Here is a 144,179-nt window from a genome sequence, read left to right on the forward strand (position 1 = left end):
TTCCAGTGCCGGGGCTGTTCCTCCCCAAGGGCAGAGCTTTGTCCTTCCCCTTGTTGAAGTTGCTCCCCGCGGGTGTCCAGACGGCCTGTGCCCCGCTCCAGAGGCAGCGGGAGCTGCGGCACTCACAGGGCGAGGGGAGCAGCCTGCAAGGGGAGGCGAGGAAGACGCCGGGAGCACAGGGGAGCAGCAGCCCGCGGGGGACACCAGCCTGGGCTGCGGCTCCCGCGGCCGCCCGGTGCCCTCTTCCCCAGCCGCCACCTTCGTTTACCCCTCGCCCGCCTCACCTCGCCCCACCGCGCCGCTGGGACAGCGACCGGCTCCCGGGCCCGCCCGGCGCCCCTGACCCGCCGCACGACGACACCCGCCGGCGGGGGGAGGGCCGAGGCACGGCGCGGAGCGGCGGCAGCCCGCCTCGCCCCTCACACACACACACACACACACGCACACACACACACACACACACACACACACGCACAGGGCTGCTCGCAGGGCGCCCGCCCATGGCTGACAGGAGCCTGATCGAGGGCGACGAGCCCTTCCCGCGCCGGGAGGAGACTCCAGAGTGGGGCTACGAGGAAGGTGAGGAGCGGGCGGCGGCGCCGCTGGGGACAAACTTTCGCCGCGGCCGGTGGAGGGGAGGAGGAGGTGGCCGTGACAGGGCTTGGGTAGCGGAGCGGAGGGAAAGCGGCCCCCGGCCGCCCCGAGCGGGGAAGCGCCGTCCCGCAGCGGGCGGCGGGTCCGTAGCTGCCGGCGGGAAGGCAGCGCGGGGCGGCGGAGGAGCAGCCGCGGCTCCCGCGGCGGTGGGCAGCAGCGGGGCGGGCGGTGAGGGCTGGAGGGTCTGTGCGTCCCGGGAAGCCGCCGGATGTCCCCGTAACAGCTTTCCCTTGTGCCCCAGGCGTGGAGTGGGGGCTGATTTTTCCCGATGCTAACGGGGAGTACCAGTCGCCTATTAACCTGAACTCGAGAGAAGCTAAATATGACCCCTCGCTCCTGGAAGTGCGTTTGTCACCAAACTATGTAGTGTGTCGTGACTGCGAAGTGATCAACGATGGGCATTCGATTCAGATTGCCCTGAAGTCAAAATCAGGTATGGCGAAACATGGCCTTTGCTTTCCCCCTAAAGCATGTGTTGCCTTGAGACTGGCTGTGCATGTGTCCTGGAGTATGGGAACAGCAACTGCTCCCAGCAGCATGTTTGGCGTGGGCCGCACTGGTGAGAGTGTTGCCGTTGACTTCAGTAGGAAAAGGAGCAAGCTTTGCAATGGGAGATGCAAGTTTCAGCGGCAAACTCTGGAGGATGGTCAGTCAGACTGCTTCAGAGCATGCCCAGAGTTTCCTCTTGTGGTAGTGTCATCTAATGCACTGGCATCAACAGCTGTCTGCATTCAGAAGCAGTCCAGATTATGGCTAAGAGAGTGTGATGCCAAACTATTTTACAGCATGGCCTTGGTCCGAAGACCAAGTTAAAAGTTAAGAGAACTTTTTCCATTGATGTGAGTGGGTTCTGAATGCTAACTACAGAACTGGGTAGCTTAAACTAGATACTCCAGTTAGACATGCTTACAATATTGCTGAAGAGCAGGTAGCAAAGGAGTCCTCATTTCTTAAAGGGTTTTTTTTTGGTGCCATTCATTGAATAAGAATCAGAAGCAAATAATAAAAGAAACAATTCCAGCTTAAGTCATATTGCAGTGTTTCATTCAAACCTTTCATCTGGGTAAACTATTCTGTGTGAAGGAGACAGCTGTCAAGAAAGTAGGGAGAAAAAAAGTCCATTGTGCTTTCCAGCACTGTGGTAGTTGTTACCATGTGTTTGGAAGAGCATCCAAGTTATTCTAACCAGTCTTAACTAGTAACAGCCTTCTGGGGGCATTTAAACAGCTGAACATTGTCAAACCATGAGACATTTGAACTTTTTGGTTCCTTCGGAGATCCCAGTAGTTCTTGGAGCTGCAGCTGTGCTGAGAGTGAGGGAGTCAGTTCAGTGTTACAATGAATTTTTTAAAAAGGAAGGGCTTGTTATTTTAATGATGGTGATGCTTTATTTTACATTTTCCTTTCTATGATAAATCCCGTATATTATTGTAACACAGAACATTTATTTGCACAGAATTTTGCAGATTTGCAATAAACCAGAAATTTAGTTCTTCCAGTTAGTGTTACTGCCTTCATCAGAAGCAGAGCTCTTTTCCCGGGAAGTAGGGTTCTCTCTGCATGATCAGGAAGGTTCTTGAATTCTCCTGTGGAGGAAGTGAGAATGACTGCAAACACCACGATCGCTTGCATGCCACAATGCAGCTCCTTGAACCCTACCTTTCCTAAGGGCAGGTTGTAACTTAGTGGGACCAACACACCAAAATGCATGTGCAAAACCATTGGAGACTTAGAAGAAGGAAATACTTCTTTTTAAGCTTGAATGCAGTGTGATGCCAGACTGATGAGTCCTCAAATACAAGAAAATGTGAGATAGAATAAAAGTTTATGGCTGAGGTATGGAATTACGATTTAGGAAATCTTGTTATATTTTCAGCTTTTCCTTAGATTCCACGTTCCATAATGTCTCATTCTCCATTTGTAAATAATGGAGATTTTTCCATTTCTGGGAGGGGAAGACAACATTTGTTATCCCTACCAAGAAGAGAAAAGAGTTAATAAGCTGTGTTTGACCTAGTATTCTGGCCAATTTTCAGGGATTGCGGAAACTCCTGCAGCTTCTTTTCCTCACAGGGGATCTCTGATGACAAATCCATTTAGCCAGATTATTTTAATGGGAACTGTTGAGCACTAAATGCTTTTGAAACTCTGTCCAATTAATGTGCAAGAGATCCTCATCTATTGTAATGCTAACAGTCAACAAAAAACTTCTTAGTGGAGAAAAGTAAACTGATTAAGATACATATTAAAAATCAATTTGTCATTACTGGTGATTGATTTTATCCTTTAATTCAGGACATCTGGAATTCCCAAATCCTTCTCATTATTTAATTGCAAACATTTTTGCAGGCTGCCTCCAGTTTGATCATGGTACATGTGTTACGCATTAGGCGGAAGAAGCATGACCAACTGTGTGATGGAATTGTGTACTGAAAAATACTTTAGAGAATATCCTACTAACAGAGAAACTTCTCCTAAGCCAGCAGTGGATTGCACAGTGGATGATGGTTTCAGAATCATTTTCTAATAAGGATCAAAAATTGCTGAAAGGTGAAGTGAACTTAAACATGTCTCATGCACTGACAAGGATCAAGATTTGAGGAAAGGCAAAGGAAAGATAAACATGCTTCATGCATTGGAATACATTTATTGTGGGATCAGTGTTATAACTCAAGCCTCAGAAATAAACTCTTTAAGCTCCTGGAGATCCAGAACTGCATCATATATAGAACAGTTATTCTAGTTACACTGTCTCTAAGAGCAGTATTTTACAACAGAGAAAATGCTCCATTGTTGTAAGAAATAACACTAATGAATATCATGTTTATTTTTATTTGTTCAGATTTCCCTAAATACTTCAGTTTGTTATTTCCCTCAATGTTCAGCAGATCTGTAGATTTCCCCTATAGGATATAGGTACCAAGAGAATACAGACATAGCAAGTTTAATCTGGATCTATAACTACATTTGTAGCTGTTAGATTAGTTATGAAAAATTATTAAAAGAGGACTAATTGGAATATTTTACTTGTTTCTCGAATGTAATTGCTTATGAAAAGCATAACTGATCAGTTTTCTTTTTTAATAGTTTTGTACATTTGTTTTTGTGTTTGTACAGCTGCAGTATGCTTTGATTGCTGTATTATGTTTTAGTAGTATACTGTGCCTTATGCTCTAAACTAAAGCTGTTTAGTTTGTGTGTCAAAAGTACTTTATATTATGGAACTTTAATTCCCTAAAGCTGTAGGTTATGCGATTAACTAATCTGTATCAATTATCAGAGATTGTAAAAGATTCATTCAAAGTCTATGAAATGGAAGCTATAATTTAATGGATTCTGGGGAAGACTGTGAATGCCTTTAAGTAAAATCCACCCCTGACTAGAAGCCAATATTCAGTGATTTCAGTGGGAAGTTTCCTACAGCTTGTGGAATAATATTTGGTCTGAAGCAGATTCAGAAATGCCAGGGCAAAAGGTTCCATTGATTAATTCCAGAGTAGATTGGGCCTCACAAGCCACAATTGCTTGCTTTTACTACTCATGGTGGAAGTCTCTATTAATGCAAAAGTATCAAGCTACTATACAATTTTTTTTATGTGTATGTGTAGCAATTGTGCGCAGATGTTTTTTAAGAAATACCAGATGTTTAAAAAACTGAAGTAAAAAAACCCCCAAAAACCCAAACCATGGCTGCCTAGAAGCTGTTTTTAAGTAAATGAGGTATGTTGTTGCTACTGTGTGTAAGTTTGATTGTATTTGGATAGGGAGGCATTCTGTGTCTCAGAAGCCTGACAGCTGGTATATGATTGAGCACCTTTACCTACTAAAATATTGGCAATCAAAAGTTTTCTGCCAGTTTCTGTGACTGATAGCAAATACAGGTGATGGAGATTAAGCATTTGGACAAGTTGGAGGTAGTTATCCATTCAGTTTAGAACCCCTGCCATCTGTTTAGAGAACACAGGTACTGTCTTGATAAGAGCAATAAACATATTCACTCTTCTGACTGATAAAGGTACAATGTTTTGTATTTTGTGTTATGACCAGCTGTTCTACTTCATAAAACAAAGAGTGCAGCATGACAGCAATTACACTGTTGGTTGCAACTGCCTGAATTCAGGTTCTGTACTGGCACAGTACTTCAAAAGTGAAGATGTCAAGTCTGTCAACTTTACTCTTCCCCTTTCTAGTACCTCTGATAATAAAGAAGCTTGCAGCAATTTCCCCATTGTAGTTGGAGAATATATTCAGTGGCTTCTCTGCTTTGAAAGCCAAGTTCCTTACCATTTGTCTTCTTTCCCAGTGTTAATAGGGGGACCATTACCTCGAGGACATGAGTTTGAACTACACGATGTTCGATTTCACTGGGGGAGAGAAAATCAGCGTGGTTCTGAACACACAGTTAATTTTAAGGCATTTCCCATGGAGGTAAGAGTGACACTGCATTGCATAACACCAGCTAAATGCAAAAGATTTTTATTTCATAGCTTGAATTCCTGATAGTTCATAAGAGAGTTTCTTTTAGCTCCCCATTTTATTGCTTTATATTTCCACAACAAAGCTATCTTGCTGAGGTGTGCTTTAGTGCAGGTAAATTAGGACAAGCATCTGGAATAGAATGCCTCCAGCACTCATCAGATTGTATGATTAATTGGTCATAAAGTTAACTTGCAGAATTATTAACTTCTGTCTTAATAATATTGGTGTTTTAACAAGATCTGCCATTTCAACACTTCCTGTGTCACCTTGACTAATAGCTACAGATGGGGAGAACTAGCCACTGGAAATATTTCCATGGAGAATAATAACAACTTAGGCAAATTTGGAGTAAGTGTAGAGTAATTTGTTCATGAAATAGCATTACATACCTGAAATTTGAAGATTATGGGATATTCTTGGGTATATTCCATAACATCTCAATGAATTACAAAATTAGGAACACAAGCCAAGTGATAATGCAGTCTGAAAAAATTCATCTGTTCATGGGGTGTCAGTTTGGGCTCTTGGGCAACCCAGTAGGGACCTATTTCTCCTGCCCTCCAGCAGCCGTTTGTCATATTACTTGTCATGGAGTGCCTTGGAGTATCGCTTAGACCCTGGGCTGCAAGACTGGTTTTATCTGACACCAGCCCTGATGTTCGGTGACTTCAGTTTTGCATCTTTTATTTCATTTGTTGTGCACTATTGGTTTTAAAGAAACTCAAGATTTTTTCAGAGTTCTGTGAATTGTCTTTGCCTTATTTATCTATCATAGTCCCCCAGGAGCCTGAAACTCCATTTACTTTTTCTCTGTGTTGTTCAGTGCTAGAAATTTATTACTGTAGCATCATGTTCACGGGTGCCAGACTGGAATAAAGCTGCTTTATGGAAGAGGATATAAAAAGCATTAGAGCAGCTACTGCAGAGCTAAGTGTAAAAAGCTTGTGGACTTACACCATCAATTTAATTCTTAGGGTTGTTCAGGTACTTTCTTGAAGAGTTGTGGGTCAGAGCCTGGTCTCTGCTGTTTGCTGTTTTGCGCTGGTCCATCAAACCCCCCATATATAAAATCACTCAGAGAGGCTTTGCAGGTTGAATTGAGGCAGATCATGGAATCATAGAATCATTTAGGTTGGAAAACACCTTTAAGATTATCAAGTCTAACCGTTAACCTAGCACTGCCAAGTCCACCACGAAACCATGTCCCTGAATGCCACATCTGCATGTGGATCCACTTTGCATGTTGATTTCAGCACATCATGGTAATGCAGGAGAATTACTTGAATGGGGAGGACTCATCAACAAAAGAGAAAGCAGAAGAATCATCTCTTCATCTTGGTTACCTGACATATTGTATACAACATGATTTTTATGGACATTAAGACCTTCAGGATACTGCAGTGTTCCCCTGAGGGAGGAAGTATATTGTTCATTATGAAACAGCTCTGCATAGTGCTTTTCCTTAAGGCTGATCCAGCATGTGGTGATCAAGAAATACTGACGTAAACTATGTTGAGATCTGTACTTCGGAGTCTGTCAGGGACTCCTGTCTCCTTGTTTATTAAGGATCACTCCACAGCCTTGGTGGAGCGTGGGAAGAGTCTATTGATAATCTGTGGAAACCTCACAGTAGAACTCTCTACTCCAAATCAGTCCAGAGAAAAATATGCTTGACCGAGAGGTGCAAAACAACAAACTTAAACAGTCATGAAGGGATTTCATTTTTCACCTACCACAAAAGCAGCACGGCAGCTACACAAACAGAATTCTGGCACAGTTGAAGAACATCACGTGGCGGTGAGCAAGGTGGTGTTATCCCATCTCTTGTATCAAAGCAGCTTTCAGCTAGACCGATCTCCCAAAAATAATTACCGAGGCAAAAATTCTATAGCAGAAAAAACCCCGGACACATAATATCCTTTGAATACAGTGTGAATGTTTAATTTTGCAAGCCGATCCTTATGCATATTAATTCTTCTGGCAGAAAATGATAGCATTGCTTGTCATATCCAACGTCAGTTGCAGACAGGTATACTGGCTGAGCCAGTTGATCACCTTCTGCCCTGTGCTGCAAGGAAGTGCAGGGCAGTTTATTTGACAGATGAGCTGCAGTTCCTTCTGCTATGTGCACAAAGAGCTGCTATATTAAATTGTCCAAATCAAATATTATACTTGAGCAATAATAAAACAGGTGCTTGTGAGTGCTGTAAATGTTTATGAAGTCTGAGACTCCAGAATGGAAGATTTTCTGTTTCCATTCTAGAGATTGCCCCATCTAGGGTTTTTTTATTTTTTGGTGAAGAGCAATAATTTTGAGCAAGGAACCAGGAAATCTGACTTTCTTAACTTCTAACGTTAGCATTGATTTACACATTTGTTGGAATTCACCATATTCTGAACACATATCGGGCTTGATTTTCACTGCGTTTGTTAGTTATTGAACACAATCAGTGATGAGTGCCTATTTTGGCTATATACAAGCAGTCTGGTGTAGTTTATGCTTTTGTCCAGTACTAAATACAAAATAAGCTGGCAGTTGTTTGTGCACAGATGTATGCCTAGAAATATCTTGAGCACCAAGTGCGTAAGTGTGGATCTTCTGCCAGTGGAGTAAATCTAGTAGGTTGTTTTCCTAAGAAACTAGAAATGATTTTCAAAGCGAATGATAAGGTTTTTAAATTCTCCTCTCTTTGTGGGAGGAAGATAAGTCAAAGGGATAAGCAGTATCTTGAAAACATAAATGCTTGGTGTAAGTGGGTGCAGTAACAACACAACAAACTAGGCCCAGATTATATATTCCATTATGCTATTATAAAAGCTGAGCAGTTCTACAGAAACCAACTTTGAGTTTGAAGAGATCTATCTGAGGTGACTATCTAAGACTATTTGACTGGAGCAGCAGTGTGGTTTTTCAGGACTGAAGACTGTAAAGCTTTATTTTATTACATTGGACTAAGTAGTTGTGGAACAGCTTCAGATTATCAAATTTTTGTAAAAGACGACTGAAAAAAAGCATTATTTTTCAAAAAGTTTGGAAGAGCACTCTTTACTTACTTCCTTAGTCTCTTCATCTTTGACACTATAACTACTTTTAGAGAAATTAGGCAATATCCTGTATTAGTTAGGTAATGTCCTGTGTCTTTTAGTGCAATAATTTATTATTTCTTACTAGACAGCTGGGGCGTTTGCATGTGGTTAGGATATATAGGTTCATGGTGAAACGTGTTAGACTCCTAAATTTATGTAATTTCTGGAACAGCTTCTTGAAATAAGTCACACTGTCAAAAAATGTTGTTCGTGTGGCTTGGAGGTTGAGTTTATTGTTACTTTTATTATTATATGAAGTTCAGCAAAGATATGTTTTCCACCTTCCTTGACTGAAGAAAACAGAATGTTGACAGTAATAAGCCTGTGTTATCATTTTCACCAAAACATCTGTGTTTGCAGACACTCAGGACAGCAGGACAAAACAATAAATAGTTACCAAAGGTAAATACTGTAACATCTCTTTTTAAACCAAGGAAGGCAGAGGGCTGTACATATTGATACAATACTCCTCTCTCTCTGTTCCATTAAAACAAGAGCATGAAGGCCATTCTTGCCTTTTGGCCAGAAACGGGAAGGAGACATTTGTGCAACTTTCTCCCCACACCTTCCTTACCAAGTACTTCTACTGCGCATAAACAGTGTTACTTTGCCTTTCGGCACCGCTTGTGCTAAAGATTTAGTAGGGGTCTTAACACTGAGAGACTGTTTCTTGCCAGCAAATGGAACAAGGTACCAAAGATTAGATTGTGCTTTACAGTACACATTTCCACAGAGCAGTAAAATCCACACTTATACAATGTGACTTACCTGGACGTGATTTAGATGTAAAAAAGAGAGGAAGTATTTGACATCTTTATTATAGAATCATAGAATTGTTAGGGTTGGCAAGGACATTAAGATCATCTAGTTCCAATCCCCCTGCCATGGGCAGGGACACCTCGCACTAAACCATGTCGCCCAAGGCTCTGTCCAACCTGGCCATGAACACCGCTCCTTCATGCCAGGAGTATGGATTGGAGAAGAAGGAAGAGCAAATAAAGATCTAATGAAACACTGACTCTCTCCCTTACCTTTGATGTATAACAGGGAGATAGAAAGGGATAGGAATAGCAAATTACTGCCATTTATTTTTGTTGTTTGTGAAGTTAAAACAGGGGCAGCTAAAAATGGAGTCCCACTGTACCCAATCTCTTTATAAACACAGCATACTATAGTACCAGGCCAAATTAATTTACAGTCAAAAGGACAGAAAAGACATCAGGAGAAAGTGAACCATATGATGGCATCAATGCTGTTTTATGGAAAAAAACCCAAACCAAACCAAAAAGGTTTTCACTGCTTCTGAAGTAAAGGGAAGGAGGGAAAATTATGCCTTAAAGGTGTCTCTTCCTCTTTGTTACTCAAATGGTGGTGTGACCAAAGGCACAATCTGACCATAAGGGAACAATCTGACCATAAGGGAATTTCCAGGCCACCGCTCTGAGATAAAACTGTATCTGAGAAAATAAAAAGGTTCCTTTCACTGCTTGCAATATAACCAGGAGGATAATTCTCTGTAATCCATCTTGTTTAAAATGTAGAATTATATTAGCTGTGAACCATGTGAAAGCTCTCAGTAGAAGAGGATTGGCAGAAAATCATTCCAGTTTCCAAGATGTGCAGGAAGATTAAAAACTGTATTATTGTCTGTCCTACAGTTTTTGAGTAGAACAGAAGAAAATCTAGTTGCCTGAGGGACTAGAATCAGTTCTGTACGGTAAAAAGAGATGTTCCTTTCTGTTGTGTAATGAAGAGCAGACTAACTCATTCTGTAGACTCTTTCAGAGTTACTGAAATACCTGCTGCAATGAAGTTAAATAGAATGCAACAAACATATCCTACCCTCAGTCTGATTTAAACCATTAAGTTTTCCTTTCTTCACATGAAATGGTGCCTGCCTAAGGATCTCATCTAACAGAGTTACAGCTTTAGGGCTTCAGGTTAGACTGTTAACATTACGCTTATCTACCCAAGTCTTTACAGTATTTGGTTTGGAGTTTTTTCTGTGCTTGACTCTGAAATCAGATATCTGCAGACTGTGCATCCCTTTTCTGGTATTTCTTGAGAGGAGGTGTCATGCTTTCAACATGGAAATGTGTTCTTTGCCAACTTCTAATATTCTTTGCCAACATTATTTAATCTTGCAGTCCATTTTAATCAGTTCCTTATTAGTTTGTTAGCAAATTATTTGGGTTAAAAACATAAAACAGAGTATTTGTAATTGTAATAGAAGGCCTGGGAGATAGTGTGCATGCGAGCGTGTCTGTCTGTCTTTATGAAGAGACTTAAAAACTACAGTGGGACTGGTAGGTGTGAATGGCAAGCAGGATTTAACCTGTAGTGATAGTAATTTCTAATATGTGAGCTTAGTTCTGATATCTGTGGATTTCTGCCATTACCTTTAATGGAACTATGATACCAGTTATAAACCCTAAAAGAAAAGGTTTTAAACCCAGGGGTAAATCTCGTTGCCTTACCTGATTGCATTGATTACCTGCTTATGAAAAAAAAACCAAATTCATTACACTCACTTCAGCAGCACCAGACCTGTGAATGGAGAATCTTGCTTAGGCTGTCATGAATTTAGCAGGAGGCAAAAAGAACAGATTCCAGAAGGGTTTATGTAGCTTTGTGCTGAGCTCTGGAATTCTGCTCAGAAATTATCCAAGTTTTCTAGTGGAAAGTTAACTTGTTACTGAAAGGCTTGGACAATTCTCTATATTTTGGGGTCATTGCAGATCAATACTGTGAGCTGTGATTGAAACAGCGTGTCTTATAAGGAAATGTCATTCATGTAATAGCTATATCCTTGACAAGTTATGAATAACAGATTAATAATAGTTTAAAGTAGATATGCCCATTGGACATTATCTAATTTTTGAGGACATAATTGTGGAAAGACACAGGAAAATCAGGCCAAAGTCTAAGCAGATGTTTTCAGTTTTATTTTCCAAATCTGCAATGATTTATGCAAGAATTTTTTACACATTATGTAGATGCCATTTACGATCATAACAATAATACTTAGTTTTACTCAGCACTCTATGGGCAAAATTGGTCCAAGCACCAATCCCAGGGATGTCAGTGAATTATATTATGTGGGATCCTAGCCCCATATATGCAGGTCTTTAAGAATTTTTCTTCATTTTTCTACGTACTGTACACTCTGGTCCCCAAATGGATGTGACTTCTGTTTGGTTTTTTTGTAGTGGTCCAAAGCTAGGTCTCTGTCCCCTCCCAGTATACAGAGAAGCAGAGAACCAGCAACAAAATAAGACCAAAATGACCATCATTGTCAAAGCACAGGAGTAGCGTATGACTCTTGACATTGCTAGTTGCTAAGCTCTTTCAGTATTATGTTTTTGTTGTGGTTGAGGGTTAATTTGACCTAAAGAGGCACATGCAGTCTCTGAAGTATACCTTGTTTCAAGGTAATTTGTAAGTATGAGCTTGGATTGGCCCTTGTTTTGCTCAGTCACATACAGTTTGAATTTTTCAGGGAATACATCTATGTGCTTTGTATTGTGGATCTGTGACAGCAGGTGCAAAAATGGGCTGATGTGCTAGCACAGACATGCTTTTAGCATGGCTAGCACCTGAGAAATGCTCAGTTAAGCCCTGTGGAAGAACTGTACCCATCTTCAGAAGTACCAAATGAGATTTCCCTTCTGTGCAGTATCTGCAATTTAGTTGTTGGCTTGTGAAAGATGTAGAAGCTGCCGGACACCGGGTCAGAGAAGAGTGGCATTAGCAGTCTGTACTGAAGCTTCTTTATCCTTTTGTCTCCCTTTTGTGAGTTATCTTATTTACACTGAGTCGTGTGTGCAGAAGCTCCATGGCTCATGTGCACATAAAACTCTTAGGAGGTGGCGGTTGCAGTAGTCTGTAATTTGTAACTTCTACCAGGATAGAGAATTCCAGTATTCTTTTAAGAAATAAATGGTCCAAACTACAGATGACTGAGCAGAATTCTTCTAATGTCACAGGTGGAGAGAAGCTGGGTGAAGGAAATGAGAATGAAAAGAAAATGAGGAGAGACTCAAGAGGGAGGCCCTTCTCTGGCCTCTCTGTTCTATCTTACCTCAGCTCATTAGTTTAGTTCTGCCAGAAGTTGCAGACAGTTTTTGTGCTTCACCTGTAATATACATTTTGTACCAAATTAACTTGCAGTCATTCTGGGCTAAGATGCAATGTTCAGTCCCAGCCTGTAGTAACAGGTTTGGTGGTGAGGCAGGCAAGTGCCATTGAGCAAAATAGGTTCTAGCAATCCCTATCTGTGGTGGAAACAATGTAGCCTCTGATACTTTTTAAAAATATGTGAATCTTTTCAAGTCCTTGAGCAAAATTACAGCTTTGCCCTCTCCTTTACTTTCTCATACAAGTGTCTTGGTGACGGTGCTTGTACTTTAATATATAGAGGCTGCTATCGTGACATCCCTTATTGCAAACCCCATTCCAAACTCTAACATGGCTGCGTACATTTTCTCTCTGCTGTGAGAGAAGAGCTCGTGTAATCACTTAAGAGATGGCACTTCTGAAGAGAATTGAAACCCGGGTTTGAGCACACCAAGATGGATGGTCTTGTCTCTTGCCGCGATTTGCTTCAGTTGTACATGATTTTCTAATTTCTGCCATGATCGCTGCTGGCACTCTGCTTGCATCTTACTTCACTTCCCTGGTGCCTTGGTTTTCCTGTTTGCTTTTCCTTGGCACTTTACCCTAACCACTAGGCCTGACTGCTTTTCTAAGACCTGTTACTTGTGGAAGAAGCTGAGAAAGGAGATACCTTGTTCTGTCATTTTCCACACTGAGTGCTTGAGTCAAGACCAGTCCTTAGGTTGGCCCCGGTGCATGAGTGAAGACTCTTGCGTTATAATAGCTTTCTAATGCTAAACCCAAAATTTTATGTTATTTGTGCTAATGGTGCACTCATGACTCTTAAGAGGTAAAGGATGAAACTTGTAGATCATCTAAGAGCTGAAAACCTTTGAAGGCTTGTATAAGCATTTTCTGTCATGCCTGAGTGCTTCACAGGAACAAATAATTTAATCTTTAAAACATCAATACAAGGGAGACAAGTTCTGCTATTGCAAACAAACTGGTAGAAAACAAGTTCAAAGGGATTAAATTGTTTGGCCATGGTCACACATGATGCCTTTTTCAGAACTAACAGAGAACTGACTCATGATTCCTAGGTGCTTGAATTCTAAGACTTTCAGACTGAAATACCTAACTTAGTCTGTAAATCCCAGTGTAGCAATTTAACCCCCAAGGCTATCTGATGCCCTAGTCTGTAGACTACATGTTGGCAATGAGAGAGTCTCACCGGTCATTCCTCCCTTTTTGCTGTGCCAGCATTAACCACATAATGAACTGGACTGGGGAAGAGTTAAAGTTTAACAAAATTTAGGGAGTTTATGGAACTATGGGAGAGGAGAAAAGTATAACACCATTATGCAATGTGCAGACTAGCAATTCAAAAGAAAACTGTTGGAGGTGCATAATGAAGTTTATTATTTCAGTGGAAGCTTAGCCAACATTACGGGAAAAAGCCTGACTGAGTTTCCTAGAGGAGTGTAGTATGGAAGAGCAGCTGCTCACTGGAGAACAGTCAAGATTATGGCTTAAGAAGATAAAACACAGCTGCAGATTCTCATCTCTTTAGAGGCCCTTAGCTTTGAAACAGAGAGGGATTCAAAACAGTTGCTAATAAAACTTAGTAAATTAGCAGGGAAGGAGTGCTTTTTATTCTACCTTCATTAGAGAATCTATTGTTGAAAATTAGATCAGTGATTTAAATCCTTCTACATACAAACAGTCTGGGTTTAAATCCAAGACAACAGATTGCCGCCAACACTGTGGAATTGGACATGCTTATATTAAATGCTTAGTCATATAAATAACACTTCCAGAATTAAATGCTTAACCCATAACACTTTGTGTTTTCTGTCTTCTTGATGGCATTGCTAGTCTGTAATATCACCAGCTATTCATCAAGGGCCAGTCCTTTTTCCGAGCTTCATGCTTTCTAACTGTGGAGCTATAAAGGAGCTATAAAAGCACATGCAAACACATACCCACAACCTGCTCAGGCTGGCAAGAATCCAGAGTAAAAGCAGGCTGGAGAGTCCTGCGCTGAAGTCCTTGCTTTTTCCTTCCTGGCCTTCATAGTTCAAGGGAAGGAAAAAGAAAAACTTGAATGTGTATTTGTTCCTGTTAGCACAGGTAAAGGCAGACCCAGGGCACCTCAGCCTACATGTTTGCTGGGGCCAGACGTGGTATCAGGGAACAATAACCCGCTCTGTGGTGCTCCTTGCTTCATGCACTGAGCGGAAACTTGGTACAGTGAAGAGTCTGACCTATGAATCTGACAGTAATAACTGTGTAGCTTTTTATTTTCTTATTGATTAGGTTGATGGCAAAAGGGATAGAAACAAGGGTATTTTGTCTTTTTCATTCCTTTTCTTAGCTTGCATACTTCTGTTACATGTGGAAAAACGTTAATTTTTGATTAATTCCTGTTTTCATCTCCTGTGCCTGCCAGTAGAAATAAGCAGTGCCTGTGCTTTCAGACGGGAAGAAAAAAATAAATACACACAAATTATGAATTACAGCATCCTCAGATTCCCCTGCACCCTTCAATGTATTGCCAATGGTTTTGCTAAGAAGCAGGCAAGCTGATGTTGCATGTCAGCAACTTCCATGGGCAAATGAGGAGGTATTTTGATCTTCTATTCAAGGCCTGAACAAAAAGGGTCTACATGGGGTTTGCAAAGCTTTCTGGAGACTAGTGTCCTTCATAGAAACTTAAGATAGGTAAAGACATTGGCATAGTTGTGTTAACCATGAAGATAGTTTATGCCTCCCTGCGAGTGCTGAGAACTGCTGTGGTGGTCAGCTTTGTGTCATCCTCCATGTATTCCCTTCTTGTTTCCTAACCTTGTATACAGTGGAAGTGAAGCGTCTCCCTGAAGAGTTAGTCTGTCTCTGGTTAGAACAGAGACACAGGATTTCACCTGTTTTTCCTTTTTTAATTATGTTTAATTTTTTTGTTTTATTTTGTTTAAAAACCTTTTGGCTTCTTTTGTCAGAACAGAAACACGAGTACTCGGGTGGATTTGTTATGGTTCCCATCACTTCTTAGCTTCTGTTTGTAACTGTAGTCTTCTGAATCTTTCCATATATGTCAGTACTTCCTGCTGTCAATTTCATTTCTTCAATGGGCCGGTAGTTCTTTGTCTTATATGAAATGAGGCTACTGCATGTGATTAGACTGTTCAAAGGGAACACGGATTCCTGCTTACTATTAGGTGTTCCAATGTTTGTAGTATTCTTTTTCAGTATGGGTTACCAACATAGATAATTCTTTAAACAGCGATTTGCCGCAGCAACTGCCAGAGTATTGCCTGAGATGCTGCAAATAGTTCAGTAGTCACACTGTTCCTTGCCTTTTCAGTGGCACACCTGAAGGTATGCCACACAATTGCCTAGGCTACTTTTGCTGTTGCTTGGTTGGCATTTTGGAAAGAGAATAGATTTTGGAAGGTGTCTCTGCAAACCTTCCATTTATGATCCAATTAAAATAATTTTATTTACTGTCATGTTACAGTTTTGCCCTCTTTCAAAGATGTTCGTGGAGAGAACACCAGTCAGCAAGCGTTCTGGACTACTCTGATGTCCCAGTCAAGTATCTGTTCTGCATGTTTTAGGTGTGAGTTTAGTTTTTGAGCTGAGACACGTAATACTTCACACTGTGACTGCAAAATTGTTTAAACAGTGTCTCCAAGATACCTTGGACTCTGCTCCAACTTGATTTGTTTGTACCTAATTTCTCTGATTTTAGATTACAGACTTCTTTGTTCAGGGAATGTCATCGTGTTCTGTACAAACTTAGAGCCTGATGGTTAACCCACAGACTAGACCTGCTAGATCTTCAACACTTTCAATAAATGGTAACACGCAGAAGTTCAGCAGAAGCTGGGCTTTCCCTTCTCCCACATTATATTAATTAGCAGGTTTTTAACGCTAACAGTGCTGTCAACGGTGTTTCTTGGTGCTGCTTTCAGCTTGTCTCAGTGCTGAAGTTAGCATTGCTTTTAAAGATAGGCAAAGAGTTCCCTTTTCGTATTTTTTTTTTTTATGGCAAGGATCTATGTATGAAATTTTGAAGATTTAATTTCTGCTGAAATTCAGCAACATTTTGGCACCTGTCCACAACAGAAACCTTGAAAAATTCAAGTCTACAGGCATAAACCAAGTACACTGATTAAGAACCTAACTCCCTTGCATACTTCCTAATCTTCTTCTTGATTTTGCCCAGAGTTCATGATCTAGTAATTTGCTTTTATTTGCTTTTGCATTTTCAAAGGAAGCATATTTACCTTGACTGAACTTTAGTGTTTAACCATGCAGGCTTTGTTAAGGGTTTATGGGGTTTTGGTTTTTTTTTTGTGGCATGGGGTATGTACACATACTCCTGCTTCTCCTGAGATATTTTCAAACATCCTCTGTATCATTTCCATTAACTTTAATTTCCTAAACCTCTCCTTCAGGCTGTTAATAACTAACTTTCTTTTTTCTTAATCACTTTTCTTGAAGCTGTGTGCCCTGGTCATATCCTTGGTTCAGTCCCCTTGTGAGGATTTGGAACTTAATTACTGTATGTTATGGTCACTGCCAACAGCTTAGTCAATTGCTTCCTGAAACAATTCAGTGCCAAGTCAAGTATCAAGTCATAAATTCTTGTGTGCATGTATAATAGCAAGACACAATTTTTCCACATTTTGTCCTCCTGTGATGTTGTTTATGAAATATTTGTTGAAATTACGCATCGTTATTGTACAAGTGGGTTGTGTTGCCTTCCACTATTACTAGCTGAAATCCTCAGCTTCATTTCATCCCTCTCAATCCAGGAAAAAGACTTTATGCTGGCCCTAGTTAGGTAGCCAGAGTTTCCCATTTGTACTGTTCCCTCCTCAGCTTTTACGGCATATTGTGAATGAAACTGGAATATAGTGATCTCTAACAAACTTGGGCAAGTTCAGGACAACAGTTCTTAGATCTACAATCTTTAGCAGAGCAGCTCTAAAGCTGCTTTGGTTTACCTTAGGGATATAGATTCATCCCTGAGATGGTGTTTATGTGGAATCAAAACAGAATTTCAGCTCCACTCTCTTCTCAGCAGTGACAGAAATATGGCAAAAAGAAATATGCTCAAAATTTCCAGACTAACATGTTTTAGATGCAGCTCTGGTTAAGAAGTGGTGATGCAATATTTACCTATTCATCTTCTGAAATATAGCCTATTGGAATTGAAATAAGACTTGGGAATATATAAGAGCACTAATGTATGTCCCATCCTTAGATCCCTTTTTGTTCTGTGACATTACGAGACTAAGCAGACTTTTCTGGAGCTTGTGATTGCTAGTTGCACAGCTAACAAGAAGTAGCTGCATAACCTAGTTTGGTCAAAGGAACAAAGCTTTCCAGAAGATTAATTTACATGTGATGCAGAATGTGTTGAAGAAAGCAGCTTTTGTAATAATTAGCTCCTTAGTAAAGAGTAAGAGTATAGAGAGTGGAAAAAGTACAATGGGTGGTTGCAACAGCAGCATAGATTCAAGCAAGCCTGGTGGTGATAGTATCACAATCTGATGTTCTAATAGGTTAATGTACAGGTCTGAAGAGGAATTTTTTTTAAATTACCATTTTCTATTGTGTGTAGAGCATAAACAGGAGCCAACTGAACAAAAGGACCCCTATGTCACAACCTTTTGCAATATGGCCTTATGGTTGCCAATGAGGTTGAGGCAGGACCTACACCCAGGCTGGGCAGGTGTTCCATGTGGCCTCCTTCTGCCTCAACTCTGGGTGGTTTTATCCCACAGAAGTCCCCTGTGGGGCCTGGGTCTGGTGAGGTTTTGTTGATATGTTTCCCCTTGACTCCATTGGTGCTTTCTTCCCAACTGCCTGGCACAGCCCGTGGAAACCCTATACATTGAACAGTGTTTTATAGGGATCCCAGTAACAAATTAGGGTTTCAGTAGTTTAGCAGCAAGCATTCATAAAGAAAGCAGTAATAGTATGTGGACTCCTTTTTATGGTAGGAAGTCATTCCAGAGTGTGCAGATTTATGGCAAATTTGTGACATTGAGATTATATGAGTGCAGAAACATTGGAGCAGAGTCCTCCTTCTCCTCTTACCATTAATCAGATATGTCATAACAAAAGATGAGCTGTGATATATTTCAGAGTATATTTTCCTATAGGCGATGAGCTTGTCTCATGTTTGCTCTGGCACTTGGGTGACAGATGCACACTAGCATGTTGCAGTAAGGGACAGAGCTAGTAGCAACATTTCTGACATTGAAAGAGTCAGGTAAGCTAGGGTGAAAGTAAGCTTAGAGGTGAAACATGGTCATTCACATAGGTGGGTGACTGAGGGGGTCTGAGAAAGAAGGGTCATTCAGGAGTCAGTCAAGAGGTGTCACTCTGGTGGTCATGGGCAATTCATGCCTGGGCTCCTGAACAGAGATTCCTGGGAGTGTGAAAGGGCAAAAGGCGAGGGACACAGGTTTCGATAAGAGAGATTCTGATTAGGTACAAGGAGAAAAAGATCCTTTACTACGGGGGAGGTTAGGCATAGAGCAGGTTACCCAGAGAAGTTGTAGGATCTCCATTGCTGGAGATACGCAAACTTAGTCAGAGAAGGCCCTAAGCAACCTGATCTCATGTTGCTTTGATCAAAGCATGATCTCATGATGACTTTGAATTAGTAGCTAACTTTGAAGTTGGTGCTGCTGTGAATGGGGGAAGGAGGCAGTTGAACTTTAGAGGCCACTGCCAACATAAATTATCCTGTCATTGTATGTTTTTATGTGTGGGCTGGGAATAAAGTAAGATCAGCAACAGAGCTTAAAGGACCATTTTTGCTCTCAGTGAGCTTAGGACCCTGCATATTTCCACAGAGCAGGCAGTGCCCCAGACAGGGGAATAATGTACGTGTTTTTGCAACTTGGTTTTTATTAGAGAGCAACTGGCTTTCAGAACAGAGAAATGTGCTAGGTCATATACAGTAACTCTGATTCCTGCCAAAATCTGTCATCCCAGGGGCTGATTCTGTGTAAAAATCTAGCATCCCAGGCCTTTTCTTTTTTGTATTGACGCAGAGATTTGTGTAGTAGAGAAAGGAATGGATTCAAGTGTAGGGTTTTCTTTTGTTTATTGATTTTAAAGCCAGAATCTCAGGTCTTTACTCAGTTTTGAGTGTTGCTTTGAGACAGGCCCCTTGTTCATGACAGTGTCAGCTTTTCCTAAGCAAGGACATTAGGACTGGGATCAGTAGCCTTTTGGTTGAGTGGGAACTGGATGAAAATTGGGAAGATTCTCAGGTTCAATGCAGGATAATCTTTCTGTGGGGCTTGATCTGCTACCTGGAATAATTTCTTAATCTTTCCTGTGAAGAAGAGTCCCTCCAGCTCCCTTCACAGAACAAATCTACTTTATCAGCGCTTTATTATTGTTTGTCTTCATGAGTTTACAGCTTTCCTGATTTTAAGGAAGTCTCTGCTACAATTCTTGGATTTACAGCTGGTATGTTAAAAGGCTCCAAATTTGTCTAAGAGAAAAATGGATTTTTTGAATGCTCAAAGGCGTTTCTCACAGTTTTCTGATTATTTATTGTAAAAATATACAGTCTGGCATGCTGAGCCAGATACCGATAATCAGTGACAGCATAGCTGACTCATTTTGGTTGTATAGAACCATCATAACTAATGAGTATCAAAACATTAGCTAACAAGTTGAGCAGAGTCTCTCCTGCTCTGCTGACGTGCAGCTTGTTTGTGCTCTGAATGAAAGCCACACAATGGTAAGCTGCCAACACACTGCAGCTGATTATTTAAAAACCCCACATGGTTATGTTCATATCAGAGACTGGCGCCCCTTGTGAGTATGCACTTTTTATGTAGCTGTCTCAAATCAACGTGAAACTGAAGGTTACCCAAAATACGGAGCATTAATCTAATAAGCCTCTCTTGCTATTGCTACTTGTAAGGTACAGATGCATGGGTATGAAGTTGTCAGTGTGTGTGGGCATTATATTGCATTGACAGTTTCAAGATTTGTAAGAGCACTTGAGTCTGTCCTCTGTGCACATCTGATTCCCATAAAATATTAACAAGAGTTATAGGCCACGTTGTTTGTGGACTCTACTCTCTAGAGTTCAAATTTTGTAATGTTTGTAGACTTTTTGCCATCTTTTTTTTTAACTGTTATCTGATGTTTTCATCTGATGTCATTTTACAAACAAAACCAGAGCCAACAAAAGGCAGAACAGCTCCAGAGAACCACACAAACACACAGGATAAACCACGACTTGCAACGCTTTGCTACACTCAGGCCTTTCCACTTGTTAATATTTCTCCTTCTGAATCACTTTTTTGTGTGCTTACCCAGCCCCCATCTGAGCTACATTTTTCCTGCTCTGTAGAAGAATTAATTTGATTTGACTTCCATTTATTTAAGTGCATGTTGACAACCATTTATTTATTTCAGCGTGCATGTATGGGCTTATCAGAGAGCAAAAGATGTGGAGCCTGTTGGCATGTTGTTAGGAAATATTATGGTATTAATTATTATTTTCCATTAGGTTGCCTGTCTAATTTCAGTTTGTAAATCCCTAATGACAGAACCTTTTCTGTGAATAGCTATTCCAAATATCACCTTCCTTCAGAACATGGGAATGTAATAAATTTGCTGCTGGATCAGGCCAGTGGGTCATCCAGTATGCTATCTTTAGCAGTGTCAGAGATGATGTACAGGGAGAGGGCATGAGTGTGACCACTTTTTGTCGTAGTCCCTAGTCATCTACCATCATAGGACTAGGAGTGCTAGAGGCAGCACCTCAGCTGTTCTCTCTAGTGTCTAGTTTTGGACTTGTCCATAACTTGCCTAATGCATTTATGAAGCTGCTGATACTGTTTGGGACCACAGTGCTTATGACAGCAAGTTTACAACCTGCTGTGTAAAAAATAGATCACCAATCCACTTTAATTATTGCCACATCTAAGGAAGTAGCACAGCGAGATCTTAAACACAGATGACAAGCCCGTTCTACCTTGGGCTTTAGCAACCCAGTACAAAATGATAATTCTTGTTCCAAGGAGCCTACTATATATTTTAAGCATCCTTGAGCAAAACCTCAAAGTTACAGAAACCATTGGACCGGAAAGTGCTGACTGCCTGTTTCAGTACCTTTAGTAATGTTGGTTACTAAACCTGAACTTAGTCTTAGACTTGCAACCATGTTGCAAGTCGTGGTTTATCCTGTGTATTTGTGTGGTTCTCTGGAGCTGTTCTGCCTTTTGTTGGCTCTGGTTTTGTTTGTAAAATGACATCAGATGAAAACATCAGATAACAGTTAAAAAAAAAGATGGCAAAAAGTCTACAAACATTACAAAATTTGAACTCTAGAGAGTAGAGTCCACAAACAACGTGGTTTTGAACTTAGTTGGTTACTAAACCTGAACCTAGTCTAGTCTACTAAACCTGAACTTAGACTACAGGGAAGTGTCTTCCCTGTAGACACTTAGTCTAGTGTCTACAGTAGTCATAAGTACATCCCTCTCTGTGTTTGTGTTATGTTGTTTTTTTTTTTCAGTAGACCACCCTGACCTCTATTGAGCTGGTAGAAAGGAAGGAGGCCTGGAGGGGATGCAGAGACCTAAAGATACTCTTAAAATGCATAGTAGGTGTGTTCCTTGGAAAGCAGTTCCAGCTACAGGGTTTTTTGCACTGTGGCCCCCCGCTTTAAGCGGTAGCTAAGTGTATTTTGCAGTATGTCTTCCTGTCAGGCTGTTTATGCTGCTGCACAGACTAATTCTAGACCTCTTAACGTTTTACAGTACTACACAGAAGTTTTGATGTCATTTTTCTAGGTGCTCTATAGCCTTATCATAGGAAAATCTTTGTCCTGATAAGCCTGCTGCCTAAGACAGGACAGCAGTCTGTGGATAAACTGGAGTCATTGCTGGTATGGCCTGAAGCGCTTGCTCATTTTCCTCTTGCTGGGGCTCTGCATTTTCCTTTAAAATCTTCAGAAAAAAACCCATTGTTGTCAGAATGCTGACAAACATCAGATTAGACTTCACCTCCAAAGGAGTGTAACACACTGAAAGCCACAGTAGCTTTAGCCAAGACCCGCCTGTTGACACAGTCAAAGTCATGGTGTCTTTACATTTGGCGATCGCCCTCAGCGCTATTGTTCCAGCCACCAAAGGACAAGCTTGCTTTGACATGTCCAACCAACCGCGTCGCAGTGCCATGCTGCGCTGTTCTCGCTGCACCAAGGGCATTGCCATCCCGACTGCGAGTCACCCCAGCGCTTTTCTTTCGCGTTTGCTCCTTAACGTCAGGATTTAGGTGAGAACTGTGGGGCTCCCCGCGCCCCCTCTAGTGGATAGCTAATGGAAAGGCCAGGCTCGTCTCTGGGAAAATGCAGTGCTCCGGCTCTGTCTGCTCGGGTGGTGGTAGTTCTGTGCTTCTGACGTGAGCCTGGGAGACTGAAACCTCGTTATTTGATCCTGCGGTTTTGTTCCTTTAAAAGCCAAAGGCAAATCAAATGTGTACCAAAGCTCTTTATAGCTGATAAAGTACATGGCACCAAGTAAATCCATGGGCAATAGATAGCTTAGTTGTAACAGGGAGAATTTGTATGTCTAGAAGTTTTGTAGCTGTGGGGAAGTGCATTTGTATTAGTGTTCTCATGTGCAAAGGGATTATTATATTTTTCAGAAAAATGTTTCATGTTTTTAGCACAGCAGATGCCTTTGATCGGCAGGAATAGAATTATTTGTGTGATAATTTGGAATTGGATTTGATTTACAGTATGTTAATTTAAAATTTTGTATTGACTTTTGAAATGACAATCATCAAGAGGAGCGCCCAGAATTCTCATCAGAGATTAAATAAAGGGAGAGTGTTTGCTTGAGGAACTGGTCTTCTAAAATGCTGAAATGCCTGACTTAACTCCTGTTGTCTGAGGGTCAATAAGCATTTCACAGAGGCTGTTACTGTGCAGAAATGAAACACAAAGTAGGAAGACAGACTATCTGTTTTAAAAGCTAATTTTGGTGAAGGTGGAAACAATGTTAGATAACGGTGACATTTTAACTTCTTAGACACATGGCTGAGCAAAGCATTGATCATGATTTTACAACAGGAATTAAATCTAAGAGTTTGTATTTTTTAGCTATTTTATCTATCTGAAATGTGCAAAAGTTGTTGGCAGATAAACTTCAAAGCAGCTGTGCTTAGGATGTTGAGGCTTTGCAATGTTATCAGACCCAGCCACAGAGATTGCATTTTAGCATTAGTGCTGGAAAAACTCGTGTTTGAAATGCATATTACCTCTCAGTACAGTAGATACTGCCCTTCCTTCCTTCCTTCCTTCCTTCCTTCCTTCCTTCCTTCCTTCCTTCCTTCCTTCCTTCCTTCCTCCTTCCTTCCTTCCTTCCTTCCTTCCTTCCTTCCTTCCTTCCTTCCTTCCTTCCTTCCTTCCTTCCTTCCTTCCTTCCTTCCTTCCTTCCTTCCTTCCTTCCTTCCTTCCTTCCTTCCTTCCTTCCTTCCTTCCTTCCCTCCTTCCTCCCTCCCTCCCTCCCTCCTTCCCACCTGCCTCTCTTCTTCTCTTTCCAACTGTTCTGTCTTCCAGCACTTTTCTTAAACACCACTTCCCAAATCATGCTGTGACAACTCACCAGAAGAGACTTTGTGTTTACTATCCTGTGTCTGCTGCCTGACTTGCATTCATGCATTAACTCCTACAGGCCCTGCTACCCTGTGGGAGAAGGCAGTTGAGGGCTTGTATTTTACTCTAGCATCTCTTTCACTGCTGTCCCTAAGGTGGTCCTCCAGCCATTTTTCCCTGCTTGACTTTCTGTACGTTTAACCTTTCCTGAAATCACTTCTCCTACTCTTACTACTGACATTTGAGTGACTCGTCTTGGGAGGGGATAATGTGGAACAAGTGGCATTAAGATAGTACAGTTGACCAGTCAAATGTGTGTTTGGACAGCCTATGTCCATAATCATACTCCTGCCTTGGAAGAGTGCTGGCTGGCTGAGAAGTAAAATTGGTGGGTTTCATCAGCTGACATTATTTCAGAATTCAAAGTGAGGGAGTTGGTAAATCACCATTACCATCATTAGCATAGTTACACTTTTGTTGTAGATATTTGGTAACTGGCTATACGTCACTTTCTCTGAATCTGACCTTTTTTTTCTTGGGATTCCTGATGTTTGTAATAGGAATCTACTTATATATACATGCACAGCCATAGGTGTACACGTATGTATACTCAAACATACACACACACATGCTGAGGCTTTGTTAATTGTTGTTAACCGCTGGTGGTTTTTTAATTGCAAAACATATTTCTCTATCAATCTGTTTGCACTGCTTTGTTTTAGCTTCATCTAATGCACTGGAACTCCACACTGTACAGCAGCATTGATGAGGCAGTAGGGAAGAAGCACGGCGTAGCTATTATTGCTTTGTTTGTGCAGGTAAGTTTCCTATGTTACACTATCATTTGTCTGAAGAGAATGAGTTCCTTTCCATTTTCTTTCACTTTTAATGATTTCATAAAATAAAACAATGTATGACTGCTGGTATTCTATTAGAAACGTACTTCTCAGTAATGTCTTCTATGTATGTGTACTGAAATTCCATTGTGAATTAAACAAGTAATTCTTGTTTAAACGGGCTATTGGAAGTGTGTTAGTTAAAGAAGGGGTGATATACATAACCGAACATCTCTCTGTGACTCTGGCTATAAGCAGATATCCAGTCTCCATTCCTCTGAGGGCAGAATGAGGGTTGTCAGGAGGCACAAGCACTTCACTATCTCTGTGTTATGTTGTTCTCCATTCCTGGCCAAGCCTGCTGTTTGAGAGTTGAGGAACTATACAGAGGAGATGAGGAAAGGAAGAAAAGGACTAACCCATTGGCACAGCTAAAAACCAATAGTAGGCTTGTGCTTTTCTGAACTCAGAGGCAAGTGTGTTTCTTCACACAGAATGAATGTGAGGTGGTGTGACATTACTTCTTCAGAGATGCCAGTCTGATAATATAGCAAGTCTTGCCACAGACGCCCAGAAAAGGCTGCAACAAGGAGATTTAGACCTTCCTTGGGAGAAGGTGTAATGCAAGCTGGGAAGTTAGTCCCATAATCTAATTGCTGTTGACGGTGTTTCAAGGGCTGCACCCTATAAAGAAGATTTTCAGTTTTAGTCCACAAACACCAGATTCTCGTCCTCCTCATGAGAAATGGGAAACTGTTTTATTTAAATGGGTTTGGAGGAAGAGGTTTAGAGTTCGTGCTTAGATCAAATGAATTTTCTTTCACGGTGATATTATTAGTTTGTTGTATTTCGTAATGAGTTTATGAGTGCCTTTGAGCTTTACCTCTGTTTGAATTTAAAGTTACATTGGCTACAGCTCCAACACCCAGAACTGCTAAAAATGGAAGTTAGAAAGTCTTCAGTTTTGTATCTGGAGGGCTGTGTAATAATTGCTTATGTAAGTCACCTTCTAATTCCAGCAGAGGTAACCTTCGAGTTAGTTAGAAAGTTATATATAAGTAAGTTCTTAAATAAATCTGAAACTTCAATGATACATTTTCCATTTCTGGTCTCTCACCTTCGTCAGAGTTCGTAAGCATTCCAAAGGGCTTTTTCATTTGCCAAGAAAGGCATGATGTAATTACAACTGGCCAAGGAATAATAGCATTTATGCTACTTATTAAAGGAACAGGGAGAGGAAATTCGGTGTACATTTCTTCTCTTACAAAGGCATGGAAATGTAGTAGTTTTGCACCACAGTTCTCAAAGACATCATTTTAAGTCCAGTGAAAATATTTTCACTTATTTAAGTGTCAGCCCTTGGTGATTATTAATTTAGAAACAGTGTCTTTGAAGTGATTCCCATATCTTTTACGCACTTTGAAGGTTTTAAATTGAAATTCCATTCTGAAACAAAAGAAAATCCTCTTATATTTCTTGAAATAACAACGTACTTGTTTGACATTCAGTTTTTTCCTTCCAGTGACTACTGTGCCGTTCTATTCCAAAAGAAACAAAAAGCAAACAATTTCTCAGGCTCCAGTTCTACTCTCACTCATACCTGCTTCATTCCTCACCTCAAATGTGTACACATTGGCAGTCAAGTGGAAGGCTGTCCTTAGTCTTCCTATTTTGACAATGTTGTTCTGAAGGTAAAAGCTAGACTCCTAGAATGGATGTTTTAGATCAGAAGCATCTGAAATCAGTGTGCAGAGTGAACAACATTCACGGAAAATAAGAATCTCTTATTTCAGCAATGGGTTTCTTTTGAAAACCCTATCTTCTGTGCATTTGGTAAAGGCAGTGCTGTAGGCTGCTGGGATCACTGGCGGGATCCCAGAGGTGCCATGAGGGAGGGGATCTGCCATTCCGCACTCTTCAGGCAGGAAAAAGCTCCCCCGAGCTTCACAAATACCTTGGGCCAGATTTGCAACACTGTGGGGACAAATCAAAAAGTGTCTGTCATGCTCGTTCACTCTGTTCCTTTCTGTGTACTTTTCTGACAACAATGGGTAAGGACAAACTGTATCCTTGGCATTTATGTGCCATAATGCTGCATGATTTTGACTCCACATGCAGTATATGCTGCAAAACAGGGTTAGTCAAAACTTACCAGGCTAACTGTAGCTCTTCTGTTCTGCCTGTTTCTGTCTCTGCTTTAAAGTTACTTACATCTTATTTCCTTTTGACTAGGGGCTTTACAGTGATTTAATTGTTTGCAGTTGCCATGTACCAGTGTATTTGGTTAACACAATGCTGTGTAGTTTGACTAAAACCAACTACAGAACTTACTGTTCTGGCTGACCTCTGTCTTGCCTTAAAGGTTCTGAAATAGCAAAATTCTGAAACTCATCTCTGCTTGCTGCATTTCAGATAGGAAAAGAGCATGTAGGCCTAAAGGCTGTAACCGAAATTCTCCAGGACATCCAGTACAAGGTAAGGCATTGTCTGAAGAAATGCTTCCTTCACTGACCAGGTAGAGAGAGAGTAAGCGAGTGAAGGGTCTGTGTGAAGCTAAGAGATGGGTTTCACATGTGTTTGTAGTAAAGCTCTGTGTGAAAACGTGGTCTGCATGTTTTTGTGGTCTGCGTAAGAACCTCAGCGTTTTACAGTATTCAGATAATATACAGTCTTTGTAGTTGCTTCCTTTTCTGGTGGCCAGAAAATTTGATCTCCTATATCAGTAACTGATTGCAAATAGTACCTTTTCAGTGATTTTCATGGAGTCAGTGTGAATGTAAGCACTGCAACATGCTTAGCGAACACCAGCAGCAGTATCTCCAAACCTATCTGGTTTTAATTTGTAGAGGAAAAGAATAGATGAACTGAGCAGCCATATTAACTTGCAGTGGGAAATCAGCAAACACACAATGCCGTCTTGTCAGTCGGATTATGTGTGGGGATCCTGAAGGACACATAATAAGCCTAGCAGGACTGAGGAGATATGAGTGCTCTCCAGAATGTTGATGCTATCTTAAATGACCTTGGGCAAGTTACTTCCATCTCTCTGCTTCATGTCTCTGTCTGTGACATAGAAATAATCATACTTATCTTTGATTTTAAAGGACTTTGAGATATATTAATGAGATGTTCTGTATTGGTCTGGAGAAATTAGCCATTCACCTCGGTGGATGCTGAAGTGTAGAAAAATTAGAAGCTATTACTAGAATGAAATTGAAAATCTTTCAGTCGAATAATATATGGTAAACTTTAGTCATGATGCTTAAGATTACAAGCTCATTGTTTATGAAGGTGTCAGGGAAAACAGTTAGTTTATAGAACTCTGTAGTTTCATTACTGAAATGACAGCCAAGTAGAGAAAGGTCGTGAAAGGCCTCATCATTGTGAGTGTGTTATACTAATGACTTTCACGGGGTCAACATCAAATGTACTTTTGGCATACGTAAAATTTTCTTGCATTAAATATGTGGAACGAGCTTTATCTTACTAAGTGTCATCCACATCAGTCAAGGCAAAGCCACTTTGGCCCTTGGATTTTAAACTCAGTTTGTATGGAAACTCTGAGTTTCATGTGGAGAATTTCAAGGCTGGGACCTGGAAGGAGCCCAGGTACTAAAGGCAGAAAGTTAACAAATTGCTGGGATAACCTTAGAAGTAAAAAATAGAATTAAAAATGTGTTTGTGTAGCTGCAGGGACAAATGTAAGAATGATTAAATGGGGGCTAGTAATGAGGTTACTTTGCACAGGAATTCAAGGCTTAATGTTATAAGAACACACAGTGTGTTTTAGCTCTCCATTCATCGTCATTTTATTAAGAAACTAGATATGAGATTGATTTGTATTCACTTTTTCAGGGAAAGTCCAAAACAATACCCTGTTTTAATCCCAACTCTTTATTGCCAGGTAGGTGCCTTTGCTTACTTTTGTGTGTGTGGATTAGTAGCTTATTGCAGAGGCCAAGACAATCTTGAGCTAAAGCACAGCCTAATTGCAAGCCTGGGAGTGTGTCCCATAAGGTGGTAATGCATTTTGCACCTAGTGGTGCTACCAGGGATAGGGATGAAGTCCCTTTGGAATTTATGATACATCTGCACCTGTGAGTGGGTTGTGATACTGTAGTCCATGCACTGCTGGCAACACTGTGGCTACTTTTCTTGATGATTTATCATCCCATCTAAAGGGGAAGCTGTGTGTATTCCTTTCTCTGCTTTGTCACAGAATAGGAAGTGTAAGGTTACCCACTTACCAAGGTAGCCTTTTGGCAGTATCAAAAGGCAATGCCATAATGCAGTGACAGTTGTGTAGCATACAAGGAGTAGTGACAATGGGAGACAAATTCTAATTCATATAGCTAAAAGTAAAAGAGTAATAACAATAATAAAGAGTAAAACAACCACTACCTCTACTACTTGTCTACTACTTGTCTACTACACTACCTTGTCTTGAAAAAAACATGACTTTTAAAAAAAGGCATTTCTACAAGATGAATATTTCTGCAAGGAATCCTTGTGAGCTAATTTCTGCATCATAGTGGCAAGATCTTTAATTTTCAAAGTACTCCAGGTCTACATGAAACTGTATTAATTATATATATCAAAAGAATATTATTTAGGTTGCAAAGTCAAGCACTCAGCAATTAGGAATTGCAGGAATTAAGGCTGCCTGTGCCCCTTCATGCATATACGTTATAAAGCATCTTTTAATTGCGTGACCATAAGGTATTTTTTACAGGACCCCAGCTTCACAGTTCCTGTTTGATGCTGATCGAGTCACATACATAAACCAAATTTTTCATAAGTCATCTCTAACTATGTGTTCCTCATTTTCTAGGTGCCTGACTTGAGATCATGGGGTCTGATTTGCAGAAGTGCTGAGTGCTTACACCTCCAACTGAAGTCAATGGGAGCAGTGCTCTGACTGCATTAAGTGCTATAGAAAGTTAACTACTCTGAGAAATCAGGTTCTAAGCATCTCATATTGAACATCTCAAATGAATAGATGCATTTGACATTAACTTCTCTGTGCCTCAGTTCCCCATCTGTAAAGTGTGGGGGTAATCTGTCTTTCCTCACCACAATGGGGTGTTGGAAGGATAAATTCGTGTTTGTGGAGCACTCAGACACTGAAGAAATGAGTGCATTAGAAATACAAAACATAACAAAATGTGGTCCTTCTAACAAGCAGGATTTGAATAGCATGGGAAAAAAAGACCAAGGACCACATATTGTACCAAGAAATCCAAATGTTATTAGAGGATTTTCAAAACAAAATAATCCATCTTTGCAAGTAAATGATGAAAGGTTCTCTAGAAAAGACATATATGGTCATCTAACAAGATGGTGTCACAGTGCATGCACAGGATGGGCTGAATTAATTCTTGCAGTTCTTGATAATTCTTGAGTGTTTGATAATGCAACTTGCTTTCAATGGATTTGCTATGTAATTCCCTAACTGAGAAAGAAAATTATTCCAACAAACCAAAATCCATTCACTGACAATCGCAGGCTTCATTAGCAAGATTTAATTCTACTGATACTCCTCTGAGCTAGTAGTGAAATGGCAGTAACAGGTTAGGTCAACCAAGCAAGTTTATTTGTTTCCAGTCTCACATTCTGTCCTTGTCAAGCCAGTCACAATCTTCCCTCTAGCTCTCCATGGCATGATTAACCACCCTTTGTTTCCAGTTTGTTTCTACGTTTGTTTCTTGTCCCTTCTTTTACAGTCAGGCAGTTTCCTCTCCATACATCTTAAGCTGTGTCAGGGAGTGATTTGTGAGTATCTCCTACAGCAGCAAAGGAAAGCACTGTGTAGTCTTGCAAAGTGCAGTGTAACTGAAATCTTCGAGGAATTAAAATTATTAACATCAAACTGTTGTATGTTGTGTTGTATGTAGAGTTAAAACTCTGCTTGGACAAGCACAGTTTCTTGAGAGACAGCAGTTCTTTAGGAACCTATTAATAAGCTTATAAACTTAATAAAATAAATTTATTCGTAAATAAACCTTGGTTTTTTTCCCCTATGAAATTCAACTCACTTTTCCAAAGCTAGGAGGCTCCAGTGCATCTCAAAAAATATGTCACTAGAATTGTGAACTGAAAAATTTGGCTTGAACTGCTTTCACTCAGTTTTTCTAAAAAATGAAATAGAATCATCCTTGAGACATGTCCTAAATGTGGAAGTCAGTGAAAACTTGATCATCACAGCCCCACTGCCTTCAAAATGTGATGTCTCTTGTAGCTTTGTCACTAACAGGAGTTCTTTATCACCACATTATTTGTTTGCTGTGTTAGTTTAATGAATTGTGCATGTTGTTTTTGACATGTATAAAGTGGCATTTTCATCTTTAAAATACTCATGTGCAGGGGGAAGTTACTGCAATATAATAACCAGAAGCTCATGTACCTTCACTTGAGAAAGTAGGGGACAGTGCTTGCCAGGTTATAAATTCACACCTTAGCTTACTGTGTACTAACTTCGTCATATGGGCAAGCTCATGGCTGTCATAAGCTGTCATAATTGAAAGACAGAGTGATCTTCCTTAATGTCATTAAAATTCCACATGTCTTTTAATTTCAGATCCTCTTCTGCGTGACTACTGGGTGTATGAGGGCTCTCTAACCATTCCACCCTGCAGTGAAGGTGTCACCTGGATATTATTCCGCTATCCTTTGACTGTGTCCCAAGTGCAGGTAACAGCTGTGCTTAAAGTGACCTTGGAATATGGTTATGAGCTAAAGGTTATAGTGTGCAAATATATATATCGGGACATTATATCTGTTCTCCTTGAAGATCCCATTAGATCAGTACATGTCTTTTCAAATAAAGGTTAAGCCTTTTGAGTCACTGAAAGCAATGCAAAGGTCAGAGATGAAAAACCTTATCGTTTATCATCTGCATTTAAAATAATTCTTTATTTAAGTGAAAGAAAAAGAAAGAAAGAAGTCAGTGGGCAAAAGAAATTAAATTCTTTGTAATTGTAAGCTTTCAAATATCACTGCTTTTTGATGTTAAAGGAACAAAAAGTCACAGGGAGACGCTATGTCCTGGAGAAGGAAAAATGTTAACGTAGTACAGGCTAGCTATATTGCATTGAACTATATTTAACTTACCTTGCTTTTTTAATTCTGTTTTATAATATATGTCAAATGGAAACTACTTATTTAAATTTAATTTCACAGGTATGTATTTTACAGTTGGGTTTTTTTATAAATTTTATCTAACAGTCATGTAAGCCTTTCTGTAGAAAACATTTCAAAACTGTCTGCAAATAATCCCAGTAAAAACAATGAAAACTCGTGATGCATATTCTCCCACAGTGTGTGAATCCCCATTGGAGAAATGTGAGTTTAATTCAAGTGAAACTATTGATAATCCCTGAAGGTGAATGTGTTAATTTTCATTGCCTGCTCTGAAGCATGTGCAAACACAAGGGAAAAAGTATTAAAGGTGATAAATTCAGATTTACATTATTTCATCTTTAGTACTCTAAATTTTTTCTAGTAATCCCAGCACAATATTTTCACAATTTGGCAGTGTTTCTTTTCATATGAAAACTGAATTCTAGTTCTAGTCATAGGATAAAAGCAGTAGCTCCCAGTAAGCTTATTTGTATGGTAGCTGCAACTTAAATGTATCCCATCATGAATCTGGTATTTATTTGCTTATGAAAGGATAAGTCTTACGGCTGCTTACTACTGAGTAAAGAGGAAACAGAACTCTGTCGGCATTATTAGGTTCAGAATAACTTTAAAAGACACAGTGCATTTTGTAACTTGGCAGCTAATTGTCCAGATATGATATGGATAAATGAGTACTTAATCAGAATTATACAGACCATAGCTATTACACTGAGACATTGTATGATTTTTTATTTCATGCTACTTGCACATTTTGTAGTCTCTATTCCCTTTTAATCCAGTCAATGCACAGAGGAAGGCACAGTTCAAGCCATCCATGTGTGGTGGGAGATGGAAGGCCAGGTTGGACAGAGCCTTGGGAGACATGGTCTAGAGTGAGGTGTTCCTGCCCATGGCAGGGGGGTTGGAACGAGATGGTCTTAAGGTCCTTTCCAACCCAAACCATTCTATGATTCTATGATTCTATGGTGAGAGGGTGAATGAAAGAGGAATTAATCAGAGAAATGGGACTTTAGTTAACATTATTATGTACTCACACTTTACCACAAGAAAACAAGGTATTGGAGCATGGTGTGAAGGGGCTGAGTCTCCAGAAGATAATATTATGCCTGGGGAAAAGAGTGTGATTCATAACCATGGCCTTCTTTAGGTGAGGGGTAGCTGTTTTCTGTTTTGCTGCCTTAAGTTGTTATAAACCAAATCCAGCAAGAACATTGCAGTGACAAAGGGCACATAAATCATGAAGGGTCTTTTTTCCTGCCACAGACAGGTATGTATGGAGGTGAGACGTGGCACTGGAGCAGAGTGAGAGACTGGAGCGAATGTATGCCAATATGATCCACAGTACTTTGTACTTGTCGTAGATCATCATCACTTAGGAAAAAAAAAATCCTTACTGATAATTATGAATGCAGCAGCATTAAAGTTAAGGTTGTGCAGAAAAAACTTGGTAAGGACATGAAGGACTTTTGCCAAGGTGGGATAAAAATTTTACTTCCATCAGATACTGCTTTCAGATGTCGATTGAAAACAAGCATGTGGACAAGTGAGAGATAGTGATTCTGGGATTCTGAATTCAAAAGGGACTGAGAGTTCTCCATGATGCCCAAAATAAGATTTTTGGGTGCCAGAATATTTTGCTATAGCCTAGACATCCAAGATTTTAACTTGTAATTAGCATTTTGGCTGCAGTTAAGTATTGGGCCTCTTTTGTGCATGTGGGCATGAATGCCTATGAGAGATTCAGTTTAAGGAGATGTCGGAAATGTAAGGGTTTTTGTCTATGGAAAATAAGAGGATGTAGTATAGCATACGCCATTCTGTCATCCATGGAAGGCTGGTAAAGACATTTAATTTTATTAAGCCTGCTTGTAGTGTTAAAGCATAGATTTCAGCACAAATGCATTTCTAATGGATTGAAATACACTATTTTACATGTGTCATTAACTTGTAGAACTTTCTTCTGTGGGATATTAATGAACACAGCTTATGAAACTTCAAGCCACTTATATAAATACTAGTAGCATCTGTGTTTATAGGCGATAAGAGACAAATTCAGGGCTTTCTACTTTCATTTTTCAGGCCATAAAATAATCAACTTCTGAGCATCAATAACAAGAAACACTGAAGAGCAACACAGTCTGATATGGAATAGGTTTTATTGCCTTCCTCTGATGAAGCTACTTAATATATTGGAGACAAGATATTCATATTCTCTTTTTCTATAATTAACACAACAATATTGATTAGCTTAACAAACTGTGGGTTATAAGGGAAAAAAAATGAAGAAAATTGCAATTCTAGTTCATGGTCACATCTGTATATTTTCACGTTTGCTTATTTTGAAACAATGAAGTAACTATTTTGGCATAGGCATAACAGGCTGACCATTGCAAAGTAGAGAGCCTTTTTCTGTTTCTTCTGAAGACATTTATAGATGGTAAAGTTCAACTGATGAGGTGATTTGCTACTGATCCAAGTCAATGTTCAGTGAAAGAAGATTCATCTCTACACTCAGTGAAGTGGAGCACCTCACTTCAGCAGCTGGGGTCTGAGTGTGTTGGTTATATGAATAACAAAAGAGCAAGCCAGGACTGCAGTTAGGATGTACTTTGCTGGAGTCCAGTGCTGTTTCCTCATTGGAAGTCACTAGCTTCACTTCCATCAGAGAGCTGTTTCCCTCACAGGTCTTTCTGTGAGGTCTGGATAAAGTGTGCAGGCAACTCTTCTCCCCTGGAGAATAAGGGCTTTGCAAATCTGGTTCTGGGAGTTTTATTACTGACCTGAGTGGAAAGAAGCTTGTCTAGGAAGCTGCACCCTGCAGTGCTTTTTTAACATATTCCTGCTCACCTTGTGTGTTTTATCATCCTCACTTGTCTTATGTTGTAATATACAGCCCAGAAAGAACTGTGTTGACTGCTTTTGTGAGACACCTCACCCATGCATGCACATTGCTGAAATGCAATGGGTGAAAATAGAAAAATCATTCCTATTAGGCCAGTAAAGAGCAGGAAATAATTGAAAAAGACTTGCTCGTGCTTCTCTCCAGTATATTTTTAAAAAACTGGACATTTATGAATAATGTGCTTTGTGGTTCACTGAAGCCCAGAACAAGTACATTGTCTAAGCCACTCAGAATAGGGATTTTAAACAATGATGCAGCATGGAGCTGTCATTCTGCTGTACTCATTGTCAGAGTTAACTGGCTTTGTATTGAGTGGCAAGGTCTCTAGTCCTTTTGTGTACCTCATTCAAAATCAAGACCTCCCAAAGCACAGAAATAGTAGCTAGCATATGGTGCTGGAGTGGGAATTGTGTAAAATTTATGTAGTCTGTGAAATAAAGTGCTCTGACAGGTTCATGGTATTCAGGCAAAAGGATAATGCTTCTATTCCTCATGTAGAAGAAATGTCTGTAGAAAACATGCAAATGCTTTGTTTCTTGTGTTCTATTCTACAGCAAATATTTAAGGGAAGTAAAGAAAAGCAGTATTCAGGATCCGAATAAAGGGAAGTGGTAAAAACATTCTTGCAAAATTCTTCAAAATATAAACTGATAGTGACTGTTAACATTGTGGATTTACTTCTTCACTGGTTAGAATTTGTTGTGTGAGCAGGCCTAAGTCATCCTCAGTGCGTTCTGGAATGAGAAGACATTTACAATTTTGTAAATGTCTATTGCTACTGAAAGTATGTGAATATCCAAGGATACTTAGCCATATGCCTCTAAAATATCTATTTCCTTGGCAGTCCTACAAGGTGTACTTCACAGCATTGGCTTGTGAGGGGTTAGGAGGAGATAGTGTGCAGTTCCATATGACATTAAGCAGGATATGTGGGGCACACATATTGCCTTCTCATGTGGAAATTTAATAGGGGAAATAGTGTCAGCACAGCTGGTGTCCTTTTCTGACAGAACTACTTCTCAAGAGTTAAGTAGATAACCATTGTGTATGGAGGGTCTCTGTCTGAACCATGACATGAAGGACTAAACAAGGAGGCTGGTGATCTCAGAAGCAATTCCGCTTTGGAGGAGAGTTACAATTCTTTACTTCCCTGAAGACTAAAGAGCAGGCACGGGGATCAGGTCAGTCCTACTTTCCTGACTGAAGAAACTGGAAGCTGCTTTGTGAGGAGTACCTCCTGGAGAAAGATTTTACTGTGGGGACTGGGGCAGAGCATTTGTAGTTATAGTAGGAGACAGCTCATAAATGCCAGCTTTGCAGAGCGCTGCTCTCCCTTCTCCTTCATCTGTGTTTGTTTGAAGTCTCATTCTCAATAGATCAAACAAAAGCCACATTCTTGTAAAATGCTGCTTCCTAAACTGCAAGTATTTCAGATTTTCGAGAGTTGATTCAGGCGTTGAAAGAGGCTACCTTTACCAAATCCATTCAGTGATTTACCAGTGCCAGACTCCTGAAGACTTTTTCAGTTCCAAGCCTGTAGTGGGTTTGTTTTCAGTTTGCTTTAAACAAACAAACAGAAATCATCCAAAACAGGATTCTGCCTCTAAAAGAACCTTCAAAGAGCTTTACAGTTCATTCTGCTTTTCATCTTTTGAGTCTAAACTGTTGCCTTATATCTCAGCTGCGAGAAGCTGAGTGTTGATTTTCAAGCACACTGCTTTCTGAGGAAAATAAAGCAGAGCAGAGATGGCCTCTAAATCGAGTAAATAAGTCTGTATCAATTCTGCTGTAGAGTGGAAAACAACAATGAAGGCAGTTGTCTTCCAGGTTGCAGTAAGAAAGTATTCTCTGCAGGCAGTATAAGAATAAAAATGTCATTAACTGCTATTTAGTACCTCATTTCTTTTAATTCTGGAATCACACTTGCGTCCTCCCTCTATTCCTTCATTGAGTGTTTTTCATGGGGAAATTAACTCTCTATAATCTCTTCGATGATAAAATGATTACATACTTCAGGCTTCATTTTGCTTTCTGTGTAGCTTGTTTTAAGTCACAGCTGAGCTGAATAGTGAGGCATCACAGGGTCAGTACAGGTACAATGGCTCAGGCTAGGGGAGTCAGCCTTCAAGTAGGTTTGCTGTATCCAGCTAAAATAGCTTGTCAATATGCCAGAGTAACACTAAACACAATTTTTTTAGTAGTTGTAACTGCTTATTTAAAATATCATTCTCTTAAATAAAACAGCAGTGTTGAACAATAAGGTATAATATTGCTGAGATACGCATTGATTTTCTTAGTTTTTTGTCACACTGAGCTTGATGCTGATACCAGGGATGGAGATGGAAGCTGCTCACGTTCTTCCCTACACATTTATAAAAATCTAGAAGGAGTCTATAAACCAGAAACATATTTGTTTTGGACCAATAGAAATGTTTTATATTGATTTTTTGATTGTATTTGATTTCTAAGTACACTTAGCACCTACATCTACAGAACCGCCAGAAGGAGTATTTTGTTTTGATGGGAGAAAACATATTTTTCCATATAAAATTTCAACAGACTTCCACTAAAACTGAGAGTCTGTTCAGAATTCTGGTTTAGAAAATAATTTTTATTTAAATGAAGCAACAGTTTCAGGCAATAGATAAATCACTGGAAGAAATTCAAAACCATTTATAGTCGACCAAGTTATTCATGAAACGCACTTCTTTGAAGAAGACCAGAATGATTACTCTCATGTCACAACTGTGAGATTGATTCATAGGATGTAATCTACAATGGCTAAGAAGGTTATAGATCCCAAAAGAAGCTGTGAAAAAGCAAAAGATGATAAGTTTATGCACATGGCCAAACCATGTGCATAAAAGTTCTTACTTTTATCTATCTGTTAAATGCTTTGACAGTACTGACAACTATTTTTAAATGTTATTAATGATGTCTATTGACCTTAGTATGTGGTACCCAAATACTCCAAGTATCAAAACTTCAGAAGTGGCTGATTTTGATTGTTAGTCATTAGTGAAGAATGTATCTCAGCTTTTTCATGTCTGTTTTTCTGCCTTTCAGATAGAGGAATTTCGTAGACTGAGGACACATGTTAAAGGTGCTGAACTTTTAGAGGGCTGTGATGGAATCCTAGGAGATAACTTCAGACCAACTCAGCCACTTAGCGATAGAATCATCAGGGCTGCATTTCAGTAGCAGAAGAGGAAGAATAACAAAATTTAATCTTTGTTCAGGTAAGTAAAAGCTTAGCAGAAAAATCAAAACATTGAAATAATTTTCATAGGGGATCTTTAGCTAAAGGAGAAAACACTGAATCCATCTCAGCTAATGTTATGATATATTGTCACAATCGTAAATTTTGACACTACTGTTTTTTTCTATCCTGTGATATAATAGTTTGGTTCTTGGAATAGTTTGATTACTTTTAGGTTTTTTAGTGGCTGGAATCTAATATACAATTTAGTGAATTGAAATATTTGTATTGTCTTCAGTAGGCAGTGGATCATAAACAGTTAGATCACAGTTACTTCTTGTAGCTTTAAATTTGTCCTGCTGCAGTGAGCAACAGCACAGTATATATAGGTTATGTGGTAGATTTCTGCAGTTATTGAGGTTCAGTAGTTGGTTTCTTACCTTTTTTTTAGAAGACCAGTCATTGGTGAATATTTCTAGTGTTACCTGTTAAAAAACAGGGTAGTAGTTCTGGAAGGAGGCTTTTATTTCTCAAAGGAGGCTTTTTTTACAACAGCATTGTAAAGCAAGGAGGCTCCTTGCTTTACAATGCTGTTCTTTCCCAACAAGACTGAATCTTGGGCAAAACCAGTGGAGATACAAGAGGAAACTCATTAATTTCTGTCATGACTAATATTTCATATTTCATTCATGGAAGTAGTTGCTGCTTCTTGTCATCAGTGATGTTTTCAGCCGCCTTGCTCACAGAGCAAGAATTTAAGGATTACATTGAATTCAAGGCATAAGAACTAATACATATGTGAACTCAGATTATCCGCACTTCAGTTATGACCTCCCATGTCATGTTCCCTTAGCCTCTATCAGTTACACGATAAATTCCCTCGGTGCTCAACATTTATGCCTAAACCTCATTATACTTAGTTAATGAATGTTTTACTATAATGAAAAACCTTGTAGTGAGATTTTTAGAGAGTTAAAGCACAGGGAAGTGGTTGAGTCCCCATCCCTGGAGGTATTTAAATGGCGTGTAGATGTGGCACTTAGGGACATGGTTCAGTGGTGGACTTGGCAGTGTTAGGTTAATGGTTGGAGTCGAAGATCTTTAAAGTTTTTTCCAATCTGCACATTTCTGTGATTCTAAGACAACTAAATACCTTGAAAGTAGTGAGTCAAGACACCAACAGTTGTGGCTCATTTTGTAATGAAGTGGTCCCACCTGGATATAAATAGTAAGACAGCTGATCTAGGAAGTCTTCGAGAAAAGAAGAATCTGTTCACTTGCTTTCTTTAGATTAAAGTTCTACTGCTTTTTAACATAGCAAATTTTTTCATCTACTATCCTACCATAAACTTTATTTAGATAGTAAAGGCTCTGGGTAGTCCCCTTTACCCTATTTTACTGGTAGAATCTGTTATATAAAAGTATCATTTTTTCTATCTGCACATTTCTTCAGAGCTATATGCTCACAAGAGAATGAATTAATTCAGAGTTTCACCTGGAAGCATGCTACTGAAAGGTTTTTGATAAACACTTTTGGGTAAGGACATCTATTCGTACATTAATTTTTTTCCCTATCTAGGTAATGATGGAACTCCTTAGTTCATGTCAGACTGTTACAGAGTTAATGCTCTTGAGAGCATGCTTTGGGCACAGCCCCCATATTCATATGAAGTTAACAAATGATTGGGCAGCTGATAACTCCTAAGAGAGATTGATAATTTAGTGCTTCCAAAAATGGATCCATTAAAACCGAGTGGGAAGATTATCTTTATTTCTGCATGTGACAGGGAATATTAAATGGGCTGGGACAGAGGTCAACAATTTCATGATCTTTCCATATAGGATAAGCATTGAATATAGTGTATCCATCTAAACATATTTGAAGTAAGGGTTTGTTTGTATTTTATAACCCTATTTAATATCCACACCCCTGAAGTTAAGCAAAGAAAGCAAAACATTGGTACTTTTATTAATATTGGTTTTGCATTCTGCTATTTAATTTTGGACACATCCCTAAGCCCAATTCTCAATTACATGGTTCTCTGCAGTCACCAAATGTCATCACTTTAATCTTGAAATGGATGTTTCAAATTCATCCCAGCTTCTGCATAAAAATTACTTGGGAAAATCATAGCAATATTAAAGTACAATTTTTCTCAGAGAGTGAATAATGCCCTCAGGCCAGTGCAGGTAATTCAACTCTGTAACAGTGAAATTACTTGACACACTGAGTTTGAATTTTCAGCATGAAAGAGTTTCCTTTACAATGCTGGAATTGAAATGTAAAAATTTCCCTTTTGCTTTCATGTTTGAAATTTTATTACATTTGCCAATACTTATAAAGATTTGTTTAAAATAATAAGATTTATCTTGGCCATGCTTCACAAAATAATCTGCAGTTTTAATTCCCAAATGATGGATTTTTTAATATAAAGTAATAGTCCTCACTGTAGGGCTATGCTAATTATGGACTCTCAAGCACTGAGAAAGAACTGTGACTTCTGGCATTGTGTAGCCCACAGAAGAAATGGCATTTGGCTCTCTACACCTGATTGAATTACTTATCAGAAATTCATTTGGCCAGGTCTTCTTTTTAGTTTTGGATGCATCAGTCCAAATAGCACTGAACCAATCAAGGATTCACAATATATCCTTGCTATTGAGTTTGTCTTTGGGGAGCTGGAAGAATGAAGTGTAAAAAGAAATTGTGTGGCTTTGATCACCTTTCTTCTATTCAAACAGAGAAAGAAAACAATCCTACTTACTTTGTAGTGATTTCCTCTCACAGTTCTGTCCAGGAGAAAGGTGTTGAGGAACAGTAGCTCCCCACACAGATCTCCGACATCCTCAGAAGACACCTTCCCTCAGGCATAGGAATGGGTAATGGTCCTTAAGCTAGGACTGCTGACATCGGCTGAATATTGCGATGATTCTCAGTAGCAGATGGGGAAGTAACAGTTTGCAGGGTAGCATCTACATAGTGATCCAAGAGGAAGCATTTTTTCCTTTCAGAGATTACCTTTTATTTTGAAGCCTTGGTATGTCTTGAATATATACAATTACAAACACACTGATGGACTTCTTTTCTGACATGATGCCCCTCTGCCAAGGCTGCTGGAACTCCTGTCAGTAAAGGTTTCAATATTTTCTATTATTCCAAGTCAGTGTGGTAGAGCCACTTGAAGAACCTCGAGGAACATTAGTTTTACATGACCTTGTCACTCTGTCAGGGAAAAATGGATACAAATATGTCCATAAGTGTTATATACACAGGAGTAGAAAGAGGTTGCTTGAAAGGTCTAATTAGTTTTGACTGAATCAGAATGCAGGCTTTATGCATGCCATGCTCACAAATCTTCAGAACATCTGCTCTTCAGCCTTGATTTAAACCTTGACAGAACTGAACCTTTTGTGGCTTCTGATGAAATGGCATACATTGATCTTTGATGCAATTTGTGTTAGTTTGTTGACTTGAAGGCAGAGTTGACACAAACATGATATATCATGGTGTGTTATATCAGGTAAAGAACTATTTTTTTTCCACTTTCTATTAGGGAAAAGCCCAGATCTAAAAATACTCCTCTCTAGTTCTAGAATAAAGGCTCTAAAGGAAGCCTTCAGGAGCATACACTGGGTAGAACATTGTAGCTTCAGTGCTCTTTTCAACCCAATGGGCTTTAAAATGAGTTTATGGCTATCTAGTTGACCTCTTCTGACTCTGTGTTTCTGCCAAAAATGGATCTCCCTCCTGTAGCCGGGGGTTAATGAGTCTTTGGACTCTGTTGTGTTAGGTTTTTTTTAGAATACATCCCTTACATGACAGCTTTTGCAACCTTTCTCTCCTGCAGTTGCATGGAAGGTGAAAAAATGAGTTCAGTTTTAGCGGTGAAGAACAATAGAATCACAGAATACCTGTAGTTGGAGTAGTTGTAGTTGGCTTTTGGAGATCTACTAGTCCAATCTTCTGCTCAAAGCAGTTGCTCAGGCTATGTCCAGCTGGGCTTTGAATATTGTAAGGATGATGACTCAACAACCTCTTGGAGCACCCTTTTCCTGTGTTTGACCAGGAAAAAGATTTTTCTTAATTTTAAATGAAATTTCCTGTATTTCTGTTTGTACTCGTTGCCCCTTCTGCTTTCACTGGATACCACTGAGAGTCTTCTGTACTTGTTTTCATAAAGTATTTACACACACTGATGGAATCCCTCTTGAAACACCTCTTCTTGAGACTAACCAGTCCCATCTCTCTGAGCCTATTCTTCTATGACAGGTGCTTCAACCCCTTCATCATCTTTGTGGCCCGTTGCTGATCTCACTCCAGTATGTCCATGTTTCTCAGCCCAGTACTCCAGATGTTTCATCAGGGCTGAGCAGAAGTGAAGGATCATCTCCATGCACCTGCTGGCAGAGCTCTTCCTGGGGCATCCCAGGAGGCTGTTGTCCTTTGTTGTGTGGGTGCATTACTGACTCAGGTTTACCTTGCTGTTACCACGACTCCCAGATCCTTTTCTGAAAGAAAAGAGAGAAAGGATAACATTGTGACTTCCTCAGTGTTGCCACTAGCTTTTTTGATACTTTATACTTGACTTAGAGCCCTTGCTATGGCCATCAGGCTATTTCTTGATAGCCTCAGGGGATCTTGGAGTCAGATTTGTAATTCTTATTGTTATATGGCAAAGCTTAACAATGGGGGCACTCCTAGAAATCAAGTAAGAAAACCCTTAAATCTTCCCTTTTGTTAAAGGCTATTTTTTTTCTTTTGGCAGTTTGAGTCCTGACTCACTGATTTTAAACATGTGAATTGTGAGTATTCCAGCAGCTATTTTATTTCAGGGCTTGCCACCTTACCTAATGGATAAGCACTTTTCAGTAGCATATTCTTCACTGAAACCAGCATCATTTGTGGTTTCCAATGGATTTATTACCCTCTCTTTAATCCTTGTTGCTTTACACATAGCTGATTTGATAGGCACGCCTTTCTCTTCTGTTACGTCATTGAAACAGCTTTATCTGTGAATGAGCAAGTTGTCTGATTTCAAACACTTGAATATCATCTTCAATTGATAATGATACTGAATTTATTTTGGCATGCCTACATGTCTTCATCCGTTTATAAATCAGGGTTTATAAGCATGATTCCATGCATAAGTTAGTTAAATGTCATTGCTCCCGTTTATTAAGAGGAGATAAAATAAATGCCTGATATAGAAGTCATTGAAATCAATGAGATTCTTTTAATAGAAGGCAGTAAGAGCTAGTTCTAAAAAATAACTTGCTAAAGTAATATTGAAAGAATATTTTCTTTTGAAAGTGATAAAATTTACTTTCCACTGAGCATAATTAATAAACTAAAGAATTTGATCACCAATGTGTTGTCTCAAAAGTGCACATTCCAGGCACAATTTATTTTGTATCCATAAATAAAGAATTGTCCTCCAAGTGTGATGATGGCTTATACCTACGCCATTATATACTCCAGTATATATATTACTCCAGTTCTCCTGAACAATTTTTTTATGATTGATTCAGAAACTGCTTTTATATTCACAAATGCATGTACACGTTCATACATACATATACATATTTGGTAGAGCTCAATTTGTAAGTAGCTGCAAATTCATCCTTATGAATTAATATTCCTTTAAATTATGTTAGCAGAAATTAGTTTGGATTAAAAAACATTGTTAATATAATTACTATTTTCCTGGTTGTACATTCAAGATTAGAACAAAAAAAATAAATGACATCATTAAATACCAAGGTTGTGCCAAGCCTGAGGAACAGGAAGGAATAATTTAGAGTGGGAGGAACAGAGACCGTATGCCTGATACTTCAGAGACTCTCTGCATGATACTGAGAAGTCTGAGCAGACAAGCAGAAATTGGTGCAGCATTAGTTTCACAGTAAGGAGAGAGGGCAATGTGGTAACTGTATCCGCTGTGTTCAGTGAGTGGAGAGTGCAAATTACTTGCTTTCGGGCTGTAATTGTGGCAGCAAGACTGTGCTGCCCTTTCCATAGGACATTGAACAGGGCATCAATGCTGCCAGTGGGGATGAACTAGTACTAAACAGGTAGTGGTGCATTCTCTTTTGCAGCATTTTACATTGTATGGTAACTAGGTTATAGAATATAAAGGGACATTCAATTACAGTGTGAGCTATGGAGCTGTGCCTTGCCTTTGAGAAATGGAGATAAGAGTGGCACAATGCTGTGGTGTGTATTTTTTTGCCTAAGCAGATCTCACTGAACTTTGCATTTGAATGGAGATTTGCTTTACCAGTGAATGTGTCTTTACTCTCAGTTTACTAGTAGCCTTTCTAGTTCCTGAAGTTCACAAACATGGTTCTCTACTTTATCCTTTCCTGTTGTGTAGATCTAGAGCTGGAGGGAGCTTTCAGCAGCAATGCATCGTTAGGCTACTATGACCATTCTTCTCTTTCTCCTGGTTTTAAAAAACCCCAGCACCACCACGGAGATTGTCAACACTAGTTCTTTAGAAATGCAAACACCAATTTCCTGGATTTGATGAAAAACGAGTATTTATGTTGCTTCTCAGCAAGTGATTTTTTATCGGTCATTGTTTGTGTCCATGAGTTTAGCGTTTGTGCTTAAAAGGTGGTTGGTTTAATTGTTAAGTTTCAGTCTTTGAAAGAAACTGAACTTCATGTTATCAACAAAACTGACTATTGTTCTCCTGTTTTTAAGATCTTATGTATAGTGCCTAACACTGCTGCCACTTGAAAGTCCTTTAGAATATTCTTACATATGTGTGTGTGACTGTAGGGCAGAGGGCTGTGGGCCATGCGTCATAATTGCTACTGGAGACATACCAAAACTTTTGGACCATTTAGGGGACCAAGAGCTTCAGGAATGGCTGAAAGATGGTGCCTTTTCAGGTTGCTTCCCACTACTTTGTTGTAATAGCAGGGAATGGGGTGTGCTAGATCGTGAACCCTGTCTTCTCAGCCTAACTTGTTTTCCCACTGCTGAGGATTCAAATTAGTGAATAGCAAAACCCTCTTGTTGTTTGTGTGACATACCTCTGTCACAGGAGCCATAATTCACTGATTTGGTAGTCACAGGCAGCCCAAAAGCTATAGACTTCACTGCTTCACACTATGTCACTGCTGTAGGAATTTATGCTATATTCAGGCCAGAGCACTAGTGTAGGGAGTGATCAAGCCCTAAATGGGTCGAACTGTTTCCAGAATCAGTACCATATTGCAGTTGTCCTTGTTCAATCCTTTTCTGAGCTATTCTTAGAAATAAATACACAAATATTGGTGGAAGAATGGGAAACAGTTGAAATCCCTTAGCACATTGAAGAAGCAGCAAAGAAGAAACAAAGTACTGTGCTTCTTTTTCAAAGCTAAAAAAAATCACAAGGTAGCCTAGAAATTAAACCCTTGCTTATGCTTTAAGTGAGATACTTCATTCTGACAAGCGCTCCCAAATTTTGTGACCTGTAGCTCTCTGTCAGCATCACACATTCTTTGCTATCCACAATGCACTGTTATCATCAGCTTTTTTATGTAAAGTGTTTTGAGGGTAAAATTTCCAGCTGCTTACCATAAACCATGTATGGTTTGTACACTGTTGCTTGGGAAGTGATAATGTAGCCAGGAGTGCCTGTCATAAAAAACACAGTATATTTATTGGCAATTTCAACACAAAAGTTAGGGTCTGAACACACACTGAAGCTCTGCTATGTTATTTTCACTTAGGGGAAAAATGCTGCAAATTCGTGGTGAGGCAAAAATGGTAGGAAGCTTAAATCATCTTTGAGAAAAATACATCTGTTTGTTAAGTTATAGAGACTCCAGATTAGTACATGTGAAATATAGTAACAACTCTCAAATGTCAAAGATATTAGAAGGACATGCAGATGCATGTGTCTAACCACAGACAGAGGGGAAAGCCTGCAATATGCATTCCTCCTTCAGCAATGTTATACATTTTAGGCAGTGGGATTGCACTCTGTTTTACCTACATGAAATAACACAGGGAGTTTTAAGCAGAGCATTATTACTCCATTGATACTGAAAATCCACATAGTCACAGGTCCTTACTCTTATAGGAATTTGTAATTCTAATTATTTCATGTGGATAAAAACAGTGCAATGAAGGTATGCAAACAAACTCTTGCCAAGCAGATAGCAATGTTTTGAAAATAAATAGCAAACAAAACCAGCCAAGTTATTTGGGTTATTGAAAATGTTTTTGCAACTGATAATTGTCACCCAAGGAAATACCAGCAGTGACTGTTAGCAACGTTTTAAGACTAACGTCAGAGCAGTGCTACCCAGTAAAACTTACTGTAATTTTTGAGAGATTTTTAGGCATCCCCAGAGGTCAAGAGGAACAAAAGTACACTTTAGTTAGCTATACATTGTTAAATGCCACAGAACTAGATGTAGTTCAATAGGTTGTGACCTGCTTGTGGAAGGAATGCAAAGTGTTTCAGGAGAGATAAGGATTCATAAGGTGGTCAGTTCTTTTTTCTGAGATACTCTATATCCATGTCTGACCATATTTTCAGGTGCTGTTTTTAGAAAGGAATAGGATAATGATAATGTGTAGTCAGTGTTAAACTGGTTTTGCCACCCATGTCCTTTGATTTTTTTTAACATATTAAGCTTTTTGTTTTAACTCAGTGTTAAGGAGGAGAAAGCAATAAACTTCTATAAGGAAAAAAATAGAAACATTGTGTGAGACAATAATGGTAAAGATTATGGTATTCAAAAGAGGTGGAAAAGCTCTCCAGAAAGCAGATTGACTACTTTTAAGTAGCAGAGGAAAGTTTTTGATCTTGTATAGTGATCTTGACCTAAGGCTACTACAGTGGGGCATCTTATTTTCTCCCTGTCAGATGGAAAAGCATATTATTGTGGCCATCCTATTACATTTCTCCATAGTCCGTTTATTTGTACTTTCTCAACAGTTCTGGAAGACTTTGAAAAATAATCTTTTTCACTGAAGTTTTCATATATCTTCTCTTTTGAATGTGTTCTGTCTATTACTAGGGGAACGTTGGGACCTTTGGTTTTTAAAAATATACCAGCTTGGCCCTATATTTTCTCCTGCTGCTGTGCCTTGTTTCCGAGATAGATAAAGTTACAGTCTTGCATTTATCCTGGTTTTGTACAAGAAAATCTATTCTCTGTGGGGAAGATAAGTACATAAAATTATTATATGAAAGAATTAGAAATAAGTATTCTTGGAAACATAGTAATATTTTTACATTCTGAGGATGAATTCTGAATTTTTTGTCCTTGTTATTATTTATTTATTTAAAACCCATGGGTAGTGTAATAATAGCTTTCAGATTTCCCAGGTGCTTACCCTTTATGTCACTGGTCCTGAAAGCTTTTCTTTGGGGATGGTTTTCTGATTTGTAGAGGACTCCACCAGAAGCAGCGGGAGTCTATTTAATATATGTAGGACTCGACTCAAGCAAAAGAAATTTCAGAGGAAGAAATATGATCTATAAACAAGCCAGGCATCTAGGCAGTTTTCTGATTATAATACACATGCCCATTTGTACAACTGTAGCTCAAATACTACATTTCCAAAAACTTATCAGAAGAGTAAGGGAAGCAGGTATCTTCATAAACCTTTAGCCTGAGTAGTGTGTTACTTGTCCGCATGTATTATGAAACAGTGCTATTAATTTAACATGGTAGAAAAATTACTCTTAAACAAGAATAAAGTGTAAATATGAAAAACAACACTACCGATATATACAATCAGTCTTTTGTCAGACAATATGTTAAGTATTTCTGTAGCAAACACAACTGCAATCTTCAGACTGGCTTGTAATTAGGCTCCTTTCCAAAAGTAATACATTAATACAATAGCTGCCCAAATCCCAGTTCAACTTAATTTCACTGACTTTGATTTTTGGACTAAAAGCATTAAGCTTGAACTAGTGAAAAATGTACAAAATGTGCATTCAATTAGGGAGTAATTAGATACTCAATCACCCTTACATCACACTAGGGATTATCCAAGAGAGAAGATACTATGCACTGCAGTGTATAAAACAGTTTTCTTAATTAGTTTAGTACTAATTGAGATTGAGAAAGTGTCACTGCGTCACAGCATTAGTTTGCCTATGCAGAACCTTGAGAACACAGGTTTTGGCTTCTTTTGAGCTTCCTTGCTCAGATTTTGCAGTCTGATTTCCTGATCCAGTATCTTCTGTCCATGCAAGATGAAACTTTCTGTCCATTTCAGAGAGAGAATTGGTCCCTGCACCCTCATATCAGTAGCCCACTGAAAAACATACCGAGAGTTTTTCCAGAGATGGAGAATAACTTATGATTATTGAATTTTTTTTATGGTACACCTTTATAAAAATACCCGGGAAAAACTGGGAACCTTCTGTGCTATCACATAGAGTGTAACTGTGGCTAAACCTAGCTGCTCTGTGAAGGGCTTACAGCCTCCCTTAGAAGTCAGCTGGTAGAAAGTTCTTCAAGTTGGTTGTTGAATGGTCCTGCTGCCAGACACCATGACTTTTGGTGTTAGATGGTAACCAGGGAGCATGTGCGTATCATGGCACAGATTGTCTTGTGGGTAGACACTGATTTTCTAACACCACTGCTGGCAACTGACAGCCTCTAAACTCCCTTCCTCTTTAAGAAAAAAAGAGTGGGAACTCTCTAAAGATGTGTTGACTCTTTCTGCAAGAAATTGTAGCCCCAGGTGACCATTCGAACCCAAGCACTTAGGGATTTTTTGTGTGTATGTACTGATCTATAATTAGCACAAAAATAACCTCAGGAAAAAATGAAATTATTAGTACACAGGATGAAGTGGTTTGCCACTCTCAAACCTACCGCTTCCGAACTGAGAGCACTGGAGCAACCTGCGCAGCTGGTTTCCTAAGGTTATGCCAAAGCACATGAATATGTGTTTGCATGAAACCAAGTATTGATTGATCTCTTCTGCTAATGAATAAGAGTATTACTGCTATTAGGAGGGGCAAATTGAGTGATTGCTTTCTATTCCTGAGCTCACTTGACTCACATGAAAACTGCATACTCAGCACTTCACTTGGTAGGGCCCCTAAAACAGTAAACGGTAAAAAACTATCATCTGTGACTAATATATTTTCCTTTCTAGTTTACTGCCATGCTCTCCACATGGGAATCAATTACCTGATTGATTCAGAAAGCCAGTTGTAAAGCTTTGTTTCAAGTTAATAATTTTACCACTGCATTTAACTTTTCATTTTTATTGCCATTTCCTCCATTGCTGGTAAATCTTCCAGCACTGGCTTTACCCTAAAAGAGAAGAATCAGGACCATTATGTCACTGATGTATATACCCTGAAACTGCCCCCACCTGCTGTCATGAAATCCCAGCTTTTAGTTTTCTCTGTCTCCCTGGCTGGACATAAACAGTCTTTCAGACCCACTGTGGAGGAATTTCAGTAACATAATTGTTCCATTCTCTTTTCAGAGAGGGGGAAGACAATGCTCCCACAGTGCCCTCAGATGAGAAATGGAAACTTTTGAGGCTGCTGCTTCAGTTGAACCACAAAGCCTGTATTGTTTCTCTTCATCTAATTCAGCCTTGATAGACAGCTGTAACAGTTGGTCTGGCCGCACGGTCCAGTGAAATTCTGGGAATGGGGCCGTACATTAAAAGAAGAAAACACATTAAATCTTCCAATTCACACTGTTAACTATTTTTAAATGGTAATTATCATAGCTTATATAGTTTCTTTACTGCAGCATTCAGTAGCAGTCTGTGATCCAAATAGTACTAATTTTAAGCTTGGTATGAATGTTAATATGTAGACATACTCATTATTGGTTTAAATGTTAGATTTAATTTTTTTCGCTATCATCTCTAGTGCTGTCAGTAACCATCTTTTCTATAGAGGGGAGATGCATTCTGTAAAGCTAATAAAAACATTGTTCACAGAGAGTATTATGCAAATTCAGAATTAATTTCTGGGCAGAAAGGACCATTTCTCTGCCAAACATATGTACTTAACATGGTTTGTCTAAATAAAGCTGAATGACATTTGCATTACTAGGAACCTTACTGAAATAAAGGCTGATTTTGAAATAAGGACATTTAACCAATGTACAATAAACGGAATCATCTGGATTGTTTTCTACTTCGTGATTCATGGAACTTTGCAAAGAAATGTTCAATTCAGGCAGAAAATGATCAGCCTTTGTTCTCTTGTGAATTATGACAGTTCCGTTTGTTCTGTACATTGCTGAGGATGGTGGTCAGGGGACCTGCTCTGCATGTCCTGAGCTCACTGCACAGCATGCGGATTGCCTTGCTGGGCCACACATGACACATTCTGACGGAACAGATAAGGGCACGGTAGTCTAAGCCAGCTAGTCAAGCTCACAGCTTCTGATTCCTGCAAAACACCATCTGAAGGAGAGTCAGTAATAATTTTGTGGGCGGTAGCTTTGATCACCATAAGTTATCAGCGAGGTCCACTTTACTAGCATGAGGAAGGCAGGTTTATGTAGGGACCTGTGCAAGTGGAAGAACACAGGAGGCACAGATGGTAAGCAGCAGGCAGGGGCACAATGGAGATGCAAACCAAGGGTTCACAAAGGAGAGGTTACTCTCTTGGAGCAGACTGGGGAGTCATCAATCAGGCAGTCATCACCAGGCCATGGTAAATGCAGTGTCAGAAGGCATGCTTAATCCACCTCGTCAAGGGCTATGGAGAGAACTGCTGCTGAGTAATGAGTTACGAATTCTCTGAGCTGTTTATGTGTATCTTAGGGACAGCAGAAACAATAGGACAAACCCACCCACCAACATGAGCTGGGTGAGGGGGAGTGGATACTGCTCAGTATTTCATGTGTTCGTAACTGCGTGTACTGCAGAAACACATGCTTCCTTTGGAGAGGCATACTGCTGCCCTTGTCAGCATGCATTGCAATAAATGCGCAGGAAACGTACAGCATGCAGCCCACCATGAAGTCATCTGTTTTCTTTGGGCTTAGCAGAGTTGGCAAATTGCTCCTTGGGCCTATAGAAACTTTTTGCGTGTTAGGGTTATGCTTAAGGAAGTCCCTCTCTACCTTCTGCCCGAATTTAATGAAGTATAACCTCATTATCTAGTCAAGGAGTTCAAGATTTCAGTTCTGGCCAAAACCATGTTTTCTATCTGCAGTGTCCCTCAGCACTTCCATGATGTCTATGTGGCAGCTTCGCTGGCTGCTGCACCTTTTCCTTTAGCAATGGCTTCCCAGATAGCTGCAACCAGAGCCCAACCCCAACCCGCTGGTCATCAGAGCCTGGCCTCCCACTGGTCCACATCCTGCCATAGGGCATAAAGTTGCCCTGCAATGGCCTGGCTGACTGTCCGTAGTTTTTGATGAGAGCCTGATAATTCATCCTAGTTGTCAGGTTTGGTACTAAAATCTTGAAAAAAACAACCCCAAAACAAAGCCCTGTGAGGTGGAAGTCAACTGGTTTCTCCTAGTTGAAGACCTATTCCTATTTCTTTGCAACCAGCAATGAAGGAGCCCTCCAAAAGCAGAGTGAACTGTGTTCCAAACCTGTCAAGTCCCAGGTTATATGCACAGCTCATTGGGAAGATCTTTTCCCTTTGCACACAATATATTATTAACTACTGAATATTAACTGAGAGAAACATTACTACGGCAAATATTGACATTATGATGAAATCTGAACTAGATTTATTCTCTAAATAAACATGTTTCTTATCTTGGAACTGGCTGATATTATTTGGGCTGTGAAATACAGATACATTGCAAAGTGAATGATGTAATGTCTCCACCAAAAAGTCCATGATTTCCCTTTCCTGTGCTCCCTTCCTGTGTTTGCTGTTCTTTCCTGCATTGCCTTGTACAGTGAACTTCTGGTCATATAAATATTACTACTGAGGAACTGAGGTTAGTAAATTTGTCTCAACATTTGTCAGACTTTCTTTTTTCTATGCTTGGCTTTTAAAGAGAAAAAAAAAACCAGTGGTAAAAATACTTATAACTGTATTTTGTCTTTAGAACTAGATCTAATTATAACAACAGATTCATTCACAAAACATACCCATTCTAATTACAGATTGGTCAAACCACATTTGTGGTGTGTTGGGAAAAGTTAAATTAGTCTTTCTGGGTTTGGTAGAAATCTGCAGGGAGGAATTTGCAGGAAGGGCTCTCTGTATTACTTCAGTTACACTGCACTCATTTTTAGAGGTTTTATTGAGTGTGGCGAGGCTTTGCTACTCCCCAATTAGAGTTCCACATGCCTGCTTTTGTATTAGTATTCTTAAGAAATCATAGATACTGATAAAGGTGTTCTGAGGGTAATGTAAGACCCTAAATTAATAATTTCCTCTTCAAGCCTACAGCTGCTAAAATTCTGAATCAGATTGTTATCTTCTCTGGAAGTATTTTTAAAGGTAAGTATTGATGTGTGTAATGCTCCACATAATTTTAAAGATTTGTTAGAATTGTGAATTACAAGTTTCCAAGAGGTGTTGAGCGGTTACACACTTGTTGATCAAGAAATTAGTGGCATGATACCTAAAAGCAGCTGTGTGCTTCATGAGGCAAAAGCTGGATCTGCAGCCTTCTGGCAAACTGTAGGAAGAAATCCAGCTTTTGGGAGAAGGCAGGTGAGTAAGGGCTGTTGATCGTCTTCCTGCAGGTGACATGCTTTGGGTTCCTCTGTAGTTTCCTGGAGCTCTCAGGAAACCTTAAAAGCTTTAAACTCTTAGGTTGACTTCAGACTATGGTGCTATGTGCTTTGCACCTTGGGCTGTGATCATGGGCCCCTTCTTGTTCAGATCAGAGAATTCTCTTAGAGAGCACCATGGCTCCCTATGGCTGCCTTTTGCCTTGGCTCCCATGTTTCCTTTGTGTGAAAATCAAGGCATAGGTGGAGCAATAATGAATACTAGGCCTGTACCCCAAATACACCTAGAAGGTGACTGGGCATAAATCAGTGTGTGTTAAAGGCTAGGCTTGATCGCAGACATTACAGTGGCAAGCATGATATGGTAGCTGTGTATAGAAATAGGTGTGAACTAGGACACAAAGTCTGAGAGGAAATACGAGTGGTCCCTGGCCACAGTCTGTCTCCTAAAGTTTGACTGTTCCTGAATCCCAGATGGTAATTGAATCCTACTGTTGCTGAAGAATTAAAAGTGCTTGACAACAGGGCAACATAAGGAAAAAGATATTTTTTCTGAGAAATTTCAGTTGAATTTTGCTGAGGCTACAGAAGCAATGCTTCTGTAGAGGGGGAGATCCATGCACAGGCATCTTCACAAGGAGTCATACACATCAGCATTCTGCAGAACCTGCCAGGGTGCAGCTGCCGTAAGCTCAGACTCACCTTCATTGTTTGACTGGTGGGCACAGCACCGGTGCAGTAATGGCCTTGTGCAAATTAATCCTTTCATGGTTGTGACATCAACTCCAGTGAGAATAAGGAGCAGCTTCCTTCCTTGTACAAGTGGGTGATCCTCATGGTGAATGGTGGCTGCAGAGGAAAAGAGGAAAACCCTCTCTTAGGGTTGAGGGCTGTGGAAAGAGGACAAATTTTAGCCTGCCTTTTCCTCCTTGTCTAGGTTTCATGGTGGCATCATCAACCATGGAGTTAGCTATGAGATGTATTTTTCCTTTATACACCAGTGCTGCCTGCTGAAATGCCAGGCAGCTGGAGAACCATCCTCCACATCTCCTGAGGCTGGATCATGCAGGATGTATTTGGAAGTGTTTATGTGCACATTTAATTATGAAACCCTAACTGTCATTGTAAGCACACATCTCTGTGTGCATTCCTATCTTTAGAATGCTATACATAGAAAAACTACCTTTAAAACAAGGGCAATTTAAAATTAATTTTAGAACTTCTAATTATAGTTAATAAATTCCAGTATGAAGAGTGCGCCTAACATCATCCACCAGTACTGTACATGTACTGTAATACTGTTCGCTTCTCTTTCTCCCATTACCCATTGTTCAGTTCCAGGGCCTTCATACTGAATGCTGTTGGAGACTTGCTCTGAAGACATAATAATTTTTCTCGTGGGACTTTCTCTCTTACAGTATTCGTTTGAATGATTCAAATGTATTAATGAACTTATCTTTACACTCACTTTGCAAATGCCTTCTCCCTTGTATCACATGAGGATTCCTCTGTGATCACAGACTGGCTATCCGTATGATGCCAGCCATAGGAAAAAGACTCAGCAGTCAGCTAGTTAGAGAGAGACTTTTCATGTTGACCTGCAACACACATGGTCCTTGTCCAGGAGAACTTCTTATGACCTTATCTGCAAAGTTAAAAACGTAGCACTGACTCAGTATAGAATCTTCGAATCACAGAATAGTTTGGGTTGGAAAGGACCTTCAAAGCTCGTCTAGTCCAACCCCTCTGCCATGGGCAGAGACATCTTCATCTAGATCAGGTTGCCCAGAACCACATCCAGCCTGGCCTTGAAGGTAGTAGTCAGGTCACCTAATCAGTCCTCTCCCTGATGAATTTTCTGAGATTATGACTTCTATTGCAAGGTTTGTTTTTCAGTGCTGGTCACTTTTTATGGCCCTTCTGTCCAGTATCTTCAAGTTCTTCTCAATAGTGTTCTTACCATGCTGTGCACAGAGGCTGTGGCAGGTCTTTATTTCTGCTTGGCCTTCCCCATCTTGATCCAAAGAGGCTCTTCTCCCAAAATATCAGGCAAACAATGAAGATGGGGTATAATAAGGGAAAATAGTAGATAAACTTGAAAATAACTTGCCCTGTAAAGTACACAGTGGGCTATTTAAGCCTTAAATAACAAAGAAAAAAAGCAAGCATAAAGAGAGCATAAAGCAAAAACAACATAAAGAAGGTTCCTTAAGTGTCCTTTTTCTCTAGCAGGATGTGGTTAGAAATATTCCTTCTCTATTTCCATCTCAACTTGCTTGTGTTGGAAGTAGTCCATTCTGGGTTGTGTAAATCCAGCTGACAGAGGCCAGCTCCCAAATCAGCAATTAGCAAGACTTATTCCCCTAGCCTGCTGCTCTCCTGCCCCTCTCCCACCAGTGCCAGAGAATTGGAGGGAATTAGGGTCTTGTCCTTGGGCACCAATCTTTATCCCAAACCCACATTATTCACCACATTCCTTGTGTTTGGTAACCTTCCCCACTCACCCACTGGAAGACGATAAAGAAATAAGGTCATAACACAAACCCCATTCTTTTTAAAAGTAAGTCACTTGAGCAGACTGGAGCTTCAAGTGCACAAGCAACTTTTCTGCTTATTATTTAAGGTGATGTTTGTGTCTGAGATGGAGATGAAAACATCTTGATCTTACATAGCCATAAACTCTTTGCCTCCCTTGAGCTTTAATATAAATATACACTACAAACACTGCTTTCTGAAGAGCCTCCCGTGTAAACATCTGACAGTGGTGAGCACGAAACATGAAAGCTATGATAAGTCAGTGAAACACATACAATGGCATATGACACACCATGTCAGAAGTATTTTAAATAGCAGGTATAAAGCAGTACTAGACAATGTGTGCTTAACCTCATGTTGTGAAGATACCAGATTTTTTTTCCCTGATGCACTCTAGTTTAGTTGGAAGTGAATTTCATTATTTTGAATCATAGTTAGAAAAAGGTTGGGTCTCTTTAGTTGGGTAATCATATGTGTGGCTGAGCAAAAAGAAAAAGGATGCAGAGCAAAGGTAGTGGAAAGATTTATTCATGGCTTAGAAACATGTAGTAATTCACATAGATAAGGAGATGTTTACTCAAGAGACAAATAAAAAACAAACACAAGAAACCCTGAGAGCTGTGTGCTCTTGGCAGGGAAGCCAGTAATGACTACCAAGTGCATGAGTCTCAGTGTGAAATTACAGGCTGTGATTTAGCAGATGTGCTGCAGCATTTTGAACCTTCCCGATTTCTTGGCATTTTATGTACTGACCACCCCAGTTCCACACAATTTAAAATGAAATCCTAGAAATGCATGAGGCCAGAGCATCTCAAAATACCCGTGACGAGGGCTGAATGAATGATAGAGGGACTTGCAGAGGCAAACAATCTGTTTCCAACAGAACCTGAGGTATCTGGCCTTCAGATGATGATGACGTGACTGCGCAAAATTTGTACAGGTGTCCTGTAAAAATGTTTAATTGCACTATATTATCCAACCACTAGATGTCTGCATAGTATAGAGCTTCAGGCAGGGTTTTTTCCCCAACATAAGAGACAAACAAAGAAAGTCCGTATCTGTAGATGTCTCTCTATGTATCAATTTGGCATCTATTTTTTTCTGAGCTATGCCCCTAGTTCATGGAGGGGTATGTGGGCAGAGAGATGCTTTGCAAGAAAAATTACATATATGAAAATTGAGGCTGTCTTCTATTAAACCTGGAAAGAAAACTGTAGCTTAAGCCATTTGTTGAGATCACATCTACTCAGATAAAATTCACAAAGAAACACTGGAAATCAAATCTGAATTGCTGCTACCTGAGTCATCATGAATTCCAATTAAGCAGGTCATGTGGCGCCACAAAGCAGCAGCTACCTGCAACAAAGACAGTGTCAAGTCAAGCTGTGGTAGTGATGTCACCAGGAGTAAGGGTGGCTAAAAAGTCAGTCCTGTGGCCCCAGCAGGTCCTTGGCACACCCAGGGCACCGCTCTCCCAGCATCACTGCAGTTGCATTGGAGATCTCCATGGTGTTGGGGCCAGCAGCAGCAAAGCCACAGATGGCTATGAAGAGCACCATGAGTCCTGCTGCTGGTTTGTCTCCAACTCTTGAGGGAGTACCACTGGTTTTTGCTGCTTCTTACCTGCAAAATGGAGCTCCTCTGTTTGGTTTTAATGCAATCGGTGCTGTTAGGAAACACAAACCTGAGAACTGTGAGCATAGTGAGCCCAGGTTTAGTCCCCAAGGACTTCCTTCATAATAATAAAGATAATTTATTACATTAAAGCAACAGACACAACTTTCCTGAACAGTAGGACAGCCCAACCTAAGTGTGGGCTGCATGGGCAGATGTTTACATGCCTGTTTGGCATAAACATTTTTCCCACAGGATTTCCCCAAGGCACAATGATCGGCAGCCCTGCCTACATGCTCACTCTGCTTGAAATAGCAAGAATGAGATCGGGAAAAAAAATCCTATGCTTTCAGGGCCTTTGCCACTGCCTAGAAAGCAAGTATTGCTTGAGTTTAGGCACCCACCTTCAGAGATCCCTATTATCTGTGGTCACAGTCTGGGAATAAGTGAAGTTTGTGAAGTTTTGTGAAAATGACAGTTTTATGCAAGGCAGTACCTGCAGTGCCATGAATGAACACCACTCTAAAGGCAGATTAATGGTGTCCTATAACACTTAAATTTTAACTCTGCCTCCTCCCTCCAAGGCCTTTTGACACCTGTATCATGTTGCTTTCGTTTGCTCACTCCAAGATACTTGCTTCTCCTGATCGGATGCCTTCCCTTGCTGGTGTGCCTTCTTTCCTAAATGCATTTAGTATCAGGTGGCTGCAGAGCACAGCTGCTTTTTGTGTACTGCTTAATATTATAGTATTTACCCTTTCCCGAAAGGATTTAAGCGGTGTATTATGTTCAGGCTTTCCCTGCTTCTTTAAATCTCTTGGTTAGTTAATCAAGTAACAGTTCTTAAATCCAGTTTCTCATTAACAAAATTGAATCTAATATTAAGGATTCATTCTCATTTTAGAGTTGATTACCATAATTGTGGTTAGTGTTCCATCACAATTAACTTTGTTTTTAATCACTAAAAGGCTAACAAGCTCATTTCACACCCTTTTCATTTGGTAAATGCAGAAAAGGAAGATCCAACTGGTGTCTTGCAGTTATGACCTGCAGAAACTTTCTTTCACTGTCCCTAACATTGAGTGTCAAATTCATGAAGCTGAGGAACAGAGCGACAAGGACATTTTTCTGTTTTTACGAAGTGAAGATGCAACCAATAGGTTGCCCTTGCCACTTCTTTTTGAATTAGAGCAGAATCCTGTTGCTGTTTGCGTGAAAGGTAAACTGTGTCATTCATTGCATTTCTGCACAGTATTTTTATTTTTAATGCACAAAACCCCTCAAATTATTGTAGGTAGATGATTTGGCTTTAGAGAAGAGCCTACAGTGTGCATAATCTTGGGCTCTCGAAAGAAAGGAGCCAGTGAAACCCTTGGAAAATGGATCTTTGTTTCAGCTGCAAGGAAAGAAAGTTCCCTTTTGGACACTTCTAGTACTTTTCTGAACCAGATATAAATTTTAATTATGTTGGAATACCCTAAATTATCGAGGTTTCAAATTTCAACCCATTTTATTCATGCTCTACATGACTGAATTCTACCCTTGCTTTCTTAAGTAATTGTTTTCATTTCTCAAGCAGAGAGAAAAATAAAAAAGGCATGCTCTTTGAGAAAGTATCTGGCAGTTGTCCTGTAAATGGAGAGAGTGATAATGTGTGGTTATGTTGCTATCTCTGAATAGGAGAGATTTTGTGATCTTGAATACACACCTCCTCTTGCTACTTAGCCAGTTAGAAAAGAGCAATCTGGTATTACTTTGGTAATCTTTTCATATAGAAAGACATTCAGCTATGTGTAGATGAGATTGTTTTTACAGTTTTTTAGTAATGCTGCTTTCCCACCAATTTCTCAGAAGGATGAACTCAAATATCTTCAATTTTGGCAAGGTCATTAGGCAACAAGAAATCACGTAATGAGATAGATACACTTTGCTTATGTCCCTTTCCCCAGCAGTCAGATCAAGAAGAGAAAAAAATCAGAACATGGTCTCCTTCTCAGTAATGAATTACATCTGACATTTTAGTTGCAATGGATGTTTGCATGTAGGGGTAAAGCTGTTGTCACCCAAAACAAAGCAGTTGCGCCCATCAGAGAAGTGCGTTTGGCTAGAGAAAGGAAAGGAGTTAGAAATCTGTCAAGTCTAAATTTGCTCTCAAGAGTTTTTCAATTACTAATTTAATGAGATCATGTGGTATTTTTTATCTCCTTAGTCTCTTAAATTGTCTTTCATTAGTTTTTAATGAGATTTTCTTCATCTCCTCCAGATAAAGTCCTCCCATTTTATCTGTGCATTTTTCCTGTTTGTTTCCAGCTGTACAGCCTTACGTTCAGAGCTGTAGTAAAAATACATTGAAGTCCATATGTGCAATCCAGACTGCTTCACCAAAGTGACTTGCAATTACTTACGATCAACCAACATTAAAGCAGAAAGGTTCACTCTATTTGGCCTGGTCTTCATAAAACAGACCACAGATTTTCACCCAGTAATTCCTTCATCGAGTTCTGAAGCTTGCATTGACCTGCTGCCTAGTCTTGAGTCACTTTTAATCTGTATTCTCAATGCTTTAGCGCTGGTACTATGTGTAACCATATTTGCATTACATACAGTTTTGTGTGTGGTTTTCACATCTTTTGTTTCACATGCTTTTCTTTCTCTCTCTCCCTATTTTTCTTTTTAAGTCAGGTATCACTCTTTTTTGCTCATCAGCTTTCCTCCAGCTTTTACACTTTTACTTTTTTCCTAGATTCTTCCCGTCACACACCATTTCTGTCAACAGGGCGCACGTGGTCTGTGCTTCCGCAGCAGTAAGATCTGTGTGCTTCTGGATCAGCCCGTGGTACAAATCTGATCTGAATGAGACAAGGGCATATTTGTGATGAATTAGCCAGAGTACAGGGTATGGATATATGCCAGGCTTTATCCCAGCTATGGGTAAACAGATGATGTGTATTCGGCATAAAATCAGAGTGGGCAGGATGAGCTAAAAACTGATCTGTCAAGACAGATTGAAGTTGTACTAAGAATTCAAAATATTTGGAATAAATTTGAACTGACAGACTGAAGTTGTTTTAGTGTTTTGTGTCATATGGCCACAGGGTTTTTGATCTTGTAATAAGCATCTTGAAACAGGTTTACCATCTTGTCTAACTACAGCCTCAGTAACACCAATGTCAGCAAAGTAATAAACTTCCTGATGTGAAGACCAGAAAGAATCCTTAGGGTAATTTCACCTGATCCCTGAATCACCCAGACAGTAGAATTTCCTTCATTAATCCACATCGTGTTCAATAACCTCCCATTGTTCTTTAATACCAAGGCCCCATGATAGAAAATATGTGAAGCATCCAGCAATACAATGTTGTTTGGCCAATACAGTCAACAAATCATTTAGGAAGCACGTGTCTGGAATATGTACCTCAAGCCACTCTTTCACACTGAAAATTGTCAAACCTTGTGGCTTGGAAACAGCCGTCCTTAACCTGTCAGGGGTCACTGCCTGAGCCCCCTCCTTTCAGAGGCTACTTAGCCCATCACACTGAACCATGGTGTGTTGTAAGGAGAGGCTGGAGACACACTTGCCGTATAATGTTGCTTCCAGCTGCCTTTCAGTAGCTACTTGCAACTCACCCTTGGAGCATGGTATGAGAGGGCATTGGTGATCTTTTCCTTCTGGGAAACTGCTTTCTATGAGACAGGGGTGTGGGCACTCTCCTATGGACTGAAGAGAAGTCGTTCATATTGACCTCACCAGGAGATGATACTGCCTGTTCCCTTCTGCCAGTGGAGATGGGACAGAGAGCGAGTGTGCTGCCTGGCATGGCTTAGCAGCCCTCTGCTTCCCTGATGCTGGCAGCCTAATAGCTACCAGCAGAATGGAAAGAGGAGCCTGGGCAAGCACTGGTCTTATCAGGGAGATGCAGGCATCAGCTGCTGCCAGCACTCAGCCTGTCTGTGAGCTCTGCTCTGCTATTGCTGTGCTACAAGCTGAGCAGTGTGGCTGTCAGCATCAGCCTGGTACAGAGATGGGGGCTGCCAGTGCTGCCTTGCACATCTGGCCAGTGTCTGTAGCTTAGGGTAAGGTACCAGCTGTGGATAAAAAATAGCTGTGGCTGATGGTTTCCACACTGAGCAACTCCATTGCCTGCTGCTTGCCAGGTGAGATCTGCATTTGGCCACTGGAGGCAGACCACTCTTGCAAGGGGTTAGCAGGCTTGGCACATCCAGGTCTTACGCCTCAGCCAAACATAAGATCGAGATGTAGTCTAAGAGAGCACCACCAGCCCCAGAGGCTGCAACAGAGAGCAACGTAAGGGAAAGCTCCTCCAGCCATACCAGGGAAAGCCAGAACTGAGACTGAACTCTCAACTTTAAGAGATAAAAATTGTCCCCACTCATTTATATACATGCTAAGACTAAGTATACAATTAGGGGTACAGTTAAATGGGAAGATGAGAAGGAAAACAGATAGGACACAAATCAATCAAAACAAATCCAGAATCTTTCCTGTCACTGCAGTCAGGTGATAGGTCTTGAGCAAAGAGCTGAAAAAGGGTGCTGACCACTTCCAACAGGGACATGTGAATCTCTTTGCGGATCCACCAGGAGTGACAAAGGTCTTTTTACTTTTAAAATATTCTAATAAAATGATAGAATGGGGGATTAATGATGTATAAAAGAGTTTATGCGCTTCTTGGGAAAAATTTTACTCCTTTCTACCCATTTCAGTGCATACGATCCCTTGATTTGATGATAAAAGGGTTGGATTTGGCCAGAGTGTAACACTTCTCTCCAAAAGTCACCTTTTTTAATTAGTAAACAGTCTTCCTCTGTGCACATTCAGGCATCACCTGACAGAAATAAGTTTCACTCTTTCTCACTCTTCAGCTTGGGTTGCAGGACAAATGAGTCAGTTCTCTTTTCTGACTCACAAATCTCCGGGACATTTTTAAACAAGAAATATTTCTTTGTTTCCTGTTTTCCAGGTGCTGGAGAATCAGTAGGGACAGTCCAAACACTTCACTTCTTCAAAGCTCTGTTCAGGATCTGTCGCTTACGTAGTACCTCAGGCAGATCATCTCTAGGCAGTAAGACATGGCCTAGAAGCTATTTATTGTCTGCTTATCATGTTTGTTATATACTTGAACGCATTTTGCTCTTGCCAGATTTGTGGTAAGACATTCTAGTACCCAGAGTGTCTAATAGTTTCCCCTTCTAGTAATGCAATTAAACACTTAAATGCTCAAATAAATAATTGAATATTAGAGTGGGCAGAGCCACCCCAATAGCCCTGATGGGCCTTTTGGAGGTTTGGAATTTCCAGGCACTCAGGTCTTGAGCTGCAAGGACTTAATGAAAGTGCTTGATACTTCCTGGGACACTGAAGAAGGGTTTCGAAGTGGTAGCCAAAATAATGCTTCGTCCTCCGTCCTACGGGCCTTACATGGGTGAAGTCCAATGTGGCGCCTTCAAGCAGGCTTGACAGGAGCATTTGCCCCATGAGAAGGTCTCCCCTTGCCTTTTTTGAGCTTGTTGCTGCTGTAAAAACACAGGAATTTTGAGCTTCACTGTTTAGTCGTATCCCAGCACTGCAGCAAGGGTGGCTCATGGGTATTTGTATAACTTAACTTGCATTAGACAGCTTCCCATGTGAGCTTTCTTCCCTGTCTCCTTAGAAAGTTTTTCCTCTGGGCTAACTACACGCAGCTTCAGTGACCACGTCCCCTCACCTTGCCTTCATCCCTCTTGGGTCCTTTAGGGTATGGATGTGATAGTGCAGCAGAGCACCATGAGAATTGGGGGCTTCCTGCTGGGCAGCACCTGGCAGCCTGTCCTGTCCCAACACCTCAGCTAGGAGCAGCCAGGGACACTGAGGCAGCCCGTGTCTTGGCACATGGCACCTCCCTGGGGACAGGGACAGGCCTAGCAGTGCCTTCAGACAGAGACACAGAGCCCGGTCCTGGTTCTAACAGCCTATTACCACCTCAAGGCTGCGATCTCATCTCTGTAGTACAGAGAATCACCATACCACCTGAGGACTGTGGTGCAAGTGATGATCAGATGGTGCTGATCCCACCTGACACCACCTCCCGATGGCTCCTGATGCCCCTCTTTCCCATCCTTTCCGCCAGCTTCATAGGACTCACCCTGGAGGACAGAAATTCACCCTCAGCACAACCTACTCTTCGGAACTGAGAAATCTGCTTGTCTTAATTTCGTGGGCCTCATCAAAGTGTTTTGGGAATAAAGCAGTTGATTAAGCAGTAACTAATCCCTCTTCATTGTTAAAATGAAAAGTAGTACAGTAAAACATTTGTATGTTGCCCATCTCCCGAAGTTAAAAGGGTAAAAAAGAAGAAAAGCAAATAACTATGCTCTGAGTAAAACAAAACCTCCTGATCAGAAAAGGAGCTATTTACACACACTCTGCAGACATGCTAGCCAATTATAAATCGATATAATTTCACCCCTATTTCATACATCTTTCTTTGCTCTTTGTGCACATTATTAATGTTATTAATCCGTAAGTGACACCATCCTGCCCACTGGAGGAGGAGTGGTGCCTGAGCTGCCTGGGAAGAAGAAGCAGGGAAAGGTGAGGGGACCTCATGGTGCTGGTTCTCAACAGCCAGGCTGCCACCTTCTGCTCAGTCAGGCTCATCCATCCTAGAAAACTGCTTCAATAATCCTTACTTTGTCCTAAATACAGAGAGCTGGGAGTATGTTCTCATCTTTATTACCTCCCTCCCTGGCATGGGGTTTTTCCACCTGTGCCTCTCCTGAGCACCAGTGCTTCAAAAGAGCTGCTGTGGTTTCCTCAGACATTAAGGCACTCTGGGGAAAGCAAGCCACAACCAAGACTTACACAGCTTCTCTTGTGTTCCATGAAACCATAACAGCTTGAGGTGGCAGGATGGCATGGAAGGGTGCAAATGGACAGCTGTGTATTACCATCAGCTTAAGAGGTGACAGCCCCGTGGCTGGCAGCTTGTCCCAGCGCAGCCCATCCTGGGAGGAAGGTGGTCTTCTGCTCCCCAATGGCTCATTCTGGACACTCTTGCCCACCAGGTCTCCTTTGCCTAAGCAGGGAAAAGGCGGCTCTAATACATGAAGACAGAAACTGGTTGGTTGGTTCTTTGCACACCCAACTGATGTTTCCAAGTATTACCACCAGAGGATGTACCAAGCACATTTTTGCTGGATCAACACAAACAGATTAAAATAGCTAGATTTACCAGCAGAGGTAGCATAACTTCTGTGTAGACACAGGAAATTTCAGTGTAAACAACAGTTCATGAAAAGGAGAATACATAGAGGCAAGGAAGTTACACACTGTATTTTTGGATGCATTTATCCCACCAGCTCTTGAATCATTAACATATTAAATGGTAAATGCATTTCTGATTTCTTTAATACATCACTAATACTGGGAGTATCTAGGCTAGGCCGCTTCCAGCCTTTAATGCAGTTTCTTGCAAAGACAGCAGCCATTTTGATGGTTGAATATTTTTCATTTCAGTAATTCATCTTCTAGATCTGGTGTAGTCAGCAATTTAGGCACAAGGCAGAATAAAGAGTGTTCAATGAGGCAGTGGCTACTCGACTGAGGTACTGACTCAGAAGCCATTTGAAAAAAGTTTGCTATAAAAAGGAATGTTAAGATTGTCAAGTGTAGATAACAAGACAGCATTTAAAACTGGTGTTTTAGAAACAGATCTGTAATCTCAAAGAGACATGCCAAAGATTAGTTATTGGTTACATCCTGTATCAACAAAAAAGTTTATACTTTTAACTGAAAAAACCTAATTCATCTCATCACAGCATTTTTTCCCTTCATTACAGACACTGAATATTTCAAGGAAGCCACAAGTATGCTTCAAAATGTACATCCTGAAAATGTATAATGCAGCAAAATGTTCAGGAATATACATTCTGCATTAACTGTTTCCAAACTTCATTAATGGTCTGACCCTGATGATTCAATGTCTAGTTTAGTGGCAAACCACCCCATTCAGTGGAACAGGATTAAGCCTTTAAAGATACATTCTAAAATTAATCTTTTGTTATTGCACTCTGAAATGAAAATGACTCTTTACAGGAGTTTTATATTCCATGGATAAACTGAGTTATGTGATTGTGATCCTTTCCTGGAGCTGACTATGACTAGTTAACTCTGGCTCTATGTTTGTTTAGGCACAAAGTCTCATTTAATAACTCAGCAGTTACTAACTTTCTAAAATAACTTCTTTATTCAGTACATGACCACTCTGTATTATGATAAACAAATAAACATGAAATCAGATGCATTAAGGAAAGATTCATTGATCTATGCTGAAGTCAGCTGAGAAGAGCCATTCTGGATATATGAAAAATTGCAGTTATTGTTTATTTGAATGGGTTTCTCAGTATAAAAATTAGCAGAATAATTTTCATTCAGTTACAGTGCTCACAACATCTGCAATTGCTGTAGTAGAAAGAAGTGGATGAACAGATTCATCTTCCATATTGTAAATACAATCAGGTTCTTTCAGCTGGCAGTGTACTAGGGTTCATTTTTTAACCAATCATACACTTTTTCAGTTATTGGTATTATCACTAGCTACTTAATCCTGTCAGTTTGAACTCAGCATGCAAGTGGTAAAGAGCTTGAATGTTGCAGTAATTTGTTTGTCGAGCAGCCGGTTATAAAACAGGTATTTCTTTACTTCTTCCTAAAGGTAAATGACAAAATCCTGGGTTCTTTTTCGTACTCTTCTCTTCTCATGGCCGGTGTTAAGTATCTGTCCGTGACTGCTGGAGACAGCCTAGCAGACCTGTAACACATGAAGTGCCTTGATTGTGTCCTCTGAAAGTGGAATCACTCTTCATGCCTTGTCCCTGTGAAAGCAGATAGAGAGGGAATTTGGAGCCATTGGCAGTGCAAGTTCCTGCTCGCACTTTGGCCCGTGTGGTTCATAAGCTGGTATCTGAAGTTTCTGATGGTACTTTCCTGGAAATCCATTAGCTCTAAGAAGTTAGGATATAACATCCCTACTCTTGGCTGCCTTTCAATCTTCTGTTTCGTTCATTTGAATAATACAAAAGGAAATCAAACACATCATAGAAGTCTCATACATATGTATACACAACTGTGCAAGCAAAGCCCAATCAACATCTAAGGCATAGTGGAAGAGCACTGTCCAGATATTAGTATTTTTCTGTTGTTAGAGCCTGACTGTATCTGTCCTCTCAGAAGCCCATTCATGCACAGATCCCAGCATGCTGGTGTAGGGGGGAAGTATCCTCTGGATACAGGACCTTCTGTGCCCAGCTGTATGCCAAGCAAGTCCTTTACAGCCAGAAACACTAGGGAAGCAGACAGGAGAGGCTTCACAGGGCAGCTAGGTGAAGAGATTGGTTCTGAGATCCCTTTTGATGAAGAGACTGGAGACCCAGGCACATCTAGTCTAGTCCAGCTATTCCTTGTGATAAAGTCATTGCTGTTTGCTGCTACCATTGATCCAGTCCCACACCTCTCAATTCTCTTCCTCAAAGCAGCACAACCTCCAGAGGAGACTTCAAGCTGGGCTTGGGAAGCCTGCAGCCCTCTTTTCTCTCCTGCTGAACCATACCTACACCAAAACCAGGATCCAGTTCACTGTCCCCAGGAGCACCTGGTGCACATCTCTTTTGCCCTTTATTAGCAGTGTATGCAACAAGGTATTGTCACCTGTGCAACTGAAGAGTAGGCAACCTTGCACAGTATATAAAAGGTAGGACAATGCCTAAGAAAATCCATCACTCAGGTAACCGGTGCCAGACAGAGCTGGTCAGAGCAGCCTTTCATCCTGACAACACTTTTAGCTCTGGGGTTTACATACATGCCCCTAAAACTGAATGTCTCCAAGATGTTTTCAGTTAGCTTATTGTGGGAGATTTCCACTCTACATCATGTGGTCTTCTCCAGTGTGATGTCAGGAGCCAATTTCTGGTGTGTAGCTTCATCCAAAAGCTCACTGTAATCACTAGCACTTCTGAGGCTTCTCAGATGGGTGGCTGGCAGGGAGCTGCCTGGTTACATGAGTTTTAACACATATTCTGCTAAGCCTGAGACCCAAATGCAAGATCTAATAGAACATGCAAGGACATCATGTGGATTTATGATATTTGCTTGAGAACTTGAGCCGTAAATCAATGAATGGATTACAATGAGATAAATACAGTATTTTCTTCTGCCAGATGCAATCCTGTCCTGATACTTTTCATTGCATTATTTAATTGAAAGCAGGTCCCATTTTGCTCAAACTACCAATTTGAAAGTTTAAAAGATAAGCCACATTTCTTTATTTGAATATACTGTCAAATGCATTTGAAAATAAATGCTCAATCATGGTAATGTTAAATCTGCTCCTTATGTTTGTGGGTTTTAAATGTTAAACCTAATAATACTTCTTTTTTGAAACTGGGCCAATCCTGCTTCACTTGAAGTCAATGGGAATTTTGCCAATGACTAAAATGAAAGCAAGGTTGGGGCCTATATATTAGCTTCAAGCTTTAGGACTCCACAGGAGCACAGAACTTTCACTTTCTGGAAATTAAATATTTCCAACTGCACTGAACTGTCTGATTCCAAATAGCTGCCACATCTTCCAAAAAAGCATTAAAACGGACACTGACAAAGAGTGAAATATTTTTTTCATATTGCTGCCAGATTCTGAAGTTTTAAAGCAACAGTGATAAACTGGAGATACACCTTTTATTTTTTTTTTCCTGGAACAGTTGCATTTCTCAAAGGCATGAGACATAGTGCTGATCCTGCAGGCAAATACACACAAGGAGAATTGCAAAGCGCAGGTACCGTCTGTGCACAGCCTCGGAGCCCACCTACACAAAGTAACTGTGTAGCAATAGCTGCTATAGCTGCTTCAAAGATTTTTTAAAGAACATTATCTTTTAACAGATTATTAAAATATTACAGACACATTTTTGCTGTACTGATCTTTTTTATTTTGACAGAATGGTTCAAAAGAACAGGTAAGAAAGTTTTAAACTTTTGTTGCCAATTCTAATAAAACTAGTTAATAAACTCTTTTTCAGTTAATATGAAATCCTAATAAACTCAGTAGGCAGATGAAAGATGGACCAGATAAGTGTAAGATGATGTAGAGAATGAATAGTTCTTTCAGCATTCAGTTCTTTTGAACTAAGAGTCAACAAAGCTCATGGAAAATAATTCCTGCATTTGGACCAGCACTCTATGAAACCCCAAGTTATTTCAACCCATGCTTTAATTATTGCGTAAGAATGCAAGCAAACATGAAGGAATGCAACCCGCTACTTTATTTATTCATCAAACTTAAGATGACAGTCTCCCCCAGTCACCAAATTAATCTTCTGGTTTTGGAGAGGCTTCCTCCCTTTCTTCATTTAGTGAACAGAGAACTCAGAGATGAGCGCTGCAGCTCAGGTGCAGATCAGGTGCCTCAGTGATGCAGTGTTACTACCCCTGCGTGCCTCGTTTCCTAGAACCAGCACACCTACAAGGCTCAGGCTGAGGGTTCAGAAAAATTGTGAAGATACTTCAGAAATCATGGAATCACAGAATGGTTTGGGTTGGGAGGAGCCTTTAAAGATCATCTAGTTCACACCCCACGATTGCCATGGATTGGTACATGTAATAAAATATCATCTTTTACACGTTTTACTTTTTTGTACATTATGTCTAGGAAGTAGTCTACCCACCACTTGAAGAACCCCCAACATTTTACAAATAACCAAATAGCTCTGCACCTGTTGTGGGCAAACTTACAGATTTCATTGTCTCCTTTCCTTTCCTGATACCACAGAAAGTGAGGCCTGATTTAGACTCAGAATATCTACAGATCCAACAGACTTTGAATGCTTTTGAACAGCAATACCTCCTGAAAACCAGCATACAATGTCTGTGTGGAGCTTTTTCCACAGCAGGATGTGCATTTGCAAGTTCAATTTGAAGCATATTAAAAATGCTTTATGTATTTCTATGAATTATATGTATGTGATAATAATTCCATCTTACCTTGGATGGATAATGACAGATTTGTTCTATTCATCTGGGAAAGATGGAGTTTGGGGTACAGTGTAGTGCTTAAATAATTGCCAAGTCACCATACAGACATTATTCTATCTAATATGCACAATCGTACATTCAGTCAACTGACGATACAACCCAAGCAGAACTAATCAAAACATTGAAGGTGGGTGCTTGCTGCCAGCATCTCTCAAGCATTTACCAGACAAGCTATTTACAAACCTAGAATGTGAGCTACTTAACTGTGAGTGAATTGAGTTTTAAAAATACAATGTAGCTAAAATTAAATAAAAATGCTCACTGAGAAGAGTTAGGGAGTTACAGGTGGCTATAGATTGGATTTTCAGTAGGTGTATCATTCACCAGTGATAATAGCTTCACTTTAGACTGTTCACTGCCTTTCTGAAGCCCACATATCCATTGTTAAAGAGAAATGGATGCTATCACTCGATTTCCCAAAATCTCAGAAAACACAGCTGAAAATAACCTCCAGAGACCATCTGCTCACCTCCTCAACAGGATCAGCTGTACCTAAACTTTTCGTAAGATAACACTGCTGGGTCATGTTGAGCTTCTCACCAACCAGCAACCCCAAGTCTTTCTCCTCAAAGCTGCTCTCAATCCGTTCTCTTCCCAGCCTGTATTTGTGATTTGTAATTTGGGATTACCTGAACTCATGTGCAGGACCTCGCACTTGGCCTTGTTGAACTTCATGAGGTTTGCACAGGAGCACCTCTCAAGACTGTCAAGGACCTTCTGGATGGCATCCCTTCCCTCCAGTGTGCCAACCACACCATACAGCTTGGTATCATTGGTAAACTTGCTGAGGGTGCACTCAACCCCACTGTCCATGTTGCTGACAAAGATGTTGAACAGTGTCGGTCCCAATACCAACCCCTGAGGAATGCCACTAGTGTAAAAAGGAAAATAAAGAGAGACTTGTGGGTTTTTTTGTTGTTTTGTGGTTTTTTTGTTGTTGTCAGAAAAGTTTCTTACAAAAAGTAAATAGAAAAATTTGATTAAAAATTCTTTCCAATAGATTAAAGCAAACCATTCCTCAGTGCAAACTAATTAATAATTCCTTTCAAGTGAATGGATTTCAAAATATACTTTCAATTTCGTCTTAATTACACTAATAGTACCTAACTGGTGTCACAGCAGATAATTTGCTTATTCATAAGACTTTTAAGTTTATACAGTAATTTATACATTCTTCTCATGTATTCCCTTTTCACTTAAATAGTAGTCTCCTGGTTTGGCTTACTGAGCAATCGCAAGCAGCTCATCAATTTTATTTCATATTTAGTGGGATAGATACTTCACTAATGCCACCTCACATTTTCCTCTGAAGACTCCTGTCATTCTATTCATGCATAGAAGCTGAGCTAGCGTTTTTAGAATCCCCTTAGTCTCAACTCATAACCATATTTCTCTAGAGTATAACAAAAATGGCTGCTCAGAGTGAGAGCTGATTAATGTTTTGCATATACCTATGAGTTGAGCTTGGCTGGCTGCCAGGTGCCAACCAAGCTGCTCAATCACTTCCCCTTGCTCAGCTTGCTCACAGAGTTATCATATTATCAGTTACAACATTATCTGAAGGGCTCAGCTTTGGGCAGTGGTGGGCAGTGCTGGGTCCATCTTGGAACTGGTTGGAACTGATGCTGTCTATCATGGGGTTAGCTCCTGGTGTCTTCTCATGGAAGCCACTGCTGCAGCCCCTCTGCTACCAAAACCTTGCCTCATAAAATACCTAGTAATTTCAGCACAGGGTGGCAACTTGTCACCTTTTTTACAGCTGCTGCACATTGAATCAAGAAGTTAAATATCAGTTAGCATTACGTTTTTCTTTATTATTTTCATCTTCTTTTTTTTTTTTTTGTCTCACCTACTCATGTTTTTAGCACCCTTCCTGCACCGAATTAGCCCGAAATCTTTCACTTGCTGTTCTTTGTGCAGTTTAACACAGGCATTGGTTTAGCTTTTTGCATAATCAGTAACCACTAGTCAGTGGTGCTGTTCTTGTTTAGCTATTGGCTCTTCCAGAAATGCTCACCTCTTCGTCCTGAGCTACTCAGGGACATTCTGCTACTGCTTTGTAGCCCTGTTGGAGTGTGTATGCCATAGCTGAGCTACCAGAGCAGCAGTCCCTCTGTGAACCTATCATCCAGAACAACTACTCCATTACTTTTTTATAACAAACGCTGTAGAGAGTTGAAACAAAGATACATCTGACTTTGCAGGATACACTATATTACTAAATCCTGAGTCTTTACCATAGGCAAAGCTTAAGCGTGCATGTAGTTTATCTGTATTAATTCTATAGTTGTTTTTGCACAGTTGTTTTTCTTGCACAGTTGTTTTTCTGCACAGGTATGGAGACACCAGTCTTTCCTCAAGAAACTTTAGCAAGTATTAGGTAATTTTTTACTCTTTTAAAAAATACATTTCAAAGAATTTATGGAGAAAAACCTTCTTGGTAGACCCTATTACATTTTTCATGCTAAGAAAAAATTCTGACTACAGTAAAATAATTTTGCACAATTTTGCACCATGTATTTTATACCATTATAATATTTAAAGCTGCATGTGAGAGGGGGATAAATAAAATAGTGTAAGATGTAACATGCTTACTAAAGGACCTTGATTCTGAAATATCCATGAAAATATCAGTTGAAATATTTATAAAAATATGGTTGTTCTCTATAACAAACTAATTTGGAATCTTAAAATTTGGTTAGATAGCAGAGCAGATACTTTGCGTATAATGTGTGTGTACATCATGCACATTAAAAACAATGTTTTTAAATTGAATATTATGTACTTAAGTGGTTAATTGTAATTAATGGCCTTGGGACCACTACCTAAATAGTAATTTTCATTTCAGGATTTTCTAATTTCCGAATGTTTAAATATGGGATTTAGTATTCTGTTATTTTTATCCAGAAATCTCTTTCTCTTGTAACAGCCAATATTTAAGTATGCCTTTGGTGCTAAGTGTTGGAAAAAAGGATTTATGTATCTGAAAAAAATGTCAAGGAAAGAGGCAGTAGGATGGAAATACAGCAATATTCTAATATCACCACGTATGTAGGCTTTATAGAGCTGCTAACAATTTATGTATACATCTTGACATTTGGTTTCATTATTTGTTTCTTGTTTATTTATATTCCTCAGCAGTCTTATGGATGTTCTCTAGTGTATAGTTTCATCAGCTGTCTTTCTCCTTCATCTGTAAAAAGCTCATTTTGATTCTCCTAGACAAAGCATCTTCATCTGATATCGGCCTTCTCATATCAGTAATTCTATTTCCTTCTGTTGAAGGTCTGATGATCTGGCTGCCTGGTAGCTACCATGATTATCTGACACATGCTATATCTATACTACTTCTTCATTGCTTTCCACTGTTAAACCAGAGGGGAAAGTGATGTCAGGAGACAAGAGGATGAGGGCATTATTTTGCATTAAAAAACCCCTTATGTCAGTCATGACTGACTGATAAGGAACTAAGTGGTGATCACAGAAGTATAGTTTCACTCTCTGGATGGATAGAAGAGTGAAGGTATGTCTAAAAGTCATCACAGCAACTGTAATTTGCCTTAATCAGGTATATCAGTACATTATGAGTGCCTTAGTGAAATGCTGAGGGATGAATCAAAACGGTCAACAGGTGCATTTCCTTGCTTGGTTACACACAGTTGAGAAAGATTGGCATAGAAGACCGTGTCCATCTCTTCAGTTAGGATGTTGCTATCTCCTTAACCAGAGACTAATCTGAAAATAACATGAAAACCTCTTTTTTTATTGTATTTTTTTTTTTTTATTTAACAGAAATGAATAGCCAAACATTGGTAACATGAGAGAAAGAAACACAGGATTCTGCAGGTTTCTGATAGGCAAGAGTTGTTGGCTAACTGCTGCTGGTTTTCATATTATAACCAGAAATGTGCTCCATAAAACAGGAACTTTGACCTCACTGACTATGTTTTGTAATGATGACTGGGGGTTTGACATTCCTATGGTCTATGTCTAAGCTGGGGAAACCAGGACTGTTTTCAGGCTCATGGACAAGTGTGTGAACCTAGGCTGTGCCCTAAATTCAGTTAAGTCAGCAAAGATGGAGACAAGGGCACACGGATTGCCAACAACCCATACTCTGGCTAGGTCCCCAAACTAGAAGGCTGAAACCCACCTGCATGTATGCCCTTCTGACTTCTGCCAGATACAGCCACTGATGTGAATCCATCAATAATCATGATTTTATTCAGATTTAAAAGTTAAGTAATTTTGGCTGTATGAATAAGTCAAAAATTTCTTATGGTAGTATGTGAGCTTTCTGTAACTTTAATTTGTAACAAGAGTTTAAAGCAATACCCACAATACTTTCCAGTCTATTCCCCTGCAGACTTACGTTTATAGCTGCCATCTACTCAATTAATTTCTGTTTCTTTAGAGCTAGCAGTAAATATTGCGTTACTTATAGGATGACATGTAATGAATACTGAACTGGTGATTTGGGCAGTCTGCTGAGAATCTTGGTGAAAGCAGGGAAATTCTCACCAGGAAAGAACATAAAGACATGAATAAGTATTTATCTAAGAATAATATCTAGCATGTAGAAGTTTATAGGTGAGAAAAGCAAAGAAGGAATCCAAAATATGTTGTCAGAATAAATCTATTCTCCTCATCTGCTCCTGGTTTAGCATTTTCACTTGACAGATTAACAGAGATGTGTAGCATATGGATTGCTTTGCAATGAATTATTGAATGTGGTATTCAGGCCTATAGTACATAACTCTTTTAAAATGATCTACAATGGAAAATTGTTAATCAATTTTTCCTGCTCAGATCAATGCTAGTATTAGTGACAGGAAAATCAATTTAAGATTCAGCTAAACCCAAAGTTTCTTGAAATTCATAAGTATATGGCTAATTTTATTCATTTAATTCTTCTGTTTTCTCATTTCTAGTATTCCTGGTTTCAGCTCACAGCAAAATCAAAAAAAGTACCAAAAGCTGTAGAACCCATCCCCCAGTCCTCCAAGAAAGGCTTTTCGCATGCTGTTTATGGCTAAAACTGCAATGAAATGTATTTTCAATTAGACACAGATGCACACTGACAACACTATGATGACAGTTCAATTACCATAACACATTCAATGCAGAGTGCACTTGTGAATTTGTGACATGTTTTTTTTTTTTTTTAAATGACCCTACTGAAAGGTTCCACAATTTTAAGCAATGTTTACCCAAGGTCCCGAATAGCTTTTGCTAGTTTTTTTAGACACAATGAGCGAAATCGGGGTCTTGTGAAGTAATTGCATCGTTTACTGTATAGGTAGTGGACCCAATAGCTGCTTATGCAAGTTACCAGGCGTCTGCTGGAAATGCACTACAAAGGAGAGGAAATAGTCCTGCATGTTCCTGGAGCATGTGGAAGATAATTTCCTGCCAGCTGGTGAGAGAGCCAACTAGCGACGGTGCCCCACTGGACCTGTTGTTTGTGAACAGAGAAAGACTTGTGTGTGATGTGGTGGCTGGAGGCTGTCCTGGGCACAGGATCATGAAATGGTAGCTTTGGATTCTCAGAGAAGTAAGGAGGGGTCAGAAGAACTGCTGCCTTGGACTTCCAGAGAGCAGACTTTGGCCTGTTGAGGAGCCTGGTCAACAAAAGTCCTTTGGGAAGAAGTCCAAGGATTCCAGGAAGGCTGGACATTTTTCAAGAAGGAAATCTTAAAGGCCCAGGAGCAGGCCATCCTTGTGTGCCAAAAGATGAGCTGATGGGGAAGAAGACCAGCCTGGCTGAACAGAGTTTTGAATGGAACTCAGGAAAAAGAGGACAGTTTATGACCTTTGGAAGAAGGGGCAGGCAACTCAGAAGGACTACAAGGATGTCATGAGGTTATGTAGGGCCAAAGCCCAACTAGAACTTAATCTGGCTACTGCCATAAAAGACAATAAAAAGTGTTTCTGTAAATACTTTAGCAACATAAGGAGGGCTAAGGAGAATCTCCATCCTTTATTGGATGTGAGGGAAACATAGTGACAGAGGATGAGGAAAAGGCTGAGGTACTTAATGCCTTCTTTGCCTCAGTCTTTAATAGTAAGACCAGATGTTCTCTGGGTACCCATCCCCCTGGGCTGGAAGAAGGGATGAGAAGCAGAATGAAGCCCCCATAATCCAAGGGGAAATGGTCAGTGACCTGCTACACTGCTTAGACACACACAAGTCGCTGGAGCCAGATGGGGTCCACCCAAGTGTAATGAGGAAGCTGGCAGACATTCTTGACAAGTCACTTTCCATCATTTATCAGCAATCCTGGCTAACTGGGGAGGCACAGTCTGGAGTCCTTCATGCACTTAATGGTATTTTAGTTCTTCGTCTCAAAAATCTGATTACCAAGGCTGTGGTTTTGTGTCCCATATCATACTATCTTTAATCACTGCAAGAAAGATTAGGTTAGGTCTTTATTCAAGCTCTCAGGGGCATCTTGTCTTTCAGCATTACCCTTTCGTCTTACTAATTTCTGAATTTCATTTCACAATGTTTATTTTAAGCTCAAAACTAAAAACTAATAAAAACTATTGAGTGGGTGATCAGAGCTGTGTTACAAGAATTTTCCAAGCAAAACCTATATTTGAAATGAAGTATCTGTAATTCAATTGAAAAGAATGAATTTCACAGCTTTGAAAAAAACCCCTTTTTGATATGACTCATGACCATGATGGCAGTTACAGTCATTAGATGTACTTGCAACAGATATGGGTATAAACCTAAAATCACTGTCAGTTTAATTTAAAGACATTTATAATAATAATTAATAGTTGTGAAAAATACCAGCCTTCCCATGTGCTTCTGCGGGTTTTTAATGTTTTTAACCAAAATACATAAAAATGCTATTGTGTTAGTATAGACTACACTTTAAAACATGTTTAAATACCAGAGCAAATCTGAGACTGTATGTTGCTGTACCACATAATTTTTGACCTGATTAGTCCACATTGGCTTATTTTCAGACACAGAATCTATAAAATTCATGCATATAAGGCATCTGACTATTGACAAGAATCTGGTCTCAGTGAAAGAGTGAACTCTGTAACAGCCAGATGAAAGAGAACACAAGGATGCATGCATAGATTTCTGGTTGAATACAGGTTGAAAATACACCTCGAATGCTTTTGCAAAGCCTTATATACATTAATACCTCTATCCAAGTGAAGGTGAGTCTGTTATGTGAATGAGAATTGTTTAAACAGTAAAAAATTTTTATGGTTAAATTCACATGCTAACAATTCTGGTATTTTATTCATTTGATGCTTTCTCATAAACATTTAAGTTTAACATCTGTCTCAAGCATAATATCTTTCTGAAAAAAATGCATTTTGGAATATACAACAAAAATAAATTAGCTCAAGTCAACATTAGTTATTTGAAGTGCCTCTTGAAGTGGAGTATCACATGCCAAAATCTCGTTCATCTATTCCATCTGAAGTGTGCTACAAACTTCAGAAATCACATCTCCTCAACCATACAAAGCATTTACTTTTCCTTCCCCAAAATAAAAAACTTGGCTCAAGTAGCTTCTTTTAGTCATGTGTTTCTTCCTTAAGGAAGGGAAATTTGATGTTTTCCTTACCAGTGCTCATGTTTGCCATCTATGAATACAATTTTGCCTGGCTTTTTACAAATTCTTTTCACGGGCCTCATTGCTCTTCTCTGGATAGACATATTGCCCATTTCTGACATCAACAGATGCAGTGCTTTCAGACTCTACAGAAAGTAATGGTGCCTGACATTTCTAGGGTGAAAGCCTCTTTTTGGTTTTAGTGCTAATGGAAACAGACTTTTCGTCTTCTTGAAAATCCAAAGCCAGAATGTAAATGGCTATGTAGTAAACAGAGCAGACTCTTTTCTAAACCCAGAAAATAAAGAAAAAACTAAAACCTTCCTCTTGTTGTAAAGTTATAGAAAAGCTTTGAAAAAAACACTTTCTCTCCAGAGCTTTTCTTTAATATCTATTAGATACACACTCATACTGAACAACTACCAATATTTATACTTTATGCATAAGGGAATTTGACAATAGCTTGCATTACGTCAGCGGCAAAGTATTTACGAATGAGAACAAATCTCAGACAGATTTGCTATAGTGATTCACTGAACCGTTTTATGCTAGAATGGTGTGTTCAGATGGCATATACTGAATGAAAATCTCAGTTACTTTGAATTAGTCCTACGACAGTTCTGAAGACTAGATTCTCTACTTGGTAGAAGAGATCTGAGAGGTAACGTTTTACTTCTGTTCGTAGGAGCTAAGGACCCAGTACAAAGATTTCTCTGTGGTCCAAAACACGTGGGGAAAAAAAAAAGGAGGTATTTTAGAGTGTAGTTTGAAGGGATGTTTCATAACAAGTAGTTTCTTAATATTGGTAAAAGCCTGTGCAGGCTTAGCATCTGGAAAGTGATATTTCTTGAAAAATAAGTACTGAACAATGATCCTTGGATATCATCTAATTCCTATAATAACATATTTTTAGTGTATAAGATAGTTTCTTTTGAATTCTTGCTTCAGACATGGTAATCTATGATATTCTCAGTGTTTGGTTGCCATCATATCTACATTACACTGGCTAAAAGAGTGCTATTACTCAAGGCGCTAAAGCCTTAACATTCAAACATGCATATCTGTTCTGTTGCATGTGTACTGCATATGCAACTGAATGTAAAGGGATGTATCCATACTTGATGTTAACTGCATGCTTCACTCTTTTTCAGTGGCCTTAGTCCGTCAAAGTCATAGGTGGCTGAAATTTCAAAGTGACTAGAAAGTCTCAAGTTTTGTAGAGGTACTAGATTTTGGACGATGCGCTCAGCATTATGTCACTGAAATATTGCCCATCTTGTCAGCTCTGTCATACTGTCTTTTGGAAAAATTGTTCTGCAGAGGCCAGTCCTGAAACAATTCTCAATGGGATTAGACAACATAAAATCTAATTGAAATATCCCCATGGAAGATATTACTTTACAAAACTTGCATGTTCCATCAAAAAAAAAAACAAAACAAACCCAAACCCAAAGTGCAGGTCTGTTTGAAACCTTATTTCAGGTAATATGCATGATATTTCCTTCCAGGTTCTGAGCTCCTAAGAAACCATGTATTGATATCTTAAATCAGAATGCCACCGAGGTCAGTGGAATAGTTTGATATATCAGAAACTGTTCAGAGAGATGTTTTTGTAGACATAAAAGAAGCAGGCTCTGAACAATTAATTTCTGGTTGCATGTGCTCTCCTTGAAGTTCCATAACCACATGACATCATTAGGTATTCTTTTGAGAGCTAGGATTCAAACATCGTATTTAATTTTTTCACTTATTTTTTCTCTCTTTGTTTCCTCTAGCTTGTTTCTTCCTGGCCTCTATGGTTACAAGTCTCCTATATAAATACAAAATAAGTTCATGGTCATCTAGGTATCCTTGGTCTGTTTAATGACTCTTTTATATTCTGCATCTCTCACATGTTAATGCAATGCCTGTTACTATTTGGAGGCATTTTTTGGAATATAATCCAGCTGTCTAGATACTGAAAGAATTGCCCTAGCTGTTAGACCAGCTGCTTAGCCTCTCTCCTGCCTTTACCTCTGCCATTGACTTGGCTGTAGGAACCAATTTTTCCAGTCAACCAACTTGATTGTGTCAACAAAGCAAGGAGCTAAGCTCAGCTAGGTGACATAGGGATGTGGACACATGAAGTATGTACTAGAACAAGAATAGGAAAGTTACACACATAGAAAATCCTGAACGCAGTCATTAATGCAGAATGTTTTCACCCACAAAATCTTGGTTTTGATCTGAGTTATATCAGCCATTTCAGCTCTTAGACTTTTTAGCCTGATGTGACAGTTTATTGGTTTCCACTGACTTGGAAAGTTTGCATTTGAGAGTTTTGCATATTTGGTATAAAATGAAGATTCAAAGACAAATGAAAGGTTACAACTAGAAAAGAACTCACAATGTAAAAATGGGGTATATACACTGACACATATATATTCCCCAAATGGTCACACCACCTTTGTGCAACTGGGACTAATGGAAGTTGTAATTTCAATGCAAACTTATCTTTTATGCAAAAAGAACATCTCTAACACTTGTCAAGATTTTCTTTTGTATGAAATGACATTCAGTGGTCCCAGAGTACTAAACACTCAAACATTTCAGTACCTTTAGGGGAATATAAAGACAATCAGGGTCTTCACTCTGGCAAAGTACTTCAAAATATAATGGCTGGGAATTAAAACAGGTACAGTGAAATTAGAAGCAGGGCAATTGTTTCTAGCAGTGAGATAATTAATTTCTGATACAGATTGCCATGAGAAATATGAAGATTTTGAAAGATTTTGTTCCCTTCCAATCAAGATTTAGTACCTACCTGAAGGTAGGTACTTAGGGAAACACCCTAAGTCAAAAATAGGGATGTGGAAAGAATCCTGTGCTTGATTCAGGAGCCAAACCAGGAGTGCCTAATGCCATCTGAGGTGCTATAAAAGATGTGATCTGGTCTCCAGGTGTTGTGCAAATACAGGTCTCTCTTGACAGCTACTTGTTCTGGGTATGTGTCTCACACCTTGGAATGTCCAAACTGGAACTAGATGCTTATGTCTGAGAACTTTGTACAATAGGAAATGAAGTTGATCTGTTAATAGCTGGTCTTCCTGTATTAATTCTGACCATTTTCAGAAATGAAAAACAGATTGCCATTTCATTTTTCTGTTCTGTAATATCAAACTGGCCAGTAATCTTATTCTCAAAATTTGCAGGAAAGCATGTGAGTTTGTTCGCTTTCTCAGAAACATTTCTAATGGGTTTATTCTGTGCTGCCTCATAACAAAGGTAAGCTCATGTCAACAGCAAGCACTCACTTAAAGCTTTGTAGAATTGGTACTTTCATAAATGTAAAATCGACATGCATATGAAACTGCTTGAATCTAGCCTTCATTTTTGTCTTCCAGGCCAGATCAAAAATCCTTAACTAACTAGGTATCTAATGAAATAACTAACTGACTAAAGATCAAGCAATGGACACATTATTTTCCTGTTGCAATTCTTATCTGGATTTTTTATTTATTTCTTAGTAATGCTATTCATCCAGGAGAGCTCTATGAAAATGTAAGTGCTACTTATTGTGAGCCAGGAACAAAGAGAGAAGCAGTGGATTCAAGGCTTTTTGGCTATAATGTACTGCTTTCTAGATAATGGGCTCTCTCGGCGTTATAATGAAAAGCAAACATATCATTAGGAAAGAGCTCCATAAAAAATGCCTGTCATATATCTTAAGCTTCATTAGTTTAGATTAATGTCTTACTTGATATACATGACAATAGATGAAGCAAATCTTTGTTTATTTATTGACAATTCAATGTAACTGTGACATGCATAAACAGGCTTCCTCCTCATTAGTTCCATGTTTTAAAGTAACTTTGTGTTATAAAACTTGTTAACTACAGTATCATTTTATTGAACCCTGCTCTGTGAATGATGTGATCTACATTGAAAGGCATCAATATTGCAGCCATTCCTAGCAGGCATTGGAGCATTATGTACACAGATTGGAGTAGATATCTCATTGTACAAATCCACAGACCCAGAAAATGTCCAGTTATTGAGACTGCATGGAGAGGACAATGTTTTATTCATAGGATCTGCAGTGCAAGGTCAGAGAATGAAACCTGAACTAAGTGTAAGGTTCAGATTAGTTTCACAGTTTTGCAGAGGACCTCCCTGAAAGTTAGGACTGTGAAAGCACCAATCCTTTCCCAGAGTTGCCTGGCAAGGGTTCTTAGCACACAGTGTAGCACTCATGTGAATAAGTAGTTGAGGAGTGATTTCCAGTGTGAAGCTCCTGTAAAGCTCAGCGAGGTGGAGAAAGAGAGTGTGGTAGAAAGGAAGCTATATGAGCCTTTTGTAACAGAACAATTTTTTTTAGAAAGTGCTTGTGGAGTGATGGTACAAAGATGTTGAATTTTGACACGTTTTATGCTTGACTGAAATAATTTGTATTTAGATTTAGATTCAGTTACAGCTTGGAAGCTGTAATCCCATAACACCATTGGCATCCTGTGGTTCTGCCTTATTAATGCTCCTGAAACACATAGGTAGAAATGGGTTTCTTGAACAGTAGCAATTTTAAGCAGAACTGATAGTGTTGTCTCTTAATATGCCAGTTTCACACTTTCCATTATAAAAACCTGTTTCCAGTGACTTCTAAATTTCCCAGCTTATATGGGATGACACTTTACATATTGAATATCGACTTCAGGTTGCAATTCTTGGAAAAAGCTAACCTAAATAGTTCAAATGAGCTGATATAAGGATCAAAGGTCAAGGTCAAAGAAAGGGTCAAAGAAGGGAGGAATGGGAACCCAAGTGTGCTGAATCTCTATCGTTCTGCTGCTGGTAAAAAAAACAATGCAATGACAAACCGTTATCTCAGGGCTCCATAGCTGACCTGCAAGAACTACATTGCTGCTATCTGTTCTCTGCTAAAATCTCCAAAGTTATTCTCCAGCTCCAGCTCTGTCATTCATTGCTACAGGACAGGATTTCTTTTGTTTTTTTAGCAAACCCAAGAGGTCACACATAAAAACACACAGCAGGAAAGCTAATAAGATAACAAAATTAAAACAATTTATTCATAGAATCATAGAATGGTTACAGTTGCAAAAGACCTTAAGATCATCTAGTTCCAACCCCCCCTACCACAGGCAGGGACGCCTCACCCTCAACCATGTCACCCAAGGCTCTGTCCAACCTGGCTTTGAACACTGCCAAGGATGGAGCATTTATCACTTCTCTGGGCAACCTGTTCCAGTGCCTCACCACCCTCTCAGTAAAGAACTTCTTCTTTATATCTAACCTGAACTTCCCCTGTTTAAGTTTGAACCCATTACCCCTTGTCCTATCGCTACAGTTCCTGATGAAGAGTCCCTCCTTGTTCTCCTACAATGGGAACAAAAAGCTTTCAAGAAAATATGTGGGTCCAATAGTTGATCGAGGTGTAAAAGGCACCTTCACTAAGGTGTTCCTATTGGAGAAAAAAAAATTCTCAAAATTAATTCTTTGTGTCAATATTTATTGTGTAAGAGGCCAGAGAGATTCCTACTCCAGAGCTATTTTTTTCCAGAGGATAATCCCACAGTATTGTTTCCCTTAGGAGTTCTTAAGCAACGGAAATAAGCAACTGCTTAACTATTAACTGTGAATAGTAATCTGTCATTTAAATGAGTTGTGCTACCTGAAGAATGGAAAGTGGTGATGTTGTGGTTTAACTCCAGCTGACAAGTAATTACCAAATAGCCACTCGCTTATTCTGCCCCAGTTGGTTGAGGGAGAGAATGGGAAAAGTGAAAGTGAGAAAGCTGGGGTTGAGATAAAGGCAGTTTAACAGGTAAAGCAAAAGCCGTGCGTGCAAGCAAAGGAAAACAAGGAATTCATTCACTGCTTCCCATCTGCAGGCAGGTGTTCAGCCATCCTCAGGAAAGCAGGGCTCCATCATGTGTAACAGTTACTTGGAAAGACAAACACCATCACTTCGGACATCCTCTCTTCCTCCTTCTTGCCCAGGTTTATATGCTGAGCATGATGCCATATGGTATGGGATATCCCTTGGGTCAGTTGGGGTCAGCTGTCCCAGCTGTGTCCTCTCCCAAATTCTTGTGCACTCCCAGCCTACTCACTGGTGGGGTAGTGTGAAGAGCAGAAAAGGCCTGGACTCTGTGTAAGCACTGCTCAGCAATAACAAAAATATCCATGTGTTAGCAACACGTTTTCAGCACAAATCCATAACATAGCCTCATACTAGCTGCTGTGAAGAAAACTAACTCTATCCCAGTCAAAACCACAGCAAACATGACATCATTCTTTTATAAGATTTTCTAAAGTAACTCAGCCAATTACAAACTGATAAATTATATTTATATAAAAGCAATTTTGTAGGAAGAATCAATTCTGTAAGAACAGACTGAGTAATAAAAGGAAAATATGGTATATTAGGGAAAAGCCAATGTAGTCTTTGCACAGAGAAGTCATGACTCATGTATCAGCCAGACATCTTTAGAGGAGCCATTCGCTGAGCATATGGTTCAGGTGAAAGTATAAGAAACAGATGGTAGGAGTGGGTAGTTGGTTTTCAGAAAGAAGCAAGCTCAAACATATTCTACATGTGAAAAATGTGCCATCCAACACATTCATTAATGGATATCACTTGAATGATAAGGAGACAAAATCTGAAAATGAAACAGAATTATTTGGGATAATGTAAAGTTGATTGTGAGAAATTGTCAAGGAACTCAAACTTATAGTAAATGATAAAAAGGTAGATGAAATTAAATGTTAATAAGTGGAATATAAAGCCTAGGTAAAGAAGTAACCTATAAGTATCAACACATGATGGCCGACAGTTTAGTTATGACCATCCAGGAAAGAGATCTTGAAGCTACTGCAAACTGTTCTTCAGAACAACAGTTCTGAAGAACAGTTCAGCAATGTCTATAAATGTAACTAGAATTTGAACAATAATTAGGAAAATAATGAGGAGCCTAACAGAATGCAGAATTATGTCCCAGTGTATATTAATCATCTATTAATATTTCAAGATTTCATTATTCTAAATTTAAGAAATGAAAGAATTGTGGTCCTGGATATGCCATAGCAAAAGGAAAAGGTCTAATAAAATGAACCAAAGATTTAGGCAAAGACAACAAAAAATAAACAGGGGTGTGGATTGTCTTTCACAGCTATAGAGCAAATAAAAAAAATAATAAATCAGAATTTGGAAAAAAAAGGTGGCAAGAAGAGAGGTTTGTAGATCAATGGCAAACAACTCTTCTCACAATAGAAATAATGCCACCAAATGAAACTGTTAGAATAGACTTTGAAAGACATAAAAGCTATACTTTTCATGCACAAAAGGTATACTTTTCTAAACAAGTTTAGAAGGGTGATCAGAGAAATTCATGTGGGCTAGCTCCGCTGCTGGCTAATACGCATGACGAGCTGTGTCATTTAGAATAAGTTCAGCTATTGCTGGAGGTTGGCTCACTCTGTGCACACTGCCCAATGGAGGCATGGGGCTAGGTTCACCTTTAGTGTCACCTCTTCTGCTCCCTGTTAGTGGGCTTAACTCCCTTTCTTAGAGGTACTTAACTCCAGACCCTTTGGACAAATTTAGGGCCCCAACCAAGATGACATATAGTCATAAAATGGCAAGAAGTCACATCAAATTGGAGTTTTCACAGTTCACCACTAATTTTTCCTGCAGTACCAGAGAATCTGATTTAGACAAATACTAGAACTTGCAACTTCAACTAAAACCAATAGGATTATGTAAGCTGCTATATGACATTAAATGCTCTGAGGAGTCTGATCTTCCTGTGTCTCAAATTCTGCCTGCTAATCAGTGGAAATATTTGTTTCCAGCTATGCGTTCAGGCACTCTGGCTATAAAAAATATTCATGCTGCTCTTTAGCTCACAAAGACATTGTGAAAATTAATAAGTATTTGTGTGTCAGGGAAGTGATGAGTGTCAATGAAAAGAAAAAGATATTTTTCCTTCTTTAAGTTTATGTTTTAGCAAAAAATATGGCCTGAGGTTGCAGGCAGAAAAGGAAAAAACCCCAGAATATTGATTAGATTATTCTTAAGACCATTTTTCATGCTGAATGAGGTAGGTGGTGTGTGAGGAATTATATTGTAATTTTATGATTAAAGACAAAAGAAGAACGTGCACACAACCTTACAATGACAACCTTAATTCTGACACTTCCTAATCACTTGCTTTGAAAGCTTGCTTTTTGAACACATGATGCGTGTGTAATATAAACCATGAGGTTTGTATCAGCATTGATTGTTACAGATTTTATACATATATCCATCCCACATTACTACTGCAACCTTTTTATATAAATTGAAAATAAACATATTCTAAGGCAATTTCAGAAATATACACATTTTATGGTTTAACCAGTTCAGAGTAGTGCTAGATTTCTGCATAATAATGTCATCACATTCAAAGGAAGTATAGAGTTTGATGGTGGATGGGTTATTGCAGATCAGTGAAAACAGAAAGATTGGTTTTCTCCTTCATATAAGGTCGATATTTATCAGAGTGTGACCATCACACTATACAGAAAAAATGATAAAAACAAGGCTCTACAACCATGCTACTTATCTTAAAAATAATTTACTTTTTATTATGCCAAAGTGGTAAGAATAATGTTGTCTAGGGATTTTTAATATTTCTAGACTATACTTCCACTTCCATTCTCCTGGGCAACAAGGGCACATACTCAACAGGTAAAGTCTGAATAATATTATTTGCAATTTAAAAAACCCAAACAACACGTACTAAAACAATCACAACAGCCCAGAGCAGAAACCACAAAATTTGCTTATAATTTACCATTCTCCACAGGAAATCTGACCCAAAGTTTCAAGAAGAGATTAGGACAGGAAGATAAAAAAAAATCATCACCTCCAAGATGCAATGAGAAAAGTGGTCATCTGATCTGACAGATTTACTGTTTTCATGTTATGTTGATCTGATGGAACTTGGGTTCTTAACACTTCTAAAGCTTCTCAGGCAACATGGAAAAAAAAAAAAAATACATGTTCTTCTGTCCTTCAGACAACAGTGCTGGAGGAAATTGTCTTAAGCTTGTAGAAGATTGTTAATGAACTTGATGCAGAGGCAGTGAACACGAATTTTTATGTGTTGTGTAGGGGTTTTTTTCTTTAATTAATAAATGCAATTTATCCTTTCTTTCACATCCTTTCTTTCTTTCTCTAGCCACCTTTTATGTGTTTGCTAGCTATTTTGTATCACAAGCATCTGGAAGATAAATGTTCAGAGCATGAAATATTACCTTCATCCCCTATCCATGCTGCAGATCATACATCCAGGTTAATGTTAGCAAAATAATCTGTAGATAGGCTCAGGGAAGCAATCAGAAGGAATTACTTACAGGTCAAAAAGTGATAAGCGCAATTTTCCTTGAAATTTTTGTATGGTGAAGTGCTTCAGCTGTGCAGGATGGGCACAGAAGCTTGGTCACAGGATTCTTGACTCTTCTGAATCATAGTGATAACTGCCCAAATCTGATGAGATGTGCTCTTTGCCATACAGCTGTCCTTTGAGGCCAAATCTGAATCAAGTCTCTGGTATTGTCTTCAGGACATACAAGCACCAGTAGGAAGACACACAGCTTCCCAAATAGTAGCAGTGCGGTGTCCCTGTACAGAGGAAAACATCTCTTTCTAGCTCCAGCAGTTGCAAATTTGCTGATCTCGGAAGCAGTAAGGTTCATAGACCTTTCTAACTTAAAATAAAACCTGTTTAACTGAATTTAAAGCACATTTACTGCCAGTATAAATGTATGATCCTCTTTAAACCTTACTAAATCACTGGTCTCAGTGATTTCCCCAGCATGGGAAGAGCCAAGGGAAGCTTATTGCAGATTAGGATGTGGATCCTTGATGGTGAGAGGACCAGGCAACTAAGACAGGAGGGTGTTAAAAGGTTCAGCTCCTCTCCTTATCTTGTTTGGGAATGTTCCTGTGCCAGAGTGGCACACAGGAAGAGATTTCGATATAGCTAGATGTCAAAGACTTATCTGTTGAGATGTCTATAGACAGATATTTTGCTCTACATGGCCTAATTCCAGACAAGTAAACCAACTTTCCTACAACTCAATAACACCACATGAAAGGACATCCTGAATAGCCTTTACTCTAAAAGGGAAGGTAAGGTTGGAAAACTCAACCACACAGTGGTGTAGGTGAAAGCTAAAACTTTGTAAAGTCAGCTCTTCACTGGTTTAAAGCAGCATGGCATCAATGCCTTTAAAAAAACAATGTCAATTTACATTAGATAAGGTTTCAATATCTAGCGATATACTGAAATGAAGTGAGTTCTTAATTTATTTTTTTTTTCCCCATCACTCAGCTACAAAACTGGAACAAGGGAAAGCCTTCCACTTACAGGGTGACTCTGAATCTGAACTTGACCTTGCTGTGCCAAGCTGCTGCCTGAGGACACTGTTCTCATTATTTTATTAGATGTCAGAGAATCCTGTGACACATGTCACCTGTGTGGATACACTAGGTACCTAGAGCTGAGTGGGTTGATTTACCCCATAAAGAAGGTTTTTAACTGGAAATTATGTTTGAGCATCTCTTTGGTCAAGGAGGATAAAAATACAAATCGGCCTAAGAGAGACTCAGTCTTATAGCCACTAATTACATGAATAATCATGCAGAAACCTACAGGGTCCTGCAGAATGGCCTACTGAATAAAGACTATCATGTTTAATAAATTTGATATACGTTTTCTTTTCCCATTGAGAAAGAACAATAGAACACATCTAATTCATTTCAGTTTTGAAATGAAAGAATGACTTAGAAGCCACTGACTGATTAGCAAACAGGAAATGGAGAAAGACCTCTGAGTTGTAATTTTGAGACAATATTCTACAGTTAATCTATTTGAAAAATAATGGAACTAGACTTTAATATTAACCTGTCATTGCACTGCAAAAGGATCTAGAGAGAACAGTAAGCAGTATCAATGATATTAATCTAATGACATTTTATTGTTGTCACAGACCAGAAATCCAGAGATTCAGCAGACAAAAGGAAAATATTGTAGATTTTCTTACTAAATTATACAGTTGCAACAGTTTTATAGATTATAGTGTAAGGTAAAAACTGTGTCATTTCAAATTTAAAACCCCAATTTTCATAAAAACCCTGTTTAGTTTGTTGTGTGGTCCTTCCTTGCTGCCAGGATATATTTCAGCACCACTCTTGTCAATCAGGACGCTCAATACTTTTCACTATGCTGTTTAAACTCTCTGCCACTAGAACACAGGCACGTAAGAAGTGTGAGACCCTTAGAAATTAATCCAAAGCTTTTTAAAAGCTCTTTATATTAGCTTATCCTTATTAAAAATATAACATTTATTTTATAAAACGATGATTACTGGTCTAATATAATTTAAATTGCTGTCTCCAAATAGGACACTGAAAGAAAAATACAGAATTCCATTGAGATTGTGAATAAAAACAAATCTCAAAACAAAAACAAGTGGAGGTATTATCCCACGAGAAGGAGTCTTCTGAATCGATCTATAATTTTGCAGCTTGAAATGTGCCACTATTCTACTTCCACTTGATTATGAGTCTTGATATCACTTCCTCCAGTTGATCCAAATTGGTGCTTCCGGCATTTGCAAACTTACTCACATATTCCATCGCACAGCAGGGAAAACCTTGTTAATGGGGAAATAACAAGCAGAAGAAATGAATAAATACTTAGTTGATTGTAAAGAGGTACGGTTGCTGCTATTTAAATGCTGAAAATAAAAACCACAGGACGCACAGTAACACACTTGCTCATGTTCTCACTTGCTCATGTTCTCTGAAAAGGGGTGCTAGTGGTGTTTCTCTCCATGCCACAGGGCACTTTCATTTCCTGATTCTATTATACACTAAGTGGCCACCTGAACCTGCCAATGAACTTGTTCTATTGTGTTTTTCTATTTTTAATCCAAAAGGAGTAAACACATTTCTCATCAGATGTGTCACACACTGCTCTACATTGGTGAGATTTATGAAGGTGTCACTGAGTTATTACAGAGCCATTCATTTATAAATAGGTGTCCATTTTTCAGGAAATCATAAATGATAGTAGCATTTCCACCATTTCACAAAATCTGTATTGTAAGAAGGATGCCCGTTTAAGTTTCTTTTTGACTGCACTACACTGGTGTGATATGATTTTTGTCCCTCCCACCTCCTCCATTAATTCAAGGCTTTCTGTCTAGTTCATGTTTATGTTCACCCAGATACATGCATTGGATCGTTATCTGTAACACAGCAAGGAACATAACAACTATTTCAGTAGTCACTTATAGACATCCCTCCAACCACCCTAAAAAACTCTGAGTCATCTGTAATGCTCTGTATATGTTTTTCATGGTCTTTAGGAGGCGATATAGGGGTACTTTTACTAGATACTCTTTATTAAACACCTACCAAGTCTGCCCAGGAGCGGTTATGAATGCAGCTGTAGCCATTTGACAATGATATGTCTTATGACCTTCAGTTGTATTTCTTCGTTGGGAAGAAGATTTCTTTAATATATCATCAGTGGCACTTTAAAGTAACTTGAGAAAAAGCTTTTCTTGCCAATCATGAGGAAAAGTAGACTGATAGGAGGATTGCTGCAAAGACATAAGAAGCAAAGGCAAATTGTGGAGAATAATGTTTGAAAGAGACCAGGAAAAACTAAAAAGGAGAAAGAAAAACAAAGTATCATCATCATCTAGATTTACAGCTCTGCTAAATGTCATATGGGATATTATAGCAATGTAATTAGGTTGCATTAAAAAAGACTTCAACACTATTTCCTGGCTTATTAATCTTTCTTTAACATTCCTTTGGCACTTTACACATCCTGTCACATTTTTCACTATTCAAATATTATTTTGACAGTCACCAGCACCACAACCCAGAATAAAAATGTTTGCTAAGCATGTTGGATGTCATCAGGTGTTGAGTATGTCCTAACCCTAACCATCTAAGCAAAAATGGAGAATCACTTTCCACACTGTAGGGTTATTATGATTTTTTTGTGTGTGTGTGTGCATGCGCTTCACTTTCAGCAAAAGAATCAGGGAAAAACCCAGACAAAAGCCACTTACCTTTGTGAATGTCATCTATTTCCCATTTAAAAATACCTTAATGGGATGGTTTGAAATCTTTCAACTCTCCATATTTGATTTTCATTTGATATAAAGGAGTAACAATGGTACCTTTTGCAAATGGTGTCTGTCGTCCTCAGCTATGCCCTCAGCAAAGTTAAGATTTTGTTTTGACAACAGGAACTTTGTTCCACTTTTTAAGTCCTCTTTCCTGCATATAGAACATTGTGTTAGAAAAACAAATGCCTTCACTCTGGCACCAACTTTAACAGCCAAAAAATAACATGAAAATCCATGTACAGACTCCAAACAGCAAATGAGATTGATTGACGTCTGTTTAAAATAGATCCCTTTCTGCAATGTAACTAATTTCCATGCCTAAGCTTTGAAGTCTAAGAAGCAGCCATGAGTGTAAAGTCTGTCTGGACTCCAAGAGGAGGATTGTGCCTGCATGTGTGGTGTGTTAGATGAGAACTTCCTATTAACCTTTGCAATGGCCTACCCTTAGATACAGAAGCATCCTTGCTCCCTATGCTGAACTGTATTTACAAAACACTGCAAAAAATTATGTTGACAGATAGCTTCCAAAAACATAAAAAAACCTCTCTGGATCTTCTGTAAGCTATATGGAGGATGGGGGAAAGGGTGGAGAAGTTCCATAGACTATCTGATAGCACAACAAAAGGCACAAAAACCTTACTTAGACAAACAGATTTGTTAAAAGCCAACAGAAGATTTTTTTTTTTATTCTGATTTGCTCATCCTCCACCATGAAGCCACTCTTTTCTTCAAGTCTTCCCACTGGCTCCCATTCATTGCAGAAAGTGTAGATCTCTTTTCCATTGCTGCAGTGCTGCTCCCCTGTGCCACCAGTCTCTCTGTTTCTCTCAGCCTCCATCTCCGCATTTAGCTCCGTCTACACATTTTTATCCTTGTCCCTTTTAAGCATACCACTAATAAAGGGATTCCTTCTCAGCCATATGCATGAAAATATTACCTTTTCTTTGCTCATGTCCCTCTTAAAACCCTCATCTCATGCAGTATCTAGCAGAGCTGTCATTCATCCATTAAAACAAATCAGATAGCTCCAGTGGAAAGGTGCACTGGCACAACTGTTAGCTTCTGCTGTTGGTCAGCATCAAAGGCAGAAATCCCACTACACTCATCATTCTTTTTCTGTGTCTTTCTTATTTTACTTTGAAGACAAGTAGGTAAAGCTCCAATAAGCATGACAGAAAAAAACCCACAGATGTTCCTAAGCATCGCTGCATTAGTAAGCCAGCAGTACCTTTAGCTTAAATCCAGCTTTTTTAATTGTTTCATGTTGTATCAGGAAATAGGTTTTAATAATATTTAGACCTACTACTTGCTTTTCCAGTGGAACATATAGCAACCTCCTTGGGGCAAAGACAAATTTCTTGTTCTATATAGGTCTGCTCAATAAGTAAATAATAAATGGTTTGACCTAGGGGCATTAATAGCAATCAATGCTACCCTACTTTTAATGCAATGATATCAGCTATGTTGTGATACCGAGTTAGATATGGGCAAATGCTGAAATCTGGTAGTTTAGACTTTGCCCCTCAAAAAGGAAGACTTAGGGGTATTTTTGTGTAGGGGGTATGGCATATCTGAACCTTGGTCGGCCCTGTAGTTCAGTAACTGGCCTCCCAAAGGGGATTACTTTCATTCATTATTATTTCTTCTCTTACCTGTACCAAGCAGTAGTTTGCATCTAGTGAGGAGATGATGATAAGAGGTTTCACATTTGATTTTTCCTCCTGATCTTTGAAGTTCTTAGAAAAACAAATTGCTTCCACTTATTTTATGGAATAACACCTTTCTAGCTGACATGAACTCCCTGGGGGGAACCAGGAGGAGCTAATAGCAACCCATGTTAGTTTTTATCATGTGGTGCTGAGCCCTGAATAGAGTATCTTCAGTTATTATAGCAGTATACAAAATCAATGACCTAAGCACAATAGCTGTGACCCACATACTGCAGTGGCAAAGAATTTTTCCAGGTTTCAGTGAAAACTGGGTAACTAGCAGTGTCTTATTTGCTGTGCCTGTGAACACACATAAGACCTTGTGGGTGTGATTTAACAGAACTAGTCCATAGCTTGGAGAATTAATCCAGATGATTACAGACCGTGGTGCTTTCTGCCGTGTCACATTCCTCTGTGCAGAAGGAAAAATGATATTTTAGGGGGTTACCTGTGAGAACAGGATTCACATGCCAAAGTAATCCAGGTATATGCCTAGCCATCTTTTCTGCTTATGTCCACCAGGTTTGGGAAGCATATGATGCATGATGTGTTGGGAATGATGGTCCTGTCATTTTTGATCACTGACTGAAGAAGGCACAAAAAGGAAACATCAATGTCAGTACTGATGATACCATGCTATAGTCCAGTATTGTTGGCAGCAGATGGTCTTCTTCAATCTGCATTGTAATGGTGTTGCAGGAATCACAGAAGGAGGAGTGCAGGCCATCTGACTGCTTGTCTTTTCACTTTTCCTTTGCAGCCTTAGTCATTTCCATTAAAACTGGCATTCAAGTGAACAAACAGAGGACTTTAAATCTGATGTGCATTTGTTGCATATAGCAAGAACCTTGATGTTATTTCTGCTTATAGACTTTTGCAACTGCACCGAAGGAGAGGCAGAAAGGGAGGATTTACGAACTAACTGCAGGTTGTGGACGCATGTCGAACAGTGGAGAGCACATATTTTGTGTTGCAACATGGCCCCAGAGGATAGTGCAGTGGCATCCCAGAGACTGTGTGCCACTGACCCAGTGTTTATGGACATCTAAACTATGTACATTTAAATTTATTGAGGAAGTTAATCATACAGCCTACTGGAAAAAGAAAAAAGTCCATTGTAAGAACCTGGACTTGAAGAGCATTGGGAGTGAGTCTAAGCAGACAGCTGGCAAGATAATCAAGTGTTTGGCTCCTTAAGTCATCCACAATTCAGGTGTACAGGGGCCTATAGAAAGTTATGTTCTGCAGAAGTAATATATACTGTAAATAAATCAAGCTAGAATAAATTATTTAGTCTCTTTCTGATATTTAGTGGCACCCTGCCCATCAAATTTAGTGGAAGTGGCAATTGCTCAGTCTTGGAAAAAACCTGACTCTTCTCTAGCTCAGCTGTGAGACTATATCTGAATTTATATATATAACACCACAAACACACAGCTTACCCCCACCCCCCAGAGAAACAGCCTTCACTGTATGTCAAAAGCATCTTCAGTGGAAAGTCCTGAGTTTAGGAATTGCAGGCTAGGCCATGTAGCATCTCTTTAAAGACTTTTTTTAATCTTAAGAGGACAGAACTACACAGGATGCTTTTTCCAAGCCTGGTGCTAGCAAGCCACATGCACTGTGATTTTGTGGCTGACTGAACCACTGCTGCCTGGCACCAGCCATGGGCCATTTGAACCCATTTTTTTGATTTGTGATTTAAGGGGTCCGTGGTGGAAATGGGTCGATGATATAATACTGCCATCTGGTGACCATTGCCAGAAAATTTCATCTCGAGGTGAAAACCCCCAAACCTAACAAATGTAGTATTCAACTTGTTAGTAGGTAAGGAAGGGGCAAGAAATCAGGGCAGGCAGCTGCCAGGGCAGGGACACCATCGGCAGCCGTGTCTCCCGCCCAGCCCTGTGCCTGTGCTCCCTTTCCTCCTTTCCTCACCACACAGGTCCTTAGAGAGAGGTGCTGAGCAGGGCTGGCTGTAAATTTAATTATCGGGAGAGTTCATTCATTCAGGCACTAAAAGAATCTGAATATGCGGAACATAGGGTTTCTTTCTTTTTTTTTTTCCTTCTTCTTTTAAGAGTGGCTTAAATACAGTTTCCATGGCAGTTAATCCAACTTTGACCCAAATTAAATTTCAACATCTAAAAATCCATTCAGCCAGAGAAGGACAATGTTTAGCCCTCTCTGAAGCAGGCACAGAGCTGTGTGAGAACATTTCCTCTCCCTTTTTTGCTCTTTGCAGCAGGAACCTATATAATTATGAAGCTAGTTGGTGATGCTGAAATGCTTGCCTGGGTACAAGAAGCAGCCCAGTGACATTCCTAGGGATCCTGCTCCTAAACATGGCCCATTCAGGAGCTAAGGATTTGGTGATATATCATAGCCTTACAAGGCAAAGGTAGGAAAGACACCTATTCAAAAAACCTTATTGCCATAAGAGACTTCCGTGTTCAAAATTAAGATAGACGCATTCTGAGTCCTTCTGAGAAAATAATGTTCTCATTGATGTTCATTCTCATAAAACACTCTGTATTTTATGACACCATCAGTACAAACCAAGTAATTTAGATATTATAGCAGTATTTTAGATGATACCTAATTTCAAAGACTCTCTCACATTAATGGTGGTGAAGCACAATAGAGGTTTTACAATATAAAAAGAACTCTTTCGCTACCTGTTATCATGCTGATGGGGATGTAGTCCCTGTTTCAGACCTGCCCATAGCGGCAAATTACTTTCAACATACTATATATTTCAACAATATCTAGTTAAGTTTTCATTATGACATCTCAGTATAAAATATAATGTACAAATTCTACCGTGTTTTCCTAAAACATTACTGTGGGTGAGATTTTTCACATTAACCACAATTGCAGAAATGACTGATGTTTAAATCTGAAGACAATTTTAGTCATTATTAAACTTCATTAGAAAATAAAGTACGTGGGTGGAATTGTGGTTTGATGCTTTTGTAATTTGCTCTACCTTTTCAATGTACTTTTCAGTTACATTAACTGTATCATTTTGTCTTATAGATACAAAGATGAAGGAGAAGAACAAAAACATACCCATTAACTGAAGCAGTGCAAATGTGCATAGTTAATGGAAACCATTTTGACATTTTGTATTTGATTCCACAGTGTGTCTACTCAAACAATTTCAATGGCATATTAGAACAAAATGCTACATTGTGCTCTTCACTAAGAATGCAAGTAATAGACTTCAAAAATTACCTTTCGACTGAAAGTATTATCTGTTGGAAATGAAGAAATGTTTTACATTATGAAAGGCTAATAGCAGTAAGGGGGAGCAACGGGCTGTAATGAGAATTCAGGCAGAGAGAGATTTTTGACCCTGTGTTTCCCAAATGCATGTGTTTTTACAGGTTATGGCAGAATGGCTCAGATAGTGACAAAAACTCCCGTGTTTAATGGCAATCATTTCACTGTGTTACAATTAAAGGCTTCTTAATGCAAAATCATGTTAAATATTGTGGCAATATTTTTTTTCTGTCACAGAACAGATAATTGATTGCTTTTCCAAACCAGTTATTTCTTTTTTCCATGATTGAATCAATTCAAGGACCAGGTGTCATCCAAAATATATTTCCACTCTGATGCCAAAGCAAGGTTTACCTATTAAACTAATTCTGCGTTTCACCACAGGATAATTTATCTATTGGTAAGCATATCATAAATAATTTTTACATCCATTTAAGCCTGATTGATGAAAGAATTTCCATTTCTTGTCATTTTCAGGCCAGCTAAAGATTGCTGTCTCTTAAATTTCACATTTGAAATTTCATAGAGGTATGATTCTGATTGTCTCTAAAATATTACCTTATAACCACTTCTCTGTGGCAGTACACCCAGTATACTTAGGAACAGCTGGATTGCAACTCTGGAATGCAACTAGAAAAACAAAAAACTCTGCATATACATTTCAGCTAAGTGCTGGTTTTGGCATTTCAGTGAAATGTTTGGCTACAGAATTTTGCCTCATTCAGATGCCTGACTGAGTGTTTGGCTGATGGATAGACTGCAAGCCTCTACAAACAGTTTAACAAGAGCTTAGGCTATGCTTGCCTTCCTTCTGTCCTCCTGCCTGCTTTTCTGTGTCAGGTTTTCTTTCCAGGTGATGTCTGGAAATTTTACAACTGGCATCAAAAACTTGTTATAATTTCTAGTTGTTATCCTTGATTCACTCCAGGGAAGAAGGTTGTCAGTTTCTGGCTTCACTTGATTGCTCTACCATATATGTACCATTTCTGGTGACTATTGCAATCTTTCACAAGAATGAGATATCAGAATTTCAGCACTCCTTATGCATTTCAAAAAAGAACTGAACTTCATTCACTTTAGCTTCTCACTTTTCTCTAGTTCACTGTTCTTCAGTCTTTGGTCTGTAAGGCACTTGTGCCTGGCAGACATTCAAAAAGTGAAAATATTTCAAATTAAATGAAATAAACAAAAAATCCCACTTCTATACACCTTGACTTCCATGCAATAAAGCAAATAAGCAAGTTGAATGAAGGATACCAGAAGCAGGAGGCAAGCGTTCAATATTTAGGCTAGCTCTTACTGTGTTGGTGTCAGCTTAAAGTTGTACATGAGAGCCAGCCATTGATTCCTATCAGTGCCTGCTTGCAGGCAGAGATGCCTTCCTTACTAATTAATTTTTGATCATAGTATACATTTAAGACTCCTAATGCTTGCATAATGGTAAGTATTTTTACTATAAAATATTTGTAAATGGAAGAGTGGAATTAATATCTTGAAAGAAAGGGGACTGTTACTTCTGCTTAAAAAGCTAAGCCTGGGTTCTCTGCTATCCCATTACCATCAGGATTGAGTTGAAAGATAGTCTATTAATTTTTTTTTCCTAAATATTTAAGCTATACTTCAGTTGAAAAAGGAGGAAAAATATCTGCTTTGCCTTTTATACATAATTCCCATTAATTGAAAATCTAGTTGTCTGATTTTACTGGATGCTTACTTCTTTTATATGGTTTAAGACCCTATGGAAAACATAACCACTAAGCAAAACAACATGTATTCAAAAGGTTAAGGCAGTGCATCATTGCTCTCAGTGCTTTATAGATTTTGTTCTCTTTATTTGTGTGTGTTTGTAGGCTAGTGGAAATACTACAAATCTTGTGCGCTACAGTTTTAGGCAACCTGATTATAAAAAGATTTGAAAACAGAAGAGCTTCTAGCTGATGTATTTGCACACAGGGGGTATAATCTCAGAGACTGATTCACCATGGTGTTATTCATGTTCTACACTACTGAAATTCTATTGGCATAAAACTGGACTAAAACTCAGGCAAATTAGGTCCTCGAACTCTTTTTGTAGGAGCTGAGCTGCTTTGTTGTGTTATCCTCCTATCCAGAGCATAAAATATGTATGAATAAGGCACTTTCTGTTGAGTGATAGTGTTCAAAACATTCTGTTAACTCCAGCCAGCATAAAGATTTGCAATGTTTTCTGGACAAAGTTGGAACTTTGGGTCAGGACACAGGTGGGCTTGTGGGAAAAAAACTCTAAGACAATGATTGTGGGAGAGAGGGTAAATCTTGCATTTTTATTATTATTGAAATTGATGGCAAAGTCAAATTCAAGTAAAATGATCAGAAAAAATAATCTTAATACAGAAAACAAGTTAATTTTACATTAACCTGCTAGGGATAACTCTCACCCAAGCCTCAGATGCAAAGTTTCAAAGAAGTACACCTGCAGATATGGAGTTTAGTGCTCAGCAAATACCTCTCCAGTGCAGAACCATTATTTTGTGATCTAATTCTTAATTCTTAGCAGAGATGAAATGTTCTTTGCAGCTTCTGCTCTTGCCAGTCACTAGATTTTGTATTTTCTTTCCTCAAAATATAAAAGATTTAAAATCTTTATTTTTAAAATATTCTGACATTATGAAGTAAACTTCTCCAAAGGTCTGTTAGCTTTTTCCTCTGGCTTTCTTTGCTTTTCCTTGTTGTTTTTTAGTTCAGGAACAGCCTTTGGTTTTGAATCTCTTTTTGACTCTATCTATCTATCTATCTATCTATCTATCTATCTATCTATCTATATATCTATCTATCCATTTTTAAGGCAGATGCATAAGATGACCTGGATATCTGACTTGGTCTTGTTGATGCTAAAGGCAAGGTAGGGCATGAGGCATAACCATCAGAGCTATAATGCCATTTGAGGTTATTTCCAAGTTCCTGGTAGACAACGAGCTCCTCTCTCTATATATATGACTTAGCACAGCCCATTTTCCAGCCATCCACTTTGCTATTGAACTAGGTGGTAAATCACCCTTTGGAAAGTAGCAAAGTGTTACCAGAACTATGGCACATCAGTTTGATATTGACAACTCCACCTCTGCCGTAGTCATATCAGAGATCTGTAATTTTATATTTGGGCTCGTCAGCTTTTGGTTTCTTCTTGGGTGCTGTTCTCTTCAGCGAAAGAGGTGGGATCTTATTAGATTAATTATCTTTTCTCTTTCCTTAAAGCCGTGCTACTGTCTTTTATAGCATTAGTACTACAATTCCTCGATATTAAATCGTTACTATCTTTTTCATGTCCATAGCCAACACATGACAGGCCGTACTGGAATATGATTTTTGGCAAGACAGTGAAGTTATCCTCATTTTAGGTCACCCTGTTCTGGTTTCATATTTAAGCTTTTCATATTAACAGCAGTTTCATTTCACTAAACTAATAATAGCACCTAAAAATTCCTACGTATCAGCAGAAAGATTCCTCACAGTTGCAGCTATCAGGAAAAATGAGTATTGAAGAGTTTATGCTGTGCAAGAACAAGTGACAAAGAAGCTTATTCTCAATAACTCAAGATTTTTTTCACACGTAGGCCCATTTTAGCTTACGCAGTATTGTGGCTTTGGGCTCATTATGGCAGGTTTTTTAGCTGGAGTGTCATCCACGGTGTCTGAATGTTCTGGACTTCTAATTGCAGGGGAATCTTATTCTTGAGGAAGGTGCATCTGTAGCATGTTACATCACAGGGCTTTTCCTGTAAGGGTCTGCCTCAGAGGAAATGCTCTCTTCCAAATCCTGCAGTATGCACCTACACACCTGAAAAAGCATCTTTCCACAACTGGGACATCTGTTGGGGTATTGGGCCATGGCAAAAGGGCACAGTTTCTCCTTGGGCAGACTGGTGGGGTAGGTATTTGTGTACGGAGAGTGTGCTCTAAGGAGAGAATTCAGATGTAAATCATGCTAAACAATGCTTGAAGACATGCTGGAAGTTAGGTGGGTTGTGTGCTATGGAAAGTACTGAAAGCATAACTGATCAGAAAATCATGTGCTGAGCTTATCTATCCTTCTCTAAAAATACCTTCTTGGGTGAAGACTTTCAGGAGGCTTATAGAAATCACCAGTTTCTAAAACAAGAGTGTGCTAGATGCAGAGCTATTCAGCATAAGACAGGTCTGATGGCACAGTTCCAGGGGGAATTTAAATGAAACAGACACCTCTGGTGTCAGGTGGTAGATTACTGAGGATTTTCAGATCATAATTTTGAGCTGAGGCATCCTTTACCATATACGGACCTATATCAGTAGTCTTCTACATAAACTGAAAAGGTTATTCAGTTAATTCTTTAGACACCTTTAGGACTTGGACCACGTGAGATTTATAAATAATTTCAAGTAATTAGTTAACCTTTCTGTGTGATATATATATAAAAATAGTGAGAGAGAGAGAGAGAGATACATATAAATAATTAAAAAAACCCCAGTTTATCATATGCTATGAAGCTCCACTGGACCAGCCAGAGGACTGTAAGTAATAGCATTTTATAGATAAAAAGAAGACATAAAAAAATAAGGAAAAAATCCGAAACAATACTCTTTGCCACTATATGTACAAATCCTAGGCTACTTGTGTTTTGTCTTTACGCTTTCCCCTGATGATACGTGTACGTTCCAGAGAAATCATTTGGGTAAATGTGATCAGACATAACTTTGTGCCTATTAAGTTTAAAATTTCATTCATGAACAGAGACCAAAGATTCAGTTCATATTTCTGTGTTTATAGGATAGAATGCTTCAGGTTCTTTTCTGGGAATCATATTTTCCCTTTTTATTCCAAACCAAACACACAAACAAAAAAGAAATTCAAGGTTGTACGTTTAGGTTATTACCAGCTTGGTCATTAGTTGATACAATTTATTTGCGTAATACTATGCTGCAGCTATTTTTTCAAGAAAAAATAAAACATTAAGCATTTTTGACAAATGCTAACTTAAATATTTGCTTTTGAATTGCTTATAAAGACAAATATAAATGATTTTACAAAGAATATTCTGGGAATCCTCAAATAGTGGTTTTCCACTTTCATATATGTAAGAAGGCTTCGTTTTCATGGCTACATCAATAGGCAATTTCTAACAAAGCAGTTCCATCAGGATGATCCAAACTAGCATTTGAAAATGTCTAGAGTGAGCTTGTCCACAGTACAAAATAACCAAGGACTGCCCAAAATTCCTCATGCCACTGCTCTAGAGAAGAGATTAACTGTAAGGAAATTTCAGGGCTCTCTGTGTAGATGCTACACTCCTGTGCAATGCTTAGTTAGAACAATTTTCCTAGTGAGTAAGAGCTTTTATTAGCAAAAAAGAAGAGCAAACGTTTTTCTTTCACTCTGACTTTCAAGCTCGCTATTTGTTGCTTTGCCTGTTAAAAACTCACTTAGTTTCAAGCTCCAACAGAGATTTCTCATTAGCCAGTGCATCAGAACACCCCAATGGTGTAACTTCCGTATCATTAAATCTTCGATGCATCTGTCAAGACTACTGACACCACCTGTCATAACTGAAGAAGATATTTGTCCATGGGAAATTTGAATAGCACTGTGAATTTCTATCATGCAGGTCCTTTTACAACCATCACTTTTGGCTGCTATCAAAGATAGGTCAAATGGAGTGCTGGATGTGAAATCTCTTGGCCTGTTACATTTACTGGAAACTCAAATCCAGGTTAAACTACAGCCATGAACATCAAAACACCAAAGTGTATTCGGGCTCGTTGCACATCCAAGGCAAATGTCTTCTAATTTAAACTACAGAACTAGCAGTTGGGTAGGCTGGGATTTATTCCATGTCCTGACATAGGTCTTCAACAACAAGTTACTTGATTAATTCTTTTCTATGTAACAGTTTTAACACTGGTTTGCAGTAAATAAACTAGTTTAATTAGTTAATTAATACGTTTTGCATATGTGTAACACCTAAATGAAGACCAAACTTGCCTACTCTTTTTTTCCACTGTTGAGTTTCCAAACTTATGAAAAAGCAGTATTTTGTTTCTAATATTAAGTTGTATGTGTTGATTTGATATTGATTCTGATATAGCCTCAGAGGCAGCATAACAGAAGTGCAAGTTATTAATTTCTTTAGCTACAGACTATCAGACTACTTTCAGAATATGAAAAATTAGAGAAGATGGAAAAGAACTGTATTATAACTTAAATTTACGGGATGTCCACCTTCATCTAGTGCTTCTCTGGAAAAATCCTGAAAGATCATATAAATTGTATACTAGACAACGGAACTAGAGCTGGGGAAACAGATATTTGTGAAATAAAGGGAGAAATCCACTAATTTCAGCATTTACAAAACCATTGGCCTTGCTCTGACATCAACCAAACCAGGATGTAACAACCTTTGAGACAAGCAAGACGGTGCAAAAGAGGCAGTGCTGGGAAGAACTTGTATCTGTCTCAGAGTCTGCACCCATGCCCTGTTAGAGTCCATCTAGGGTACAGTTCCAGGAATTTTACTGGATATGGAAGCAGCTTCCACTTTATAGGCATAAGATTTTAATAAATTAGGGCCATGTATTTCCAAGTACTGTATTCCACAGTTAGAGGGGAGTTGGATTTTAAAGAACTTAAATATGCCTGTGATTATTTCAGTACCTTGCTTGCTCCTTACCCAGTGACATATGTGCCCAGCTTTTTTTCTAACATTGCAACCCACCAAATAAGCAGCTGCCATTTAAAACAATAAAACTATGTGGACACAAGAATGTTTCTTCATACTAAAAAAGAGCATTTCCCACACCCTTCCTCCGAGAGTGTGTCTGCTTACAGTGGCACAGAATTGATTCTGATTCACAGAGAACTGATTCTGAACCAGTTATACCTTTTCTGTATATCCCAAATTCAGTTTCAAGGCTGAATGAGCTGTAGATTTAGGATCTCTTTGGACAGCTTAACTAGGGTTACTAGACTAACACTACTATGTGTAGACTCATACCTGGAGGAGATACAGGAGTGCCATGTTAGGGATGCTGTTCTGCTTCTGGTTCCTTATCTATCTTAGAGTTCATTTCTATATCCTTGTATGACATTGCATTGTGCCAGGCAAACATTATCTCCATGATTAAGGGCTAGCTCCATCAAGGTGTTTAGACACCTAACTACCAGTAAGTCTAAACTTAGATCCTCAGAAGCCTTTAGGAGCTGCCTCAAGTCCATAGGCACCAATATTCCTGGCTATAAAATCCAATACATTTCTGTCACTCAGAGCTATGCTCATCATGCTGATGACAGGAAAGGTGTCTTTACCTTTGAAGAACACACAGAAGGAAGAAATGTCCAATATACATCCCTCAAATCCCTCCTTTCACTGATTTGCTACTGTGAATTGAACAAAGTTTCTATGAAAGTGTGTTAACAGCTAGATTTTTAGAAGATGACTCTTTCTTTCCTCTCCCTAAAGAAGCAGCATGATTTCTTATGTAATAAATAATCATCATCAAAACATTACAATCAATATCATAGTCAATTAAAAATTCAGAAATGATACATGTCATAATGTTAAACACTCAGTTGTCTGTTGGAAACAAACAATGCACACATAATAAAGTGAAAATTACAATAAGTGACTTTTTTTTTTTTTTGGTGTGTGAAAAATTGAAGAAGGAACTTTCTTTAAAAATATAGGCAGGAAGAGTGGGAAGAAGCTTTATGAAAAGATTATTATGTTACGCTTTATTCAAACAGAAGAGAGCTCAGCTCCTGGGAAACAGCAATAATTAACCTCACAAGAGTTTCATCCTTGGGATCTGTGATCAAAGGATTGCTTAGGTCAGCCTCTACTTTTCTTTTTGAGCTAAGTACCAGCAATTACCAATGTACCCAAGTGTCTCCTCTTTTTCACCATACAAAAGTTCCTAGGGATTGCTTTATGGCCCTCAGAGTTGGACATCTTATCCTAAAGACTGGGGCAGCTTTTCTACTGACTTATAAACGTTTTGGATTGGACCATCAGGAACCATACTGATAGGCAAAGTAGATCGAGATTTAAATGAATCTATGTACAAATCCTTCCTATGGCATACATTATCAATAGGACATGAACAATCTCACCGCTCTCTCTCTCCTGCTCTTCAGACATCCCTTTACCTAAAACCTATTAGTTTTGACTTTCTCAATACCATTCAGCAGTAAGATGTTTTCATTCATCCATTTTGTCTATCATGACAGATGCTCTGACTAATTACAGACCCCAGCTTTTTTTTTCATACATTTTGGATGATTTCATGGTGAAGAGGAGCAATGAATTCTCTGATGAATCTCAACATTTGTTATACATTTGCCCTTCTAAGTTTCTATTTCTTTTCCAATAGTGAATAATTGAGCACAGTGGGTTATTGGGGTGTTGTAACAGTGGCCACAATTTCTTAGCCTAGATGGGCAGGATTATCATCTTGCATCATCGTTCTGGCATCATATTCCTTTGAAAGATCACAGCAAGTCACATAAGATCACATAGCTACAAATGAAATCTCTCCATGTGCTTCTTTGGAGTTTTAAAGTAATTGTAGCTGAAAGTGTAAGAGGCTTGTACTGGGCTAACTGGATTTATAGTGATATTCTCTACAGGCTGGAGGTGGGACTGGAAAAAAGAGCTCATCTGTGAAAAGTTAAGAAGGGCTACAGAGGTCATGTGGGCAGCCTTAGCTGTCCTCAGACACTTGAGGAAAATTTTCATCTCTTTCCCACCTCTCCTCTTTGGCAGTTGATAAAGGGCATAAAAATCAAGTTTTGTGTCAGCTTTTAATAGAGGTTTTTTCACTTAACTCCTAGGTTTTAGTACAAAATTCATTGCCATTGTGGAGTTGGTCCATTTCATTTTTACACTTGTCTTGAATGTCTCCACTCCATATAAGCTACTCTGGAGGAAGGTGGAAAACCCTTTGCAACTGACATCTAAATATCAGGTTCCCCTGAGAGGTTTGCCTGTCAGTGTAGCAAGTTCTTTTATTTTGGCTTGGATATTTGTGTGACTGCCCAGAAAGAAAAATAATGAACTCTCTGACTCTTACTGGGTCTTCTGAAAATGTTAGTTTCTGTATCAGACTGAAAGCAAAGGCTTTCCTTATAAAACCATTAATACCTCTAAAATTTTACTGCCAATATGGACTGCATATCTGCACATCAAAGTGTTACTTCCCACTCCCCCATAGATCATACCACACTGATTGCATTTCTGTGCTTTCTCAAGAAATCAAGATTATTGGATCTGTTAGCTATAGAGAAGCTGTGGGAGATGCTTGATATAAATTCTCTATCTGTGAATGAGTGGTAAATGCACATTCTAAAAGGATCCATAGGAACGGTTAAAACTCATTTTTCAACCAGCCCATAATAACTTTAAGATGAAATTTAAAACCTAAAGGTAGAACTATTACTGTGCCTCAGGAAGAAAGCGGAAGAGAATAAGGCTATGTGCCCCTACAAGGACAGTTTTCTTTAGTAAATTTTCCCCAAGGGTCGTAGAATCCAGAATGGTTTGAGTTGGAAGGGACCTTAAAGACCATCTAGTTCCAACCATGGTACTACTGACAGGGGCACCTTCCATTAGACCAAGTTGCTCAAAGCCCCATCCAACCTGGCCTTGAACACTTCCAAGGTATGGGATATCCACAGCTTCTCTGGGCACCTGTTCCAGTGTCTCACCACCCTCATAGTAAAGATCTTCTTCCTAACATCTAACCTAAATCTACCCTCTTTCAGTTTAAAGCCATTCCCCCTAGTCCTATCACTACCTACCCTTGTAAAAAGTCCCTCTCCAGATTTCTTGTAGGCCCCTTTAGGTACTGGGAGAGTGCTATAAAGTCTCCCCCGACCCTTCTCTTCCCCAGGCTTAAGAACCCCAACTCTCTCAGCCTGTCCTAGGAGAGGTGCTCCAGCCCTCTGAGCATCTTCATGGCCCTACTCTGGACTCAATCCAACAGGTCCACATCCAGCTTATGTTGGGGGCCCCAGAGCTGGATGCAGTACTGCAGGTGGGGTCTCACGAGAGCAGAGTAGAAGGGGAGAATCACCTCTCTCGACCTGCTGGTCATACTCCTTTTGATGCAGTCCAGGATACAGTTGGCTTCCTGGGCTGCAGATACACACTGCAGGACACGTCGAGCTTCCTGTCAACCAATACCCCCAAATCTTTCTCTTCAGGGCTGCTCTCCATCCATTTTCCTAGGATCCTAGGAGCACCCCCTAATAGAGGACAGCAAAAATAACCCCATGGTCACTTCCATCTGGACCTGTGTAAAATTGCCTCCTCTTCTTAAAGCTGGCAACTGTTTTAGCCATGGGTGGATGGGAGAGTTGCTCCACTGAGCATTTGCAAAACCTGACCACAGGTTTTTGTTTACAGGTACACTCCATCTTGTATTCTGTCTCTGACGAGGACCCACTCCTAATGACTCCAAGGAGGGTATAAACCCCACCAGTGGAGAGGATTATACAAGAAAAGGTGAAAAAGACTTTATTCATGGCCATGCATAAAACTGTAATTCTTGGACTAATAAAAAAGTATATGCACAAATGATGACTAAGTTTCCTTTTAACTCCCATTAGTGATGGGTAAGGACCTACCATCTTCCATTTCTCCCCCTCCCCCCATAAACACCAGGAGCTATGGCTTTACCCATGCTGCAGGCTGTAGCTTTAACAAAAAGATGTCTCTAAACATGGGAGCCTAAGTGTCAGTGCAGATCACAAGTGAGTTTATTTAAACTTAATTCATGTTTCTCTTTTACCTAACCCTCTGTAAAACCTTATGCTCCCCTTTTCACAGAAGAAGCTAATAAGCTTTCTTATTTATTTATTTAAAAAAAAAAAAAAAGGGTCTACTTTTCTCAGTCAGTCCCTTGAACTATCCTCTGTTTTTGTTGAGAGCAAGAGAGAATTTCTCTTTATCCCCAAAGCAAGTGAAATGAAAGCCAGGGAAGAAGATTGTCTGGATATTTTGGAGGTTTTCCTCTTTATGTTGTGTTTGTCTCCGCAATGGATGGGTACATTTTGGAATGATCCATGGTGGCAATGGCTCCTCAGAGAGAATGAGAAGGATGGCAATATTGTCCACAACCAAGACCCAAAAGAGAGGGAAGACCTCTCTCAGCCAGGCTGGCAGCCAGCAGCTCCACGACTTCTGACACTGCAGGATCTTCCCAGAGGCAATGGGTGGAGATGACTGGTACAAGGGGCAAAACATCTCTGCCTACAGAGCAGCCTGGTTGAACAACCACAAATCTTGCTTTCATACTAAGTGACAGTGTTAAGGACAGAACATTATGGGCCATAGGGCATGAATTTTTGATTGATAATAGATATTTATGTCTTTTGTGCTACCTCTCTGGAGATACAGCTAGAAAGACGGAGATGACAGGTCCCAAAGGACAGTTTGGATTTCTGCCTCGTTATTCAGCCTACTTCTTTATTAAAAAATGTGATTACACTCAATAGTAGTATACAAAATACTGGAGATGCAATGAATAATTGGTTAAGCCAATGAAGCTGAATTAATGGCTATGAGAGTGGATTTAGACCACTATTTTGAGGACAGAAAAACTGTGTTTGCAAAAGATTTTCTTCCATGAGCATTCAGATGATGTGATGTTTGATCCCATTCATTTTTTGTTTTTATTTAGAATGCCTTCCCTCATTATTTTTTAAATTTTTATTTTTTTAGCTAATATCTAGTATTATTGAAGCAGGTGATGAATAATTTCATGTAAAGAATGATCTTCATTTAGCACTTAGAGAAGTGATAAATTTCAATGCAATCACCAGCTTTGGTTTCCGATAGGTACGCAACCAACATCTGTGCATTAAGCAGTCTACAGTAGGTGCGTTGCTTCCAAAGCAAAGGAACTGACTAAAAAAGACAACCCCACTGACCTTTGGCTCTGGGCTATCTTTTGCAGCCAGTTCTCTCCCACCATATAGTGTTTCAGCATGATTGTCTGAAACAGGATATATCTGAGCTGCCAAACCACCAGCAAGATTACATGAAGAATGGATAGTTGTACTGTCTTACTCAGCCTACACACTGAGTCATTAACATGTTTTTTGAAGTCCTGGGAGCTCTGTCAAGAAGTTTGTGAAGGAGTCTTCAAAAAGAAAACTACTGGAAATATCCACTGAGAAAATGTGCAAAGCAAGTACATATTTGGCAGGCAGTCTGAAACCATAGAAGTTTCCTACTAATTGCTCAGATAACATAATACAATTCAAGAAACAATACTGGACTAGAATGCTATAAAATAAAAAGCATACTTTTCAACTGGAAAATAATTTCTGGGAAGAAAAAAAATTGGCAGCCATAAAAAGTTTCATAACCATAAGAACAGCTGCCATGCTAACGCAAGACGGAAAGAGCAAAGACCAAGCTTTGAAACATACAGAAAGAAGATGAGATTTCTGTATCGTACTTACCATATTTATTGTACTGATTTTGATGGAATAAATAGGCTTCAAACATGTTAACAGGACCAACACTAAATAATCAAGTAAGGTTAAAATTTTAATTACAGAGGACTTGATCTGTTTAGCTCCATGACATGCAATTACCACTACAAGTATTTTAGGCAAAGTTAAATATTATACAAAAGAAGGAACAAGACACAAAAATTTTACTTTAATAACATTCTTTATTCACATTCCCTTCAACAACAGAGAACTTTTGGAGGAAAATCCTTTGATTGACAGGATTTCAGATGGTTTATGGAAAAAAGAAATGCATTCAAGATTTGTCTGCTTTATTGATGTTAAGAGACCTGAAGGCAAAGTGAAAACAACAAATGCAGAACGGGTAGAAAAGAATAACCAATAATATAAAGAAAACATCTGCTTCTGGTTTAGAGTTTAACTTTCCAGTCTTACCCCCTGAAAAAGTACTCAGAATAGCACAGGTTCTTGCTAACTGCTCTTATATCTGGCAAAATCCATGCCAGTATTGGGCTATTTAACAACCTTATTATTATTGTGTCTTTTTATTCACAGATCTATGCATGCTGCCAACATGTAATAGCTGGCTAAGTCAGAATCACGTTAAACAATAACCAAAAGAAAAAACCCCTTGGAACCCAGTTCCAAGTTGTAGAAGTTCTTCAGGACTGAAGATACTGAGAAAGGTGCTGATGCTATCTGAATTGTTCTCTGTAGCTCAGTATGGACAGGCTTCCTGCGTGAAACAGTATGATGAGGGCCCGAAGATATCATAGAGGAGTTTAACATCTATGAGAAAGAAGGGTGGTATACTTCACTTCTTCATCTCTTCCCTAGGCATTTTTGACAAATCAAGGATTCCCCAAAAAGCAGTGAACAGAATATGCTATCCTCTCTTTGTTTTTCACATTAATTATGCTTAATTTCTTATATAACAATTTTGGTCCATAAATTTTCATTCATAGGCTCTTTTGTTTATCATATATCATTTTAGTACAGTCCTTGAACTACATCAGGAACAAATCTGTTTACTCTAACTCCATGTTTCCATCTTTAACTTCTGATGATTTTTGTAAACATTTTTATGTAACAGTGTTTTGTGCTTTTGTTGCTTTGGATAGCAAAAGTATGTGTTAGATTCTACGTGCTAGCCATCTCTGCTTTTGGATCAGCATGATTTTTCCTGAAGTTGTTGATTATATGTGTCCATACAACTTATTTTCAACAAGATGGGATGCATTCTATTTACATAATCAGCTCTGTGCACTAATTATAGGAGCAGCTATTTTCAATATCCTAGAAAAATGATGCCAGGCTAACACAAGGATACTGAAAGCATCTGCTTCTCTAATTAGTAGACAAGGGGCTTATCTTCCATTTTTATTCAAAGTGTTAATGTGTCAAAATATTTTGCTACACCAAAGAGTAGTGACATTTTGATCTAGGAAGGTCAAAATTAAGATGCCTCAACTAGTATTGTATTGAAGCTTCCTTTTATGCTTTACAAACAGTACACCATACTTATTTCCCTGCCCCCTCAATAATGTCATATGAAGCTGCAGAATATAGTCATAGAGAAATAATCCACGTATGAGTGTTTTTTTGTGAAGTTATTTACAAGAATAGTTCAAAAATATCATTCTCAGAGTTCTGTGATACTGAGTAGGTGACATAAAAAATGGAGAAACTACCATTTCTCTTGTTCCTGGCAGCTATATACAGCACATTTTGACAAGACTTCCAATACTAACTTCTTTTTCAGGAAATTTTAGCCATTAGTTCTTGCTAATCCTTTATCTCTGTATCAAGAAGTTCATTCTTACTGTTTCCTTTCCCAGAAAAAACATACCATACCATAATTAGGCCATTGAAACATTTTTACAACTTTTTTTTAAATCAGGCTTTTTAAAACATTGACAACAATTTCTCTAGACGTCGAGTATTTTTTATAGTTATTTTCTGCTTCCTCACCAAGTTTTTCAGTGTTCTTTAAAACTTACAGACAACACAGCTCTACTCAGGATTCCAGTATGTTTCACTAAAGTCATGTGTAGAGAGGCAGCATCTCCACCATTCTAGGCATGAGTCCCCAAATTATGCACTGAGAAACACATAACTTGTTCTTGCATACATATTTCGCATGAAATTCAGCTGATGAATATAATTCAGCTGATAAAGAGACCTTGCATGGTTTCTGGTTGTACAGCACTCTTAGTCATTGCAGTTTACCAAGCAATGCAATTTACTATGCCTGTTTGCCTCTATTAGTATTTAATATTCTGGTCAATCTCTGAATACAGAAGAAAATTTATTAGTTATTTCTGGATAACTTCAGGAAGTACAAGTAGGACTGAGTTGATCCAGAGACAAAGGGGATATAATTGTACATAGATATCCTCAGATGGCAGTCAAACCTGCAGAAAATAATGGATCAAGATGTCCCTCTATGGTCATTGAACAGTAAGAAAAAAGATTTCTATGGTCATCCAAGTGTCTTTCTTAATGATCTTCCTTCCCTCAACAAACAGAAATAGTGTTTTTATCATAGTTGCTCAGATAAAATGTTTGAGGTGGGGTAGATCTGGAGATTGCTAATGGGAGACAATGCTTTTCACCTTGAAGTCACCAGCCCAAGTTTTAACTTTTCCAATGCTCAGAAGGAGTTTTTCTCTGAGTGTCTTTGTGTTTCACTTCCAGGCCAGCTAAAATGTAGTTTTCTGCTCTCAACAAAGTGCTTACACTTGTCTTTCAGCAGACCTTTTGGGCCCAACCTGGGAGCCCCCAACCCTCACTGTGTGGAGGAACAAGGCAGCACCACGGATTGGGTAGTGCAGCTTGCTTTTATAGCAGGTGAGGGCAACAACAAATCTACATCCCTCCATCTGCTATGGTGCCTGTTGCAATTTGCCCTCTTTGGGCAAAGATATTTTTCATTTTTTCTCAATCCTTTCTCTATCTCCTCTCTGAGTTTTATCTGAACTGGAAGGAGGTAGAAGAGGTCAAAGCTTTCTGTCTCCTGCAACAGCTTCACACCACTCCTCTTCTACTAGGCTGCACTTTTGTTTTATGACTGTGATATAAAGACAGGAGACAGACATTTTTTCTCTGCAAGGCTTTCTGTTTAATTAAAGGCCTATTGTGCCTAAGTGAACTCTCTGGTTTTTAAGAAGGGGTCTGTTTAATATCAGGGTAATGGGTTCTTACAATTCTAGAGAAGAACTTTTGCAGAGAAATATTTTGCCCTGGTTAAAATTTTTGTGGAATACCACAAAATACAAAATATACCCCTTAATCTCAGTGGCTATCTTGAAAACTTATTACTAAAATATATATAAATGTGTAAGTACTATTCATTTTTGAATGTTGGAGTGTTGTAAAATTCTGTTTTCTTTTCATTTCATGCTGTTGTAAATAAACTGAATCTGTACAGTAGGTTTTTGTCAGGCTCCCAGAAAGACAATTTTATTTTATAGCACATCCTAGACTGACAGCCAGAAACTGTTCTGCACCACCTCAGTACAAACAAAATTAGCTTCTCACAATATTTTTGCAGATGTTAAAGGTCATTAATAGAATGAAACCAGATGACTAAAGCAATACATTTGGAATGATTGGGTTTTATTTTTCTCCCCAGCTTAAAGACACAGAGTCCTCTTTTCTCGACTACTTGGCTGCATTTCAAATGTTCATTTTTTTTTTTTTTTTTTTTTTTTGCTATTTAATGGTTTCCAAAATCATAAAAGTGAAAGTAGTGGGATATGTATTTCTTGGCTTATGCAACCTCATTTATGTGAAAGATTTGAGATTTTTTACAGAGATGAATATAATATGAATTGTTCAAACTACACATTCCTGGAACAATTGCCCAATCTCCACATTTTGGTCAAGGCCACACTTTTGCAATGATCAAAAGAAAGATGGCTAGCAGATGCAAGAAAAATCATCTACTAAATGAAACTATGTCCAGGGATAAAAAGAAAACTCCCCTTAGAAATGAAGGTGGTTCTGACATGCATTGATTAAATGAAAGCCGGTATTGATAACAACTAAAAATTATTCTTTTTCTTTCCTATAGACCAGCTATGTTACAGTGTGATTATTGTTTTGAGGCTTATCTAGATGATAATGAAGAGCCTTATTTGTCTTCTAATTTTAAAATATTTCTACCTTATATGCAATACTATATCCATCAGTTTAAACTATATTATTCTATTTATATGCTCCTGAAATAAAAGAGAAATAATAATTAATTGATTGTCAAGCAATGTCTTAAATGCTTTTAAAGACTCTTTCAAAAAACTTTCAATATAAATTGAAGAGTGCAAAACAGGCCCTTCCTGAAAGCTGAGATAAGAATATCTTTGTCCCTACTTTGGAAAACTTTCAAAAGAGGTGTGAGAAGAGAGAAGTGAAGCTACTCAACCTGTGCAGGAATAGGTGTTTTAAGGACATGTCGAAAATGAAAAGCTGAAAAGTTAATGTGAATGACTGATGGAGTGGGTTTCACTGGGCAAGTGAAAAGGAGAAAGTGAAAAGATGAAAAGTTAATGTGAATGACTGATGGAGTGGGTTTCACTGGGCAAGTGAAAAGGAGAAAGTTTGATGAGATAGAGGGGGCATTGCAGGGTTCAGACATCCAGAGGGAGGCAAGTGGGAGAAGCTATCCTGTGGTAAGGATGCCTTTAGAAGCCTTTCCTTGCCCTATGAAAGACAAGAAAACTCTTTTTTATGCAGAATATAGAGTACAAGTAAGAGAAAAAGAGATCAGTGGTTTCTTATCTTGATTAATGCAAATTCTGGACAAAGACTCCATCTCTACATCCAAGCAAAGAGAGAAGAAAGATTTTTGAGATACTGGATAGAAGAAGTGAGATTTGAAACTAAGCATGAAAAAAGAAATATCAAGCATAAAAGTATTTATGAAGCAGGATGAGCAGCAAGATCATAAACGTATTTGAAATAAGAGAAAAGGGAAAGGATAAGCTACATTTTGGTGAAGTAAAGCAAGGAATTTCATTTTAATATGGTCTATTTGACATAGGGATATTCAGGTTGAAAGCCTGGGGAAATAGCCAAAGAGGCTCAGGTAGAAGACTTAGAGACATGAACTGGTACGGAGAAATAAAGCAGTAATACATCAGCAGAGGACTACAGAACTGGCAGGCAAGTCTTGTTACTGGTTAGGTTAGAAAGGGGCATTACAGAGAGAGAGAGGAGAGAGAGAAGGCCAGGAGTAGAAAGCATTGAAGAAGCTTTGAAAACCTGATCTTCTCTAAATTAACTTGAATGTACGAGGGGGAAATGTATAAATTAATCAGCATAAAACCTAAAAAGTAGCCTGGTTAAGACTCATAAGAAACAAAAATACTATAGAAATGTTTCATTCCCTTTCCCAAGAATAAATAGAACAATGTGCTATTTACCTGCCTAAAATTAAATGAATAAATGAATAAATAAATGAATAAATATTTTCTCCCACGCCTTATAGCTAGAAAGGTGTCAGGTAGGTTCTGGTACCTTTAAATGTTATGGTATGGTAAATTTCCTATGCTGTTTATTAAAAAAAAAAAATTGCTGTGAATTTTCTGGCACATACCAGCACCATCCTGATGCCGGATAGTTTTGTTAGGAAATAATCCAAAAATATCTTTTTCTTTCCCTTATCAATTGTTTTATTTTTCTTTGAATCTATTAGTAGGGTTGTGCAATGGTTATGTCTGACTAGGTCTGACAAACAGCTGGACTACATGACAAATACAGCAAGGATGAATAACTGAGGTGGGTAGGGGGAAATCTACAAGGTTAATGCAAAATATGTGCAGAAGTTTTATGAGCTAGACTTTTTAAATACTGCTGCTCTTTAAACAGTTATGGCATAGGAATACTTCCTACAGCAAGCATATAATGAAAAAAAAATCATGCATAAAACCAGCGGGTAACATTCCCCAACACATTAGAGGTACATGTTGCAGGACCCAATAGTTTGTCTTGCTCTCCTCAAGAAGTACGTGGAGAGCTGGATGAGCTGTAAATGCAATCGTACCACCACTGTTTTACAAGAGAAAAATGATGTGGTCAGTTTCTATTCTAGCTAGACAAATTTAGATGGATGAAAACCTTAACTGAGAACAGTTAGCTTTCATCAGAGTATACAAATTACAGAAAGAGTACTTCTAGATTGCTGGTACTTTTAACAGCTAAGCAATCTCTGAAGGTAGGATTGGAGGAGAGACCCCTCAGAAAAAGTATTTTTCACAAAGGGAAATTGCTAAATAGTAACAGTAAATTTTCTTTTTGTTGAATTTCCTGGAAAACTGTTTTACTTAAGCAAAAGTGCTATCACATGCCCCTTGTTCTACTGGAGTATTGTATATGCAGACATCTGGGATCTGGTAAGAGCTTAATCCTTTGCATTTGCAGAACACTTTTCAAATACAGATCTTAAAGCTTTCTCAAGCATTTCAGTTAATATTTTCATGCCCATTCTGCAAATCAGTTCAGTGCTGCATTCTGGTATCACATGCCAAGGTCATGCAGCAGCAGAGCACTCCAAGTGCTAACTTCTCTGGACCGCAAAACAACAGCCTGCCAATGTAAAGTGTCCTGTGAGCAGAAAGTCTACTGCATGCAATGGTAAGGATAATCAACAAGTCTAACTAAAACCCCAGGCTATCATATTTGGTTTTTCTTTACTCTGAATTGCCAGTAAGAGTCACACATTCTTTTAAAAGGATATAAATATAACCTATCAGCTTCAAGAGGCATTGGCTACACCCTTCTGTTATGGTTTCCTTTAGAATGTTGAATTTCCATTAAATATTAATATAATTACAGTAGCTTTCCACTTAGTTCTGAATGGGAGGCATCTGTAGTAACTGTGTTAACCTTTGGCAAATGTTGACTTGTTAAGTATCTTCTTCAGCTGCCAAACAATAATTGATGTTACGATATGAAAGTAATTTAATTCTGTTGAAAAGCAAGCAATTCAGATATTACTCTCTGTATGTGTGAACAGGATTCCTGTATTCAATTATGTAACAATGTAAATATACTGAGAAACTATTGAAGGTAGACAGGCTTCACTTAACTCATTTTAAACAATGCACAAAAGACATTGTATACAATTTTCCTGTATATTTAGATATATATTCCTGCACTGCACATACACGCTGATTTTTTTTTAACATTTAGGGTTATTTAGCTAACAAATTAATTCAACACAATGCGCTCATGCTGCAAAACGTCATGGAAATGGAGTATTTACATATGCTAATGACTTGCAATTAAGAAACATGCAAATAATTGTGAGAAAGCAAAATTAAAACACTGTGCTAATAACCTGACAATTACAAGGAAAACTGTATTATGCAAGACTGCAAACGTAATTGCACACACAAGGTCTATTCGACTACAAGTGTAGCTAATATACGCACCAGATTGCCACTTCCTATAGTCCTTGACAGACTTCTTGCTGTAGTACTACAACTCTTTTAAGCGTAAGGTGAAATGCTGGGGTAAGCTGACATGGGGGAGGGTCAGTGACAGAGGCAGGATAAGTATCAGATCAGAAAATTCATCATTATAAAGATCTTTCACATCTCTTTGGTGTAAGAAAGAAGTGGGACTGCGGATGTTTTTTTGAGCTAATAAGCTAAGCTAAGCAAAGCAATAGCAGCTGCTTGGTGGCTTTACAGAAATAAAAAAATAGACTTTCCTTCCACCAGAAGATCATCATTTCAAAACTTCGTTTTAATTCAAATTGTGATTGACTGTGGAAATTTAAAATGTCTCAGTTGAAAGTCATTCTGAAAATAGAAATCCCATTTTGAAAAGTCAAAATGTTTCCTCTAACAAGGTAGAAATCTGTTTTGATGTTGCCACAACATTATAATACCTTGTGGGCCCATAGCATATTACTTCCACTATAGACTAACGTCATTCGATTTCTCATTTTTAAAATCTTTGTTATATAAAGTGAAGAAGTCATTCTTACCTTTCCCAAGCGAAAATTTTCAGTCCTATTGTAACAAAAAAGCAAAGCCTTTAGAAGTGGAAAAACCCCAACAAAAACCCTAGTCCCTTTTGGTATCTTACTCAACAAGAATTTGTTTGTTGGCTGTATGTAACCCAGGGACACATCTTTTTGGCGTATGTATTTCAAAGAATGATTGACATTGACTTTCTCCCCTGTCTCTTTTCCTGTCTCACAGACCCAGTAATCTTTCTGAGCTCCAGCTTTGCCCCACAAGCACTGAGGTAAGGACACCCCTGCAGGAATAGGGGTACAAATTCTTGTATGATACTAACTATGAAGGCTATAGCATGCTGATTCAAAGATATACTAACCTTTGCCAGCATACGTCAATGGCTGTGTATTTCTTGTGCTCCAGAAATTAAGGAAAATTTGCTGCTGGTGATAGGGCTGAATCAATGCAGGAAAAGAAAACCCATTTTTTTCCTACAATTTCTATTATTTTGATCTAGTTTTTTAGTTTGTGGTCACAATGTTATTAAGTGTGTCACTCTTTATAGATATTTAGGACTTGAATGAGACTCATCTTTGTATTTAAATTGCCAGATTCTAACCCTGCATCATATTTTATCTGCTAGAAAATAATTCTTAACCTTACAGGAAATGCATGCCATTTCCCCAGCAGGTCATTTGAAAAACTCTTTTTAATGAGAATACTAATGACATAGAAAAAGAACAGAATTTAGTTTTATGTATGACCTTTCCAACTTCAGAAACTTCAAGTGTATTTGGTAATGATGATGGCAGTGGTGGCTGTGACTGACATTCCAGTTGGTGGGTGCCTTGGCTTGTGTACTATCTTGGATGCTAACACTTTTCTTTAGAGAGATAGAACATTGGTTCCTGCTGGGTTTTAAACTTGGCAAATCGCATATTACATAGCAGTTCAGGCATTTTTACACAAGTTTAGGTTGATACCAGAGTTAGGGTTCCCTACCTAATGGTCGTTAAAACCTCTGAAGCTTTTGTACATCTATACGAGATTTACAAAAGGCCAGAGGAATAGAGGTAACTTTGTAAGACTCTGCAAGACTCTGCAAGACTCTGCAGCACCATAATCACACTACTACAAGGAAGATGTATCTTTAATATGGATGCTTACAAACATATCTTCTAGCACCTCCTCTGACAGGTGAAAAAATTAAAGTCAATACTCGTTTATATCACTACCTTTGCCTGGTCAAACAGCTGTTGACATTGCTTGAATTTGTTGTCATTGAAAAACAAATCTATCCTGAATTACTGACGGGCAGTCTTCAAAAGGTTCAGAGTTCTGGTTTGATTCAGATAAGCTTATCCAATCCTTGATTCTGCAAAATTGAGCTGAAAGTAATACAAAAGCATCCTTTCTGCTGAGATTTGAGGTACTTCTCTTTCCAGCTGAAATTACTGAAAACCAGCTTCTTGCACTGAATATCTACACTTTTATTCTGTTTAGAACAAAGGAAATGCTTCAGAATGCTGCATGAATGAGTAACTTAAACTATCCAAACATCTACTATGAACCCATCAGGAAACAAACCATATGTCCTGTGAATCTGATCAAGATTAATCAGCAGATCCAGAGTAATAAAGCTCACAGCTGATGTAAAACAATGTAGACACCAAGAAATACTCATAAAAACAGCTTTGATAGCAATTTTATGTTTACTAATAGATGTGAGAAAACTTCATAGTCTTTTATCTACCCAACTGTGAACAGCAAATGTGACTATAGAAAGTCCTAAACCCCTCACCCACTCAGGGAAGACTGTTTTAGTGTTTAAAGCAGCAGTTTGAGAGTCAGAAAACTGCATCCCTAATCACCCCTTCACCTGGTCACACCTCTGGTTTCCATGTTCTCTGAGGTTTTGCCTTGACCAGAGAGATGACTGCAGCTTTTGACCCCAGCTGACATAACTCTAAACTAGCCTGGGTATAGACATCATGTCACTGGAGACACATTCACATCACTGCTGGCCCAGACCGTGGGGCTTTGGGCAAGTACCTAGTAAGCTGATGCTGATAGCCCTGTGGCTACAGCAGCAACCTTCGGACAAACCTTTCCCACACGACCTCATGACATTAAATGTTTCTTAATCCACATAAATAAGCTGTTAGCTGTCATATGGCAAGTAGGGGTAGGTATGTGTACACCCGACCATTTGATGGAATTTGTGTAAGAAAGGCACTTGATCTTTTTGGGAATATTGGAAGGTCGTGATCCAAAGTCCTCTGAAGTTAGTGGAAGCCTTTCTAGAGACGCGTGGTATCACTGCTGGATAGAGCTCTGTGTAAACAGCCAGTTTTATCAGCAGCTCATTCTGTTGCTTGAGACAGGTTTCTGTGTGGTTCAGGCTCTCCATATTTTTTTTCTCTTTTAATTGAATTTGTAAAAGGAAAACAATAACATGTTTTTATTTTTTTTTTTTTTTCAGCTAAAAGGATGTTTCTATTATGTATTAAGCACAGGTCACCCACCAAAAGGCTTAACTAATCGGAGTGCAGGTTTCATTATGTTTATTTCTGTTAGAAGTTTTCTTCTTTCCTTTCTTTGCTCTTTTCCTTCCTACAGCATCCAGATTTCATTTTATCCTCTTCCCAATTATTTCTGTGTATTTTTTCCCTTTCTCTCATTTTGACTTTCCTAGCTGTTTTTCAGCAGATTGCGAACTCTACAAAGCGTGAGGTTGTTTCAAACTCACTGTGTTCAATCACATTTGGACTTAGGCAATCTTGCTCAGCCCATCTGTTGGTTCGACAGTCTCCTGCTGTTGGTCAACCAGTGGAAGAGTTCTCTGAAGACTGAGAAATATTACACAACTGAACAACCCTCCATCACTTACTATTTGACCACCTTACAAATTGAAAGAACAGGCAACACAAGTGACTGAAGCCAGAATGCTTAAGCATAATGTTGTAGAAGTTGTTTTTTGCAGACCATATCTCTTTAAGAAAAAGGTGCAGTGCTATTTCCAAGTCTCCACCACTGACACATATCTGAGTAGAAAATACGAAATTAAAAGGAAGGTATTGTAATCCAGTGTTTAGCCTTTTCTTTCCACGTAGTGGCTTACTGACGTGGGAAAGTAGATGTGCATGGTGTTTGATAGGTAGACAGGGGAGAAACTACATGAACCAAAGGATCTGCAATCTGCAGACCACTTGTGCGATTAGAGTTTTTTGAGGAAATCTCTGTGGCCATGCAGAGCCTCCTGGTGCCAGCTGTGCTCCCTACTGAGCACAGACATTTGATTTCAACAGATAAGACAGAGGATACAAACTGTAAATGAAAGATGTTGTGAATGGATGTCAGTAAATGTAACAATTTCACAAGATGGTGGGTTCAAGTAAATATATAACCAGGTATCAGACATATGCAAGGTTGCTGGAGAACACAGGACCACAGTCATTCATTCTAATCTTTTAATTTATTTTCTTAATTGTTTTTTTTAATATTCTTCCTCCCTCTCCCTTCCACTTAAAAGGAAGCTGAATGAAAGGATGGTGACATGTGGGAGGAGAGTCAGGGCTGGCAGATTGTGTTCAGCATCCTCCACATTCCCTTATTAGTTTAGTCAGACCCATTAGCTCACATTATGAGAAACAGATGAGAAACTGCTAAAACATACATTATGAGAAACATTAGGAGAAGCTGTTAAGCATACATCTAAATAATGTTAAACCAACAGCGACTCCAGCTGAGGACCAGCTGACTCACCAAGCTCTGTAAATCTAAGCTTCACAGCACTCACACAGTATGCATATTTCCACTAACCATTGGACAGGTTGAGTTGTAATGCTGAGTAATCATTGCACAAACCCTGTGTGGGAGAGATGAAGGAGGGCAACAAACTGAGGCAGCAGCACTTCAGTGAAAGCAACTGATGACAGCATCCACCTTGTATATGTTATACCTGTTCTTCAGCACAATATACAACTTTCAGCTACTCCAGATGCTTTATTGGGTGAATTACACCACATTTCCACATGCTTTTCTTTTCAGTGAGTTTTCTTCTTATGTTGCAGAAAGGTCAATTTATGTTCTGTGCAAGACAATCAGCTAGAATGTGCCAAGTATAATGAAGTTCTAAGGAAATAAAAAAGAATATTTCATATGATCATCCATAGAAAATCATCTATGTCTTGGCTGGGCCTTTAGAATAAATGCTTGTGGTTGCATGGCTTGCCTTTGTTTTGAGCTGACCTGTGACCATATATCAGCAGGACTCATATAATATTCAGCTCTGCTAATATTTGACTATTTCAGTTAGCCTGGCTTGATGATCAGTTCTCAGCAGAATGAAAAATGCAGTGTCTGCGTGAGATGAGGTCACTTCACGTTACCTAGAATGATTTTTCCATAGAAGTCTTTTCTAACGCTGGGATTTGGCATCTCAAGCATCTCCAACCCTTTGAGAATCCTTAGGTAACAAATTTTGCAAATCTTTGAAGTAGGGTGCCTCAAATCTGTGTGTAATACTGCAGAAACTAAGACGTGTTGCTCCTTTTCACACAGGCATATTCATGCCAACAGTTTGATTTCTAGGAAAGTTCTGTCTCCTTGTAAGACAGACTTATACACATTTTGCTTTTGGTATTCCACAGAAATTCAGCTATGATATATTTTAACCATGGTGTTTTGTGTGCTTCTTTTGCTTTTTTTTGGTTTGCTTTTTTTAAAGGATGACACCGTTAGAATCTTTGATTTGACTTGTCCTTTTCAGATTCTTTGGAAATCTCAATAACTGTGTGATAATCATGGGCAATAAAGACTAAAACATTGTGTAAGATATTGCATTTTCCCTGTAAAGCATGAATAAATATAAATATGACAAATGTATAGCCTCTGGTAGCAAACGTTGGGGTTTTAATAATTACTAAAGAAAGACAAATCATTCCTAATAAATAATGTACACTATGCAGTAGACAAGTCCCCTAGCACCATGGCCATAATTTTGAGTATATATGTTGTGTATGAAATCAGAGATCTTTCTCTATGTTCCTGCATATGACACCTACCATCTCCCTGCCAGTGCTTACCTTTACAAGACCTTGTGGCATTCTGCCATGTGTCTGTCTTACAGAATTTTCCATTATTGCTGTGTTGTGTCTTGATGTTGCATCCTTTTTAACTTCTTTTAAGATCTTCCTGGTTTCCACTTGCCACTGGTGAAAGAGCTTTGTTTCTTACTGTATCCAGACATGGCTTCCAGCCTGTAGTCCAGTTCTGTTAGCACATTAGTTTTGCAGGTTTGAACTATGTGCAACATATTGTGCTCCAAACCAGAAAAAGTTTCTTTAGGCTGAGTTTCCGTAGCAAAAGTGGAGTTTGGTTGTACCATGTTCTTTAGGCAGGGAGTCCTTTCCCATGAGTTTTTCTTGTCATACTCAGATTTCTTAACTTCCTTGATATCCCTCTATGGATGGATGAAGTTCATAATTTTCCCTTTCTTCATGAACACAGTGTGGACTGGCATTTGCTGCTGTGTGTCTAAAATATATTGTGCACCAAATTACATAGTTACACAATCACATAATTACTGTGAGGTGCTTACTCACAGTTTTGGTATCAAGTTTTTCAAAAATTCAGCCAGGCTGATATAGAAGGTGGAACTAGACTGCTATCTTTGCTCCACAAGTTTTCCTTCACAATTTAAATGGGGTTTGCTCCACCCATGCTTGAACCTCTTCTGCACTGATTTTCCATTAGCTCTCTTACTAATGAGAAAACACTGATGCAAACACAATTAAAAAAAAAAATCTGAAATTTCTCCATGCAAATATTTGCAGCAAATATAGTGGTGTGTAATAGGGAAACAGACAATGACATGTGATTTATTTAAGAAATGATGACTAGCTAACATTGACCAAAGAGAGGTTATTAAACAGAGAATAATTGCAAAAGACTTTCTGTGTTTGGTCTGCAGTTAAGCAAAATGTGGCCAAAAGTGTTGGTTAATTTTGAGCAACAAATGTAGTTGATTGAGAAAAATCCTTTTGTTTGCTTACAGATAATGCACAAGAGGAATATGAGGTTAAGCGGGTTAGGAAAATAATTCATTGCGAAGCAGTAATACAGCTTCACTCTTTCCTGCTGTTGTTACCTTTAACATTGCTTCCTTTTTTCCATTCTCAGTTCTTCTGCAGAGACAAAATTGATTGATAGCTACACAGGAGGAGTAGCTGACAGCTTAATGAACAATTATTAGGGTCTGAGGCATATTTTCCAACAGTTTTTCATGAAGAGATGGGTGTTGTAATCCACTGCAGTGTTTAAGTGGAGCCTCTTTTGTCAGCACCTGCTATTAGAGAGCATAACACTCAGTGGGACTAGAGTGTTTGCACCTCTTTTTAGGGAATTTGTAGTTGTAGATGGTTGAAAGCAAGCCACAGCACAAGGGAGACCTCACTTTCTGCCTCTGTATTCAGAAAAGCCAAGGGCCTTTTGGAGGAACTAAGCAATGGCTGTGTTTTGGACAGATTTTTGAAGCTAGATGCTGTCTCAGCATATTATTTCTCTCCTCTTTTAAAAACAAGGGAAAATAATTATGGAATTCTACAAGATTCACAATAGCTTTCCAGTACCTATAGGGGGTCAACAAGAAAAGTGAAGAGGGACTTTTTACAAGGGCATGAAGCAATATGACAAGGGGGAATGGCTGTAAACTGAAACAGGGTAGATTTAAGTTGGATATTACGAAGATCTTTACTGTGAGGGTGGTGAGACACTGCAACAGTTGTCCAGAGAAGTTGCGGATGCCCCATGCCTTGGAAGTGTTCAAGGCCAGGTTGGATGGGGCTTTGAGAAACCTGCTCTAGTGGAAGGTGTCCCTGACCATGGCAGGGGGGTTGGAACTAGAGGATCTTTAAGGTCCCTTCCAACCCAAACTATTCCACAATTCTATGATTCTCTGAATAGCAAGTATTGAAAAAGTCTCAGAGTTCATCTTTGAAATTCAAACCTGTTCTCTACCCTTGAATGGCCAATGCATCAGAGAAAAGTGGAGATTTTTCCCATTTGTTGAGCCACAGTTGGTAAGGGTTTGGTGTTATGAGCTGGGAAGTATAACTCTATTTTTTTTCAGTCAGCCCAGGTAGTTAAAAAGCTTCATGGTTAATTGTGAAGGCTATTACCCAAACTGTAAGCTAAAAGGGCAGAGACTGCTTTTTTATATAGTCCCATCTATTCATCCTATCAAGTAGCCTGATTCCCAATGTTGTCCTGGTTTGGATGGCACTAATGGAAGTTGTGTGCTGTCAGGATTGTAGATTGTTAGCCTGCAAAATTACTATGGAGTCACATCTATCTTGGTCAAGCTAATTTTGTGATTGCTGCTAAGACCCCTCAAGACAACATAAAATCAATGTCCTATGTAGCTATGTGTAAGGTTCATGTGAAACGTTTATTATAAACTCTTATTTTAAGGCAAGGTAATTTCTCTGGAAAGCTAAAATCTATGTTTTTTTGCCTTTATTAATACTTGGAAGGTACTCAACAGACGGACTAAAGGAGATGACCTGCATTGATTTTGGCAAAGTAGACCACGATAGTCACAATTGCTCTGTAGAGTTTTTAGTGTATCTACAATCAAGGGCAATCAGATCTCCAGATATGATTGTCAGAATTAACAGCATAGGAGAGTTTGGTACATGTGCCATCTCAGAAACCTATTCAACCAAAGCAAAGAAAATAGCATAAATATTGACCTGAATGATCACCTTACCTCTAGTGAGCTTTAGCTAAAGGAACCGATACTGTCTATAAATAGTCAGAAGTAGATTTGACTTGGTTTACATTTAAATAATGCTGTTATACTAATTACTGTAATAATTTTTTTAAAGGCAAATTCTAGCCATTTTATAAATTATTTTCCTAAGCCCAATGCTTATGCTTTGGGATAATGATCAATTTTAGTGTATCGGAATACTTACAATAAAATGCCTTATTTGTTCTTCCAGTAAGAAAACAGCACTGCACTTTTCTTGGATTAGGAATAAAATAAAAATAAATACCATGGATGGATGTTACAAGCAACGTCATCCTGCCAGAATATAAATTCATATTACAGCATCACATTGTTCAAGTTTTCAGTTTTGATGAAACCGTGCTTTATATAGAAGGCACTGTTTGAAAATAACCCTTTACCAGTTACAAAAGATAGAAAGAGAGTCCCATCATTTCATGATTTGAAATATTAGTGCTTTAAGTCATATACATGAAGCAGTTTTAGCTAGTGCAGCAACAATTAAAACTCAAAATACAAAGCATTTAAGGAATAAAACTTTAAGGTGTATCATGTTTTGTGTTCTTTCACCAGTGGCAAGATTGATATATCCAAAGTAATTGACAACAGTGACTCAGAAGAGATTAAATGGACAGGATTGTTGTTCTATAGCTAGAGTATCAGGACACTTCTACCGACATGGTATGCCTTCTATTTTTTGTTCCCCAAACCAAAGAGTTCTTTACTTAATTATGTTCTTTTTAGTCTCATCTGAACTGAAACTGAATAATTTAGATTTTTTTTTTAATTTTTTTTTTTTTTTTTTTTTTTGTGGCAGGAGCAGTGAAATGTGAAGTGTGGCTTAACTGGGAATTGTAAGTATTTTGTAGTCACAGGGGAAAAGTTAAAAGTATCACTAGCAAATTTTGTAATCCTAATTCATGCTGCAGTCTCTTTCTCAACTTTCCAATGTTATTTACTTTAATTCCACTAATATATTCCATATTCAGCAAAATAGCATTACATAAGTACAGAAGTTTTGCCTTCATTTTCTCTCATGTCAGTATTTCATTTTAACCATTTTAGCTGATATTAATACTACTTAGCTTTTTATATGTTGAGTTACTATCCTTGCAAGCCTCTTGAGATATAGAAAATCATTCTTAATCTCATTTAACGTCCAAATCATGCTGAGATACTTGCCTGAGGTTACACACAAAGGACCAAATGTAGGAAAATATGTGAAAATATGCACAAGTACACTAACACTGAAATCACAGTCAGATCCAAATTTTAAGGACTGATCACCAGGGAAATAAGATTTCCCTGTAGGTGCTCCAGGAATGGATGGTTGTGGCTGGTTATCATGCTGCCATGTTAAATTTTAAAATGGAATTTCAAAAAAAGAGTACTCCTGACTAAAGATAACTCTAACTGAATGAGTTAGAAATGCAACCTTAAGTATAATGGTAATCCAGGTAGTCCAAATATATCTCACCTAATAATTTCACTTACTGGCTTATGAACATGTTTTCTTGTAATTCTGTCTTTGAACTGGGTTGCAGAACTGCTGACAAATTATGACTGGACAAGGTTTAACGGGGGAAAAGCAGGCCAGGAAAGCAGAACTGTGAAGGTCCACAAGAACCAACCCTGGCCTCAGGACCAGAACATCTTGAATACATCTTCATGAATATTTCATATTCAATAGCTTCAGGTTTGCAAACATTGAAGCTTTGGGTCTAGGCCTCATTGCACTACATACCAATACCCAAATTCACACCGTACTCAGTGTATTTTCTTTCCTTTTTGAATAATTCTCTGTAACTATACTTTCTCCTTCATGGAAACATGTCTTCAGTAACCCTTTTATGCAGTCTTTCAGGATCACAAGGCACACTTGGCATTTATGTCTAAAAAGCAACAGATTAATCTCCTAAATTTAGTTTATTTTCCTAGTGATCTTAATTTTCTAGTGGTAAAAAAGAGGTTTGGGGATCCAAAGAGATGTATAAGACCTACAGCAAACATCCAGAAGTCATACCAAGAAGGCCAGGAGAGAACACAGTAAAAAACAAAAGAAGAAGACAATAGAAAGAACAAATAATTCACGTATAATGTGTCAGCTGATGAAACTGATTTGAATTCTCTTTTTCTCAGTATAATCTGACGATCTTCCTGCAGATATTTTTTATTTCAGGTTTTTCATCCATCGGCAAAAAGGGAACTTAATTCAGTAATTTAATTCCTTATCTCTACCAGTATTCCGTGAAGATTGTAGTCATATTCTACACATGCAACTTCTATTTTGCTGATATAAAACAGTTGTGGGTTTTTAGTAAACTTATTTTTCTGTACCTCACGAGCAATTGTACAGTAGTTGCATTTAATTGAAGACATTCTTATAAATAGAAAAAAAAAAGTGGTGAATTAAATTGTGTATTTAATTTGATCTTTTTTTTTTGTAAGCTTTACATGGTCCTGATGTTTTCCTATGTCATGGCTTGTATGGTTTTTACTTTATTTGAAAACTTTTCTTAGTTGTGTTAAAGGATTTATCAGGAGCTGTCTAATCTACCAAAATTATTGGATTATTTGGGGTTACAGATGATCATTCTTAGATGAATAGTAAAGGTAACTGTGGATATTAATTGTGGATTTGGAGCTCAGTACCTCTTGAATGCTCTCTCATCATGAGCCTGTTGTTGCATAGCCTTCACATTACAAATGACAGTCAAGGTGAAACCATGAGGTATCTTTAGCAGACACCCTTTATCCTCTTTTCTCTCACTACTGAGACAGTACTTTCTGCCTTCAAAATTACCCATGAGTTTCTGTGTGATTTTGACTATTTGGTGACAGTGGCAGTGGTGGAAAGAGATGCTCATGCACAATTGAATTTCAGATGTTTGTTAAAGGTAGATGCCAGAAGTACACTATCTCTCATCTTGTAAATCTATTCTGAAAATTGTTAGGCCAAAACTCCACCTTGCTTTTCTTTGTTTTTCTGTTTCAAATTCAGAAACTGAGCCTTAAAGGTACTTCTTGCAGATGGTAAAACCTTACAAGGTGAGATTTGATAAGGTATTCTTGCTCCTTTTGTACATTGCTGTGGGTCAGACTAAAGGTTGACAGCTTGCTGCATTACCCAGAGAAATTGCCATTTGATCATTGACGGGCACTTCTGAACCCTTATCATAATTATAAAATGATTCCATGACAATATTATTAGGAAGAAGTAGAAACCATTGATTTATTTAACACTTCATTGAGTTTTATCCAAGTTAGAATCAGATGTGCAATAACTCACTATAATACCACTGGAGACTTTACACAAGACCTACTTTTGTCCAATTGTTCTGCCAAGAAATAGAATTCCTAGTTAAAATGGATTGAAATAAAATGTAAAAGTAGGTTAAAAAAAAATGGCTGATTTCTTTCTCTTCCTGACAGATTTCCTGAGCTTTTTCAAAGTCTTTTGAATCCCTCTCACTCCCTCCTGATCTGCTCACCCATTGTTCAGCTTTTTACTCAGCCTTAGTCCCGCCATAAGTAATAATTTGACTCAGTCTCTGCAAAAGAGTATGGGACCAACTGCTTACAACTTTGCTTACTTCTATAATTACCACAGCCTTTGAAATGGTGCTCTTCTGTTCCTAACATTATGTCTGCAAGGTCAAAGATTCATACTGCTGCAAAAGGTCAGGTGAAAATAAATCTCTTTTGGGTGGGCAACATTTAACAGGGCTATCATGGAGAGTGGTCACTCCATGGGTCAGGGATGGCACCCATCATGGTGAGTCAAGGGGAGCAGCTCTCTGAAGCATTTTTCTGACTGAGGGTATGGGATTCGCTAGAGGATGCAGGGGAAGAGTCCTTTGGGATAGCACAAGACTTACTATGGGTTGTTTAGGGGATGAACTAAAGGCAAGGAAAGGGAGGGATCTAGGCGGTTTGGGGAGAAACAATCATGGGAAATTAGAGGTATAAGGAACCTGTGTGAGCAGGTTCCTGCTCAGCACGCTTGCCTGGCCATGCCCTGCCCTTGATCAGCAGTTCCATTCTGTCTTCTCATTAAACTCCAGGTCTAAATATTTTCCTGGGTGAGGGTATCCCTGCTAGGTGTGCATGTGTGTATGGGGGTGTCAGTGCCAGCAAATGGAGTCAGACCACAGCTGACATGGGGGCCCATGTGTCCATGGACACAATAAATGGAGTGAGCATTCATAGGTCAGGCCATGACTACAAGAGATATACACACACACATATTTGCTACCAATGAACCTCCATTCCACTCAGCCAGAGAGAAATGCAGGATGAGGCCGCTGGTGCTGACTGTGTTTGTGTGAGTGCTCTGTGTGTTTGTCGGTGTTGATCTCTAAGGCTGGCAATACATATAAAGATGTGTATAGTATATATGTGTGATGCATGCACATGTGCCTATTGGGAACACATGCTCAGCCTGGGTGCTGGTTAGACCTGTGGGCATGGAGCAGTGGCAGCCTCACCTCTGTCGTGTAGTAACAAATAGTACTTAGATAATGTTAAGCTTTGTTGTAGCTCTGAGAGGGAAAGGGACTTTTGTTGTTGCTCAGTTGAGACAAGGTACCATGTTTGAAAAAAATTGATCAAGAAATATCTAATACTAATGGAGAATAAACATAAAGTGCAATTTAACATCTAAATAATAATGAAGTTCAAAAAATAAATCAGTAGCAATACAAGAATAAAAAACATGCTCTATCCTTTCAGTAATCAGGTTTAGGAGAGATCTGTTAACCTTCATGCCAAATTTCAAATGCTTTAGCAGCAAAAAGAAAAAAGTAATCTTACCATTAATGATGGAAGGCTGAGATGGCATTTAAGTACTACTTGCTTTCTCATTGAAGTGTATGAGTAGCTATGAAAGTTGCTGTCTTCCACTGAGGTGAAATTTCACTTAGACTTGGGAGACAATGGTCAATTCGGTCTTTAGAAACTTAATTTCAAAAGTAAAACCAAAACATCATTTTTTTAATCACAGAATTTATCCTTATGTGTATATCATGTTTTCTATGGTTGGAAAATAGAAAACACACATTCTGTACTTAAAAGTGAAAGGAAAATGACCTGGCTCACCATACATTTCTTAACTCAATATTTACTTTATTTCAGATGTGGAAATCAGTTTTGAAGAAGAGACTCATTTAATACCATGGCAATAAGTGGAGATGTGTTTATAATGAAACACAAATTTACCAAAGATATATTCTGTCAGAATAAACTGGCATCTTTCCATTTGCTAGATAGCACATTTTTCCAACAGAAAGATCTCAGTGGTATCAATGTAGTAAAATATTTGATGTGGTACAATATGGGAAATTATTAGTTACATTGGAGCAGGCAGAATGGAAAGATCATAAGATAGCTAAGGAGCTAGTTACACAAAGGATGACAACAGTCTGCTGGTGAAAAGAAAACATTGGCCAGAGGGAAATTAGCAATGGGACCCCCACTGAGTAAGTGCTGGGAACAGTGTTATAGAAAATATCATTAATGACTTTGACACAAAGACTAGGAGGTGGCTGATGAAATCTGCTGGCAAATCTAAGAGGCATTAGAAAGAATCAGAGGATCCCCAGTATTTGAATAACAGCAATGGGATAAAATTCATTAATATGAAGTTTGTGGACTTACAACGTTCAAGCACTAAGAGCTAGGAGGCAGAATGTGGAAATAGCTGAGGGAATGACTGGATGAATTACCTTAGAATGCTTCTGAGTTACCAAAATTGTGTAACATAAACCACATCAAGTAAACAGAATAGATGCAATTGTAATGTGCAGTACTGGAGGCATTTCCAGCAAAACCAAAAAACGGTGAGTGGTGCTGTATAAGACAGTAGTGGCACCAGATCTAGCATATATATTTTATTTTCCATTCCAGAAAAGGTGGTAAGAGCTAGAAGAGGTACAGAGGACAGCTACCAGGACAATGAGAGGAACAGATGCTTTTTCTCAGATGTGAACTACATAGGTTTTTTCCTAGGAGGCTGTGATGCTTCAAAAATTGTATGAAGAAAGAATCTGGAATTTTAAGCAAGATAAACAGAAAAAAAGTAAAGTATTGGGAAAACGGAGTAACTTAGTGCTCTCTTTTATTTTTCTTCAGATTGAATTCACTCGAATGCAGACTGCAAAAAGTCTATAGAAAAACTACACAGGGATGAATTTCCTTCAACACATGCAGCCTCTCTTATGCAGAAGAATCTGGATGAATTCTTGCATTTTTCAGAGATTTCTCCTGACTTTTAAAAAAAAGCTGTTAATTTACAACTGCCCCTATGTAGTTCTATTCAGTTGTTCGAAAGTGCCCAGTAGTCTAATATTTAGGCACCATGTTTTCATTTAAAGATAAAGGTGAAAGCAAGCATGTGGGAGAAAAAAAATCCCCAAGGATTGAATTTTGAAAGGTTAATTCCAAATGCTGAGTGTTTAGTGTCCAAAATCATAGAATCTTTTTGACTGTATCTGATATTATCCTTCTTTATAGCTGACAAATGTTAACATTAAAAAAATGAAAATGCCCTCCAGTTCTCTTCCCTTAATCTTAACTTTGGATGACTGCTCCACTGCATTAATACTTGCTCTGACTGTTCTTTTGACTCCCTTGGTGATTTGATTCATAAATCGCTCCTCTCTGGAGCCCAACAAAAATTACATATTTATTTTTCTGCCAGTAGTTTATGTTCCTGAATTTTCAGTGCTATACTGATACAATGGTTCTATTTTACTCAGTGTCTTATTTCTTGCAAGCAAAACTTAGACAGTGCTGGGTCATCCTCTCATATGGGGAAAACAGTGACATTTTCAATATGTATATTCAAAACAGTTGAACATCCAATTTACAGATTTGCTATGGTTCTGAGACATTTATTTCAAATATGCTCTATTGACAAGTCTTCTACAAACACACACAAATGACATCTTTTCAAATCACTCTGCTTTTTTTCAGTAAACAAAAGAGAAGTACAAGGTTATGGCTCTATAATCTGGTATTAAATCAAACTAGTGCATCAACCCACACAGCGTAAGAGAGCACCACTGGGAGATGTCTACCACTGATCTCCCTGCCTTGGAAGGCTTAAGATTACATAAACGCGTTCTCTTTCATTTAACCTACTCAAAGCCTGTCTCTTTGAATCAAAACTCATGTTGGCCACTCCAAATTATCAAGACACAACTTATCTACAATAGACTGCTCCAAAAGATTACTGACAAATTATAAGCAATTTCAGCTGCCTGTAAATGTTTCCTGTGGATCATTTTGACTGACCTTGAGATCAACCTTAAGCAATTTGGGTATTTGTCTTTCATATATTTCCCTAGTGGATATAAATATCAGTTGTATAAAAAATGATGGATGGTGGCAATTTCCTATTAATTGTTATAGAAAAAAAAAAGGTAAAAAAAAAAATTCCTAGCACTTCTGATGGGTAGTGGTGATGACAGAGAAAAGGGAACTGTATTTCAGGTGAATATTTTCTCTGGCAATTTTTGCGTAAGCAAATCTTGAATGATGTGTTTGAGTAATTGTGAAAATGTGTCATTGGCAATTGTCCTAGAATTACAAACAGAGTTAGGGAAAGATGAAGTCACCTACTCAACAGAAGTAACTGCCAGAAACAAGGAAGAAAATATGCTGTTTATTTTGTCTCTTACAGTTTATCTTTATCTACTACAGGGAAGCTGAATCAGTGATCTGTCTATCAGGCTCCATGAGTATTCCGGTTTCTGAATATTAACAGATACACCATCACCTGAGGTATAACTATTTATTGCATTTCAATGGCCATATTTTTACTAACTGCATTTTCAAGCAATTTTAGAAACTTTAAAAGTGAAAATTTAGTAACAAATGAAAAAGAAGTATTTCCACCGAATAGCAAGTCAGCCCCACTGATATTCAATTTCCAATAATGTTATATGACTTGTCTTTATTGAAAAACTTTATGCAAATGGTTGTCACCTGGTATACACACATTTCTCGACAGACAAGAAATGTTATGTTCTTAGTAAAATGAATTTAGATGCCATTATACAGAAAAATACGTTATTCTCAAACTAAATTCTTAAACCTGTGCATTACTTGCTATTTTCTGGAGTGGATTTATTATTTTAGGGATTTATAACAGCTAATCTTCATAATCTGTCACAAATAAGTATTTACAGAGTATTTGGCCATTAGTAGTGGTTGTGAGCAATAGCATCAGATAACATATTTTTTAAGACTCTCATTTCAGCCACAGATTGAAAGTCCAGTTCATACTAAGGGGTTTTGTGGCCTGAAGGATGGGAAATGAAGATGACCTGAAGGAATGTGCTGCATAGAGATAATCTCAGGGACAGCATCTTTGATGCTCAAAGATGTAGATAGGCACTTAATAGTATTTAAAAAAATGACTGGGTTCCTGCTAGCTGAGATGCTTAAGTGTCTTTTTTTTTTTCAACTCAGCTGGGCATCTGTCTGCACTATATCTCTACCTCTTCACTACTTTCAAGTAACCACTGATCAGTGAAAACACATTTTCTTCTTCTAAGTCTGTCTTACCTTTCCTAATTCAGCTGCATGTCTGAGAGTGAGTTTGGATTCTTCCTTTCTGTTCATCACTAATAACATCACTAATAACACAGGGTTTGCAAGCCCAGAAATGCCTTTAGGCCTACTTTTGGAACAGAGTGAGAACTTTTTACATTGCTGCTCAAGATATAAGAGAATCCCAATTGTGTTTGGGATTCAAACAAATTCAATTGTATGTGGTCTGTGTTGTTCACCCAGATGAAACCAGAAAAGTAAACAGGAGCACAAATCCATTCGTATGGTGACATGCTTGCTTAGTAACTATTACTCTGAAACATACTTTAATAGAGAAAAGTAAGGATGTCTGCTTAAAGCAATGTAATTCTGTAAGAAGATACACTTTCTCTCTGTTAATTACTTCGAGAGTGACCTTTAAGAGCTGTCTGTGCTAGCAGATTTTAGGGTGCCACATTTCCACACAGGCACTGAAATGATGTTGGAAATACTTTCCTTATTTACAATAAAGTCAGCACTGAAATTATATTGTCAGGTTTTCAAAGATTTCTCTCCATCAGTCCTCCAGCTCTTCCATTCTTCTGAACAGAGATTCTCGGGGATTGTTCTCTACCATGGAGCGTGGATATCTCTGAATTTCACATGGATCCCAGAATCCTTTTCAACACACTTATTTCAGCACTCCCTCTAACAGTCCTTTCACAAACTGTAAATCAGAAGCAGGAATGAAAGGTCCAGGTGAGTGAGCAGAAATAAATGCTTTACAAGAGGAAAAGACACAGCTGGAATACCGGGTTGATAGCTGAGGCAGTTTGGTGTTGGAAAACCACTTGGTTATGAGTAGAGAGACATGGGTCAAGTCCAGATTTTGCTCAGGACGCTTAGTATGTGTAGGGTTGGCCTTGCTTAGCTGACCTTAATTACATTATTTTTTTTTCTGTGCAATCTAAATAAGGCTTTTAATAGTTTAGTTTCAAGTAATAAAGTGCCATTCATGTGTGTAATTTATTACTAAGTGCATTAATATTTATAGGCAGAGCTGAAATTCTTCAGTCAATATTAGAGAATTTTCTCAGTCAAGAAAATCATCTTTGGTCCAATTTATTTAGCAAGTGAGGAACTGTCTAATAGAAACCCTTTGCATGGTTGCTGTAGGTCAAGCTAAGCAGATAGAATAATAAAATGATGTTGAGTTTTACTTCAGTCCCATCTCTTTTATAAACCTTTTGGCTCTGATGTCTGGCATAATGTTTTAAGCCAAATCCAAGTGGGAATGTAATTCTTGGAATCGTAAAATGCTATGTAACTTAGAATTATCTTAACATGCTGATTTTAAAATTCAGTGGGACAAATTCATTTGTGCTTTCTCTCTACTGTGGCTGGCACCAATTCAGTTGAATATTGTTTATTTGCTTTATAAAAAGTGTAGCAGTGATTTTTCTATATGGCTAAGAATATGATGGTATGGAAATTTTCTGCACTCTCTGTATGGGTTGTAGGGAGCAGAATGGCTTCTGTGAGTAGATAATTCCTTCTGTTGAAGTAGGTCAGCATTGACTAAGCAAAGACGCAGCATGAAAGGCATTTGTTTCTATGCCTTTAATGTACTAGACATCATAGTGGAACATGAGAAGGGTTTATTAATTTCAGGAGTACAAGTGACCATTAAGTGCACACATAAAAGATTTCTGTACATTAATTAGATACCTGCAATTAAGTTTGGAGAAAAATATCAACACTTAGTAAAATCTGAGAAACATTAGAGAAACACAGCATGTGTCTGTGAATTAAAATGCCATTAAAATGATTATGACTTCAACAATATGAAAAAAATTATATACGATTCTAGAAGATGCTGAAGTTTGTTATGTACAAAACCAGAATGAATAAAGTTCCAGTGTTTGACGTTATCAAAGTAGCATCTCATATTTCCCATTCAATTGCATTCTGTATACTTAGTTACTGCAATGTTCTTTTTCCAGCTTCACTTTGAGTCACTGTTGCGGCTGTGAATTTAACAACACTTATCATCAAAGATGTACTCTAAATCCCTGAGTCACAAATGCTGCAAAATGATGAGAGTTTAAAAGTTATAACTGAATGTCCAAATAGCTAATATGGATAAACAGACCACTGCTGGTAGGCATAGAAAGGAGTCTTTCCTTGTATGAGAACTCATGGCTTCCAAAGAACTGCTGAAAGTATGTACAGCTGTAGGGAATGATAGAAGCTTTGAAATAGGAAACATGAAGCTTGTGCACCACCAGGCTTCTTAACCTTCCTTTATGTGTAATGTCTTAGTCTGTGTCTTTTTCTAAACATCTGGAATAAAGAGAGCTGACTCCACCTTACAGACAGACCATGTGGCTGCAGAATAAAGAAGGCAAGAGAGAAAATAAACCACATGGCCAAGTAAAATAAACCAGAGCTGGTTGAACATTTAAAAAAACTCTCTTCAACATCTTCTTCCAAATGTTGCAATATTCATATCTCATTTCAAATAAACACACGTTATTTATCTAATTTATAAGCCAGCTGAAAGACTATGAGCTTGCATCCTTCCCATAGGGATCTTCAAAGTTACACTGTTAAGTCCATTATACCTAAAACACACTTTCTTCATGTTGCAGCCCTTTACTAGAACATGAGACTTCCTTCCATCCTGTCCTCATCCTTTTACCTCAGAAATCATTCGATTAAGCCCAGCCCTTAGTGACTTAGTGTGCTAACTCAAGAAGCGTGGGGTCTAGAAGTTGTATCTCTTTGCTCATTCAAATTATCCAGCAAATCAGTTGGGATTCATTCTAGCCATGATGTATAGGAAGGTCAGATTAACACTGTTCACTTCGTGGAGAATGAAAGGTAGTATTTCCTCCAAGCAGCCTTGTGGCATATGGGAAAGCCTTGAGAATGCAGTCTGTGGTAGCGCAAATAATCCGTGAGTGAGGGGATGGCTGTCTGTGGGGAACAACTATGTCATGTGGTGTGCTTGCGAATGAAGATATAGTGTAGTAGGGTGCTTGAGATTTATGTATATAAAGTAAGCATCCCATCAAGTATGAGTATATGATAAATTGTTAAACAAATAAACTGTTATTCAAGAGGTACCCAACCAACAGAGCTGGGTGGCAATCTGCAGAAATGTACCAGTAAAAATCCTACAATAAAGAATGATATATATAAATATACATATATACATAAAGTTTGCAGATTTCCAAGACTCAGATAGAATTATTTATTAATTTATCTAGGACTTTCCTGGGAAGGAAAATGAACAGACATTATGAGCAATGGGATGAAGGGAACAGTAGCAATGTTTGGAGTTGCTCAGAAAATTAAGACCATGTGCTATGAGAATGGCATATGGCAATGGCAGAGCTGGAAAACACCAGGTCTGTGTTCACATGCAGATCTGCAAAGGAGAATATGGAAGGATAGCTGACAGCAGGTGAGGCAGGACTGGGAGGAGTTTTGTGTGGAGGGCACTGAACAGAGAGAAAGTCAGAAGGTGGAGAAATCTGGTGAAATTCAGAAAGAGGATGCATTTTATTCTTCATGAGAATAAATCTGAAAGGAAATATTGAGAAGCAGGATAGAAAATATATGATCAGATATGCTATTAGCAGAAAGGAAGAGTTCTGTAGGAAATAAAAAGAGAAAGAAGATACAACAGAAAGGTTGTGTAAAGTAGCAACTTTATATAAATATTTCTTAGAAAACACTTGATCTCAGTATGTTAAGCTAAATAAGAATTTTTAAGGTTAAAAAAAAAAAAAAGAAAAGAAAAAGAAATGTGAGGAGAAAGAATAGTGGGCTTAGAGGACAGGGGCCGTCTCCTGCAGTTTGCCCAGGGCAGTGCAGTGCTGAAGGCTGGCCCCAGGTACAAAGTAGCATTTGCATTAGATGGTGAGTTGTGAGCAAACCCATAATTATTTTAGCCTTTGGCTCTTGTATTCAAGAACTGTCATGTCTTCTGAAATGTGTTTACAGCTTCTGACACATCCTGTCGTTGTAGGGCTTACAGTAATAGGGGTGATTCTGATCCAGGTCTTTGTTGCTAACGACAATGAAAGCCAATACATGGGCATTTTATCCAATCATCTTAATAATGATCTGTATTGGGTAGTGATTTATAATGTCTTTGTGTAACATGGATTTGTTCCATGGCACTATTATAGTATTTTAATTATTGTTGGTATTATTTGAGGGAACTGTACTGATTCAGACATCAAGAAAACCTGCGATTTCTATATTGTTCACTTAGGCACCATGTTGTATTCCATTTTCTTGACTTCCCAACATTATTTATCATTTCAATAAATGTCACTGACCCAAAAGCCATTGACAGAACTTTCAGGTAAATTGATTGAGAGGGAGAAAAACTATAAAGCAAAACAAATCCACAGACTTCCTATAAATAAACACATCAAACTCTTTGATTATAAACAAGCTTCTGTGCTGCTTCTTTTCATTTTAACAAGGTTTTACATGTTGGAATAACAAAATAATTTGTCAGGTTATCAAATAATGTTTAAGAAAGGCCTAATACTACTTCTTTAAGCTAGGATCATTTTTCCATGAATATCTCTGGCTTGGTTTCTCAAATTCTTGCTAACTTTTTCAGACTGAGTGCTTATTGCTTACAATAATGAACACAAAAATACTATATGCTTTTTCTCTTGATATAATATATCCTGACAAAGGAAACGCCTAGGCTTCTGTTCTAGGAAAGTGTCTTCCTGTAATGTTCCTACACCTGTCTGTAACACCACAGGCCAAAAGCTGTATGATCCTTCAAAATTACAAGCTGAACTGCAACACTTACTTAAACTTTATTTGAAAAGCACTGAAATTGTTTTAAGTGAATACATAAAAGTAGGGGGAGGGCAACTAATCAGTATATTGTTATTTTGACACATGTGGTTGCCTTTTAGAAAATGCATTCATAATTTTCTGTTTGACGTGATCTCAGCATCCAGTAAGAAGCTGAGAATTTTTCATCCTACTGACAGGACTCCATTAATAAAACAACAATCTTTTGTGTGTAGTAATCTTTAATCTTATTTTGTCACACACTTCTCAGTAGCATTTCCACTCCTTTTACAGTATAATTTATGGCACTGAAACAACTCTCTGCCCTGAAAAAGGTCAGTCTGTCAAGGTTTACTTGTCTTTGAAGAAAAGTAATAGAGCATTATTTATGAAGCAAAGAATACGCTTCAATACTTTAATCAATCAGAAAGATACTTGCATTATTGTATCTTTTGCCAAAAAATACCACGAGCAAAGGATACATCAACCTTGCATTCTCTTTTATGTCACAAAAAGCCTTTTACCTTTTATGTCTCCTTCTCCTTTTGTGTTTACAGCAATATGAAAATAACAAGGCTGATGTCTGATATCTAGGAACAATTTGTAAATTATGAGAATAGGGATTGATCTTATCTGAAGACCAGAAAGTCTCCGGACAGATTAACTACAGCTATTCACTGTGCTCATCACAATCAATTAATCTGATAAAATGTCGGCGGGTTGGGTCATGTGGTGTAAAATAAATCTCTAGTGAGAAAACTGCAAAAGTTTAAGGGACCTTAGGGTACCTCAAAGGTGATAGGCATAAGGCGTAACCACATTTGGTACCCATATGTTTTTAGACATCATCATAAACATGAATTAGAACATGTAATATTGGGAAACAAATTGGTAGTTCATTAGAGAAAACAGTCACACTTTATATTAGTCTCTCAAATAAGAATTTAATTTTAGTAAGACAGCTTTATGTGAATGAAATGCCAAAATATTATTTAAACTGCTCTGTTGGTGTTTAACAAGTGTGTAATAAGATACATATTATCTATTAGTTGTTAGATACTAGCAAGTATTTTTTGCCAATTAATCCTTCTCTGACATGAAACATCTATTACAGCTGGGAAGAGTTACTTCTTGTGTAAATCTCTACCCAGTAAAACCAATTTCCTTCTCAGGAACAGCTAACTCACTTGTCACCTATCTCCATAAGGTACTTGGTTTACAGTTGAAGTCCTCTGCATTTTACTCTGGCTATACCATCAGCTTTACTCACAGAATTCCAGTTCTGAAAAGACGGACATTATCTCTCTCTAAAATCTCTGTTGCAGCCCAGACAAGGTTGACAGAAACCTGAACTCTTCCTGAATCCTCATGATAAGCCAAAGCAAATTAAATGCCTGTACTACACGTTAGCTCAGCTGGTGATCACAGTCCTCTTTTACATAAGCACTCATAAGAGAACCCAGTGTCCTAAACCTTAAGACCAGATCCAAAGTAGATTGAAAATATCTGCAACACCATTATCAAGATATCTCAGTATTTCTGTATCTACCTGGAGAAGATGATTAGAAGATGAAATTCCATGCAGATAGGTGGGCTAATATCTCTACCAACACACTTTCTGTTGGATTGATATCCAGAAAGGAAACACTGACAAAGTGTGCAGACAGTGTCAATATTTCCTATTGAATTTTTTATACCCTTCATGGAGATGTAGATTCTCAAGGTGGGCAGATGGTCCTTTCAAAGTTAGTTGAGACTACCATCTCAGTTAAGACTAACAAACTAAATTTTGGGTGGCATGCTACCTAATCATATGAGGCATTTAAGTATGATGTCTCTAGCTGTCTTTCTGTGGTTGTTAAAAAAAGATTTGCCTATTTTACTTCTGATAAAACAGTTCTTAAGATTTAGATACATGAGAAAGCATATTATGACTTCTTAGGACATCTGAATGCAGATCTATTTGCAGTAAGCAAGACTATTTTCCTGCAAAGATGAATGTATGCCATGAACTTTGCTTTCTGTTAATGAATTAGCAAATGTTGTGTAACACAAAAAAAGGGTAATGGTAATAATGATTGCCAAATAAACATGGGGCTGTACAGAGTGCATTAAATTAAATAGTGGCATAAATACTTTCTTTGTTGTGGCTGGGTAGTAGTTATGAAATATGAAATAAGAACCATATTAAGTGCACTTTCAGTGACCCAAACACCCATGTACCTGAACTGAATCTGTACTAACAGTTACAGAACTCCAAAGCAAGTGTATTTTATTTTGAAACACAGCTTCTCTAGTCAGAGCTGATATGAATTATGATGAATTTTAGTAGCTGAGTAAAAATGACTCAATATGGTGCTAAAAGTGTGACATAGCTGAGCACTCTTAGGGACAGATAAATCACAACAATAGTGACCAGATCTCACAGTGGAGGTTGATATGAATAAATATGTGAATGACTTTAAACCACTGGTCGTGACTGAACAGGATTTTGCAGATAAAGGTAAGCATGTGTTAAATCAGTTTGGTATAATGAGGGCCAAATTGTTCTGTGCTTTACAAGAACAATCTCTAAAGCCCTGTGTTAACAAACAGTGTTGCACTTCAAGTGCTAGTGGCATGGAGCTGAAATGTCATAGCCAGCTCATGATCCAGTGGTCTGCTGTTCTTTTGTCACAGTTCTGTATAATTCCTCTGTAAGCCAGAATCCCCTGCAATGAATGAAAAGCTTCCAGGAACTCAAATCAGCCTTGAAACAAATCCCTGGAATTTGACATCCGCTTTTCACATTCAAACTAAATTTAAAAAAAAATAAAAAAGAGAGAGAGAAAAGCAGTTACACAGTTAAGAAATCTATGATGAAAAAACTTTATAAAGACTTTCTTAAGTTTGCCTTCATATTTGTACATATCTTCTAACATGCCATTTAGATCTTGCAGAACATGTCTTTGTGAAGTGTTACTAGACTTTAATTTTCATCGGCTATTTCCATTTATTTCCAATTCCAGATTCCTTTTGCATTTTAAGATCTGGTCTATAGATGCAGTTCAGATCAGAACTGTGTATTAAACCATTTTCATTACAACTTTTATCCTTCCTGTCCACCTCTTTTCTATTATGTGCTGGGCAGAATTTTTCTAAGTAAAACCAGACATTTCAAGAGGAGAAATTATTACCCTCTGCAAAGGTGTGTTACATTTTTTCTTCAATTCTGCTTTCTGTTTAAGAAAAATATAGCAGGAGAATATGAAGAAGAAATAAAAGTGTGAACGACACAAGCAAGGGCTGCATTCTGTGTGATAAAGATAGTAACAAGAAAGGGTCTGTTGGTTTATACTGTTTCCCATTCTTGATACAATCATTGTCTCAAGAACAGATTCATATTCTGCATCATTTTCTGTTACTTTTATAGTCTTTCTTACGAGAATGAGGAATGAAAATTTTAATGCCTCATATATTCTGTGAATTACTGTAGGCGAGTATGCTGTACTACTTTGATCTTTCCTATATTCCGCGGTTTGATTGGGTCGTGATGTGAATGGAAAGCAGCACAAAACAAATCACTTTCTGAGAGAACAATTGCAATGCGAATAGGTGCAGAAAGAAAAAGGTACCAGTTCAGCCCATTCCATTATGCAGTAGATTGGGTAGAAACAGAGTTCAAATATCTGCTTTTAGAGGTACTAAAGATTATCTCAATTTTTGGGTTAACCAACCTATCAATTCCTGGAAAAAATTTTGACTGGGTGTTCATAATCAGAATATAACTGTCTAGACTTAGATCCAGCATTGCTTTATTAAAGTTCAGCAGTGCTGTAGCACAGAAGGAACGGAGAGATGAAGAGAGACATAAAGGAAATTAAAAGATTAAAAAGAAAGTGAAACAGTTGGAGAATTAAAAATGTCTTAACTGCCTTAAAAATTCTGCATCATTTGTGTAGTCATAACTGAAAAATAACTGAGCAGGAGGAAATGCAGGGGAAGAGACTGAGGCAAAGGGGAAGGCTGGATGCCCCTGGGAACAACTACCGCTATATTGTCCAGTTGCCTGTAGCACGGAGGTTTTTCCCCCACAGAGTAGTGGTGCCGTCCTTGCCTGCCCCATGCTCTGTGCTCCCTCTACCACCAGAGCACTAGAGTCAGAAATTGCGAGGTCTGACAGCTTGTCCCTCTGGTGGGTAACTGCATCTGCAGCAAACACCATGAACACCTGACTTCTCCTTTCCTTTTTCAATGGACCTTTTCTTCAGTCAGCACTGTTTTTTACACAAGTGGTATGTGGTTTTGTTCCAAGCAAATGTGCCAGGATGCGATATATTTGGGAAACTGGACAGTATTTTATACTGGGGAAGACCTACCATGAGACATATTGGTTCAGGTTTGCTTGAGTCAATGAACAAAGGAAAGAGGGAAAAGAAAACAAAGAATCATGAACAGCTTGCTTCTACCAGCCATACTCATGAGTCAGCCATTTTTGAATAGGGCAGAAATAATACATTGCATTGTACAAGAGATATGAAGCAAGCTTTTCCCTGAGTCTGAAACCAGCAGATGGGTGTGCCAGCTTTTAAGATGTGGGACTTTACTTTCAACACTTTTAAGTCTGTCCTCTGTCGTATCCCTGTGCTTACACACTGTATCTCTGTGTACTCGTTTCCCTATTCAATGGTATTTGCATCAATACATTTTAAAGATAAAAGTTTTACATCTATATTTTTATATCTAAATTTATGACATGCAAAAGCTCTGAAAAGATTTTAAAGAGTTTTTTAAATGCTCATTTTACTACTTAGATTTTTATATATAATAAGAGATAAAAATTGTGACATTATTCAGAATATAACTCTTACAAATATGATACACAATTATTTTATATGGTTATCTTGTATGTATTCTCGTATGTTTGCTAATTACAATAAAATCTGTCTACCTTTCCAAGCGCAAATTCTAAGCTACCACACTTACCGTGTAACCTGTATCATATTTGACTCCTCTCTTCTCTTTTCACTCATGCACATATACTTTAATAGTGAGGAGAATGAGTGCTGTATCAGACACAAAAGAGATTATTTCTCTTTTATATGCTGAATGCATATAACAAATACTAGAGTTTCTCTTTTTTCAGACTGAAAGCGAATGTCTGTATTAAAGTAATGGATTGCAGACAGCATAATATGCTACTACGAAGCCATGGTTGTTTGTACAACATTCCTAATACCTTTACTTTCTTTATCATGACTGTTGCTAAAATCTTTGAATACTGGAAGCTTCTCCATTCTGTCTTGCCTATGACATAGTTTGCTGTATTTTAGGCTTCATAATGACCTGTCTATATTACTAGTCACTCAGAAAAATCTTTTCTTTGCTACTCCTAACTCAGGCATCACGGCCAAGCAGTGCACTACATCACATAACCACAGTGTGTCCAGGTCATTATGTACAAATAACACCAAGGGGTTTTTGCTCTAGGTGGAGGACTGCTGCCATGCTGAATCTGGTCTGTGCAACAGCTCTTTCAATACAAACCAAATGATATCTGACAGGTACTGTGTTATCTATAAACCATGAAATGTTCACATTTCTCCCAGTTTCCTTTCAAAGATTCCTCTTTTGTTCCCTTGCCCCATCTTTGACTTTTTGCTTTCTCACGTCTTATTCTGCAGTCTGTTTCCTAATAACCATTAAAGTAGCCTTTTCAATTTATATTTGCAAAAAACTACAGAAATTTATCTGAAAAAAAGATAAACTTGGCAAACCTTTGGCCAAAAAGCTCTTGGCATGATTAAAAGTAGACACGTTTTCACTTCCTTATTCTGTTACGGCTCTATGAGGCCAGAGATATTTTGGATTTTTGTTTTAATATTCCCACCTTGTTTCAGTATTTTCATTTTCAGTGTTTTCATTTTAATTTCTGACTTCAGTTTTTTTTTCTGACATAGGACTTTATTTTTAATTTCTCTTTGTTTCGTTACAGCGCTGTACCTTTAGTTTCCAATTTTATTTTGACTCAGTGTGGGATATTTCCACCACTCTCATGCTGCCCTATTTTTATTTACTTTTTATTCAGAAGAGTATGCATCATTTAAAATTGCTTCAGTGTAGTCACTTGAAGTCACACTTGAAGGCAGTCTGTCCTCATGAGGAAAAGCTTGTTAATTTGTCTGTTTGAAGATGTGCCTGGCTGCAGCACCAAATCATATAAAAAATCATGTTTGGTGGAAGCAATGTGGGAAGTGAAAGCACTTAAAGAGATTCTCTTGGCATAGCAGATAGGTATTATTTTTCTGTTACCCCTGCTGCAGTGCTGCACTGATATTTTGCACTGTTTGCAAGACCAAAATTATGCATTGAATTCACTTTCCCACTCCAAAACTGGCCCTTTCTGTTCTGCACTGGAAAAGGCACAGTAAAGCAGTAAAGCAGCAGTACCCCTCAAAGGCACTTTTTTGTCCTGATGTCAGTACCAGCAACAAAACCAGCAACCTCATTTTTCTAACCACCGCCTGGGTTACAACGGTGATCCTGAAAACAGGCAGCATGAGGCTGGGCAGCAGCAGCCGTGTTTCATGGACTTGCCAAAGGGTGAGCTCTAGTGGAAACTGGTTTATAAATACACTGCTGGGAAGTTTTCAGGGCAAGATCTGGGAAAGGAAGGTATGCTAGACCCAGCAAATCAAGAGGAAAGATGCGTATGTGTGTGTGGTACAGCTGGCTGGGTGCAGCAGACAATTTCGAAGAGGAAGAAAAGAATTAAAAGAGAGTTCAGCGATCCTCAGAAATTTGCCTCTTTAAACCATCACAGCAGCTGATGGTTTAAAGAGGCATCACACAGCTGTGGTCTAGGCTGTCCAACCACTGAATTGTACTTGGGTATGCTTATTTTTAGAAAGGACACTTCTGCTAGTCTGTAAGCTCATACTGGAAAAAAAGTCATGATCTTTATCTCAAAGAAACATGTTTTTCAAGAGGAAATCTGCCAAGGAACCAGGTAGTGCTCCCATGGTGTATTTAACTTTACCACCATCTCTGCAGTTTTTCATAGCTGAGGATGTTGGGAACAAATGTGTATCACACATGAGTTCTCTAAATGAAGTTAGTGAGGGCTTGTGATCTGTTGTCTGGGTATAACAGATATGGTAAAATACACGAAAGGCAATGCCAGAGCAAACATTGTAAAAAATTATCTTGGGAGAAAAACCAAAGGCACACTGGGTTTTTTCAACGGCCAAGAGGGACTTCACCAATTCTCTCCAACATTCAAACTAAGCCAAAATAAGTTAGCGAACATCCTACAGACTGCTGCGCGTGAAGGCCACTGAAGCTAAAGTGATTCTGACTCCAAGCCTTCTTCCCATGTGGTAATCCTGCTTCAGATGTTCTGCCACTATAGCCTGAGGTGGTGAAGCCTGGACTCCCGCATTTTGCTATATATCTGTGATATCATTGAAAGCACAGTATAACATGGCCTGAATTGCTGGGGAAGTAAAAAGGGACTGCTGAACCACAGTATGCATGTAAGGTACCATAGCATTACAGCAAGGGAATTATTCCCTCCTATTAATGATGCCATTTAGCCCAACCTGCCTGTTGCAGTGCTGCCTGCTATACTTTTTCCAGCACTGGAAATGGTTCATGCAATCCAATACAGCACTGTGTTGGACTGCAGCATAACTATGATCTCAGTTTATTAGAAAGAACATTAGATGATGGAAAACAAACGAGAGGTGGGGTAGGAAGCAGTGGCAGCTCAAAAACATTAGCAGCTTTTTCCAGCAGAGCCAAGCTTTGTTACATAGGACGAAGGGCAACTAGTCCTATTTGCCTTCTACCTTTAGAAAAAGAGCAGTCGCTGAAACAACGGGATGTTG

At 38.7% G+C, this 144,179-nt stretch overlaps 1 protein-coding gene across 4 annotated transcripts; it reads left to right on the forward strand.

Moving 5' to 3' along the window:
- Positions 1-323: 323 nt before the first annotated feature.
- Positions 324-105,131, forward strand: CA8 (carbonic anhydrase 8). 4 transcript variants are annotated; one of them, XM_030504707.1, is made up of 9 exons: positions 324-579; positions 896-1,087; positions 4,958-5,082; positions 24,688-24,783; positions 27,214-27,276; positions 28,657-28,705; positions 31,379-31,491; positions 37,910-38,082; positions 105,113-105,131. In XM_030504707.1, the coding sequence occupies exons 1-8, from the start codon at positions 501-503 to the stop codon at positions 38,042-38,044; spliced, it is 852 nt and encodes a 283-aa protein (XP_030360567.1). In that variant the 5' UTR covers positions 324-500; the 3' UTR covers positions 38,045-38,082; positions 105,113-105,131. The 4 variants fall into 4 exon arrangements, with proteins under 4 accessions (XP_030360567.1, XP_030360585.1, XP_030360576.1 ...); XM_030504725.1 differs by lacking the exon at positions 105,113-105,131 and adding an exon at positions 62,973-62,990; XM_030504716.1 differs by lacking the exon at positions 105,113-105,131 and adding an exon at positions 53,301-53,311.
- The last annotated feature ends 39,048 nt before the right edge of the window (positions 105,132-144,179 follow it).

This window comes from Strigops habroptila, chromosome 1 (assembly GCF_004027225.2).
Source record: "Strigops habroptila isolate Jane chromosome 1, bStrHab1.2.pri, whole genome shotgun sequence".
Lineage (NCBI taxonomy): Eukaryota > Metazoa > Chordata > Aves > Psittaciformes > Psittacidae > Strigops > Strigops habroptila.

Bases quoted from the DNA above. Each gene is read 5' to 3' on its own strand.
- CA8 (XM_030504707.1), top strand. From the start codon at position 501: ATGGCTGACAGGAGCCTGATCGAGGGCGACGAGCCCTTCCCGCGCCGG. The intron at 5,083-24,687 runs GTAAGAGTGACA...GCTTTGTTTTAG, and splicing joins TTAAGGCATTTCCCATGGAG to CTTCATCTAATGCACTGGAA. The intron at 27,277-28,656 runs GTAAGGCATTGT...TCACTTTTTCAG, and splicing joins TCCAGGACATCCAGTACAAG to GGAAAGTCCAAAACAATACC.